The 123570-nt window shown below is 41.1% G+C and overlaps 1 protein-coding gene across 3 annotated transcripts; it reads right to left on the reverse strand.

Annotated features, from left to right (window-relative positions):
• Positions 1 to 7713: 7713 nt before the first annotated feature.
• GLDC (glycine decarboxylase) lies at positions 7714 to 108258 on the reverse strand. 3 transcript variants are annotated; one of them, XM_025887885.2, is made up of 25 exons: positions 107229 to 108258; positions 106583 to 106661; positions 89841 to 89976; positions 80792 to 80956; positions 74489 to 74566; positions 73130 to 73277; positions 72424 to 72620; positions 70367 to 70463; positions 65898 to 66003; positions 64167 to 64306; positions 63321 to 63401; positions 61165 to 61262; positions 60345 to 60429; positions 60141 to 60182; positions 58640 to 58782; positions 37566 to 37641; positions 29877 to 30002; positions 28297 to 28446; positions 26845 to 26957; positions 25295 to 25436; positions 22326 to 22437; positions 15813 to 15908; positions 11623 to 11795; positions 9844 to 9924; positions 7714 to 8328 (listed from the first exon to the last, which is right to left on the reverse strand). In XM_025887885.2, exons 1-25 carry the CDS (start codon positions 107481 to 107483, stop codon positions 8185 to 8187), a joined length of 3063 nt encoding a protein of 1020 aa, XP_025743670.1. In that variant the 5' UTR covers positions 107484 to 108258; the 3' UTR covers positions 7714 to 8184. The 3 variants fall into 3 exon arrangements, with proteins under 3 accessions (XP_025743670.1, XP_073736857.1, XP_073736858.1); XM_073880756.1 differs by lacking the exon at positions 29877 to 30002 and having other exon boundaries at positions 107229 to 107962; XM_073880757.1 differs by lacking the exons at positions 25295 to 25436; positions 26845 to 26957 and having other exon boundaries at positions 107229 to 107962.
• Positions 108259 to 123570: the final 15312 nt, after the last annotated feature.

Below are 123570 nucleotides of genomic sequence, written 5' to 3' on the forward strand. Positions count from 1 at the left end.
CTTTTGCCCTTCTTTGAAAACCAGGTTTGGACACTATCTTAAAGAGAACTCATGTGCAACCTGACTAAATTTTATCTAAAAATATCCAAATGGTTATTGCCTGATGCATATTTCTCTTAGAGTCTCTTCTCATTTTCATACTATAAAAACCTTGGGTTTCATTCTTAAAGGCAACTAATTTCTGGGAAATACTGAAATTGTCTTAACTGTACTGAGCCTGTTTAACTGTGGCACCTTTCACCATCTCCTCATGCTTAGGAGCATTAGATTTCAGATTAACAGCAATTTTCTGAATGACAGGTACTGTCCCACGCTAAAGCCTGTCTTTTCGACAAAGTACAGAAAAAGTGCTGACCTCCACAATCCACCTCCTCCCTTCCAACATGGCTGGCATCACATACTATACTCACTCCTTTGCTATTTGCAAGTTTATTTAATAGCTTACCCAGCTGTCTCTTTCCATGGAAAGTATTTTCCTCATTGTCTTTTGGAATGCATTTCAAGCAGCTTCTTCTAACCAATAAAGATATCTAGTTTTTCTATTTTGGGAAACTTTAATATTCCTCTGTAGTTCACATTGGATAGAATGTCTTGAACATAAGCAAGTTATTTTTTTCTTTCCATTCTTTATGCCCAGACTTTAAAAAAAGATCTGTTTGCATCTAATTCTGCTTTGGCTGCTCCTACTGCAGCGTGTAGCCGTTTTGGATCAAGTTCCCAGTGGCAGCACTGTTGGGGGAAAGTCTGCATGTTTTTAGGATGACTGACATCGCTCCTGGTGCTGTTGGATTACACCCTTTTTTCTGGAAATTTATAACTTTGGCTGTTACTTAAAGCACTTAAATCTTCAGAATCTCACCAAGTTTTTTTTTTTTTTTTTCAAATGATCTTCAGAAGTGCCGTTATAGACATGCCACACCCTGATTGATAACACTTTTATTGGTAAGGTTAAAGCACAGTGCAACAAACATATCAGAAGCACACTAAAATTTCTCTTGCATTGGTTCTGAAAACCCTGGGCCTCAATAAGAGAGGTCCAGACACCCAGAGAGTCAGATAGGTCCATTTAAAAAAATCTGTACTTGATTTTTTTCAACCCTCCATCAATTCTGTTGAATTTAGAAGAAATTACAGGCAATCTCCAACTTGCATTTTAGAAGCTAATTTGTAAAAGAATGATGGCCACGATCTTTGACTCGATGTAGGTTGAAAAATGCAATAATCTTATTTGTATGAATTTGTACAAATATTACCTATAGGAGCAATGATACAGAGGAAAGGGGTAGGTTCTCAGGTTAGCATATAAAAGCCTATTAAACCATAATTTAGCAACACTGCTTTTATGGAAAAGGTATCCCTTACCAGTCCCAGGCACCAGAGTCCATCCCCTGTCCCAAAATGACTACATTTTTTCCAAATTTGGGGATGGGTGATTTGAGAGCACAGATTGTAACTTCTTTAATATCAGAGACTTCTTTCCATCCCCAGTGAGTTGTATGTATGAGAGGTGGGGAGGAGCTATGGGAAAAGCCCTAGATGAGAGGAACAACGTATACAAAATTGGCTGGCTGGAGCTTGGCAAGGTAAAGCAACAGTGGGGAGGCACCCCTGAGCTGGAAGGACTCCAGGGCCTGAGGAGGGAGGAGGGGAGGATAAGATCGGCATTCAGTGAAGCAAGCAATGTGAGCTGCATATGAACAGGAGCAGGAAGAAAAGAGCCACAGCAGGAAAAGCACATCATACTCTGATGTATATAAACACACAACACAAATCATGCATATCAGGGTACCTGTATACATATACAATTGGTATTGAACAAGTGGGCCTTCCAGCACCTCAGCCTCCCATTCGGGGTTATTGCAATGGTCCCGAGAAGTTTCCACCAGCCCTCTCCTCAGGGCTTTGCTGCAACCTGGGCTCAGTTTTCAATTTTGCAGACATTCTAACCCGAGGGCATTGCCTTCCCTGCCTCCCACTTCCCTACCTACGGCCTCAGATTTAGGCTCCCTTAGCTCAACAATCTGGCTGTCTAGTTGGTTTCCAAAAAAGACTTTCCCTTCCAACCATGGGCTTCTCTCTCTACCCCTTCACCAAGAGGCCACCCTGCTGTTGACCTACGCCCCTCCCAGAATTGCACTCAACATCCTTTTTAACCATCCCTCTTCCCCATTCTCGTCTTGCTCCCTGTCAACTTCCTAATTTGGTGGAGTCCTCTCTCACTTTCTGACCCATGCCTTATTTCTCATGCTCCTGACTCCTTTCTCTTCCCGCTGTGGAGAGCCTTCTCCCATCTCTCCTACCCCACCACTTCCTGACTCTTCTGTCTGGTTATTGAGCTGATGATATTCTTTCTCTTTCCACATCTTAATCCTTTCCTTCTCCCCATCCTTACCAGAGGCTCTTCCTATTTCCTCCCCCATTTCCTTCTTGCAACTTTCTCCCACTTTCTATCCTACTGTCTGCCTTCTTGTCCTCCATTACAGATCCTTCCGTCTCTTCCTGACCCAAGGACCTGCACCCACCCCATTTCTTTTCTCCTTTTCTTTTTCCTCAAAGCCCTTCACCTGAGTCAGGGTCCCTTTCTTTTCTAGACCCTATTTCCATTCCCTGTGATCTTGACTCTAGGCTAAAACCCCTCCTCACCATTCCTAACTCCTAGAAGTCCCACACTCTCCCCAACCTCAGCTTTTATTCCTCTTCTCTCTCCCCTATCCAGGGATTCAGCCCTTTACATATGAAAATAACCAAATGCTACAATGGAGATACTAATGTGCTTCAAACATGCTTCTCTCTATTCCTGAACACTCCCACTACCCTATCTCCACATCAAGTTATGACTGTCTTCTTTTTTTGTTTAGATTTTAGTTGGAAAATCACCTCAGAGAATCCTTCCCTACCTACCCAATGTGAAAGGGTCCCAGATCCCCCACACATACCATTTTATTTTCGTTTTCTAAAGAGTATTTAACACTCAAGTCTTGATTGATGTGGTCCGTTTGTCCATCTAGCATTGGTGCTCCATGAAAGAGGTATCATTTAGAATGGTGCCTGGTACAAAATGGCTCAGTCAGAATTTGCAAAATAAAAGTTCATGATTTCTGGGTGCCAGACACTATGCTAAGTGCTCACTTTGTGTTATCTCATTTAATCCTTACAACAAGCCTGATTAAAGTAAGTACTTTATTGTTACTTTACACCTTAACAAACTGAAGTGCAGAAAGGATGAATTTGCCTATTGTCTCGAAACAATTGGCATATCTGAGAATTCAGTCTAGATTTGTATGAAGTCACAGCCCATATTCCTTCTACTTTCTCTGGCCGTCCAGAGGAAAATGGTCCTTAGGAATGGCAAGAAAAGGAAAGGAAATGGATCTGAATGCAAGGTAGGTCAAACTGGGGTTGGAGTTGAGAATAAGAGCTAACACTTAACACTTACGTTGTGTCAGGCACTGTTTGGAGCAATATATTGAAACTTCACCTAGGAGTGGTAGGTAATATCATTTTACAGGTAAGAAGACTGAGGCTGAGAGATGCCATTTATCCTCTCTAAGGTCATACAGCTAGGATATGGTGAAGCTGGGATCTGACTCCAGAGCAAGTACTCTAATTGCCATCCTGCACTACCCTCATCAGCAGGAAATTAAACAGATATACTAGAGTGGTATACTGTGTGTTGGGTACTAACTCCTGCTTCAGGGATTTTGTTTTCTTCATAGAATGACCTCAGGTAATGGGACAGTCCTCCCTCCTGGCCTACTTCTCACTGCTATCTGTAGAGGAGACAGTTCATCCATGGTACTCCACTAGCACTGGGGAGACCCCCCCCCTTTGTATCCTCCCTGTTCACCTAGGATCAGCATGGGGCAGCACTTCTGCCCTGGTGCATCCGCTCTACAGACTCAGACTGCTTCCTTGAGTGGGTATCCCAGGCTTAGATTGGTGAAGCATTGGAGGGACAAAGATGGAGAGCAAGCCTTCATGGTCTCAATTAAAACAGCATTTACCAATCAGCTTTATTAACAATAAAGCTGATTATTTTGAACTCAAAAAAAAAAAAATTCCTTGATCCTTGATGCAATGCTGGTAGGAACAAGCCTACCAGATCAGAGAGTGTGGCCAAAGCGCTGGTTTGCTTCTACTCCTGAACAGCCTCCTCCTGCCATAGGATCCTCAATGAAAGCAAGGGAAAGAGGGATTTTTTTCGAAATGGTAAGATTTGCACAAAAAATGCAAGGCTGACAAAGTTCAGCCTCTTACCCACCTTCAGCCTCCCAAAACCCATCCTTTACTGTCTGAAATGTGAACAAAGAAGGCTGAGAAGTACTACCTGGACATGTTAGAAATGCAGATTCTTTGGCTCTGCCTAAGAACTGTATCAAACTCTGAGGCCAGGGCCTACCAAGCCCTCCTAGTAGTCTGTACACACTAAGGTTTGAAAATCACTGCCCTGGGACACATACCTGACCTTGGCCAATTAAAAACCCTACTAAACATTCTGACCCAGAGCCCTGTGAACCTCTAAAAGTGCTAACATCTCAGCTCCCAAACTACTTGTCCCAGATGGCTTCTTGTACCCAAAAGTGGTACCTACATCCTTTATTTGGATGATAGGCACCAGTTTTGTCATTGGAAAACTTGGCCCCTATACTTATATAGAGGTTTCATGGGGTTTCCACACTGGTCCCTTGCCCTCTATCATACACAGCAGCAAGGCAATGATTGTTCCAACAGTGGCCGGCCCCACGGCTGGGAGAAGGCAGAGGGCAGAGCCCCATTTATATGAAGTCTGTGCATGTCTACCTCAGATCCTCATCTTCAAAACTGCTCAAAAGGCACATTTGACACAACACTGTATAAGTACTTAATGCTACTGAATTGAATAATTTTAAATGGTAAATTTTATGTATATTTTACAATAAAAAAGAGGTGGGGATGGGGGGGCGGGCATCCTGTACAAAGCCTATGTGCCTTGTCTTTAAGGCCTGACATTTTGTACTTTAACAATTACTTGCAGTAGGCATTGCAGCAGGAAATACTGGTTTCCATGACAGTGTCCCTCTTTAAGATAAAAGATCATTCCTTTACTCAATTCCTATTTCCTGCTGTTGAACATACCCTCTGTGGAAGACCCTGGCTCAGCACTGGGAATCCAATGATGAATGAGATACGGTCCCTGCTCTCAGGGAACTTAGTCTGGTGAGGCAGAAGAAAACCAAGGAAACGGTAATTACTAACTGTGCTAAGGGTAAAGGCCAGCAAGCTGAGTGCCAAGATACAAAATAGCAGCACATTTCACAGAGGTATGGAAGATCTTTTTCTTTTTTTTCTAAATGAATTCTTGATTTCTCCACACAATCCCTAAGCGTAAAGTCCCTTCCTGTTGAAGGTAGGGCAGGTTTTGGTGTGAACCATTTAGCCCCTGGGAGGGCTCAGAAATTGATTCCCACCGATCCTCATCCCTAAACTATTCAGGATTTGCTCTTTCCTGAAGCTCCTCTTCTATTTAGATCCAAGATTTTTTTTTAAGATTTTATCCATTTATTTGAGACAGCACAAGCAGGGACGAGGGTCAGAGGGAGAGGGAGAAGCAGACTCCCCACTGAGTGGGGAGCCCGATATGGGGCTTGATCCCAGGACCCTAAGATCATGACCCCAACCGAAGACAGCCGCTTAACCAACTGAGCCACCCAGGGCCCCCTAGGTCCAGGATATTCTTTTTCTTTTTTTTAAAGATTTTATTTATTTATTTGCCAGAGGGAGAGAGAGGGAGAGTACAAGCAGGGGGAGTGGCAGGCAGAGGGAGAAGCAGGCTCCCCGCTGAGGGGAAGGAGCCCAATGTGGGACTCGATCCCAGGACTGAGATCATGACCTGAGCCGAAGGCAGTCGCTTAACTCGACTGTCCTGGGCTCACCTTGGTTTCCAGGCCCTTACCTGTAGCTGACCCATTCCTTGAAGCGGGACAGAACTCCAGTTCAGCCGGCCTCACGTATGAAACCTGGTTCCGCTTGCTCATAGCTACTCGGGGTGGAATGGGGGGGACTGTGGAAGACCTTCTTGAGGAAATGCTAAAATGAGCAAACAGGAGCCAGTAAAGCAAAGGGAGCAAGGGAGAGTGCTCCAGGTGGAGGACACCACTTGGGCAAAGACCCAGAGGTGGGAAAGATGTGCACAAGCATCAGGTGAACATACGAGCAACTTAATAGTGAAGGAGAATTTGAATATTTAATCACCTGCATTTGCCTCTGACATACTTTACAGTGAAAAGAAAAGAGCTGCTGTTCACCTTTGATGATTTGTTTCCATATGCTGTCCTTCCTCCGAAGGGGCTAGTCCATACCCTGATGGCTCGTATGTGTTGAGAGCCTGGTTTCCAGCTCAGGGAGGGCAGATCTCCAGGGATATAGTGACCATGGCAGTGTGGTAACCTGTTTTGACCAACTGCCACTGGAGTTCTGTAGCCTGGGTTCAGATTCAGGTTCTCCCTCTAATCAGCTGTGTGGCATTGGGCATATCGCCATACCCTCTTGTGTAAAAGTGGACTGTTGTGAGGTTCCAATGAGATAATACATTTTAAACACTTCAAATAGTACCTAACCCCAGAGAAGAACTCAATAAATATTAACCATTTAATTACAATGTAAAAACAAACAAACATGGATCCCATCATTTCTCTACTGCTTAGGCTGAAATAAATTGTTCTACAAACTTATTTATTTATTTATTTATTTATTTGACAGAGAGAAACATAGAGAGGGAACACAGGGGGAGTGGGAGAGGGAGAAGCAGGCTTCCCGCGGAGCAGGGAGCCTGACGTGGAGCTCGATCCCAGGATCCAGGGATCATGACCTGAGCCGAAGGCAGACGCTTAAAGACTGAGCCACCCAGGCGCCCCTCTACAAACGTTTTAAGTTTGAGAATAAGTGAACCGCTTGCAGAGCATTCAATAGAGCACTAAGACTTTTCTTCAGTTGACTACCGTAACAGCTTGAATAATGGTTGATTGAGTAAGCTGCCATGCAAAGAACCAAGTAATCGAACAAGTGCTCACAATCAGACAAGAAAATCTGAAGCATTTGCTGTATCTAGGGGAAAGTTATTTTGTGGTAGACATGCTAGTTGCCTATCTGAAACCCATATCCCCCCTTTTATTTATCTAACAAACTCCTGATTTCCTCTGGGACACTACCATACCCAGGTAAAAGACCTCCTCATACTACCTTGCAGCTAGAAGTGGTATGTGAAACAATTCTGGCCAAAAGCAAGCAGAAGTTACTGGGTGGAGTCTCTGGGAAAGCATTTCAAAAGAAGTCAATGTGGATGGAATTTGCCTTTTTTCTTTGGTTTTTCTCCCTTTTTCCTATCTAGAATGGTTATGTGATGTCAATATGTATGAGCCATCTTAAGACTATGAGGATGAAGACTACATACAAAGGAAGGCACAACAAAGACTGAGGAACACTAGACCTTGGCTTATTATCTCTGTACTTAAGTGTCTAATGAGAAAAACTGCTAGACAAAACTGATTAATGTAAAAATGGCTATTGGGTTGGGTATTCTCATTGCCCTTCAAATCTCTCTGAACTTAGGCTATGTGGAAATAAGCATGAAAAATGAACCTAGAAGGCATTCTTCAAATTGAAATGCTTTTATTAGAATACTAATAATTGCAGATAAAAGGAAACCACACACATGGGAAAGGGAAAACACTCAGAAATGCATTACAGATTAGGCAAATTAGAGAAAATTTTTCTTCGATGTATAGAAAATGTAAACATTTGCCCTGGGATTCCTCACAGATAGCACAGTCCACAAGGACTTATTTGGACCAAGAATCTATCAAAGTCTACAGTATAACCTCTATAATGTCTCTGAACTTCCTACATTGAAAGTTAAAGTTCCTAGCACACCCAAAATTTTCCATTAAAAAAAACTAAATGGCTCCTAATCAAGGCAACTGGAACATCAACTGCTACATGTGGAAGCAGGCACTGAGGCATATCGGTCTTCCAACGAGTTTCCACTCACTATGCTAATAGTATTTACATTTACCTTGACAGAGATTACAAAAATATACACAGTATATAAAACCCCAAGTTGAGTCTGGGATGGGAAATTATATAGTTCTTGCTCATCAAATGCTCCAGAGAAAGACATCAAGTCATTCGCTTGAACTGGAGACAGGACTAAGAAGAGGCCCTCTTCTGTTCAGAAAATGGGGACTCATAAACTTCCATGGGTGGGCAGGTGCAAACCAGGTGCTGATCTCCATAGATGTCATCAATCCGGGCAATGGTTGGCCAGAATTTGTTCTCTGGTTTCACAAAAGGCTGCAAGGGACAAAAGATGGAAATGTTCTGGGGTATTCTGAAACGTTTCTCTTGAGGAAAGAGGAGACTGCAGTGATGTCCCACAGCCTAACCCCAATAAGTGCCCAAAAGTAGAAGGTAAAACCCACACTCCTATTTTTTATTGCAGCATTTACGGTAGCCAAAATATGGAAGTAACCCAAGTGTCCAACAGATGATAAAGATGTGTATGTATATGCAAGCACACACATATACACTGGACTATTACTCAGCCATGAAAAAGAATGAGATCTTGCCATTTACAACAACATGGGTGGACCTAGAGAGTATTATGCTAAGTGAAATACATCAAACAGAGAAAGACAAATGCCATATGATTTCACTTACATGGATCTAAAAACACAGAAAAAAGGAACAGACCCATTAAATACAAAGAACTGATAGTTGCCAGAGGGGAGGGTGTGGGGGATGGGCAAAATGGGTGAAGGGGAGTGGGAAATAACAGGCTTCCAAGTATGGAAGGGATAAGCTGGGGATAAAAGGTACCACACGGGAAATAGAGTCAATGTATTGTAATAGCATTTGTTATGGTGACAGATGGTAGCTACACTTGTGGTGAGCATAGCATAATGTATCAAGTTGTCAAATCACTATATGGTATACCTGAAACTAATGTAACATTATGTGTCAACTATATTCCAATACAAAAAAAAGCTAAAAGTCACCCCTTCATTATTGTCCCCCCAAATCCAACTTTTGACTCTTGTCTCCACCCTGCCAGACTATGGAGTACCTTTTTCATGTAAGAATCAAAAAGGAAACAAAGACTGTATTTGGTGCATTTGGGGCTGTCTCCCCGTTGGATAACAGAAATTTGACAGGGACTCCTATTTGGTCTTCCTCCACTGTGTACCCAGTGGATTCCCAAGCCTATGGCTGACACTCTGACCTCAGAGCCCTGAAAGCCAAAGCCTGTGCTCTGTATCACTTGTCATGACCTATTTAGGAAAGTGTCCCATATAGGGGCGCCGGGGTGGCTCAATGGGTTAAGCATCCAACTCTCGATTTCAGCCCAGGTCAAGATCCAGGGTCATGAGCTTGAACCCCACACTGCTTGTGCCTCTCTCTCTGCTCCCCCCCCCCAAGAGCTCTCTCTTTCTCACTCCAATAAATAAATAAATAAAATCTGTATTTAAAAAAAGTGTCCCGGGGCGCCTGGGTGCCTCAGTCGTTAAGTGTCTGCCTTCAGCTCAGGTCATGATCCCAGGGTCCTGGGATCAAGCCCCAGATTGGCTCTCTGCTCAGCAGGAAGCCTGCTTCTCCCTCTCCCACTCCCCCTGCTTGTGTTCCCTCTCTCACTGTGTGTCTCTCTCTCTCTCTCTCTGTCAAATAAATAAATAAAATCTTTAAAAAAAAAAAGCGTCCCACATACAGTTACTATAATGAGGCTGCAAGGATGGGAGCCCCATCAGATAGGTGTTCATACGCACGTGAACACTCTACCACCTGGCGCACGCAAGCTTCAGGAGAACTTACAAGTGGGAAAGCTGCCACCTCTCTGGAATAAGGCCGATCCCAGTGGGAGGATGTGACGCAGGTCAGGGAATGTGGAGACATCTGAAACAGACACAGATGGGAAAGGGATTAGAGAGAATACTGCCTTCTCCTCGTGTGCTTTGTTCAGCCAGTGAGCTGATGGAAGCCCAGGGACACAGGGCGGTTGTTTTAATTTCACCTTCAGGGGGAAAAAATGTTGATAGGAAACTGTATTGTCAAAAATTTCAAATATCAGAAAGTTATGGTAATATATTAGAACATCTACCACCCAACCAACATAAATCAACATTTTGTCATATTTGCTTAATCTTTTAAAATAAACATTGCAGAGGGGCACCTGGGTGGCTCCGTTAGTTAAGTGTCTGACCTGTGGTTTTGGCTCAGGTCATGATCTCAGGGTCCTGAGATTGAGCCCTGTGCCAGGCTCCATGCTTAGCCAGGAGTCGGCTTGAGATTCTCCCTCTCCCTCTGCCCCTCCCCCACCCCAACTTGTGCTGTCTGTCTCAAAACAAAGAAGTCTTAAAAAATAAATAAATAAAACAGGGGGGCCTGGGTGGCCCAGTAAATAAAACGGGTGCCTGGGTGGCCTAGTCGGATGAGCATCTGCCTTCAGCTCAGGTCATGATCCCGGAGTCCTGGGATCGAGCCCCACATCAGGCTCCTTGCTCCGAGGGCAGCCTGCTTTTCCCTTTGCCCACCCCCCTCTCCCTGCTTGGGCTCTTTCTGTCAAATAAAATAAATAAAACAACATTGCAGATACATTTGAAGCTGCCTATATATAACCCCTCCATCTCATCTCTTACCCTACTCCCCAGTGATAACCACTATCATGAATTTGGTGTTCACCATCCTGATTGTTTTTATACTATTACTGCATATATGCATAAATAGCATATAGCATAGTTGGGCACATTTTAAAATCTTATCATCCTGTGAGTATTATTCTCCACTTGTTTTTGTAACTCAGTAGTATGTTCTTTAGATGTCTATTGCCATTTTTAAAAATGGCCTAAATCCTTAAAGAATCAGCAGTATCCACAGAAAAGAGAAATAATAATAAGCAAGATGCCTTCTCCTGCCAGCCATTGGCCTGGGTACTCCACCTTCAGCTGGGCACTTTGGAGCTTGCCTGAGCTTCCCCAAGCATCTCAGACTTGTTCTCTGGCTTGGGGCCATAATAGCACAACCATAGTCTTCATAGTATTTTCAATTCATGACAGCACCCCCCCCCCAAGCTTAATAATGCCTGGACCTAACGAGAGACTTACAGCTCACAAGCTCACAATAAACATGTTTCAGATTTTCTCCAAAATAGGCCATAACATTATAAAAGGCCAAGTACCAATTAGTTGTTCTAAGAGATAACTACTCCAATATAAGAACTTGTCTTTATCCAGAGTTTGTGAGGTAAATAATCTCACTAGAGTGCATCAAACAGAGACATAGAATAAGACTCCCCAAAAAGATAGCTCTTCAGCCTCTGCTCCCTCCTTTGGCAACCAGTCAGGTGCATGTACATCCCACAATGACAAACAATATTAAAACATATCTCAAAACATTCACTTTATACTTGAGTAACTGCTACTATGTTGTTCAAGAAGATTTAAATTTGCAAGCAATGAATTTGTTCAGAAGAATGGTCTTAATCTAGGCAAGAATAATCTCATCTTCTGATGGGAGTTCAGGGGTTGCTGGCACCCTGTCCATACCCAATCTTCATTATGGGACATTTCGGATACAGTACCAGTGCCTACGCACCTTCAGTGGATTGACCCTGGGGTCAATGCGGCCCTCCTCGATGTCAGCAATTTCCTGCCGAATGCTGATCATGGCATCACAGAATCTATCCAGCTCTGCCTTGTCTTCTGACTCAGTAGGCTCAACCATGAGAGTCCCTGCCACCGGCCAGGACATGGTAGGGGCATGAAAGCCTGCAAAGCAGATAGGGGAACTTGTGTCACTAACCTTGACCTCCCCAGTTTAGAAGAGACCCTCCCCGTCTTGTCAGGGAAATCACTGGATAAATGTGCTTACGTATATAATTTGCATATATATATATGGATTCATCTCAGCACTGTTTATGCAAGAAAGAAGAAAAACTTAGGAAATAAACTAACATCCAACAACAGAGGATCAGTTCAGCAAGTTTTACAGACACTTCAAATGTATGTAAATTTATATTTGCTAAATTGGGTAAACATTAAAAATATTAAGTCAAAAAAGCAAGCTACATAATAATGATATTCCATTTTTATTTAAAAAATGTGACAAAGTGTTTATATATATATATATATTATGAAGGAAGACACTTTGAAGAATAAATACTAAAATTTAACGGGTTATCACCAAAGTATGAGACTGAGATTTTACTTCACTTTGACTTTGTTTTAGAATCTATAATGCTTGTGTATTACTTGCAATTAAGAGAAATTGAAATATCATAGCCTATCACAAGTTAAATCACAAGATAGCAACCATAAGCCTGAAGTGAGTGTTACTGTCCGCATTTTATAGATGAGGAAACTGAGCCTTTACCATGGAAAGCCTTTTGTCTTTACACTGAATACAGGCTGAAGGTATTTCTGTTTCCAAAAGTTTTCATGTGTAAAATGAATCAAGACACATACTTGAGAGAGATTTCCTGGACAAAAGCCAAAAACAACCTTTTCCCACTTCTTACCCTTTTTCTATGAAACTGTTAAAAGATGACGAACAGCCCCAAAGTTGATACATCTGTCAGTTAAGTTTAAATGGGTCCCAAATTCTGATCTGCATAAATCACATGGGGTGCTTTAGGGTCATGCCTGTGTGCTTTACAGGATTGTCTCCTCAACGTTATAAACATTTTCAAACAGTATATTGAAAAGAGTATAGAGTTAAGACCCATACACTGTTCACCTAGATTCTACAATGATGCTCTGTTAGCTTAATCACATTATCTATTCATCCTTCCATCTTATTTTTGATGCATTTCAAAGTATGCTTCAGTCATCAGTACACTTCTCCCTTAAATACTTCAGCATGCATATTATTAACTAGAATTCAATATCTCTTTACACGTATTTGTGGTAAAATTTACATATAGCAAAATGCACAGTTTTGACATGTACATATAACTATGTCACTCAAACCAGAAAAGTATATTTAAAAAAAAAAAAGCTAATCTCATTACCCATTAAGTCCAACCTCAATTCCATGTGTGAGCAAATTCAGCCCAACATATTCTGCTGTAGTAGTTCCCATATCTTAAAACCATCAGTTGTCTTAGGAACACAGATTCTTGGATCTTCACCCTGATTCAGGAAGTCCAAAGTAAGGCTCAGAAAGCTATGAGTCTTAAAAACTCTCCCTGTGACTCTTATCACTCACTAAGTTTGGAAACCTCTGCTTTAAGGCAGTGTGCCCCACAATGGGCTTTAAGACTTATCTGCAGGATGCTTGTTAAATACAGGTTACGAGGCTTCTCCCCTGGAAACTTTGATTCAGTAGGTGTGATTAAGAATCTGTGTTGTCATTCTCAATTGCTATTTTGGGGGGTTTTGGGGTGGTTTTTGTTTTTGTTCTGTTTGTGTGTGTTTTTACTTAGCCATTCATTCATTCATTCTCTCACATTTTTTTCAAGTGTATTTATTTAAGTAATCTCTACACCCAGTGTGGAGCTTGAACTCACGACTCCGAGGTCAAGAGTCACATGCTCCGCAGACAGGCAGCCAGGCACCCCATTCTCTCATTTACTAAACATGTAAATTCTGAGGTGCTTACTAAGAGCTAGGCATCTGTACAATTCTAGACTTGGGGCAAGTGTGGCAATCACCCTATCAAACATCAAAATAATGTCAAGTTTGGAGACCAAGACTTGGAAATATTGGGTCGTGACTTCCACTATAACTCCCTCCTCGCCCATCCTCTCCCTCTCTGCAAATGCTGCTTCCGTCACACATGTAATGCAGACAACACATCTCAGAAGCAAAGCTAGAGCCCACCTGAATCGCCATCACTCAGCCATTAGCCAGGAGGCCGAGTCAGGTCACGGGAGCAACCAAGAGATTTAGAGGGAGTAATTGCTAATTTCCTTAATGAAAACTTTCTCTGGCTTTCCCATTTATTGTTAACTCTGCCTAATAAGATCATGCTTCCAGGAGAGGAATGAGCCACACATGTGGGACTCCCATTATGATGCAGTTATTAAATTACTGAAGCTTTCACTTCCCTTATTAAGAGAAGTTATTCAAATTATTAAAATTCAGATAGGACTCCACACCCACTGAAAGGCAAAATTCTCCCCACCTTAGCCTTTCTGAGAATTGAAGCATCTTTGATATTATTGATAATGTCACTAAAACATGTATTACAATAAGGACTGTGCTGAATGAACATCCACTAATTCACAAGGGCCTGCCTGTGTCTTTCAAAATTCTTCCAGGAAAATTGCACTGTCTTTATGAAACCATATTCCTGTGGTGGAAGAAATTCTTCCTAAGGTGAAGGAAGCCTATTCCTTCATCTGTAGAAGCAGCTGAAACAGCTATGCCATGACTGAAGTGCTTATAAAACTCAAATACCATTGGTCTTGAACACTTCTACAGGTTACCTGCTCTACTTCCTTCACCATTACACCAACTGATCTCTTCATGGACTCCTTTGTTTACCAAGAGTGGAACAGGAGTAAGAATTTACCAAAATCTAGGCAAGACAACACCAAAAAAAAAAAAAAAAACCCACAAAACCCAAATAATCCAATTAAAAGTGGGCAGAAAACATGAACATACATTTCTCCAAAGAAGACGTCCAAATGGCCAATAGACACATAAAAAGATGTTTAACAGCACTCATCATCAGGGAAATGCAAATCAAAACTATAAGATATTATCTCTTAACTGTCAGAATGGCTAAATTAAAAAACACAAGAAACAAGTGTTGGCAAGGATGTGGTCAAAAAGGAACCCTCCTGCACTGTTATTGGGAAGGCAAACTGGTGCAGCCACTCTGGAAAAGAGTACGGAGGTTTTTCAACAAGTTAAAAATAGAACTACCCTATGATCTAGCAATTGAACTACTAGGTATTTACCCAAAGGATATAAAAATACAGATTCAAAGGGATACCTGCACCCCAGTGTTTAGAGCAACATTATCTACAATAACCAAATTATGGCAAGAGCCCAAATGTCCACCAACTGATGAATGGATAAAGAAGATGTTGTATATGACATATTATTCTGCCATAAAAAAGAATAAAATCTTGACATTTGCAACAACACAGATGGAGCTAGAGAGTATAATGCTATGCAAAATAAATTAGGGAAAGACAAATATATGATTTTCCCGTATATGGAATTTAAGAAACAAAACAAATGAACAAAAGGGGAGAAAAGAGAGAGAGGCAAACCAAGAAACAGACTCTTAACTACAGAGAACAAACTGATGGTGACCAGAGGGGAGGTGGGTAGGGGGATGTGTGAAATAGGTGCTGGGAATCACAGTACACTTAGCATGATGAGCACAGGGTGATGTATGGAAGTGTTGAATCACTATGTTGCACACCTGAAACTAACAAATACTGTATGTTAACTGTAAATGGAATTAAAATTAAAAACAATTAAAAATGTAAAAAAAATGAAAAAACATAGGAAACAGCAACCATTTTCTTTGGGGTTTTTAATTCTATTAACTACAAAGACTTCTAGGATGCCAATGGATTCAAGATATATGATTTAATATCTTTTGAAGGGTATTGCCAATGCACTCATAGGGCAAGTGTTTTCTCTATCATTTTGAAGCTTGCCTAGAACCCTGGGCTCACCGTTTAGCCTATGGATCAGTTTACCATGGTGCCTGCACATTTGGTTTGTGCCTTGAGGAAGTGGCCCATAGCCAGCATGGAAAGCTGCATGAATGTCAAAAACCTGAGTTGCCCTAAATAAAAGCAGTTCTCCCACAAGGTCACTCACCATAATCCTGAAGCCTCTTGGCCACATCCACAGCCTCAATATTTGCAGACTTTTTGAAGGGTCTTGTATCCAAAATAAATTCATGAGCCACATAACCTGGAAAATTTTTTCAGCTCAAGATTAGGATCAGCTTGTTTTACCCAAACAAATGAACAAATAAATCAGCTTAAATCACATATCAATGAGTACCAAGAAGCCATGATCACTTGGTAAGTTTATATTTGGCAACAAAGACCTCATCTACTTTATTAATAAGTATAAGTATAAAATATAAAGATAATTGTAAAATTAAAAATGTTTTTTTTTTAAAGGTTTTATTTATTTATTTGACAGAGAGTTAGAGAGAAGAGCACAGCAGGGGGAATGGCAGAGGGAGAGGGAGAAGCAGGCTCTGCACTGAGCAGGGAGCCCGATGCGGGACTCGATCCCAGGACCCTGGGATCATGACCTGAGCCGAAGGCAGACGCTCAACCATCTGAGCCACCCAGGCACCCTAAAAATGTTTTTAACATGTCAGGCCAACGTGTCACAACACACCCCGGAGCCAAGAGGCTGATGGGAGGTGGGACTTTGGTGCCAATGCACTGCTGAACTATTTGCCTGGAGATACCTAGGGATGAGGTTTTTTTCTACTCTGAGGTTATAAAATCTACTTCCAACAGTTAAACCTGTCATCACAGGCCTGACCCTTTTATTACAAAATATTTCTAGAGCTAAAGATCCATTGATACTGTTTTCAGCAACTCCGCCCCCAGCATCTAACTTCCTCCTGCGTGTGTGTAAATATATAGTAAACCTAGATCTGTAAGGCTCATACATAATTGTATGTGATTCTTCAAAGGGGCTCTTGAGGTTTTGGTTTCAGGCTTCAAGCTGAGAATTAGAAATCGGAGCTGTCAAACACCACACCACAAATGGCAAGAAGCTGAAGAAGCCAAAGGCCCTAGGAGTCCGTTCTCTTTGCTCTAGTTTGTAAACTGACAGTCTCCCCCGGCCCAGGCTGCTATCTAGCTCCCCAGCATGAGCTGTTTGATCCCCCACCCATCAGCAGGAACAAACCATAAACTCAGTCAGCATTTTCATAAATAGAACATTTCTGGGGGCTTCCAAATTCCATGGCCCACACAACTGATGAGTCTCCTTCCAAGAAAGTATCTGCTCATGAGATAATAATGTACTCCTTCTTCTTTAACCTACTTTCCTGACTCTCAGCAAACAATGACTCTACTTACAGATATGTGGAGCAGACATAATTCCTCAAGCCTGAGAAAAATAGCTCCAGTCATTAATAGCCCCTGAGATCGTCCGGAACTGCTCTGCTTCTTATGTAATGAATAGATAAGAAAGGACTGGTTTTGTTAGAAAATGCAAGTATGAGAACCTGAAGCTTTAAATATACTGTCACTGAATATTTTTTAAATATTCTTTCTAACAATGATGGGGATTAAATTTGGAAGAAGTGGGATTCAAAAGGAGAAAGTTGTATTCATAGCCAGGTAGTCAGGGGGGGAAAGGTACCTAAAAGGAACGACCAGTTGGAATATTGGGTGGGGGGCGGGGGGGGAATGGTGAGACCATTTAAGTCTAGGAATCCCAAATACACAATTGTCCCTACCCCATTTGATAGCCCAGCCTCAACCTTTGACCTGAGCCTCTGGCTGCCACCCCAGCACGGTGACGGTGACACGAGAAAGAAGGCTAATGAAGCTCACTGCTCTGAACGATGCTCAGTGGGCAGGAGGGGAGGAGGGACACATGATGGAGGAAAGGAGTCACTCTTGCTGGCAGGCAGAGGGCAGTCTTCCAAGGAGAAGTTCAGTCACGCTGAGCCCAGGCCGGCACTAACACAAAGCCTGCGTCTGCAGGGCCCCCACCACAGCCAGGCGGTTTGGGAAGAGCTCCATTTTCAAAATGAGGTTCAGATGTTATTTTCTAAATCCATATCCTAACGTGTTCAAATGGAAACGGTGGAATTTCAGCATATTTCTTTCTTCCTGTACTTGAGCCCTAAAAGGGGTGAAATTGAAACTTGGTGGCTGTTAGAGGCCAGATGCCAAGATGTTCGTCTTTGTTTACACTTTTTAAGGAGAAAAGATACACAAACCTTCTATGGCATATGGTGAGTCAGGAAAATTGGAGTAGAAATTATATAAACTGATCAGCACAAGTTTTAATTTCCTCTGAGTAGATGTTCCTGCTGGGTCTAACCATGACTATAGCTGAGAGTCTGAAAAGATACCAAGTCAAAGGAAAAAGGAGGGGACGGTGGCATGATGGAAAAGCAAAATAAAAGTGGCCTGGCTCTAAGCTTGGAACATCTTCCCTCTTGCTCCGCATCCTCAGAGTGACTGCCTAGAGATAAACGGAATTCACTGGCTAATTACTTAGGTGGGCAATCAGGGCTTGGTCAAGCTTTTCAGTTGCAATCCAGGCACCATTACTAATAGAATCAAAACTGAAGGTTTCCCTGGAAATGAGGTCGGGTGGGTGGGGCCTCTGGCCTCAGGAGGGTCACTTCCTGGCCTGGGATCTGAAGGCCCATCCCCTGAGGCCCATGTCTACCCATAAAGGCGACTGGGAAACCAATTCAGGAATAGGAGTTTCCAGGCAGCATTAGGTTTGTCTAAGGTCAAAAAGGGATAGGCATTTAAGAAATTAAAACATAAATAAAACACTGGGATACTAATGAAGTTGCCTACTCCACTGACAGAAACTCCATTTAGATCAAACAGTGAGCTTAGCCTCCCACAAGAGTAGACATCTGTGAATTTTTTTTAATTCCTCCTTCAAAAAAGGTACCATCTTAAAAAAAATTCTCAACTGGATGTCTTTCAATAAATAAGAATTTATCATTAAAATAAACAAACAAAAAAAAGGTACCATTTTACCTGAGGTAATTCCTTTCTTTCCTCATCCGAAATACTACTGCTTTTCCCCCATCCCAATTCTTGCCTGTCACTTCCTTGCTTCACAAAACCATAAGCCTCAGTGGTTTAGCTGGTATTTTCAAATCTCTCAAAAGAAATGGTTCATAAAGGGAAACCTGGAGTTCATTAAAATTATTGCCTCATAGTCATCTGTAATTCCAAAGTCTTATATAGAACTAGTAAATATGATTAAGATGAATAATGGTCTTCTAATATTGCCATTAGACATCTTGGACTACAATGCATTTATTAAGAACATTTCTATTTTGGGCCCTCAGGAGGTACAGTGATAATTCTTTTTTAGGCCCTAGAATACACAGCTTCAAATTATATAATGAATGTGTTTACCAGACTAAACATGAGACAGTTTCTTATTTCATGAACTTTGGGATTGGGTAATAAAGTCTGTAATCACCCATATATCTCTGCGCGGGATGAGAAATACAATTTATTATTTGATTCTGGAATAAAATGTCAAAACAAAGGGAAATTGCATCTATCATTTTGTGCTGCAAATCCCCTAGGACTGTGAGACAGTCTTTGCTTAAAGCAGTCACTCAAATGCTAAGCACATGGTAGGCACCTGAGAAATGCTTGCTGGTTCAGTTTCCTTTCTGCTAGACTGCCACCATACCCCACATGCAGTCCAGATCACACACATTCTTGCTTTAAAAACTAAACTTCAGATTGCACAACTGTGTAAACACACTAAAAATCAGTGAATCGTACATTTAAAGTGGGTCATTTGTATGGTATGTGAATTCTGTCTCAAATGTTTTCAAATAAAGTTAATCAAAGTAAATTTCAAATACCTTAAAAAAAAAACAGAATAAAACCCTAAACCTTGTCAATTAAAGCAAAAAGATTATTTTTCAACCACGAGAATGGCAAAGATACTCTGCTTTTGGTTGGTGGTGTTTTTTTTTCAGCCTGGCTCTTGCTGTTCACTAGGCCCTGGTGTGATGGTCACTTCATATGCTATTAGCATGGAATAAATTGTTACAAAGTCTCTGTGGGGACAACCAGGCCACACATATCAAGAACCTAAATGCATTCATACTCTGAAATAATAATTTCTCTTCTACAGCTCTAACCTCAGGAAATAATCAGAAATGTTTTTTAAAAATCTAAATAAAAAAGATATTCGTTGTAGCACTGTTACAAATGCAAAGCAAACTACTAGGGGAAAACACAGAATTACCTAAATCCTGGTATATCCATATAATAGAATCAATGTAGCTACTTTCAAAGAACATTTAATGACAAGGGGAAATGATCACAATATAAGATAAAGTTAAAAAACAGGACACAAACTATTTGTATTATGATATCATGGTCTAAATGTAACATAGGAAGAAATACAGCAAAATATTAACAGTGGTTATGTCTGCTTGACGAAACCATGGATCATTTATGTTTCCTTCCTCATGGTTATTTTACAAATTTTCCATGTTGAGCATATAAAAATTACTTACATAATCAGATAAAACAAGTATTTAAACTAATCCTGAAGGCTGATACATGAGCAGGATGCATTTCACAGGGCAGGAGCTATATCTGAATGAATTAATTAGTAGCTCTTGTAGATTAATACCCACCTCAGAAGCATTCTATTGTGCTGCTTAGGGACATATTGCCCACAAGCTTCTTTCCTAATCTCTGGGGAGCATTCCTACCCAGACCTCTTGGTTATTTAGCTCTTTTCTATTTTCAAACTACAGAACTAATCCTTTGGAAAACTATTTTTAAGGCAAGACCAGCCTTTAAATTAAAGATCATAGATGTAGCTGTATACTCCGCCTGAGCTGGAGAAACAAAGAGCCCAAGAGAGGCCTCATTCTTTCGGCCCATGCTGCTTACTGACTGCTAACTCTCTGCTCCAAGCTCCAAGTCCCCATCTGTCCCTGTCTGCAACTCCGTGCCCACGGCAAACATGCTGCCTGTCTCCTCCCATCACCTCCAGGATGACTCTGTTCGCCCACTCCCTCTATTGTAGCTTCACTCTCCCCTCTTCAACTCCTTTTCTCTGGAAGGTGAATATCATGTTCTTTTCTTATTTCAAAACAAAACGGCATCCTATTGGAGCAGCCCCCACCTGTCCCACTGCCTTCACTACCAAACTCGCCCAAACCATGAATGCCTCTCCCTTCTTCTCCCCACCCTCAGTTCACTTCTCAGCTCATTTCCATTTGGCATCTGCCCTATCATTTTTGCCCTAATTCTTTCCAAGGTGACCAAAGTGTTCCTAATTGTTAAAGGCAGGGTTTTCGGTTTTTTTGTTTTTTTTTAAGACTCCCGTGGTAAGACCAGTCTGTCTCTCCCGGTTGTGCAACACCGTGTACATTTATGGTGGGCCAGAAGTGATTGACAGGTACGGGTGCTGGAGCGTGGAAGCAGGCACAGTCTTCACCCTGCTCAAGGTCTGACGGACAGAGCCAGACAAGAAACTGAGTGGGAGAAATCCTCAGTAGTGGAGGGAGCAAAGGAAGGAGTAGTTCTCTGCGCCAGGGAAAGGAGGCTACAGGGATCAGATGAGGCCAGAACAGAGACAGACAGGGCAAGCAGGGGCTTTTCTCAGGAGAGGCACTGTGACAAACGCTGCAGAGGCTCTAAAGCTGCCTCAAGCATGGAGCCCGCCTTCACCAGGTACCCCTTTTCTGCTCATCCCTGTTAATGTAGCCATCTGCTTGAGAGGTTTTGCTCTAGTTTCTCAAAACTCTTTTCTTGTGTTTCACCATTTTGAAGAGTCTGCTCCTAGATTCTGTGCCCATAGCCAAATTTGTCTGGCTCCATCCCTTCCCATCACTTCCAGGGTGACTTTGTCCCCCCCTTCTATTATTCCCACAATTATACCTCTATTATCAGCATAAGAGGCTTACACAGAATTGCTCTTCACACTCAAATAATCAGTAACTAAGTCCTATTGATTCTACGTCTAATAGGATGTTCATCCCCTGCCATTTTCTTAATGACTTTACCATTCTGTTAATTCTGTCATTCCCCTGCTCAAAAAACCTTTCATGGCTGTCATCTGGCTCAAGGGTAAAGATGAGAGCCTTCTGACACCTTCAAGGCCTCAAGCTGCCTCTCCAACTTCATTCTTATCTGCTCCCCTTCCTCCTATCCCATCCATCAACCCCTCAAAGCCTCCAACCGCCTAGACAATTCTGACTTGCTGCAGTCTCTGTTTACTGGGGTTGCTCCTCTCCTCTCCAGGCTCATCTCAAAGGGCTCCTCCCAGAAGGCTCTCCCAATTATTCTGCCCAGTCTGAATTACTCCACTCTTCTAGAGGCATTCCCATAGCACTTTGGGAGGTAATGAGCTCGCGATATTTATGTATACATCTCTCAGTGGTGTGGCTCCTTGTTGACCTGGGCTGTGTACACTAACTGCATCACACAGCCTTCCAAATAGTGATACTCCTAAACTGTTCACTAAATAGAAGTTATTTCCAAAAAATCTATGCTTTTCTCTGGTATATGCTAAGAAACAGAAGTTTCCTACCCACTGCAGAAAACCACATCTACTAGGTCAAACTTGGTCAAGAAAAAACCAAGGTGATGGTAAACTAAGGTTGATACTTGCCTCTTGCACCCCGGAAAAGGACTCTGTAGTGTTTTTCTAATCGCTTGGCCATGTAGTTGGCATTTAATATAGCAATTTCTGTGGCCTGTTTAAGGCCCTTGCCTCCCATCATCTGCAACAGATGAGAAAAAGAGTCATCAACCATAGAATAGGTAAACCCAATGGACACTAACCAAAGACACCCCCAAATAAATCCCACCCACAAAGGGAGTCAACCCACTATCACTCTGGATTACAGATGGGTATAAAAGCCTGAAATAAATTTTGGTTTTCTCCTTGGAACATAACTTTATATTTCTTATAAAAATAACAAAGTAGTAACATAAAAGTAACAAGGAACAAAGTAAGAAAGCTTACAACAGGGTAAAACTGACTGCTGACTATTGTGTTATATCTAAAGAGGAAAAAGAATAAGAGACTCTTAATCACAGGAAATAAACTGAAGGTTGTTGGAGGGGAGGGGGATGGGGTAACTGGGTGATGGACACTGGGGAGGGTATGTGTTGTAATGAGCACTGGGTATTATGTAAGACTGATGAATCACAGACCTGTACCCTGAAACAAATAATATATGTTAATTTATTGAATTTAAATTTAAAAAAATAAAAAAAAATAAAAAGGAAAAATAATCTTAGATTACATGCATTTAGGAGAGCTGTTTGTTTACTGTGAATTTGAGATGTCTTGATAATTGCCAGAAATCTCGTGCGATCTTGACCAAAATCCCCACTGAATCAATGTTGTATGGTTTGTCTTACGCTTGTCCAGAGTCAGGGTCATTTATATGTTTAACAACTGCCAGGGTTGATATTATCCTTTTCTGGTATTTTCTAAATCCCTGTGGTTATACAGGGTGAACATTATCACCAGCAAAGAGCTTAAAATCAAGACTGCACCAATTTTTATTGTTGACATTCTTCCCAGAATACTTCATGTATGATGGAGGCTTGGTATATATCAACTACATAACTAATATAAATCAAAGGAGAAAGCATCAAATAAAACAGGGACACCAACGTCCAAAGTAAGGAGAAGACACATCTTGCCAAGCTGGACAAAGAAGAATTACCAGAGTAAGAACTAGAACTTGAGTGAAAATCTAAAAATGGGTAGAATTTGGAGAGGCAAAAAGAAAGGGGAAGGAGCTCCAGGTGATAAGAATAACAAAAACCAAGGTGTAGAAGTGAAGGCACAGGGTTGCAGTCTGGGGGTTACTGTGGAGGCTGGTGAGCTGTGACGAACTCTTATAAGCCTCGAACCTTTGCTATGAAGAACTTGGATTTGGTTCAGCCAGCCAATGGCTCTCAACTCATGCATCAGACTCACTTGGAAAGTCTGATGGCCCAATCCCTACCTCTCATATGCAAATCAAATTTGATTCTCTCTGGGATGGGGCCTAGGCATGTGTGTTTTGGGAAGAATCCCCCAAGGATTCTGTGTAGGCTAAAAAGACTGAGCAGTAAAGGCAAAAGGAAACCAGAAGATAATTTGGGGTCTTAGAGGGAATCCTGCAGTACTATAGAGAGTGCCCAAGATGGACTGAAGCAGGGAAAGAAGGTAGTTCTAGAGCAAGTGGCAAGTAACAACTTGCCTGAAATAAAGAGAGGGGTCAAGGTAGTTTAAAACCTATTTTATTTATTTCATTTATAACTGAGGTTCTGTCTGGTATTCCTGGCATATGGCCAAACCAGCTTTGGGGCATTTATTTTCTGTATGTGGGAAATAATCTCTAACCCAAATATATCCATAACAAATAATCCAGGTTTACAGGATCTAGGGACTAAAAGGAACCTGTGAATAAGATTCTGTTTGCAAAGAAGCAGACCTTTATTATGACTGTTTTTGTTGTTACTATTTGTAAAACAACACAAGTATCATTTTTAAAAGGAGGTTTTAGTCTCTGAGGTACAGAACTGTTGTTCCAGCTACCCAGAAAGTTTTCATTAAGAAGCATAAATGCCACCCTGTTTAAGAATAACAGCCAGCCCCAGAGAGCCATCCAGCATGACTTGCATAGCTGAGTTTTGGAGTCTTGTTTCACCAGAAGCCACCCTTCCTTTAAGGAGGGAAGCCAGTTTGGGAAAGATGCCCTAATTAGCTGCTGAACAAGTGTTCCTATCCGATGCACAGTCTTGTCAACCCAGGAGGTGGGCAGGCCCGTTTGAACAAGAGCTGTATAAAATAAACTCTGGCTCTAGAGTTTTTCGGAGAAACACAAAGAAAGGAAAGCTGTTCTCTAACAAAATCTAATTATCACAGAGAGATACAGTTCTACAGGCTCTAAAGGGCAGAGCTTTGGGAAACTACCACATAAGCAAATTTCTGCTATTTTTTATCTTATCTTCCAAGTTCCTAAGAAATATAAAGCCATGTGAGATTTATTCCTAAAAATTTATCCCAGCATTTCAACCAAGTGTAATTAGTATGTGCACTGTTTCACTTGCAAGCAGCTATACAAATCCTACAGGAAACTAAAATGACGTAGCCAGAACATCCACATGACTCATGGAACTTAACTTGGTCTGGAAAAACATATCTGGCATGTCAGTTTCTGTGATGTTAAACCCACTATGAGAACCCAAAGGAAATAGCATCATGAAGAAGAGATGAAATAAAATTTATCTGATCTCTTTAAGAAGGTTTCTTCCACCCAAGTCAGCAATCTTCACTGAACCACATCTCAGATCACAGATTTTTTTTAAGATTTTATTTATTTATTTGAGGTGGGGGAGGGGCAGAGGGAGAGAGAATCTGTAGCCGACTCTGAGCTGAGCACAGAGCCCCATGCAGGGCTCAATCTCATGACCTCAAGATCATGACCTGAGCTGAAACCAAGAGTCAGACGCTTAACCAATCCATCCAGGCACCCCTGGATTTCTTCATTTTTAAGTCAAGGAGAAAGTCTGCAGTCTTAGTTTCCCACCCACATATCACATCCCCCGCCCGCCTAACACAGTCACAGGCCTCACCTTAATATAGGCCCACGAAATGGGCAAGATGGAACTGGAGCCCCATGGGGCTGCGCTAACAGTACCCACAGGTCGGTCATCCTCACTTGGCTTTACCGAGATGATGGGATGATCGGGCAGGAAAGGGGCAAGATGTTTCTTCCTGTTATTTTTAAATACAAATTCAGCAGATATAAAAAAAAGATCCAGACCAACCAAAACAGGCAAAACAGGCAAGAGCTGAGCACTCTCAGAAAGCGCTCTTCCTAGTAGAGGAACTCAGAGTGGAAAGGACCTAACACCTGCTAAGAAACAGTTGTTCAGGAAGTATTCCTTCCTTCCTCTTCTTCACCAGCCATCAGTGTCCCAGTGGCTCACCCAAGAACTATGGCAGGGGATTTGGCAGAGATAGACAGCCATGAAAGAGCTTGTAATCCATGGAATCACCAGGATGTGGGGACCTCCCAGCCCCACGCCCCACATTCTTTCCCAAGGAATCTAAGGGATAGAGGGTGCTGCTGAGAGGGAGCCCCATGGGCCTACACATCAGAGGCCAGCACATGACCATCACTCCCCCACCTCCCCCACAGTGGAGGTACTAAGGCACCCCCACTTGTTATAAATAATAATAATCAAAAAGAAAAAACATGAAAAAGCAAGAGGCCAGGTTCCCAGTAACCTGAAGACTGGGCCCTTTGGTCCATTTTTGGAAAACTGAAGAAACTCAGGAAATGGTTGCTCAGCATCATTTTCACAAGGTGATTCAACTTCATAGTATAAAAAGTTATCAACAGCTATGAGACATTCCTTTAGTGTTATTCTGACTTCATCTAATTATTTCTAGTAATAAGGTCTCTTTCCTCCTTACTTATCTCAGATGTAATAAGAATCCAGGCTGCAAAGTGTTTAACACTTTACATGAAATTCACTTCTTTCTCTTTCTTTCTTTGTTGAGAACATTTAAGTTCTACTCTCTTAGCAAATTTCAAATATACAATGCAGTGTTACCCATGATAATCACCGTGTTATACATGTTACACATCTTGGAAAGTTTGTGCCCTTTACCAATCTCTCCCTACCCACCCCCCTGCTCCCCAGCCCCTGGCAAGCACTTTTCTCCTATGAGTTCCTTTCGTTGTTGATAGATAATTCACTTTCAATGTAACCATCAGCTGATTTCTTTTTTAAAAAGAATGAATAAAGAAAACCTTCTTGGAAATCTAAATTAAAGTCTAGGAGACACTTGCAGGTGCTAATATTCCAGTTCAGATCCATAATGCCCCAGTAAATTCCCTATTCATTGCTCTGCTCACAAGCCTGCCCTGTCTATGTATGACTGGGAGCTTAGTGTGGCCAATCGAGCACTGTGGTTAATAAAATCTACTTATGCTCCTCTTTGGACATTCCCTAGGTCACCCTTCTCACTGCTTCTCTCCCAGCCCCTCCAGGCACACTAGATATGAAGGTGTCCATGACACTTGAAGACCTTGATGAGAGGAACAGCAAATTGGGGGCCATTCTTTCATTCTTAATCTCTAAAACCTTCCTGAAACAAGCAGCCCAGAACTCACACGCCGATGGGCCCCATGCCAGGGCCGCCTCCTCCGTGGGGAATGCAGAAGGTCTTGTGAAGATTTAGGTGTGAGACATCAGACCCAAAATCTCCAGGACGACAGATTCCCACCTACCACACAGGGAAAGAGCCAAAATCAGAAGTCAAGAGTTGAAAGGGTGGTCTGGAAAGGTTTCCGTGCTCCTGACTGTGGCCTCTCCCTTTAGAGGAAAGGTAAGCAGAGCTGTTCACAGAATGTTCTCGATAATGGCCAAGTTCTGCAGTCAAAACCTCACATCCCATAGGAAGCCTGGCTTATGGTTTCTATGGAAACAGCCACTGACCATTTAGCCTAATTTAGATTTTAAAATACAGATTTGAATATACAGTCAATTCCTAATTTTCCACCACAAGAGGGAGAGGAAGCACCCTGAGCAAAAGAAAGGGAATTACCTCCTTGCTGCAGAAAGAGATTACTTTCACCCTAGCAATATTAGCTCTCCCTGCATGGTTGGCTTTGAGTATCATGTACTTTGGGTACAGCAGTGGAAGGGGATGGAAGGCCACCTGAGAGGATGCTGAGCCAAAGGAAAGGAAGGGAGGCTGATGGTTTTCCTGAGACCACCGTAATACCAGCTACAACATTCAACAGGCCTTCCTGCCACTTTGGCATTAGGGCTAATTTTCAATGTGGCAAAGATGAAGAGTGCATTAATGCTATTGAAGCGATAGACAATACCTGGACCACACCGACAAAGGGAATCAGACAGAAGTAAAGAAAAACAAAGAATTTGAAATGGTAAAGTAAAACAAACCAAAACCAAAAACAAACACAAAAAAATAAAACCAACCCACGACCACAACCACAACAACAAACAATGACCAAGAAGTTAAGAAAACTCTGAAAGATGATGACATCCTCTGCTCGTGTCCCCTACAGCATTTGTTCAGGGGTGCACTGACTGCATTACACAGAACCCTCTCCCTCCTCCCCCCCCCCCACACACAAAGTAATCAGGAATCAGGATTGGCCCTTCAGGGACAGAATTATTCAGCCACTTTACACTGAAAAAGTTGAAGCCAGATTAATGGCTTGTTCATTGTCATGGGATGTTGTGGGAGATGAACATCCACAGTGGCCAGAATTTGGGTCTGAACTCCCTTAGAAAGGAAGTCAAGTGACCTTCTTACTGGTAGCACCCCAAGAGAGATCACAACCTCTGACGAACTAAGGACATTCAGTTCATTCCCTGCATCCTGTCAATCTCTTTACCTCCTCCCCAACCTCCACTAACACCACCTTCAAATCTAATCTCAAAGTGCAGTACTTTGCTTGAAAGTGGCAATAAACAAAGCCAACCACAGTTCTGAATTCAGTTAACATGTTGTAAAACAACTGTCCAGAAGTCAGAGAAAAAAATCTTCTTCTGACCTAACCATTTTCCCAGGGAGTCCCTCTTGTGTTGCCTACCTGTGCATTCATATTTGCCCCGTCTAGATAGACCTGTCCTCCGTATTGGTGGATCAGGTCACACACGTCACCAATGTTCTCTTCAAACACTCCATTGGTGGATGGGTATGTAATCATGATTGCTGCTAGGTTCTCCTTATGTTTATCCACCTGTGGGATAGAAAAGAGCAGAGGTAGACAAAGGAGGAAATGTTTATTGGCCAAATCCTTTCTTTTTACTTTACAGGATTAGGAAAGATTAAATCTTGGACTTTTCATGTCTAGAATTCCCTCAAAGTATGATGGCACTAACAATTCACAGCCATTACTCTTTTCTTAAGTCATTCCAAAGAAATAACAAAATGCCTTCAGGCTAGGTCTCCATGATCAAGACCTAAAAGACTATTAGGAAGATTTTTGGGTATTTTAGGCTCAACTCCCCAAGGTTTTCCTTTGGTTTTAGTCATCTGAATAATTATTTCAAATCTTTTTGGTTACGGACATGTCTGTTCTCACAGCTAATCTCTCTCTGCTCATCTTGCCATATCCACCCCATTCCATTTCCCTCTCATTCTGTTGAAATTAGAATTCCCATAAGGAGTGTTCTGCTCTGATAAAAAGAAATCTCCCTCACGTTTCCTTTTCACAGAAAGCAAACATATATAAAAGGCACATTCCTGTTGTTTTGGCCAGTGAGTCAGAACACGCTCATGTGGAAATGAAAAAAAATATTTTTTAAAGGTCATATCCTATATTGGGGAAACTTAGTAATTACAACTACTGCCCCAGAATATCTGTTGGTAAAAACTTTGTGCGGCTCTGGAAGGGTGGGGATGGATGGGAGACATAAGCAGTGCTGTGTGTTTTCAGCTTCCTTTGAAGGCAGTTGCATGAAGTTCTCAGTCTCCATGCCTAGTAATCCCGACAAAATCACATTGCTATTCAACTGATTTCCTTCCCTCTTAAAATGCAGCCTCCAGTCCACCAGTGGAAAGGAGATACAGTTGCTAGGCAACCTCTTCCTGGAGGTTGGGAGGTTGGGAGTGGGGGCTGGTGTTGCAGGAAGGAGGTGGAATGCTGCCCGAAATTCAGCAGGTAATGGCTGGGACAGTCACAAAAATTTGCAAAAATCTACATTTATGTTTTAATTCCCAATACAAAGATTGAGAATAACTGTGACTGCTAGTTTGATTATTAATGCGGGAAGGGAGGGAAGGTTGGTCAGGAAGGAGAAGGCAGGCAGGCAGGCCCTGCAAGGAGTATCCTTACTATGACCATGAATAATTCATTCAGTTTCTTACATATGCATTAAGAAGATGGAATTTCAGTTTAAAGGACCTTCTCCCGGTTAGTGAAGGAAGCAGACTATGTTTGGTTTTATTATGGACCAAAAATGTGACTGTTACTTTCTATTTTTCTGATAGAGATGGTTAGGTTTTCTGATATTACTTCATTTTCCCCAGACCCATTCAGAGGAGGAACTGCAGTCTTTTAATTAGAATGCAAAGAAAGATAAGGTTGATATAAACCATCCAGTCCCTTCTCCCCACCACCTCTTCCCAACCCAGACCTCGCCCATCTGTTTAGTGGAAGATGGGTACCATGGCCTTGAGATGAGCTGTGTCAATATTCCCGTATTTATCCACCTCCACAGGCTGAATCTTCATGCCTGCCATGTGAGCACTTGCGGGATTGGTCCCATGTGCTGATTTTGGAATGAGGCAAACCTTAGGAATAGAATGAAAGGAAGGAGAAAAAATCATCACCAGGCTATTCATGGCACAAAAGTCCTACAAATGCTTGGAACATGGATTAAATAGGCACCACATGCTTTATTTAAACTGATCACTAATGCCTTAAAATCTGCTACAATTTCAATATTACTATAGTGTAAAACAATGTCCAAAGAGTGTGCACCTGAATCCACAAATATTGCTCTTTAAAGACTCCTGAAATATTAATTAGTACTCTCCTCCCTTATCTCAGCATACCAAAAACCAGACCCAGGCTTATTATGACCTTGTCGCAGTTATAATATGTAGAAAGCATCTTATAAGAACATGAAGTTGGAAGTTAAGCTCTAGAACCCAAGTGCCCAAATCAGTTTCAGTGCTCTGCTTGGCTTTGCTGAGATTCAGGAAGAGATGATAATGGTAGATATAATTCCAAGGCCTTCCAGTGCTGATACATCAATTAGTCACCATTTACTGGATGCTTATTCTGTGCACTGAACTGTTAGTTGCCACAAGAATCGTAAGGTGAGCATGAAAACATGTCGTGTATTCACGGACAATGCTGGCAAATGTATAAACAGGTGTCACAGGAACTCAGAATAAGGGGATGTCACTTCAAGCGGAAGAGGTAAAGGGAAAGGATTTCCAGAGCTAGAGCCTAAGCTAGCCTTTAAAGATGAGTTGAATCCTTACAGAAGGTGGATGGTGGGTACAACTTTAGAATGCCCAGATTTAAATCATTTTCATTTCCTCCTACAAATCACATGAACAAGCAAACACACATGCTGGGGTAGATGTGATGACGATGCACTACAGGAAAGTGCATCACAGAGTTTATCCCAACAGAAAGCAACAAGGAGAAGCAACGATCACCCTGAAAATAATCCTCCTTTTTTTAAATACCAGGACCAATACTGCAACCCCTTGAAGAGAAATGGATGGGCATTATAGTAATGGATTTATGAAGGGGAAACTTTGCTTACAGGTGTTTCCTCAAAAACAGCAAAGTTGTCTACTGAAGAAAAACACACGTGTACACAAAGGCAAACTGTCAATCTTCTGTTGACAGAAAGTTTGTGACTCTTTTGAATGGTTATTGGTCTCATGCTGGTTATGCAGTGTGTCCTCAAATCCTTTTTCTAGGTTAAATGCTTCCCTATTGTATTGACTCTTTCTCAGAACCAAAGTCACTTGTCCTTTCCCATAAAGTATTTTTATTCTACCACAGGATCTTTGGATAAAAGGACCCCTTCTGGGCAGAACATTGACCAAGAAGGAAAAGGCAAATATTAAAAATGTATATAGTCAACTATACCCAAATTAAAACATTTTGAGTGAATATAAAATATTGGTTAAAGGCCTAAATTAAGAATTTCTACCAGGGAAGTTCTGCTGAAATAAAACCATTCAAGGTAAAAATGTCAACCATCCTGTGGTACATTGAATAATGGGCCCCTCAAAACGCCCAACCCTGATCTCCAGAATCTGTGGATGTTGCCTTATGGCAAAACAGACTTTGTAACTGTGATTAAATCAGGCTCTTCAGATGAGATATTATGGATTTTGAAATCTGGATTATCAGTTGGGCCCTAAATATATTCCCCAGTATTCTGAGCAGAGGGAGGCAGAAGGAGGTTTGACTACAAAGGAAGCAGAAAATTTCATGAATGAACAAGAGGACGGAGTGATGGCAGGAAGGGCCCTAGCCAAGGAACGCAGGAGGCCTCCAGAGAGGCAGAGAAACAGATTCTCTCCTGGATCCTCCAGAAGAAGGTAGACTTGCCAACACCTTGACTGTAGCCGAGAGAAATCCAATTTTAGACTCCTGGACTCCATAACTGAGAAAATAATTTTTTGTTTTGTCAAGCCACTAAGTTTGTGAGAATTTGTTATGGCAGCCACAGGAAAGTAATACATACCCTGACGTAAGGCATCAGAAAGAAAAAAGTCTCGGTGGTTTTGTCAATGACTCATTTATAGGTTGCTGTTATACTTTTCTGGTTTTCTATGTGAAAATAGGAAACTTTATTTAATAATTTTTTGGGAAATTCTTAATGGTAATTTCTCCTCACTTTAAAATTGTGGGGTCCCAAGGGACTTGGAAATAACAGGACCCAGATTTGGTGCTTTAGTTTATCTAAAACAATCCTCTTTGGTCCATTTATGCCCATTTAGGTGGATGCTCTGTTTTTCCAACTCCACAATGCACCTGGCGTAGACCCAACCCATACCTCATCCTCCAACACTTGCTGAATGAGTGAGGGATTAAGGAGCAGTGCTCCTTTGCAAGGGAAATAAATTTCTTACCACTAATAAAATCTAACAACCAAAGCTACTACATCTCAGGCAGTTGGGAAGAGGAAAAATACTCCCATACACATTCGGCAGGGGGTGCGGTGGTGGTTTTTGGTGTTTTCTAGGGGTTAATGTTTCCCTTTTGTATAAGAATCTCATCTCTGATCAGCAAATCTGAGTTAATATTTGACTACCTAATTGAATTATTAATTATAAAGGGTTTCAGATTTGTTAAATAAATTTATATTCTCCCAAATTAAACTGGTAAATCAGGAACTTGGCTGTTGCATTTTAGGAACCTCTGAAATTTAACCTAAGAGCAGACATGAAAATAACTGCCCAAAACAGCTTGAAATAAGAGAACCATCAGGAACCCAGGAGGTTCTGAAGCACATGATTTCCCCACACTCCTTTTCAAAAAAGAAGGATATATTTTACTGGATTCCATTAGAGTCTATTGTGCAGTAGCAGCTGCCTTGGACTTCTCTGATGTGGAAAAATCCTCCTTGATTATTTGAGCAGTAAGTCATTTTCTTCTTCTCCAACTGAAAACACTGCTTTAAATAAAATCTTTAATCCAGAAAGGATGCCAACATTTCCAAACTTAAGAATTCTGTATTTCTACAAGCTTGGGGGCTGGGCGGCCTTCCCTGTCTCTCCCTCCCAAAACTGCTGCATCTAGTTCCCCCATCCTTCAGAATGAACAAGGACATGTGGTGATAGCAGTGTGGACAACGGTGAGAGAAGAAACATCACACACAGGGGGACAGACAGAGAAGGGAGGACTGAAAAACACAGAGAGGGAAAATGGGCAAGAAAGGGTCCGGGAGTCAGAGGAGAACTCCGCCCAGGTGCAATCAAAAGTTCTTTCATCCTTTCTCGACCTTTCCGGTTTGGTCCCCAACTCCTGGACATTCACAGATATTTCCTGGTGTCACACTGGAGAACTAAGAAACAATGAGGGGTAGGAAGCATCACGGAGTAGATGGAACCTGGGTGTTAGCTGGCCCTTTGTTATTAGCTCATCTCCAGCCTTCCACAAGCACCACATTGTAGATCTCAAGGTCTCTCTACAAAGCCTTTGGTCAGGAGAGGGGTGAGGCAAAGGAGGCAACGTGGTCACATAGGATGAACCCTTCCCAGGCTTCCCAGACACCTTGTGGTTAAAGAGGATAACAAGGAGGCATTCCAGTGGCTACCTCAGCATGAGGAAGCCCCAGAGGAAAAAACAGAAAGGGGACTTTTACTGTCAGTCACCTGGTATCCTTTCCCTGGGCAAACGGGAGCTTCAGTGTTTCCTTTCTGATGCTAAAGAATAATTCTAGTTCTAAACTAACCCTTCCTTAGAAAATTAAAAATTTCAGGGCACCAGGGTGGCTCAGGCTTAAGGTTAAGCGTCTGCCTTTGGCTCAGGTCATGATCCCAGGGTCCTGGGATCGAGTCCCATGTTGGGCTCCCTGCTCTGCAGGGAGCCTGCTTCTCCCTCTCCCACTCCCTCTGCTTGTGTTCCCTCTCTGTCTCTCTGTCAAATAAATAAATAAAATCATTAAAAAAAAAGAAGAAGAAAGAGAATGAAAGAATTCAAAACTACTAGAAAACCCAAGTGAAAAAAACCAAGTTGGTGTGTCAGGGACTGTATCTATCTTAGTTATGACCTGATTTAACTCTGGACTGGCACACATAGTACCTTTTTTTTTTTTTAAGATTTTATTTATTTGAGAGAGAATGAGAGAGAGATAGCACATGAGGCAGGGGAGTGTCAGAGGGAGAAGCAGGCTCCCTGCTCAGCAGGGAGCCCGATGTGGGACTCGATCCCGGGACTCCAGGACCATGACCTGAGCCGAAGACAGTCGCTTAACCAACTGAGCCACCCAGGCGCCCCACATGGTACCTTGTATATAACCAGTATTGAATAATTAATTAATGAATGTCCTCTTTTTCAAAATTCTTTGAAAATCAGTTTGACTGCCCAACTAAGTGAAAGTCCTGGGAAAACACACCTGTGGAATCAGGATAAATAAACAGGAGAAGGAGGAAGAAAATGTTCTTTTTTTTTCCCTCCTTTTTTTGAAAGGGAAGTGAAACAGTTTTTAGATTCTTCATTGCAAAATACAGGCAACCACCCATAAATAATCTAGTTTTAATAAGACCAGAAATGGACTGAGATTGGGCCACCATCTACTGTACCCCACTTACTTGGGCAGCCAGAACGAGCCTGGCACCCTTTTCTCTAACTCTCCTGGGATGGCTAGTCACTTTTGTCCTGCTCCCAACCCCTACCCATTGTCCCCTCTAAGAACTCCATGTCTAATCAAACCATACTGGCTCATAGTTTGAATCATCTAAAAAATGACTAAGGCTTTTTATTCCCAAATGGCCACTCCCTGATATACATGAGTTGCTGTGTCATTTCTTTGAGGATAAATGAGGGGGGACAAGTCAGTCTGGAAAATCTGTGAAGTCCCAGAAATGGAGGTGGAATGGGGCCGAGTCTGGTAAATATCTAAGTTCCTGTCTTGTTTTGTTTCACTGTGAAATTGGCAGGATTTTCATCCAGAGGGAACCAGGGAACAGTGTAGCTGCCCCTTAGCTCCCAGTGCTCAGGGGTGTCCCTGCTAACCACTCTCCGCCCTATGTGCCATATGTGGATCCGGGGGAGCTAGCAGGGGCATGGGCAGGACATGTCTGCAGTCAGAAGATGTCGGCAGTCGGAGAGTTTCTACAGTGGCCAGGCCCACACTCACACCCTATACTTCTCAGGCCTTCGCAGACAGACATGGAAACCATCAGTTGTTTAGAGTGAGTTGCTGATGTCATAGCATGGTTTAAAACACACAAAAAGTAAAAGCTCCAAAAAATACTGACTGTTCTCTCTCTTCCCTTAGTCCTATAATTTGTTTACTGAATTGACAAAAAGCCCCAATTCAGAGGTTTCACTTTTACATGAAAGCTTTTCTCAGTGCTCTAGCAAATAGCATCCATATTCTTGATCCCACTGCATCATTCAGCCTCCAAGTGCTCTCCTCCCCTCCAGAAGGAAGACCTGGAAGGACAAGGCCAAGGCTCATCACTGGGTGGCTCTGCAGAAGGCTGAGCGACTTCCTCTCTCCTGTGTTTGGATCTCTGCCCTTGACTTCCTGCAAAGGCGTTGGCCATTCCACAAGGTAGCCCCAGGGCTCACTGCACTTGGAAATGCCTTCCTCTGTGTGAGTGGGACTGGTTAATCAATTGATCCTACTAAAGGACATTCTTCATATCCACATTGGATGTTTGTATTGGCCTGTTCTCTGCCAAGCCCCCCTGTGGAGGGCCATGAGAATGTGCAAGGAAAGCCATTTTATTTGGGTGCTTGTGTTATCCAATCTGACCTCCTTTCCACAGTTCAGCTTATGAGACCTCAGCAGGAATTTGTAAGCCTGCTTACACAAGACTCTGTGTATATATGTTTTTTTTCCCTTCTAATATAACAACAGAACAGCTACCTCCTGATATTAAGAATTTGGCATATACTTACAACTTGCGCTCTGATTTTTGGCCTGACTTCCTTTTGGAAATGGTGAAATTAGAGAAAGTGAAAGTGTGTGTGTGGGGGGGGTCTTGTCTGAGGAACAAACCGTGTGGGTGCAGGCAGTGAGGGCAAGTGCTTACCACCTGGTGTGAATGAGTCATGCTGTGCTTTACTTCTCCATAAATAGGGAATGACCCTCAGATATCACAGAATCTGTGGAATGCCTGCTAGAACATTTCTCGAACATCACGGAATCCGTGGAATGCCTACAAGACCGTTTCTTGAACATCAAAGCACAGTCCCTTTTGTCTCTCTATACTTATGAACAGTTTGCCATCAAGTGTGCTTTCTTCTGCTAGAGCAGGGGTCAGAAAACTGCAACCTACAGGCCAACACTGTATCAATCCACTACTGTTTTTATATGACTTGTGAGTTAATTTAAAAGGTTGAAAAAAAATCCACATTATTTCCTGACATATAAACTATGGGACATTCAAATTTCAGTCTCCATAAATAAAGGTTTACTGGAATACAGCCATAAAAAAAAAAAGTAAGAACTCCGTGTCTACAGCTCAGTGGAAGTTCTAGCTTACTGTTGCTCATCACCAAAATGAAGACCTCAGAAACACAGTCTTTTTTACCACACTTGGAAGCCTATGTCAGATAACTGCTAGAAGCACTGCCTCTGGGGATTAGTGGAATCAAGACCATTAGCACCTCTGCTGGCCCTTACACAGGCCCCAAGAGCAGTTTGGACCCTGAAGCAGAACCATGAACTCTGCTCCATGTCTTCTTTTGCTGCTTAGAGATGACAATTCTCAATAGGGAATTTACTTATTCAGTAAATATTTTATTAAACATTTATTTATGGGGTGCCTGGGTGGCTCAGTCAGTTAAGTTTCAGCTCGGGTCATGATCTTGGGTTTGTGAGATTGAGCCCCACGTCCAGTTCCACACTGGGCGTGGAACCTGCTCAAGATTCTCTCTCTCCCTCTTCCTCTTTTAAAGTAATGTCTACACCCAATGTGGGGCTCGAACTCATGACCCTGAGATTAAGAGTCACATGGTCCAGGACGCCTGTGTGGCTGGTTAAGCATCTGCCTTCTGCTCATGTCATGCATAGGGCTCCCTGCTCCACGGGAAGCCTGCTTCTCCCTCTCCGTCTCTCTGTCAAATAAATAAATAAAATCTTAAAAAAAAAAAAGTCACATACTCCACCAACTGAGCCAGCCAGGCACCCCTCAATAAAAATTTTTTGAGCATACAGAAACGAGAACTGTGCCTGGTCACAGTAGGAGTTACAGAACAATTACATGTTGGTCTCTGCCCTTTGTCTGGGCCTAAGACCTGGGATTGTAACATTCCTGTCCTTTCCTTCCTTTGCGCCCAGGAGAATTAGAGAAAAGGGTTCCAGGCTCATTCTGGCTGCCCAGGTAAGTGGGGTACAGTAGGTGGTGGCCCAATCTCAGTCCATTTCCGGTTTTATTAAAACTACAAGATTATTTATGGCTAGTTGCCTGTATTTTATAATGAAGAATCTAAAAACTGGCTGACTTTTACACACTGGGTTTGAGCAAATGTTTTCTCTTAGAATGGTCCAATGAAATGTCTTGGGGACAAGGACTGTAATGGCCAGTTCAAAGAAATCTGCCTCTTGATTATATGTTCCCTAGCTGCTTACAAGAAGGCTTAGAGGGAGAGAGTTGGACCCACTGCCACCCAGTGGTGAGCACCCACCACCTGTCCATACTCACTGTCCTGTGTCCCTCTCCTTTCCCGTCGAAGTAAGCTCGGATGGTGGCCAGCCCAGCATATTCCCCCTGGGCTCCGCTGCAAAGATAAGAAGAGCGTCAGGGCTTTGGGCCTCTTTTTCATTTACTCATTCAATATTCATTGGGCATGGGCGGCATGTTCACCAACATGTGACCCAAGGACACTACCCAACACCATGGAAAGCTCACTGAGGATCACTGCTCCAGCCTATAAGTTCTTGAACAACCACAGAATGGCACTTGGTCTTGGTACTAAAGCTCACCCACTGCTACTCAGAGATGGGCCTTTCAAGCCTTGCTTAGGACGATGCACCTAAGAATTCATTTCTATTATAGAAAATTTCAAAATTATACAAAAACAGAAGAATATAAGGAGCTGCCATGTACCTATCACCCAGGTTTAACAATTCTCGGATACGGTCAATCTTTTTCCAACCATATCCCTCACTAGCCCCCTCACTCTGAACTAGATTATTAAGTAGGCTCCATGCCCAACACTGGGCTTGAACTCATAACCCTGAGATCAAGAGTTGCATGCTCTTCGGACTAAGCCAGCCAGGCCCCCTGAACTATGTTATTTTGAGGTAAAAACTCAAGCATCATTATCATTTTATCAATTCAAACTTCAGTGTGTATCTTTAAAAGATAATTATTTTTTAAAATACAGCTACAGGGGCATCTGTGTAGGGCAGTCAGTTGGGCGTCCAACTCTTGGTTTCAGCTCAGGTCTCATCTCAGGGTTGAGATCAAGCCCCACATTGGGCTTCATGCTCAGCATGGAGTCCGCTTGGGTTTCTCTCTCCCTCTCCCTCTGCCCCTCTCCACCACATGTGCATGCGTGCACGTGCTCTCTCACTTTTTCTCTCTAAAATAAAGGAGGGCAGGGGCACCTGGTGGCTCAGTTGTTAAGTGTCTGCCATCGGCTCAGGTCATGATCCCAGGGTCCTGGGATCGAGCCCTGCATCGGGGTCCCTGCTCGGCAGGAAGCCTGCTTCTCCCTCTCCTGCTCCCCCTGCTTGTGTTCCTGCTCTCGCTATCTCTCTGTCAAATAAATAAAACCTTTAAAATATAAAATAAAATAAAGGAGGGCAGACTGATGAATCACTGACCTCTACCTCTGAAACTAATAATACATTATACATTAATTGAAGTTAAATTTAAAAAATAAAAATAAAATAAATCTTTTTAAAATATATATATGTAACTACAATGATTACATCCAAAACCACAATTTCTCAATACCACCACATTTTTAGTCAGTGATCAGATTACCCCCAAAGGAACTATGCACTTTGAATGTGGCAACATTCCCATTAAGTCTCTTGGGTGAGTTTTCCCAGGCCCCACATGCATGTGGCTGCTAGAGGCTGGCCATATATACCCAACTAAGCGGTCCTTGAAGGCACCACTTTTAGAGCACACTTAATGACTAACAGTCCAGTGAGTGACGCTGAGTCAATCATAAACTGTTATTTAACGTTCTCAGTAATCTCTGCAGGAAGGAAAGGGAAGTGAGTAATAGGTTTCTAAACCCCATTCAAAATGCGTATTTCCTCTATTTCGCAAAATTACACCATTCTTTAACTCTGGAGAAGGCCCAGTGGTTTTGGCATTCATCCTTTCTAATCACCCCCATAATATTGAGATCATACTCTAAAAGCACACGGTTTAACAACAAACTAGATAAACTTCTCTTTCTAAACCAAAAGCTACAATTTTGAGCGCTGGAATTTTTTTCGAGAGAACACTAGGATCGAACCAGTTGGATTTGAAATGTTTGCAAACTATTGTGGAGACACTGATATCTGGTGTCAGGAGACAGCAGAAATGAGGACTTAGGAGAGGACAGAGAACAGGGAAGCATCTGGGGGTGAAGGGCTTAGAGTGTGGCTGGAGAAAGAGAAGGAAAATGGTGATTTGCAGAGCAATGAAATAGGGTAGATGAGCGAAGTAACAGTAATAAGTATAAACTGCTCCATTGATTGAGCACTTCCTATTTACCAGGCACGCTGCACAGAATAAGCACAGGGAAACAGTAGCCCTTGTTGTGGTGGCCGCCACCAAGCATTTTTCAACATCCTATTTAATCCTCCCAATACCCCCATGAGGTAGGTACCATTGCCCCCATTTTGCACAAAAAGAAACTGAGGTCTGAGTATTACATGCCCAAATGGCCAACAGTGGCAGATTTTAGACTTCAGTACAAGTTTGCCTCTCAAGGAGGCTCATGCTTCCCGTGTAAAGCCGTGCTACTCCTCTGAGCATGCTGTGCTCCCCAAAGGAGTCAGAGCTGTGGTTTTCCTTCACAGAACCCTTGTCTGACTGACAGAACGAGGAGGTTTAGCTACACATAAAAGAAGACCTGTCCCTGTAAGACCTGGGGCACGCAGTCCCTTATCGCTTACACTGAGTGAGCTCTACCTCTGCTCTCTTCTAGGGAGGGAGGCAGACGCCGGTCTCCCATTTTCCAGGTTTTGGAAAAATAGTTGTAGTTCACATGATGTTTTTATTTTGGGAGCAGAAAAATGAATATGCTTCAGCAAACCACCCACATCACTAGCTACTTAGCCTCTCTGTGCCTCTGCATTCTCATCTCTAAAATAGGGATAATAAATTGCACCCATAGGCACTCATAGTATTTTGCTCACTCGTTAATACAATCCTATACATGCACTGTACATGAAAAAGGATTATAGAGCTCACATTTATTTTGTGTGCCCGTCCTGTCTCAGAGTGTAAGCTCTGAGAGTAGGTCCTAGGTCTCAGAATGTATAGAACAGTACTCTACATGGAGTAGATCTGCAATAACTGCTGAGTAAATTTGTTCAAAATTGAGTTCCCATCTCCAGCCCAGGCAGTCAACATTGTCATCCTTTCCTCCGTGGAATGGAGCCTCAACAAATGGCCCGGTGTTTTTCTCACAACTTCTGCTCATCTTGTTTTGTTGGAAAGCCAAACAAAGTGCTTAGACCAGGAATGAAAGAGTCTGGAACTATGAGCCCGTAATCCAAGAGAAAGGAAATATGCTAAAGCTTTGATAAAAAATGCTGGATGCGGCACCTCGAAAAGTGCAAAAGGTATGTTGTTCTAAAGGCCACATAAGCCTTATTACTGGGGTTCTATTAAAATAAGGGGAGTTGTGAGCGCCACCTATTGGTGGAAAAGTATTATGAAAAATAATTGCTTGGCTCCATAACCCCGATTGAGTGTCTATCAGAGAACTACTCATGTGGAGTAGCAGCAAGGATAGTGGTTTTCTGACATCTATTTAAATTGAAGTCGTTGGTGGCCTGGACCTGCAGAGCTGGCCACAGAAAGAAGGACACCAGTGGGCAGGGAGCCTCAGCCCCACAGAAGCGCCAAGTGAGCATAGGCTTCAACTGTCTTAGAAAAACAAAGTCCTCCAGTCTTGGCATTTATTCAGGCTGCTGAAAGAACTGCTACATATTATACTGCTTAACACAGAATGAGTGAACTCTAGCGATGACTTCCTCCAGAACCCAGACTCACTCTATAGACTAGAAGAAGCTAGAACAAGAGCAATGTGCCACAAGGTGAAAATAAGACGGAGTTGATGGGGTTCCACAGTTTTGTAGTGACTTAACGTAGGCTCTATTAGTATCAGTGTAGCATCCTAAGTACAATTTTAGGCAGCTACTCAATGTGAATTTATCTGAAGATGACATAACAGGGCCAGGGTGATAGTTCAGCTCTTTTGCCAAGACAAAACAAGAGTTTAAGGACACAATAAACGTCAAAGATGTTTATCACTTTACCTTTACCTCTGCTAAGAACTCTGGGCAAAAAGGTTGAGATTTAGAAATACTACAGCTTAGTTCTACCTGGAAGGGTTACATTTTTAGATCTTTGAAACAAATTTTTATTGGACATTACACAAGATCAATCGCAAGGGACAGTTAGAGACTTGTGCTAGATGTTACAAATACAATAGCAGATGATCTGTCTGTCTGTGATAAGAGGACTTACAGAGGACTGTGAAGAACATGCATGGCCAGTGGTCACAGGTGGAAAGCTGAGCACTTCCTAAGCATAAAACTGAAGATTGGATTAAGATTATGAATGAATTGCATCCTGTAAAGAAGGCATTTTGGTCAGTTATTGTGTACATTTATCACTGATCACAGAGTAATCTTTGACCAGTCATGAAAAAAACTCTTCAATCTGCTGAAAGAATATGATGGCTGACTTCACAGACACCATAGAAATTCCGAAGTTGGCTGCTTTGGAATATTTAGAGACAGATTATCATAGCTGCTATTTTTAAAAGAAATATTTCTTCATGGTTTTTATATTTATACATAGAACACATTTTACAAGACTGCAGAATGTTATCATGATTTAAGGTGACCCCCCCGCGGTCACCAAAAGTCCTGCTCAATTATACTGCAGTTGTACTAAGAAAACAGTATTTGTGTTCTCTACTAGGATACTGTATTTATACAAATCAAAAGCAGCTAAAAATGTGCCCTCAAGAAAATGATCGTGTTATTGATCCTACCATTTTAAAATTTTGGTGCCAGTAATTTAAGATTTATACATTTTTTTAAATTATCAAGTATCTAGATTTACCAGATCTATTCTTGTTTTAATTTTCCTCTAGATATTCTTATGGAAATAATTTTATCTTTTTAACCTCATTATTATATTTTGCACACTGATGGCCACATTTAGTGTGTGACTTAAGAGAAGTTCTCTTTTATGCTGTTTATAAGTCAGTGGGCCTATTCTATTTCTTTTTAAAGATTTATTTATTGGGACACCTGGGTGGCTCAGTCAGTTCAGCATCTGCCTTCAGCTCAGGTCATGATCCAAGAGCCCCACATCAGGCTCCTTGCTCAGCAGGGAGCCTGCTTTTTCTCTCTACCTACAGTTCCCTCTGCTTGTGCTCTGTTTCTCACTCTCTCAAATAAATAAATGAAACTTTAAAAAAAGAAAAAATAAAGATTTATTTGAAAGAGAGAGAGAAAAAGTGGGAGAGGGGAAGAGGGAGAGAATCTCAAGCCTACTTCCCACTGAGCACAGAGCCTGACAACAGGGCTCAATCTCACGACCCTGAGTTCACGACCTGAGCCAAAACCAAAAGTTGGAGGCTTGACCATCTGAGCCACCCAGGCACCCAGGGCCTATTTTATTTTTAATAGTTTAATTTCCTGAGAAGTTTCTTTTGGTTAATTATTACATTTAAAAAGACATTCTTCATGAGAAATCATTCTTTTATGAATAAATTGTACATTTAAATATGAAGTGAGTTGTTTCCCTTTAACCATCTATATACTAACAACTAGCATCTAGCACATTGTATACATTGCAACATATGGAAGCTAAAATATATATCGTTATCCAATAAAACCAAGATTTCTGTAGATATAAACAAGTTTATTTGAAAATTTATATGGAAGGCAAAAAGTAACTAGAATAGCTACACTTTGAAAAAGAAGAAAGTGGGAGGAATCAGTCTATCTGATGCCAAGACTTATTATATACCTATAGGAATCAAGATTGTGTGTTACTGGGGGAGGGACATACACGTAGATCAATGGGTTAGACTATAGAAACCAGAAATCAATTCACATAAATAAACCAAACTGATTCTTTACAAAGTTGCAAAAGCAGTGCCCTGGAGGAACAACAGCCTTTTCAACAAATAGTGCTGGAGCAGTCAAGACACACATAGGTCAACCTAAGACTTTTACCTTTATACAAAAATTATCTCAAAATGGATTATGGATTTAAATGTAAAATATAGAGCTAGAAAACTTTTAGGAATAAACAGAAAAAAGTCTTTGGAATCTAGGACTAAGCAAAGAGTTCTCAGATTTGAAACCAAAAGCACAATTCATAAAAGGAAAATTGATAAATTACACTTCACCATAATTACCTTTGCTCTACGAAAGACCCGTTAAAAGGACAAAAAGGCAAGCTACAGAGTGGGAGAAATATCTGCAAACTACGTATCAAATAAACAGTAAAGACATCAAAGACAGCCCAAGTAGAAAATGGTGCTGTGATGATCCAATACAAGCAGAAAATACTAAGAAAGGGTCACCTGGGTGGCTCAGTCGGTTAAGCGCCTGCCTTTGGCTCAGGTCATGATCCCAGGGTCCTGAAATCAAATCCCACATCGGGTTCCTTGCCCCATGGGAAGTCTGCTTCTCCCTCTCTCTCTGCCTGCCACTCCCCCTGCTTGTGCACTACCCTCCCCACTCTGTCTGACAAATAAATAATTATTAAAAAAATACTAAGGAAGTCTTCCATTAGGATGCTGGAGATTTGCTGGGTATTCATTGTTGCTGTTTTCATGTGTATGTGGGAACGCACAGCCTTTTAGTCCCCTTACTAGTTAGGGGAATTTCCCATTTTGTGTGAGTCTGGGGGAAAGGCAGGGTCCTAAACCCCCCTATAGAAGCAGGAAGGGACCAGACATTCCCAATCACTACCCATTAACAAAGTGTTGGACACCTGACCCACTCCCAGTCCATAGGATACTCCATTAGCCTGGGACTTCATCAACCTGGAGAGAGTGATCCAAGGAATGGGACAGTCACAGATTTTCCATTGGTAGTGGTGATTCTTCCCCTGAAGTAACCTTGATTTATTCTCTGCTGCCAGCCTCCCTTGGATCTTGCCACCTAATTCATAGGTGGATTTAAGTTTTTATTATTTTTTATTATATTATATATTATATTTTATATATTTATTATATATATTATAAAATGCATTCATGTGATTTAAGAATTTTTATCAGTAAAACAAGCTACCCCCTATTCTTCCTAGTCTCACTCTCCAGAAGGAAACCCAATTAATGATTTCTTGTGATGTATGTTTTGATGTTGGGCATTTTGATGTCAAACTCCACTGATCCAAGAACTTCTTTATTTTAAAAATACCACCATCAAGTGCTCAGGAAGTGACCAAGTGATCCAAGTGAAATATTAGCTAAGAAACTGACATGGTAAAATGGATCCCAGTAAGATGGTCAAAACAGCTACCGTGTCAAAATGACCCACTTCAATCCATGGCAATGTAATAAGACATTCCCAGGGAAATAAGGTAAAAAAAAAAAAGGCACTGATTCCTATCTTATGAATGGAATAAACAGGATTAACCGACATTTTTCCAATACATATATGTTGGAAGCAATAGGATTTTAATCAGTCTAATGCTGTTGCTTACCTCAAGTACCCAAAAACTGTCTGGATCTCCTTTCCAATGAGCATATAATAAAAACCTTTCAACATATTCTGGAATGTTCTTACCAATCTGTATCTAATTTGACATAAACTGAATTCTATACTTAACCTTCAATTTATGGTCAAAAACATCTGAATAGATCCAGCTGTTCTAACCATTCTGACATCCGAAGAGTACCTTAAAGCAGTGGTTCTCAAACTGAAGTTCCCAAACAAAGCATTAGCATCACCTGGAAACCTGACAGAAATACAAGTTCTCAAGCACTGAATCAGAAAATCCTGTAGGGGAATGCTTGGGTGGCTCAGTGGGTTAAGCATCTGCCTTCGGCTTAGGTCATGATCCCAGGATCCTGGGATCGAGCCTGGTATTGGGCTCCTTGCTCAGGGGGAAGCCTGCTTCTCCCTCTGCCTGCCGCTCCCCCTGCTTGTGCTCTTCTCTCCCTCTGACAAATAAAATCTTAAAAAAAAAAAATCTTGTGGGTGTGACCAAGTGTGAGAACCACTGCTCCAAGCCTTACAGACTGCAAAATCAAAACATACTTTTGAGAGTTAAGGAAATTGGGGAAGGGGAGGTCTTCTCACTGCGTTCAATGTCCCCAAAGATGGCTCTCTTCATCCTTCACCCTTCTTTCTCTTCTTCCTGGCATTCTGAGTGCTTCTTTGGGAAATCAGTCTCTAACTAGAGGAGGGTCTCTGCTGTCTGGCATCCCAGCATTCTCTGAGAGGTGGATTGTGGAGCTGCACCAGGCTCCATAGGAAAGCATTATCAGAGGTTACCAATGATAGGAGTCATGTTAGAGCCAATCAGTGCCATCAATCATGAGCTCAGGAAAGGTGGAGTGGGAGGTAGCAACTATCAGGTGTTTGATTCTCCTTACTGCATCTCCTGATAGGCACATGATGGGCGTGATTTAGTCTTCAAAGGGCACTTTCAAAGTTCAGTCCACTGGAAGATATTAGTCATCTAACTGAACTTTCCTCTTTGGTGTTTGTTTAGGGCAACACACTCTGCAACCCAGTGATGCACATTAGAATCACCTGGGGAGGGTATTAAAAACCGTGATTCCTGAACTCCAACCGCCCCCCCCCACCCGGAGATTCTGATGCAACTAGTTTGTGGGGTAGGGAGAGCATCAATATTCTTCAGAGGCTCCCCAACTAATTCTAATAAGCAGCCAGGACTGTGAATGCCTGCAACCCCAATGTTTTTCACAGTATGGTGGCCAAACCAGCATATTAATATCATCCAGAAATGTTAAAAATGCAAATACTCAGGCCCCAACCCAGCCTTACTGAATCAGGAACTCTGGCAGTGAAGCTTAGCAATTTAACAAGCCTCCCAGGTGATTCTGCAGTACAATAAAGTTTGAGATCCATAGATTATGCCCTGTTTACACCTTTGTTTAAGAATCTTCCAGGCGGAGATTCTGAGAAAGCAACTGACAGCTCTATCTACATTCATGATCATAGTTTGCTGTTTTTAAAGATAAAAACAACTTCCTTATTCTTATAAGCCAAGGGAGCTAATAATAATCCCGGCTTGTCTTTCACTTTAAATATCTGTGGAAGGTGTTAATTACTGTTTCTGTCTCCCTTAAACATTACATCATAATTCTAACCCAGCAATTCCTGGTGTGTATTTATGAGCTGTTGAATGATTTTAAGAGTGTCACACTGCTATGGGGGAACAAGTCAAAGCAAGCCATGCTAGGCATAGTAGAAAATGGAAAGGTAATGAAATATTTGGGTATTTTTTTCAGCAAACTGGAAATGCTCTCCAGGTTTGTAGATGCAGCAAATAAATATGAGAAATGGGGACAAGTTTCTTGACATTTTTGTTTCAAGTCTTTTAAACACCTTTTTGGAATCTAACGGTCCCAGGAAATAGACCAAGTAAAAGTTTAGCTACATGAATGAAAGATTTCATGCCACAATTGATCATAATAAAATCCTTTATCAACTGTAATTATCGGTCATTCCTCAATTAAACCTCAATCAGATCAGTAACACAGCATTTGCTTTCTTGCTGTGTGGGAGAGAAACCCACATCCTGACTAAGGAAGAAGCCGTTTGGAGGTCTCACATATTGTGGATGCTAACCTTTCCTTTGAGCTGCTGAATTCCCTTTCAGAAAAAGAATCCACTGAAGAGAAAGGTCCTGAGGCAATGTATATCTAGGCAGGAACTATTAGAGAAAGACCAATAGCCTTCTGTGAGCATAATGTAGATCTCCGCTGGACCTGAAGATAGTATGGAAGGGCCCAGCAGCAAAGATGAGGTGGAGCTGTCAGGGCCACATGCAGAACACTCAGGTTCATGCCTGAAAACTGTTCTCCTACACAGGCATCTTAGAACCAGAGAGTTCTGTTACCAGTCCACTTGGTGTTAAATATCACTCTATTCTGCAGAGTTTGGTTCCTTTGCCCTTGGTACAAGACGTTCTCACTTTATGTTTGAGTACTGTGTCACTTTTAAGACTGAGGTAGTATATGGTTTGCCTCCAAACCCAGGGCAAGTGTTGAAGCTGGCTTCATCATGCCATCAGCTGATAGAGAAATCCTCTGAGATCAGGAGACCCAGCATAGAAATGAATCTGCAAGCATCTTACATTGTGTTTGTTTCATAATATGCATGTTCCCCACAATAAAATTAACTTCTTTTTATATTATATACTAACATGTATCATGGTTAAAGTTTTTAGTAATCTAAAAAAGCATAAGGACAGGGAAGGGGAAAAATAAAAATTAAAAAATTAAAAAGCCTAAAGACAAAAAGTATTGAAGTTCTACCACCTTGAGATAACTGTCCTTTTCATATACCTTTTACCACCTATACCTCTGCATTGATATATAAATCAGTATGGCCATTCCTCAAAAAATTAAACAGAGTTACCATACATCCAGCAATGTCACATCTGAGTATATACCCAAAAGAATTAAAACCAGGGACTCAGGTATTTGTATACCAATGTTCATAGCAACATTATTCACAACAGCTAAAAGGTGGAAACAACCCAAGTGTCCATCAATGGGCAGAGATAAGCAAAATGTGGTCCACACATACAGGGGAATTATTATTCAGACTTAAAAAGGAAATGTTGATGCATGCTACAACATGGATAAAGACATTATGCTAAGTGAAATACACCAGGTACAAAAAGACAAATATTATAAGTTCCACCTACATGACATAACTAGTAGTCGATTTACTAGCAGCAGAAAATAAAATCACGGTTGCCAGAGACTGGGGTAAGAGAGAAATGAGTTGTTGTTGTTTAATTGATATAGAGCTTTGATCTGGGAAGATAAAAAGTTTCTGGAGACGGATGGTGCTGAAGGTTACAAAACAATGTGAATTCATGCTATTGAACTGTACTCTTAAAAATGGTTAAAATGGTAAATTTTCATGTTATGTGTATTTTACCACATAATTTAGAATTGCAATAAAATAAAAATTTTAGAGTTACAAAATATTACTAATGCTACTTTCTAAAAATTTTGCCATATTTATCTTTTAAATATCATATGATAACAAGAAAGGAAAAGAAATTTTAGATGCAAAAATTTTTGGTGACTAGCCTCTAAAACTCTATAGACATACCGACCAACTCCAATTAGGTATAAATGAAAACACCAGGAAATAGTCCCTTGATGATAATTGCGACTGCACCCCATATTTTAGAAGTAATTCTAAATTTCAGTGGCTGACATGATACAGTAAATTCTCCCTCTGTACAGAATATTCAAGAAAACTTGTATTTCTTCTTACAATAAATATGAAGCCTATATCAATACCTTGGATTGGAGTGGTCACTTAGCCAGCAGTAAATCATGATGAACTAACCAATAAATAATCCTGTGGTAGACTAATTATAATACTTAGAATATAGATTATGAGACCTGGATATATAATTCACATGTGGAGAGATTAGCACAAATAAACCAAGAGGGTTTTAACAAGATAAAAATAAAATCCTTACATAGAGAATATATGGTGCATCCCTTCCTCTTTTTCCCAAACTTTTAATAATCTCTGGAAGCATGGTCTATTTTCCCAACAAAAGAGTAGGGCATTTCCTCATCTGTCATAGCAGCCTCTGCTAACAACCAGAAATATCCCTCAATAAGCCTCAACTTTGGGCACAGCTCCTGTCACTTTCAAATTGGCTCTTGGAAATGAGTGTTATATCTGGGAATCTGTGAAGGTGGAGAAGGCATCACTGACAGAAACGACATCCTAATAACCATCTCTTTCCCTCCTACAAAACTGAGATGGAGTACTGAATCTCACTGCCAATCATATGAGTGAGGAGAGCAGGACAGAGAAAGAGCATTATGTATAATAAGAAAAACAACAGAGAAACTTCTACGACAGTCATTCTTACCCTTGCCTTCAAGTTGGAATCACCTGGGAAGCTTTAAAGAAATATTCAAGCCTGTGTCTCTTCCCGCACCCCAGTCTTTCCAATCAAGATTATAATTCAATCTGGGATTGTGATCTGGACACCAGAATCTTTTTATAAACTCACCACATGACTCCAATTTCCAGCCAGGGATGGGAACCATTGCTTTAAGGGAAGGCAAGCTTCCTCATCCATAGGTCAGTCTTTCAGGACCCTGGCTGGGCCCTCAATGAGCTGCAAAAGCTAATGACTTAGGCAAGATGGCGGAGGAGTAGGAAACCTGGATTTCGTCTGGTCCAGGAATTCAGCTGAATAGGGATCAAACCATTCTGAACACATACGAACTCAACAGGAGATCGAAGATAAGAAGAGTACCAACTCTGAACAGAAAAGTGACCACTTTCTGGAAGGCAGGACGTGCGGAGAAGTGAATCCGAGGCGATATGGGAGGATAGAAGGCAGGGGAGGGGGCCTCCGTCGGCCGCTTCTGGCAAGTGATAGAGCTGCGGAGCACAAAATCGGACCTTTTAGAAATCGGCTCCGCTGAGGGACGTCGCTCCAGTGGCTAAGCGGGGGGTGGAACCCTCGCGGGACAGTGTGGTCTCAGAACCCTTGGGGTCACAGAAAGACCGGGGGTGCCTGAGTGCGGCAGAGCTCCCAGGTATAGGAGCGGGGAAGCCGGCTGCAGAGACGAGCTGAGGTGCAGGCTCTCAGCTCGGGGTTGCCATAAACTGTGATCAGTGCCACACAGTCAGGCCACTGCTCCTCCAGCAGGGACCCTACAAGCCGCAGAGCCGGGGAGACTCCCCTTCCTCCCCTGGGAGGAGCGGCGCAGGCGCACCGCAGGGATCTGCTGGGTTTGGAGACTCCACACGGGGTAGGGTGCCAGAAATAGAAACGCTTGGTCACAGGCCGGGTGAGCACGGAGTGCGGCGGGAGACCGGGGAGACGGAAGTGACTGCTTTTCTCTGGGGGCACACTGAGGAGCGGGGCCCGAGTTCTCAGCTCCTCCGGGCGGAGACTGAAGGACCATTTTCACCCTGGTCCTCCAAAGCTGTACTGAGAGCTTGCAGGGAACAAAAGTTCCTGAGAGCAAACCTGAGCAGCTTGCTTAGCCTGGACTCACAAAGGCAGGGCAATTCCGCCTCCGGCAAAGACTTTTGGGAACCATGGCAACAGGCCCCTCCCCCAGAAGATCAGCACGAACAGCCAGCAAGCCAAGACCAAGTTTACCGATCAAGGAGAACGGGAGAACTCCAGCGCTAGGGGAATACTGTACATAGAATTCATGGCTTTTTTACCATAATTCATTAGTTTTCCAAAGTTAATTTTTTAACTGATTTTTTTTAATTTTTCTTTTTCCCTTTTTCAAACATCTTATCAATCCCTTTTTTTAAAAAAATCATTTTTTATTTTTCATTTTTAGAGTCATATTTTTATCCCTTCATAGTAGTTACCCTTATTTTGGCATATATATATATAAGTTGTTCTCTCTTTAAAATTTTGAGATACAATTTCTTCTAACAGATCAAAATATACCCTAAATCACTACTGTATGGCTTTGTTCTATTCTTCTGCCTGATCACATTCTCTCCCTTTCTTTTTCTTTTTTTTCTTTTTTCTTTTTCTTTTTAAATCTTCTTTCTTTTTAAAAACAACTTATCAATTCCTTTTATAAAATCTTTTATAATTTTCATCTTTACACTCATCTGCCATCCCTTCATTGTATCAACCCTTATTTTGTACATATATAAGGCTTTCTTCCTTTAAAATTTTAGCAGGCACTTTTTTTTAACAGACCAAAATATGCCCAAAAGCTAGTGTGTGGCACTGATCTATGCACTAGCCTGATCATATTTGATGATATTCCATTTTTTTTCTGTTTTTGTTTGTTTTTATCTTTTTCTTTTTCCTTTTTTTTTCTCTTTCTTTCCCTTTCTTGTCCCCTGGTTTCAGGTCTTTTCTGATTTGTATAGAGTATATTTGCTGGAGACGTTGTTAACCTGTTAGCATTCTGTTCTCTCATTCATCTGTTCTCCTCTGGACAAAATGACAAGACAAAAAAAATCACCTCAGCAAAAAGAACAAGAGGTAGTACCAACTGCCAGGGACCTACTCAATACTGACATTAGTACGATGTCGGACCTAGAGTTCAGAATCATGACTTTAAAGATACTAGCTGGGCTTGAAAAAAGTGTGGAACTTATTAGAGAAACCCTTCCTGGAGAAATAAAAGAACTAAAATCTAACCAAGTCGAAATCAAAAAAGCTATTAATGAAGTGCAATCAAAAATGGGGGCACTAACTGCTAGGATAAATGAGGCAGAAGAGAGAATCAGCGATATAGAAGACCAAATGATGGAAAATAAAGAGGCTGAGAAAAAGAGAGATAAACAACTACAGGATCACGAGGGCAGAATTCGAGAGATAAGTGATAAGATAAGATAAACAACATTAGAATAATTGGGATCCCAGAAGAAGAAGAAAGAGAGAGAGGGGCAGAAGGTATATTGGAGCAAATAATAGCAGAGAACTTCCCTAATGTGGGGAAGGAAAGAGGCATCAAAATCCAGGAGTCACAGAGAACCCCTCTCAAAATCAATAAAAATACGTCAACACCCCGACATCTAATAGTAAAACTTACACATGTCAGAGACAAAGAGAAAATCCTGAAAGCAGCTTGGGAGAAGAGATATGTAACCTACAATGGTAGAAACATTAGATTGGCAACAGACCTATCCACAGAGACCTGGCAGGCCAGAAAGGACTGGCATGATATCTTCAGAGCACTAAACGAGAAAAATATGCAGCCAAGAATACTATATCCAGCTAGGCTCTCATTGAAAATAGAAGGAGAGATAAAAAGCTTCCAGGACAAACAAAAACTAAAGGAATTTGCAAACACAAAACCAGCCCTACAAGAAATATTGAAAGGGGTCCTCTAAGCAAAGATAGAGCCTAAAAGCAGCATAGATCAAAAGGAACACAGACAATATACAGTAACAGTCACCTTACAGACAATACAATGGCACTAAATTCATACCTTTCAATAGTTACCCTGAATGTAAATGGGCTAAATGCCCCAATCAAAAGACACAGGCTATCAGATTGGATTAAAAAACAAGACCCATCACTATGCTGTCTGCAAGAGACTCATTTTAGACCCAAAGACACCCCCAGATTGAAAGTGAGGGGGTGGAAAACGATTTACCATGCTAATGAACACCAAAAGAAAGCTGGGGTGGCAATCCTTATATCAGACAAATTAGATTTTAAAACAAAGACTGTAATAAGAGATGAAGAAGGACACTCTATCCTACTTAAAGGGTCTATCCAACAAGAAGATCTAACAATTGTAAATATCTATGTCCCGAACATGGGAGCAGCCAATTATATAAGGCAATTAAAAACAAAAGCAAAGAAACAACATTGACAACAATACAATAATAGTGGGGGACTTTAACAACCCCCTAACTGAAATGAACAGATCATCTAAGCAAAAGATCAACAAGGAAATAAAGACTTTAGATGAAACACTGGACCAAATGGACTTTACAGATATATTCAGAATATTCCATCCCAAAGCAATGGAATACATATTCTTCTCTAGTGCCCATGGAACATTCTCCAGAATTGATCACATCCTAGGTCACAAATCAGGTCTCAACCGGTACCAAAAGATTGGGATCATTCCCTGCATATTTTCAGACCACAATGCTTTGAAACTAGAACTCAATCACAAGAGGAAAGTTGGAAAGAACTCCAATACATGGAGGCTAAAGAGCATCCTACTAAAGAATGAATGGGTCAACCAGGAAATTAGAGAAGAATTAAAAAAATTCATGGAAACCAAAGAAAATGAAAACACAACTGTTCAAAATCTTTGGGATACAGCAAAGGCAGTCCTGAGAGGAAAGTATATAGCAATACAAGCCTTTCTCAAGACACAAGAAAGGTCTCAAATACACAACCTAACCCTACACCTAAGAGAGCTGGAGAAAGAACAGTAAATAAAGCCTAAACCCAGCAGGAGAAGAGAAATAATAAAGATCAGAGCAGAAATCAATGAAATAGAAATCAAAAGAACAGTAGAACAGATCAACGAAACTAGGAGCTGGTTCTTTGAAAGAATTAACAAGATTGATAAACCCCTGGCCAGACTTATCAAAAAGAAAAGAGAAATACCAAATCAACAAAATCATGAATGAAAGAGGAGAGATCACAACCAACACCAAAGAAATACAAACAATTTTAAGAACATATTATGAGCAACTCTCTGCCAGCAAACTAGATAACCTGGAAGAAATGGGTATATTCCTAGAGATGTATCAACTACCAAAATTGAACCAGGAAGAAATAGAAACCTGAACAGACCTATAACCACTAAGGAAATTGAAGCAGTCATCAAAAATCTCCCAACAAACAAGAGCCCAGGGCCAGATGGCTTCCAGGGGAATTCTTTCAGACATTTAAAGAAGAATTAATACCTATTCTCCTGAAACTGTTCCAAAAAATAGAAATGGAAGGAAAACTTCCAAACTCATTTTATGAGACCACCATTACCTTGATCCCAAAACCAGACAAAGACCCCATCAAAAAGGAAAATTACAGACCAATATCCTTGATAAACATAGATGCAAAAATTCTCACCAAAATACTAGCCAATAGGGTCCACCAGTACATTAAAAGATTATTCACCATGACCAAGTGGGATTTATCCCTGGGCTGCAAGGCTGGTTCAACATCCACAAATCAATCAATGTGATACAATACATTAACAAAAGAAAGAACAAGAACCATAGGATCCTCTCAAGAGATGCAGTAAAAGCATTTGACAAAGTACAGCATCCTTTCTTGATCAAAACTCTTCAGAGTATAGGGATAGAGGGTATATACCTCAATATCATAAAAGCCATCTATGAAAAACCTACAGCGAATATCATTCTCAGTGGGGAAAAGCTGAGAGCTTTTCCTCTAAGTTCAGGAACGCGGCAGGGATGTCCACTCTCACCACTGCTATTCAACATAGTATTAGAAGTCCTAGCCACAGCAATCAGACAACAAAAAGAAATCAAAGGCATCCAAATCGGCAAAGAAGAAGTCAAACTCTCACTCTTTGCAGATGATATGATAATGTATGTGAAAAACCCAAAAGACTCCACCCCAAAACTGCTAGAACTCATACAGGAATTCAGTAAAGTGGCAGGATATAAAATCAATGCACAGAAATCAGTGGCATTCCTATACACCAACAATAAGACAGAAGAGAGACAAATCAAGGAGTCGATCCCATTTACAATTGCACCCAAAACCATAAGATACCTAGGAATAAATCAAACCAAAGGGGCAAAGGATCTGTACTCAGAAAACTATAAAATACTCATGAAAGAAATTGAGGAAGACACAAAGAAATGGAAAAACGTTCCATGCTCATGGATTGGAAGAACAAACATTGTGAAGATGTCAGTGCTACCTAGAGCAATCTACACATTCAATGCAATCCCCATCAAAATATCATCCACGTTTTTCAAAGAAATGGAACAAATAATCCTAAAATTTGTATGGAACCAGAAGAGACCCCACATAGCAGAGGAATATTGAAAAAGAAAAGCAAAGCTGGCGGTATCACAATTCTGGACTTTCAGCTCTATTACAAAGCTGTCATCATCAAGACAGTATGGTACTGGCAAAAAAAACAGACACATAGATCAATGGAACAGAATAGAGAGCCCAGAAATGGACCCTCAACTCTATGGTCAACTAATCTTCAACAAAGCAGGAAAGAATGTCCAATGGAAAAAAGACAGTCTCTTCAACAAATGGTGTTGGGAAAATTGGACAGCCATATGCAGAAGAATGAAACTGGACCATTTCCTTACACCATACACAAAAATAGACTCCAAATGGTTGAAAGACCTAAACGTGAGACAGGAGTCCATCAAAATCCTAAAGGAGAACACAGGCAGTAACCTCTTCGACCTCAGCCGCAGCAACTTTTTCCTAAAAACATCGCCAAAGGCAAGGGAAGCCATGGCAAAAATGAACTATTGGGATTTCATCAAGATAAAAAGCTTTTGCACAGCAGAAGAAACAGTCCACAAAACCAAAAGACAACCGACAGAATGGGAGAAAATATTTGCAAATGACATCTCAGATAAAGGGCTAGTATCCAAAATCTATAAAGAACTTAATCAAACTCAACACCCAAAGAACAAATAATCCAATCAAGAAATGGGCAGAAGACATGAACAGACATTTTTCCAAAGAAAACATCCAAATGGCCAACAGACACATGAAAAAGTGCTCAACATCGCTCGGCATCAGGGAAATCCACATTAAAACCTCAATGAGATACCACCTCACACCCGTCAGAATGGCTAAAATTAACAAGTCAGGAAACGACAGATGTTGGCGGGGATGCAGAGAAAGGGGAACCCTTCTACACTGTTGGTGGGAATGCAAGCTGGTGCAACCCCTCTGGGAAACAGTATGGAGGTTCCTCAAACAGTTGAAAATAGAGCTACCATATGATCCAGCAATTGCACTACTGGGTATTTACCACAAAGATACAAATGTAGGGATCCGAAGGGGTACGTGCACCCCGATGTTTATAGCAGCAATGTCCACAATAGCCAAACTGGAAAGAGCCAAGATGTCCATCGACAGAGGAATGGATAAAGATGTGGTATATATACACAATGGAATATTATGCAGCCATCAAAAGGAATGAGATCTTGCCATTTGCAACGACGTGGATGGAACTGGAGGGTGTTATGCTGAGCGAAATAAGTCAGTCAGAGAAAGACATGTATCATATGATCTCACTGATATGAGGAATTCTTAATCTCAGGAAACAAACTGAGGGATGCTGGAGTGGTGGGGGGTGGGAGGGATGGGGTGGCTGGGTGATAGACATTGGGGAGGGTATGTGCTATGGTGAGCACTGTGAATTTTACAAGACTGATCAATCACGGATCTGTACTTCTGAAACAAATAATGCAACATATGTTAAGCAAAACAGAAGAAGAAGATAGGGGAAGAATGAAGGGGAGTAAGTCGGAGTGGGAGACGAACCATTAGAGATGATAGATTCTGAAAAACAAACTGAGCGTTCTAGAGGGGAGGGGGGTGGGGGGATGGGTTAGCCTGGTGATGGGTATTAAAGAGGGCACATTCTGCCTGGAGCACTGGGTGTTATGCACAAACAATGAATCATGGAACACTACATCAAAAACTAATGATGTAATATATGGTGAATAACATAACAATAAAAAATTATTAAAAAAAGCTAATGACTGAAGAGTTAAAATAGTCCTTAACAATTACTCTCCCATATGACACAGAAGATGTAATCATATTCCAACACCAGAGGGCGAAGTTTCTTCATTTTCAACATTTAATTAAGGTTTATTGCCTCAGATTAGTAATTCACTCAGGTTCCTCTCTTCCTTTAAAAAAAGGGGCAGGGGGGGCGCCTGGGTGGCTCAGTTGGTTAAGCCACTGCCTTCGGCTCAGGTCATGATCCTGGAGTCCCGGGATCGAGTCCCACATCGGGCTCCCTGCTCAGCAGGGAGTCTGCTTCTCCCTCTGACCCTCCCCCCTCTCATGTGCTCTCTCTCTCTCATTCTCGCTCTCTCAAATAAATAAATAAAATCTTTAAAAAAAAAGGGGGGGGGCAGGGGCTTGATGATGATGTTTTAATGAAGGTGTATAAAGCCTGACTTTCATGAATGTCATTCCTTCCTATTTATAAAATCAGGGTTTGAGAGGCTACTATTAAAAGAGACTTGTGTCCTTTCATTTGCCATATGCCCCCCTCCTAAAGAGTTTGTATTTTACAGAATATACTGTTTTTACGAAGTGCATGACTTTGCTGTATAGCTTATGTTACCAAACAGGAGGTAGGGCTTGATTGTAGCTAAGATCTGATTACTTTCTGTTTCAGAGAGTGAGACAATAAATGTCTCAATTTTAAAATCATTTGATTTTCGGGGTGCCTCGGTGGTACAGTTGGTTAAGCCTCCAACTCTTGATTTTGGCTCAGGTCATGATCTCAAGGTTGTGAGATGGAGCCCCCAGCTGGGCTTCTCGCCTGGCGGGGAGTCTGCTTGAAGATTCTCCCTCTGCCACTTCCGCCTCCCCAAATAAATAAATCTTTAAAAAAAATCATTTGATTTTTGTATCTTTAAGTCTACATTTCTAACAAGCTCCTGGGTGTTGTCAATGCTAAGGCTGCTGGTGGAGAATTACACTTCTTGTGGAGAATCCCTCAGCAGGAATGCAACTCTTTTGAAGATAGTTAAATGTGAATTCATGCTGATAAAAGTGTTTGTCTATCCACCTATCTCTCTTTTCCCATGAAGACAGATCACAAACCCAGTGGATTCCAAATTGGCTATATATCAGAATCATTTGTTTGCTTCTTAAAAATAAGGTTTCTTAGTCCTAACCCCTGGAGATTATGATCAGTAGTCCTAGAGTGGGACACAGACATTTGTATTTTTAACAAGTACCCAAGAAATGTTGCCAGAGCCCTCTGCTTTTAAAAAAAGTCACTGTTTGGGGCACCTGGGTGGCTCAGTCAGTTGTGCGTCTGCCTTCAGCTCAGGTCATGATCCCAGGGTCCTGGGATCGAGCCCCGCATCAGGCTCCCTGCTCAGCGGGAAGCCTCCTTCTCCCTCTCCCACTCCCCCTGCTTATGTTGCCTCTCTCTATCAAAAAATAATTTTTTTTAAGTCACTGTTCTTCAGAGTTTTTACTTTACAGATAAAGAAACAGAGGCCAGAAGAGGGGCAGGGAACTTTCAAAGTTAGTGACAGCACAAACCAGGATCTAGGTTCTCCTGACCCTACTGGATTGAGATATTGCCACTTGTTAGGAGTTAACATGTGTACTTGATTCTAATTCTAATGCTCTGTCATTGATGGATATAGTAACTAGTTTCCAAAGATGGCCCAAAGTGAAACACAACTCTGGACATTCACAACCATGTGTTGTCCCCTCCTGCATTCAAACTGGGCTGGCCCTGTCACTTGCTTTAATAGACAGAATGCTTTGGAAGTCATGCTGTGAAACTTCAGAGGCTGAGCCTTAAGGGGTTTTGTAGCTTCCATATTTTTCCATCATGGAACACTCCACTTTAAACCTAGACATCATTCCAGGATGAATGAAGCTCAAGCAACCACATGGAGAGGGCTACATGAACAAGAACTAAGGCCCAGGTCAATATCCTCAGCTGATCTCCCAGCTAACAGCCCATCATTAACTTGCCATCTATGTGAATGTGGCTACTTATTGGACCTTCTAGCCATCCATCCCAGTGGAGCTGAACTGTCTACTCAACTCTCAGAATGATACGGAATTGTTGTTTCAAGCCTCAAAGTTTTGGGGGTGGGTATTATACCACAAGAGATAGCTAAAAGACAGGAGAAGAAATCTCTTACCTGTTAGGCTGGAAGGAGATTCGGTCATAGCCCGTGAGTTCACATAAGTCTTTCTCAAGCTCTCGGAAAAGTTGCTGATACCCTTGAGCTTGGTCCAGAGGCACAAATGGGTGGATGTTTGCAAATTCTTTCCATGTGATAGGCTGAAGAGCAACAGGGGAGAAAACACATGCATATGTACAATTGTAATTGTAATAACAATACTAAACTTTAATAATGATGATGATGATGAGTATAGCACTAACTAGCACAGAGAGTATTTACTATGTGCCAGGAACTGTTTTAAGCACTTTAAATACATTAATTCATTAAATCTCACCACAATCTTACCAGGTAAGTACTATTACTGCCTTCATTTTATAAGCAGGTCAGAAAGGCCTAGAAAGGGAATTTACCCAAAAATATAAACTTTTTCTATCTTTTCAGGAACAAAAAGTCCCCAAAATAGATTTATATCCATGAAACCCAGTAAGTTATTTCAGGTATGGTTTACTTGAACTCTTATATAGCACATATATTTATTCTCAGAACAAGACAAAAACAAAAGCAAATGGGGAAAATGCTTCCAATCACAATATAAAATGACTTCCTTTGTCTGATGTGATTTGTCATATCAGAATAATCCTATGGGAAAAAAGGAAGAAGATAGTTTTGCTAAAATGGATCCTAGCCTAGGAGAGGTACTTACCAACCACAAGAGCAGGTTACACAACTCTTCTGTTGATATGAGAAATAAATGAAAACCTCCAGTCTCTACCCTTTTCACACCGTGAATGGATTTCTAGAAAGAAGGCTTAAGGTTCTGAATTCTACTGAGCTTAACTACAAGTTGATAAAAGCATTGCAGGTTTAAAGGGGGGAACAGGAGCAGCACGTGGCTGGCTTAGTCAGTAGACATGAGACTCTTGGTCTCAGGGTTGTGAGTTCAAGATTTTTAAGATTACTTAAAAATAAAATCTATAATAGAACAAATAAATAGGGGATAGGAAGGCATGAATCTATAAATAAATAAATAGGGGATAGGAAGGCATGAATATATTTAATTATTTTAATTTAAATTCAATTAATTAACATATAGTATTAGTTTCAGATAATTTTACTCAAATTTAAATGATCAAGTTGTGATAAAATTGGGGTTTCTCCTAAGACTGTTGAATAGCAAAATAAAGATAGGGCGCCTGGGTAGCTCAGCTGGTTAAATGCCTGCCTTCGGTTCAGGTCATGATCTCAGGGTGCTGGGATTGAGCTCAGCATTGGGCTCCCTGCTCAGTGGGGAGCCTGCATCTCCCTTTCCCTCTGCCCCTCCATGCCCACTCGAGCTCTCTTTCTATTTCACTAAAATAAATAAACCAAAATCTTAAAAAAAAAGAATAGCAAGGTAAAGAATTACTCAGGTAGTTATTAAATCACAGTCCCAGTAGCTTTCTCTAGTTATCTAATTATGTACAAGCTAGAATACTGCTCCTACTAAGTTCCCTCTTAAGAGAAGTGTCCTACTTACTGCGAGTTCAGATGAGCTGTTGAGCTTCATGGTACAGGACCCCTTTAAGAAGCATATCCAAAATGTAACACATTAGTGATTTCCTCTTGACCCTCTGATCTCCCCACATGGCCTCCTCTCCATCCCTCTTGCAGCATGTTAGCTGCAACCCAAAGAGGTGAGACCAGGGTTGGGGTTAGAGGTAAGAATAAAGACAACAATTACCAGTGGAATCATGCTGTGAACAAGGGAAATGTCTTTGTTTTCCAATTTCTTCATGTATCGCACAATATTTGTTTCTGAGTGATAGCTGTAACAAAAAACACATGATTTGGGGCATTATAATGGGATAAGAGTCCATATACATCCTCCTGAAATATAAGACACACAGATCTACCTTCAAAATACAGATCGATTTGAGCCATGGGCAACATGCCAACAAAGCATCAGAGGTAAGGGCACGGAACCCCCATGAACCTCAGGGGATGCAGTAGGACAAGAAGCTTCCATGGGCAGGAGAGGAAGGTTGGGAAGAGGACTATGTTGAGTTCCTGGGTATGAACTTCAGCCTAGCAACCATGCATCCAAACTCCTCTCTTCCTGACAAGTGGGCTTCGGGGTTACACTGCCAACAGAGCAAAGCCACCAAGAGGTGGCTTTGCCAAAATCAGGAATGGAATCCTTATGGCATTGGTTTATTAGTGGGCCATGGCTGAACCACAATAACCCAAGCCATATCATAGTTGGATACAGAAGCCACTCTCTATGGGCACCTGGACGGCTAAGTCAGTTGAGCCTCCCACTCTTGGTTTAGGCTCAGGTCATGATCTCATGATGCATCGTGAGATTAAGCCCCATGTCGGGCTCCATGCTTAGTGGGAAATCTGCTTGAGAGTCTCTCCCTCTGCCCCTCCCCCAACTTGTACACTCTCACTTGCTCTCTTTCTCTCAAATAAATAAATCTTTAAAACAAAATTTTTTAAAAAGCAGCCACTCTCTATTGTACTACCGAGCCACAGCACATAATGCACACAACCACACAAACCTGTTGAACACTTGATGTGTGAGGAAAGAGCTAGTTCTCTTGAAAGCAGTCCCTGGAATACCTCTCCACTCCTCGCCCATGCTTTCAGCAACCAGCTCCTGTGTGGAGAGACCACAGACTAAACAGTGGAAAGCATGCCTGGAACTACATGTGGAGATCCAGGCTTCTGGTTGGCATGTACCCCGACAAAGCACTAGAGATCTACTACCACCGCCCAACCCCCTGGCATCTGGCATGGTGAGGTAACAGGGATCAGGAGTCATGAATTGGTCGGAGCACCATTTTTAAGTTCTACTGGCCTTTGCCAGAGGAAAATGACAATTTTTATTGCCCCCCCACGACCCCGGCAAGACTTCTCCTGCATGTTCCTTGAGTAATGAAGCAAGTTACAGTAAGTTATTTTAAAGGGCTATCAAAAAAGTTATGATGGAGGCGCCTGGGTGGCTCAGTCAGTTAAGCATCCAATTCTTGATTTTGGCTCAGGTCACGATCTCAGGGCCATGGGATTGAGCCCTGCTTCTGGCTCCACACTCAGCAGGCGGAGAGTCTGCTTGAGATTCTCTCTTTCCCTCTCTTCTGACTCCCAGCTCCGTGCATGCGCTTGCTCTCTCTCTCTCAAATAAATAAATCTTTTAAAAAACCAGTTATGATGACAATACTCAAGTAAGTATTCTCACTTGACAGTGCTTTTATCTGTGAGAACAATTCTGATAAAATACATGTGCCAAGACCATTCAGTGGGCAAAAGGATAATCCCTTCAACAAACAATTGCTGAGAAAAGTGGATATCCAGATGCAAAAGAATGAAGTTGGACCCTTACCTTATACCATATACAAAAACTAACTCAAAGTGAACTAAGGACCTAAATTTAAAAGCCAAAGTGTAAGACTGTTGAATCACAGATCTGTACATCTGAAACAAATAATACAATATATGTTTAAAAAAAAAGAAGAAGTTAGCAGAAGGGGAAGAATGAAGGGGGGAAAATCGGAGCGGGAGACAAACCATGAAAGACTATGGACTCTGAGAAACAAAATGAGGGTTCTAGAGGAGAGGGGGTTGGTATTAAAGAGGGCACATTCTGCATGGAGCACTGGGTGTTATACACAAACAATGAATCATGGAACACTACATCAAAAGCTAATGATGTAATGTATGGTGATTAACATAACAATAAAAAATTTTTTAAAATTTTTTTAAAAGTATAAAACTCTTAGAAGACAGACACAAATCTGCATGATCTTGGATTTGGATTTTGGTTTCTCAAATATTACACCAAAATGGGAAACGTTTCCTTCCATCAGTTCATTCAACAGTATTTACTGAGTGCTTCCTGTGCACCAGGTTCTGTAGAGTGCTGTGATTAACATTTTGCCACAGGTTTAGGTAGCTACTGACTGCTTCTCTGTCATGTTCATTCCACGGAACTGTAACCTTTCCCCTCACATGGCCCTACTAATTCGTTGCTTTAGAAACCAGCTCAATCACACTGAAATGCCCCTAGTTCACATTGTAATCTTTCTCCTCTAAGTCTTTATTGTTGCTTTTCCCAGTGTCTGGAATACCTCTGGCCCCATCCTCCTAGTTCTTCAATTGTACCGTCTTAGATTGGATAACTCCTACTCATCATTCAGAACTCAGCTTAGGACAATTTCTCCAAGTCTTGGTGAGAAGCTCCTCCTCTGTGCTCACAGAGCATCTTCAGATGACACCTAGCATAAGATATCACCTGGATTTTAATCTTGTGCATGTCTGAGTCCCTACTAGACTATAAGCTCTGTCGGGGCAGGAATCATGTCTAATTCACCACCATCCTCAGGGCCTAACATAGTACCTGCCACATATTAGGTGTTCAATAAATATGTTACAGGAATAAGTATTTTCCCAGAAGTGACATAACCAAGACATCAATGTCACAGTTATCCATATTAGTGATAGTTTTAATTAAACACCATTAACAATCCTCCCACATAGCCTGGCTGCAAGGTCCTAGCTTAGGGCCCACCGCAGTGACTACCAGCTATCAGAGATGGTCAGTGGCTTAATTTTAACAGCAGGCCACCCAGTGTCACACTTGGAGCCACAAGAGGGAAAGTCATTTTTGACAACACCTTGAACAGTCATTATGAGAAATGCATCTTCTTAATTTACTTACTGCAGACGATTCACAGCCAAAGATCCATAACAAGTCATCCAGATCTTTTTCACTGACTGTTTCATCAAGAGAAATCCCAAGCTACAGAAATGTAAATGAAAGGGAAAACATCAGCCCAACACCAAGACCAGTAGAGAAACCCCAAGAGAAGTCAAAGGGAGGAAGGTGCTGGATAAGACCCCCAGTTATTCCAAAATATCTGGGTGCCATTGTATCCAAGTTGGCCCTTGGACTAGATGAGTCTGAGACTTCACAAAGTTTAGAGTTTTAGGAGACACTTCTGGACTCCAACAGTCTGGTAGGTCTGGTAGGTCACCCCTATTGACACTAGATATACTTAACCTTAATTTATTATATCACTTATCATAGTCTTTACCTTCAATAGTCATATTGTGATGGTATTACGAGCAAAATATGTGCCTAAGAGTCCCATACATGAAAACACAAAGTCTTAAGTAAAGCTAAGAATGAATTATCCTTTATTTGAAAGTCACAATGTTCCAAGTGAGAAATGAAAATTGTTAAAAAAACATAGATTGTGGGGCGCCTCGGTGGCTCAGATGGTTAAGCATCTGCCTTCAGCTCAGGTCATGATCCCAGGGTCCTGGGATGGGGTCCCACATCGGGCTCCCTGCTCAGAGGGGATCCTGCTTCTCCCTCCCTCTCTCTCTCTTTCTCTCTGTCTCTCATGAATGAATAAATAAAATCTTAAAAAATAAAAAAATAAAAATAAAAAACATAGATTGTGCCCCAAATTCCAATACTGATTTTCTTAAGAAGAAAATTTTTACTAAGAAAAGTCAGGAAACTTTAAAGTAGTTTAAAAAGTGGAAAAGTTTTACTTACTGTGCCATCCTCAAAGAGCCGAAAATTGATTTGCCGCTGAGTGGCCCTGTCCAAGACCTCCTTCACTGAGCAGCCACACTGAATCTTCAAAGTGTCAAAGAACAAGTCATGCTGGAGTTGATGCCCTGCTCGCTTGAGACCTAGACAAGATAGGAGAGCCACGAGTCCCCAACACAGAAATCTGCCCCGTGGCCCCTGACCTTTCACAGAGAAGTAAAGAGGTAAACTCTTTTTTTCTCTTTTTTTTAAGATTTTATTTATTTATTTACTTATTTTAGAGAAAGCACAAGCCGGGGTAGAGGGAGGCGCAGAGCCCAACACAGGGCTCAATTGCAGGATCCTGAGATCATGACCTGAGCTGAAATCAAAAGTAGGAGGCTTAACTGACTGAGCCACCCAGGGGCCCCAAGAGGTAAATTTTAACTATAGTCTGTTCCTGATCTTAGCCAGTGTTTTGATAGCTGCTTTTTTTTAAGAAATTAAAAGTTTGTTACTATGCTATAGAATATTATGAAATAAATACATATAAAAAAAGAAAAATCACCATAATCACTATACAGAAATAATCACTGGTTACAATTTAGCGTATATTATTCTAGAATGGGATGTGTGTGTGTGTGCATGTGTATGTGTGTGTGAGATATATCACATATATTTCTTTACACTTGAAAAAATTTGTAATACATAAAGAACATTTTGCTTTTCTACAGATCGATATCCATGTCATTATTTTTAATGGTGGTATAATATTCAAATATATGCATGTAAAATAATTTAATCACTTATTATTGAACATTTAGGCTGTTTCTAAGATTGTGGTATTATAAACAATGTTTCAATGGATATACTTTACATCCTTAGGTGATTATTTCCTTTAGATACATTTCTAGAAGTAGAATTTTTGATTCAAACTGTAGGCACATTTTAAAAGCTTTTGATATGTACTGTTTACATGCCCTCATGAAAGTTATACCAACATGGGTGCCTGGGTGTCTCAGTCAGTTGAATGTCTACCTTCAGCTCAGGCCATGATCTTAGGGTCCTGGGATCGAGTCCCACATCTGGCTATCTGCTCAGCAGGTAGTCTGCTTCTCCCTCTTACTCTTTGTCTGTGTTCTCCCTCTCTCTTTCTAATAAATAGAAAAAAATCTTTAAAAAAATTTTATACCAACATCAGCATTCTTTTTAATCTTTACCAATATAATGGGAAAAACACTATTGTTTCAATTTACATTTCCTTAATAGTAAGGTTGAAATTTTATGTTTACTGGCCATTTATTTGTATATTTGCTTCTTTTAAAATTACACTTAGGCACCTGAGGGATGTAGTCGGTTAAGCTTCTGACTCTGTTTCAGCTCAGGTTGTGCTCTCAGGGTTGTGAGATTGAGCTCTGCATCAGGCTCTGTGCTTTAAGACTCTCTCTCCCTCTCCCTCTGCCCCTACCCATGATTGTCTCTCTCTAAAATAAAATAAATAAATCTTAAAAAAATAAAAAAATAAAATTACACTTAATGTCCTTTGCCCATTTTTCTCTGAGTGATCATCCCTCTTGTTTATGGGGTTGGGGAGCAAGTAAGAGATCTCCATATTAAAATTTTTAACACTCAGTCTATCAGAAATGGTGAAATACTTTCTTATTTGACTTTCAATTTTGTATACAGTATTGGACATACACTGAGTTTTCTATTTTACTTACTCAGGTTTATCAGTCTTGTTATGAAGTGACTCACCTTCAGACAAAATCAAAGTGGCATTATGTACCCTCCTAGCAATATGCTCCAGCCCACGGGAACCATGGTAGATTGCAAACATGGCAGCCATGTTTGCCAAGAGAGCCTAAAACAACAAAGAACATTTAAGGAATCATGTTCAACAATGCAATGAAGACAGTTTGTGGGAAGGAGTATTATTTTAACTTTGAAATGCCACAACTGAAAACAGGGACAAAAAAAAAAAGATCAGATTTCCTGCTTTCTCTATGATAGTGGGGGACCATTTATAACCTGCCTATCTCAGGGGCAAACACAGCATCCAAGACACCCTGGAGTCACGATACTAAACTTTCAAATTTGACCACTATAAAGGAGGAGTTTCATCCATGTAATATAATCATGTCACCCATAAGTGGGAAGATGGGGCTGTCATTAAACATCGAGGAGCAGTATTTCATGTAGGAAGACAGCAGAGTAATAAAGGTGTCAAGGGAAAAGAAGTGAGATCCAAGAATTTTATATCAATCAAACAGTTCAAGGATAAAAGCAACAAACAATTTACAAATACACAAGAACTCAGGGAACACAATTATACTGAGAACTTAAATAAAGCCCTAGAAGCTGAATTTCAGCCAACCGATGGATGAAAGGAGATTGTGTAGGAAAGGACTACCAAAAATGAAAATGCAGAACACAGGGGAATAAAACCAAAATGAATTGGCAGGTCATGTATTAGAGAAAATCAGCACCTATTGGCTATTCCCTGCTCACAGCAAGGTCACTTTCTCAGGTAAAGATATCTCCCTTGACCACAGGATTGAGGTTTCACAAGAACATTTACAGGGAAGCGTGTGTTTTTGTGTGACAGAAAATAGAAAGGAATGGCACTGGAATCTCTCAGAGATAAGGGGCACAGACAGCGATGCTTCAGTGAGGAAGTCCTGCATGGGGAACAAGAAAAGGACCCACTGTGATGGCATGTTGAGTCAGGGAAGAAGATAAAAGAAGACAGCTAGGATAAGATACTAAAACGAGTGACGTGGCAAAAAATGATGGAGGCCCACCTCATGCTTCTCTTCCTCTTGGTCCCATCCCTCATTTGCTTTATCACCCTAGATCCTGCCAATAAGCAATCTTCTAACCATGCAATATCATCCCTACCTCCCAGGAAACTGGTTCCAACTCAGGTCTCAGATTCCTACCCTGCCCAGCCTATTCCGTTCTCCCACTGCCATTCCCATTTTACTGGTCCAGCACTATAAACTCTGAAGTTTTCAGTCCCACTAGTGTGAATTTTCTCCTAATGTACTAGGTCAGTAGTTCAAGGTCATCTTCACAGTCAATCACCATGGAGTGGGAAGGGCACCTGAGAAACACAATGCTTTTAAGTTGGCTGATATTCAATATTGCATCTGTTTTGTTAGGTACACATTTTCCCAGCCAGGGACCACTGCAAAACAAGAAACAGTTCTCAAAAGATGCCAGAAAGGGATGCCTGGGTGGCTCAGTCAGTTAAGGATCTGCCTTCGGCTCAGGTCATGTTCCCAGGGTCCTGGGATCGAATCCCACACTGGGCTCCTTGCTTAGCAGGGAGCCTGCTTCTCCCTCTGCCCTGCTGCTCCCTCTACTTGTGCTCTCTTCTCTCTCTCTCTGACAAAAAAAAAAAAAAAAAAGATGCCAGAAAGTCAAGCCCCACAGTCAATAAAGAAAATGCAGAGGAAAGGAAGAAATCTGGGGCACCTGGGTGGCTCAGTCAGTTAAGCATCCAACTCTTGATTTTGGCTCAGGTCACAATCTCAGGATTTTTTTTTTTAAAGATTTTATTTATTTATTTATTTATTTGAGAGAGAGAGAGAGAGAGAGAGAGAGTATGAGAGGGGGGAGGGTCAGAGGGAGAAGCAGACTCCCCGCTGAGCAGGGAGCCCAATGCAGGACTCAATCCCGGGACTCCAGGATCATGACCTGAGCCGAAGGCAGTCGCCCAACCAATTGAGCCACCCAGGTGCCCACGATCTCAGGATTTTGAGATCAAGCCCCGAGTCAGGCTACGCACTGAGCACAGAGCCTGCTTAAGATTCCCTTTCTCGGCGCCTGGGTGGCTCAGTTGGTTAAGCGACTGCCTTCGGCTCAGGTCATGATCCTGGAGTCCCGGGATCGAGTCCCACATCGGGCTCCCTGCTCAGCAGGGAGTCTGCTTCTCCCTCTGACTCTCCTCCCTCTCATGCTGTCTCTCATTCTCTCGCTCTCAAATAAATAAATAAAATCTTTAAAAAAAAAAAAAAAAGATTCCCTTTCTCCCTCTCCTTTCTTTCCCTCTCTAAAAAAAGAAGCAGCAGAAGAAGACCTCTAAGAACACAGAAGTAGACTTTCTTGGACTAAAATTCCCCAAGAGAGTATAGAAGCTTTGTGGACTGTATAACAATTAGAAATAAATACAGAAGCCTACAACACATTCCAGCTATGGAGAGGGCAAGTCAAACAATATATGACACTGTGTATCCAAATGCTTATGACTACTGCTGGGGAATAGAAACTCAGGCCTGATATTCACAGAATCCTCTGGAATCCTCTTATCACAACAACCCTGTATAAGTTGGTTCATGTCCCTTTTTAATGTAGAGATGATTCTTTTCCACAAAGAGGAGACTGTATCAAGTGAATGGCCAACAAATTGATGAGAAGTATAGAATCATTTTTAGAAATCTCAGAAAGGCATTAGAACTCCAAAGGAAATTCAGAGAAATAAAAGAAAATTCAAATTTCCTGGATAACTTGGACAAACTTAATATAATTAGTATACTTAAATAAAGTAATAAAAAAAGAGTAATCAAAAGTTCATGATTAAAAGTTGCTCAAAATCATTAGTTATAAGGGAAATGCATACTAAAACCACAATGAGGTATCAGTTCACAATCACTAGGATGGCTATAACTGAAAAAGACAGGCAATAACAAGCACTGGTGAATTTGCAACGACGTGGATGGAACTGGAGGGTGTTATGCTGAGCGAAATAAGTCAGAGAAAGACATGTATCATATGACCTCACTGATAGGAGGAATTCTTAATCTCAGGAAACAAACTGAGGGTTGCTGGAATGGTGAGGGGTGGGAGGGATGGGGTGGCTGGGTGATAGTCATTGGGGAGGGTATGTGCTATGGTGAGCGCTGTGAATTGTGCAAGACTGTTCAATCACAGATCTGTACCTCTGAAACAAATAATACATTATATGTTAAAAAAGCAAGAGTCGGATGCTTAACCAACTACGCCACCCAGTGCCCCTGTCTTCTCTGATTTTTATCTTCTCATTCTTTAAAAAAAAAAAAAAAATCAAAAGACAGAGTTGCGCTATTTCCAAGGCAAACATCACTTCAATAATTGCTGAAAAAGAGGCCTTTGTTCAGCCCAAGTTCATCTGTAAAATTAATTTCAAACATTGAAGCAGAAAACCCCTTAATGCATTTATAACCAGACAGGCACCTTTTGGAAGAACATGAGCAGAAAAAGCAAGACAGGAGGAATCAGCTGCAGAGGAAGGAGAAATATATAAGCAGGGAATTCAACAAATGAAGGGTAAACTATGGAAAGTAATAGCATCATATAAAGTTCAATTTGCTGTCAACAGAGGAAAAGCTCTTGACAGCTGGCTCCTTCCTGTGATAAAAGAAGAGCTCTTGGCTAAAAAGAAGCAGCCACCTTTTTGAGGCAACAAATAAGACAAGAAAACCTACTGAGGAAACTAGTCCAAAGACCACCGGCTAGAGAACCAAATATAAGAAGACCTAATCATCTACTGCCCCTGGACAGTCTAAAACCTGGTGGTGGTGCTTTGAGCCAGTGCCCTGAGAGCAAAAAGCACCGTACTGCCCACTGAGGTATTGGTAAGATCTCTTTCTCTCACCTTGAATGGAGAAGATGGACCTAGAATGGATTGGATGCTCAGGAAGAGTCCTCCACCTAAGCCTAGAAACTTGGTCTCAAACACTCCTTCCTCTGACCTGAGCCCTGGGCAACTTCCAGAATCATCAGGAACTTAGGAAGCTGCTCCTCTTTTAGTCCATCCTTTCAGGAATGCCTGTCCTGAGTCCTCAGTAAGAGTACCCCATGACTACCACCAACGGGTCAATCTTGGTCACCTCCTCAAGCATAATCACATTGCCTCCCTTACCACATTTCTAGAGGGCTTCCATTTCAACCCTAAGAGAAGGTGCCCAATTGCCCACCACCCATAATGGACCTGGCCCGATGGCCAAGAATGCTAGAAACAATGAAGTATGCAGTATATCCATACACAGAGCTCCAGGAAAATGCATTGTATTTTGGTTCTGACAAGACCACAGGGCTTCTCTACCAGTAAGATCACACCACTTCTGATGTACACACTGGTCAGTAGGTGGTGAACAAATGAATGAACAATTGAGTGAATGCATGAGCAGCTCATTTCTGTAGATTATAAAGGATTTAGTGGGCAGAGCAGGCATGTGATCTACCTGAGCTGTACAGATGTTGCTAGTAGCCTTGTCTCTCCGGATGTGTTGTTCCCTGGTTTGAAGAGCAAGACGATACACTTCTTTCCCAGTGGCATCTCTGGCCCAAGAATAAAACATCTAGTTAACACATATGATCACAGCACCAAGGGTGGTCACAAAGGGACCCATTTCTTTCCTTCCCAGCTTGAAGTGAACCCAGAAAATATATTTGGCTGCAAGGCCATACAGAAAAAATTCTTAAGCCATCCTGTTCTAAATAGGACTACTAATTTTTAGTATATACTTTGAGGGAAGAACCGAGATATACACAGTGAGACCAGCAACCTTGAAAGGAAACTTCCCTGGAATTACCCAGACTCATATAATGATGGTGAATGAGGATTCAATTTAAAATTAAACTTAGAGAAGATTAAATTTCACTGTGAGCATCTTGGCAGACACAGAAAAAAGGGAAATATCTGACAAAGAAGTCAACTTCTGCCCTGGAATCTAAAGCAACTGTACTGCTACAGAGAAAAAGAATGTGTTGAATCAATAAACTGTACACCTGAAACTAGTATTGCACTGTTTGTTAACTGGAATTTAAGAACTTAAAAAAAGAATGTTAATAATCTTACCACTTGTCTCTAAGAAAAATTTTCCTTCTTTCCTAATACAATTAAGAATTTGGATAGGGGGACCTGGGTGGTGCAGTGGGTTAAGCAACTGACTCCTGGTTTTAGCTCAGGTCATGATCTTAGGGTTGTGGGATCAAGCCCTGAGTAGGGCTCCTCACTCAGAGTGGGAGTCTGCTTGAGATTCTCTCTCCCTCTCCCTCTGTCCCTCCCACTCATGCTCTCTCTCTCTCTCAAATAAATAAATCTTTAAAAAACAAAAAAATAATTTGGGGACACTTGGGTGGCTCAGTTGGTTAAGCGTCTGTCTTCGGTCAGGTCATGATCCTAGAGTCCTGGGATCGAGACCCGAGTCAGGCTCCTTGCTCAGTGGAGAGCCTGCTTCTCACTCTGCCTGCCGCTCCCCCTGCTTGTGCTCACTCACTCTCTCTGACAAATAAATAAATCTTAAAAATAAATTAATTAAAATATTTAAAAATTTTAGAAAAGAAAGATTCAACAGTCTTATCCTTTATTTCATCAAGCTCTGGGTCCATTTTTTCAGTAAGTTCAATATAAAAATCAGCAGAAAGGGGCACCTGGGTGTATCAGTCGGTTAAGCGTCTGCCTTTGACTCAGGTCATGCATGATCCCAGGGTCCTGGGATAGAGCCCCACATTAGGCTCCCCGCTGAGCAGGGAGCCTGCCTCTCCCTCTGCCTGCCTCTCCCCCGCTTGTGCTCTCTCTCTGACAAATAAATAAATAAAATCTTTAAAAAATAATCAGCAGACAATAATTAATATATTAAATTTTTAATTAGAAAACTTTCTGCCTCATCTCACCTGGTGAAGATACATCACTGAAAGAAACAAATGTAAGAATACTTGAAGAAACTTATTTTTACACTAAAAAGCAAGGTGCCTCTTGCTATTATGTGATAAGTTGCATTTCAACAATTCAAATCATTCACTAATATAGACTATTCACTTGTGCTAGTAAGTCTAACTTCTTTGGAAGGTCTAAAAGGGCATGCTAAATTTCCCCAGTAATAATCATGACATTCATCTAAATTCTTAATCTGAGGAGGTGTACCAATGAGAAGCACTTGAGAAAGTACATTTAGAAATTAATAGAACAAACAAGTAGCAGGCCTCTAGGAAATAATGTGGATTACAATGTATACATGGTAATCTCTCACTGTGCTTGTCTTTTACCTAACTGTGTGGCATGACAATGCATTTGAGAATCAAAGTGGTGAGATATAAAACCACCTAAAATGTCCAGTCTTTCAATGCTTTTGTCAACCTAATTAAATTCACTTATGTGACTTCAATACAAATAATTTGTAAATTATTGTGCCTGGCCCAGTTAAATTCAGAGAGAAATCAACAACTTTTGTAATCAGAAGAAGAAACAGGGAAAATAATAACCACAATCAAAGGGGAGAGACAGGAGCTTCATTACCTTGTTACCCCCACCATTCTCCCGGGCATCATCCTCACCAAGCTTTCTCTAACAGCAAAAAAGGCTGCATGTGGACCACCATAGCCCAGTGGTACTCCAAATCGCTGTGAGCTGCCTAGGGCAATGTCTACCCCAAATTCTCCAGGAGGCCTCAAGATACACAGAGCTAAAAGGTCGGTAGCACAGCAGGCCAGGCTCTAGAAAGGACACAAGAGAGAAAGTGGTGGTAGTTGTCACCTTCCCCCGAGAGCAGTGAGACAGTAGCAAATTATCTGCAATATAAGCAGACAGACAGGGTTGTTTCATACCCTGTGAATTCCATTTACTCACTGATTCATTCAAAAATATTTACTGAGGGGAACCTGGGTGGCTCAGGTCATGATCTCAGGGTCCTGGGATTGAGCCCCACATCGAGCTCCCCACTCAGCAGGGGGCCTATTTAATCCCTCTCTTTCTGCCCCTCCCCCTGCTCAGGCTCTTTCTCTCTGTCTCAAATAAATAAATAAAATCTTTTTTTAAAAAATTACTGAGTGCTTACTATGTGCCAGAAATTAACGAACAAAATAAACTTGAAAAAAGGAGGCAAGAAGGAGAGAGTTTTACCATTCTAGGTGATACAGGTATGGAAACTAAGATGCATCAAAAAATCGTTAATTCAAAGTTGGGACATACCTCCATGGACCCCCACAAGGAGAGATTTGCCTACCCCAGTCTGATGGGCCCTCTCCACAAGCTCTGTGAAGTCTTCTACCTTCCCCTCGGTGTCTGGATACTGGAAGAGCACTCCACTAACATCGTTTCCACTGAAGTCCATTTCATGGGGTAATTTCAGCTCAATGAGAACGCCATTGTATCTGGAAAGACAGAAGACAAAGAGCAATCATGCTTTTGGTTTTTAGAGAAAATAAAGCCCCTTACAATTTATTTTCAGTGATAGAGTGCCCATATTCAGTGTCCTTCCTCATTGCCCCCCACCCCCACCTCATCCTGACACACAAACACACCCCCATCTCACACCTGACCTTTCATTGGTAACAGAGCTTCACACCATCTCGAGTGCTGGAATATTTCTCTCTTCCATGCTTACCATTCCCATTCCCCCCTTTCTTGCCAGAACCTGCTCCTGAGAGGGTCAGGAACGTGGCTTCCTAGGACTAAAGAACCAATTCCTGCAACTACAGAGCAGTCACCACTTTCACCTGGGATCAGTTTTAGGTGAATAGAAAACCATCAATAAGACAAAGAGAAAGACCTTTCTTAACCATCCAATTCCAATTCTATCTGACAACACCCCTTCTGAAGGGATGGTGGATGGGGTTGGGGAATATTGCCCCGTTCTTACAAGAAGAGAGCAAACAGGGGCGCCTGGGTGGCTCAGTTGTTAAGCGTCTGCCTTCAGCTCAGGTTATGATCCCAGGGTCCTAGGATCGAGCCCCGCATTGGGCTCCCTGCTCCGCGGGAAGCCTGCTTCTTCTCTCTCTCTCTCACTCCCCAGCTTGTGTTCCTGCTCTCTCTCTCTGTCAAATGAATAAATAAAATCTTAAAAAAAAAAAAAAGAAGAGAGCAAACAGACACACCAGCAAGTGATAGCTCTGTTTTTATCTGATTACAGCACTAAACAAATACAGTATGCTTGCTTTCGTCTATATCATACCACACCTAGGCTTTATATGGATCCCTTATAAACTATGTTTGCAGTTGCACATACTACACTCTAACAACTGTGTGAGAATTCCATTTTTTCCCTCTATTTCTCAAGCTTTCCAAAACATTGCTGAAATTATTTTTAATATTTTTAACTTTGTTTTTAAAAAAAGAAAACAAACAACATGGTTACTCAATATAAAGCAAAGGCAACTAAGGCCACTTCTGTATTCTCTCAATTCTGACACATTTTACTTACTAGGCAAGATCTCAGGAAGAAAGTAGGAAGGAAAGCAAAACTGAACAACCTCAATTTAAACCAGGTTCACATCCAATCAGTTTGGAAGTAAGAGAGAGAAACAACAGTGATGAGCATGATATACATTATCCCTGAGTTCAAAATATGAATGAAATTAATTACTTGGCTCGAGTCTGGATGACGGCTATTGTCTGTGGATGGCAACGGGGGTCAACAAAAAATCTCTTCCTCTTGTTGTGTCTGTTGAAAAAGAAAATCACATTCAAACATGAATATTAAAGAAATCAAAGTATCTTCTAAGAATGCAAAGCAAAGGTGGTACTTAGGGAAACTCTGAGCACAATGTAAAAAATGAGTCCTTAATTCTACTGATCAAATTCTACTGAAATCCAATTTTCGTTTTTGAAAAGAAAACCACAGGCCCAAAATGGAGTGACTTGTGCTAGGTTCATGTCACCAAACCGGGGCTTCATACATACCTGATTATAGTTTCAATCTTCCCCAGTAATATAATCTTAATTGGTCAGTCTAGAATTTCCTGGTAAGCACCAATGAGGTAATTCACCTAATAAGACTCTTTTTGTCCCCCAAAGGAAAGTGACCTTGCTCTAAATAATCCCTTTTTTGTTTGTTTATGACTTCCTTGACCCCCCCTTTAAATACCTTTCCCTTTCAGGGGCTGCCTTCGGTTCAGGTCATGATCCCAGAGTCCTGGGATCAAGCCCCACAGCTGGGATCTCTGCTCAGTGAGGAGTCTACTCCCTCTCCCTCTATCCCTCACCTTGCTCATGCTCTCTCCCTCTGTCTCTCAAATAAAGAAAATCTTAAAAAAAAAAATAAATAAAAACCTTTCCCTTTCACACTGGATAGCGACATGTAAAAGAATGAAACTGGACTACTTTCTTACACCATACACAAAAATAAGTTCAGAATCGATGACAGGCCTAAATATGAGACCTGAAACCACAAAAATCCTAGAGAAGAACACAGGCAGTAAGCTCTTTGACATTGGCCAAAGTTACTTCTTACTAGATATGTCAACTGAGGCAAGGGAAACAAAAGCAAAAATGAACTATTGGAACTTCATCAAGATAAAAAGCCTCCGCACAGCGAAGGAAACAATCAACAAAACTAAAAGGCAATCTACTGAATGGGAGAAGACATTTGCAAATGATCTGATAAAGGGTTAGCATCCAAAATATATAAAGAACTTATAAAACTCAACACCCCAAAAGCAAATAATCCAGTTAAAAAATGGGCAGAAATCTTAAAAAAAAAAAAATTTCTAAAAAAAAAAAAAAAAAAAAAGGGCGCCTGGGTGGCTCAGTTGGTTGGGCGACTGCCTTCGGCTCAGGTCATGATCCTGGAGTCCCGGGATCGAGTCCCGCATCGGGCTCCCTGCTCGGCAGGGAGTCTGCTTCTCCCTCTGACCCTCCTCCCTCTCATGTGCTCTCTGTCTCTCATTCTCTCTCTCAAATAAATAAATAAATAAATCTTAAAAAAAAAAATTTCTAATAAAAAATGGGCAGAAGACATGAATAGACATTTTTACAAAAAGACATCCAGGTGGCCAACAGACACATAAAAAGATGCTCAACATCACTCATTATCAGGGAAATACAAATCAAAACTATAACAAGATATCATCTCACACCTATCAGAATGGCTAAAATCAACAACACAGGAAACAACAGGTCTTGGCAAGCATGTGAAGAAAGAGGAACCCTCTTGCACTGTTGGTGGGAATGCAAACTGGTGCAGCCACTCTGGAAAAGAGCATGGAGGTTCCTCAAAAATTTAAAAATAGAACTAACCTATAATCCAGCAATTGCATTACTAGGTATTTACCCAAAGGATACAAAAATACTGGTTCAAAGGGTACATGCACCCCGGTGTTTACAGCAGCATTATCAACAATAGCCAATTGTTGGAAAACAATTAGAAACAGCTCAATTGTCCATCGCCTGATGAATGGATAAAGAAGATGTGATGTGTATACACACACACACACACACACACACACACACACACACACACAGGAATATTACTCAGCCATAAAAAAGAATGAAATCTTGGGATGCCTGGGTGGCTCAGTCAGTTAAGCGTCTGCCTTCAGCTCAGGTCATGATCCCAGGGTCCTGGCCTTGAGTCCCACATTGGGCTCCTTGCTCAGCAGGGAGCTTGTTTCTCCCTTTGTCTGCTGATCCCGACTGTGCTCTCTCTCTCTCTGATAAATAAATAAAATCTTTAAAAAATTATATTAAATTAAAAAAAAGAATGAAATATTGCCATTTGCAATGATGTGACTAAAGCTAGGGAGTATTATGCTAAGCCAAATAAGTCAACCAGCGAAAGACAAATACCATATGATTTCACTCATTCGTGGAATTTAAGAAACAAAACAGATGAACGTAGGAGAAAAAAAAGGGAAGTAAACCAAGAAACAGACTCTAAACCACAGAGAACAAACTGAGGGTTGCTGGAGGAGCGGTGGGTGGAGAATGGGCTAAATAGATGATGGATATTAAGGAGGGCACTTGTGATGAGCACTGGGTATTGTATGTAAGTGATGAATCACTAAATTTTACACCTGAAACTAACATTACACTGTATCTTAACTAACTGGAATTTAAATAAAAACTTGAAAGAAATAAAATTAAATCAGATATTAAAAAAAATCATTTCCCTTTCTGTAGCCCTTTGTCGCTCCTTTCTATTTGCTAGAGGGGATGCTGCCTGATTCATGAATCATTGAATAAAGCCAATTAGATCTTCAAATGTACTCAGCTGAATTTGGGTGTTTTTTTTTTTTTTTAAACACCATTCCAATCCCATTTAGCAAAATCAATCTTAAACTGGCTTAAATTTTTTTAAAATATGCTAAGTTAAAAGAAATAAAAACAGAATAGTGATGGGGTACAAGTAGAAATAAAAACTAACTCTTGAAATAAAAAACATCTGAGAATTTTACTGTCAAAGAAGCCTATCTAAACCAAATGTCCTCATTCGACAGAGGATGAAAAGGACTCAGAGAAGTGACATGGGCAGGACCACACAGCTACTAAAGGACCTAAATGCTGGGAGTTTTCTAAAAGTTCCTGATTTCAGGAAACGAAACTGATGGAGATTGTTAAGAAAACCATAGGCCCAAAATGGTGTTTCTTGGGCTAGGCCCTGTCACCAAACCAGGGCTTAATACCTAAACTAACTGCAGTTTCAACCTCCTCCAGAAATGTAGTCTTAACCTGTGAGTCAGGAATTTTCCGATAAGCACAAAGGAGGTAATCTGTCACATGAGCTTTCTCCATCCACCAAAGGCTAGAAGAGGTCATCTGTATAATAAGACCGCCTGTCATTTTCCCTAAGGGAAGGTGATCTTGCCTGAAACAAATCTTTCTTTTCTTTTGCTTATCACATTCTTGCCCCACCCTCCTTCCTATAAAAAAACCTTTCATTTTGTACAACTCCTCAGAGAGATTTTCTACGTGCTAGATAAAATGCTGCCCAATTTATGAATTGTTTAATAATAAAGCCAATTAGATCTTCAAATATGCTCGGCTGAATTTTGTTTTTTAACAGGATACATAACAGTGTATGTATCATAAGCACATCTGGTAAAAAGGGTGGGGAACACATGTACATTGTGCTATGCATTTAATTTCCCAGAAAGATACACAATAACAACAGCTTTCTCAATGGAACAGGACTGAGAAACAGCATGTTCATTTCATTATATTTTCTACTGTTTGCATATTTTTCCCACTCTGAACAGGTATTTTTATAATAAACATAAATTTAATAGAGGATTAGGTAGAGTTGTATAGATTAAAAAAAGCTATTAATTATCCAAAGCACAATTCTCTTCACGGTGTGAATCTAAATAAATTGGGAGAAAAGAGTCATCTGAGCCTAAATGACCTAAGATGGAAACAAAAACACTGCTATTTTAATTTTTATTTATTATTATTTTATTTATCTTTCCAAAGATAAAAACCACCAGGCTGCTTTTCAAGGGTCAAATTAAGATATGAGAATTAAGAGAGAGGAAGTAAATCTAGCATTTGCAGAGCAAATCAAGCATTTGCAGAGCTATAGCTCATTAACTCAAATCAGTTCAGGACCAAACCCCCGAACCTTCAACCAGAAAGGCCTCAGCTTCTCCAAGTGTGAAATGGAAGCTCTAAGAAAGAGAGGCAGGGGGAGATGAGAAAGCAGCAAGAAGGTGGATAAGGATGAGATAAGATGAAAATGTGAAAAGCTAAGAATAGAGAAACATTCCTTTCTGGCTGTCTACCCAGGATCAGGAGGAAGAGCCAAAGCCCACCTCTAAGGCTGCTTGGGGAGCAGAATAACCTGTGGCTGGAAATTTAGAGGTTTTCATACCTGCTAAGCAAGTTTGGGGTTCACTATGGCAATGTTGTGATTTATAAGAAATATATATTTGGTCATGACCAAATTTTTAATGTATCAAATATCAAAATATTTCATATTTTCATTTATATTTAGTCTTCCTCCACAGTTCTTGGCTCATAGCTCCCCAAACTTCCTAACTGTGGAGAATGAAGATGTGTTTTTTTATGTTAATTAGGTGACTTTTGGAGAATGTCCATGGATGGGGTTTGGTTGCCAATGGAGCCAACCCTATGATTAGAGGGCTAGAACTTTTAGTCCCACCTCCGACCTCAGAAGGAAGAGGGGTTGGAGGTCAAATCAACAGCCAATTGCCAATGATTTAATCAATTTTGCCTATGTAATGAAGCCTCCATAAAAAAACCATAATGGACGGCATTTGGAGAACTTCGGGTTGATGAATGGGTGGAGAATGGAGGCGAATGGTGTACACTAAGAGAGCATGGATGCTCCACGCCTTTCCCAGATACCTTGCCTTATGTATCTCTCCCATTTGGCTATTCCTGTTTTTCCCCTTAATAATAAACCAGTGATCTAGTAAGTAATGTTTCTCTGAGTTCTGTGAGTTGCTCTAGCAAATTAACTGAACTTGAGGAGGGTGTCCTGGAAACCTCTGGTTTATAGCCAGGCACGCAGAAGCAAAGGAAATAATGTGGGCTCGCCACTGACTATGAAGTGGGGTGTGGTGGAGTGAGTTGGCGGGGGCAGGGCAGTCTCGTAAGACTGAACCCTTAACCCCTGGAATCTGATGCTATCTCCAGATAGATTGTGTCGGAACTGAGTTGAACTCCTGGACACCACGCTGCTGTTAAAGAATTATTTGTTGGTGTGGGGAAAACCTCGATGCACACACTGGACTTGGTACCAGAACCAATTTAACCATCCCTAAGTATCTGGAAGCCAAGAAAGAAAGTTACATGGGCATTCAGAGCCAGAGGCACAAAACCTCACAGACACACCATGAATATGGGCAGATTTCCCAACCAGATGACATCTACATGTGAACTCTACCAGGTGAACTCTACCAGGAAGATAAGCTCAAAAGTACTCACAAGGCCAAGAACAAAGGAAGGTGGGGAACTGGAGAGCAACTGTTAACTATATACCATGACCCAGCAATTCTACTTCTAGAAATGCATCCTCAGGAGATCATCAGAACTTTTGACAAAATTGATTCTAAAGATGTAAAACAATAGCATCTGTAACAGGAAAAGATGGTATCAAAGTGAATGTGTAACAATAGAGGTGAGGTTACATAAATTGGGGTACTTTCATGCAGGTGAGAACTACCAAGTAGTCAGTAAAAGCCATGTCCTAGAAAGCTGACTAAAGCAAATCTTCTCCCAATGTATTGTTAAATACAAGAAAACAAGGTATAACACATTTAAATACAACCTAAAACAATATGCTTCATGAAAGAAGATGGCATTTGTGTATTAATTACAGATTGCCAGTTCTTACCCAATATCCATTCTCCCCTTTACCAATAGTAATAGAATCCAAATATGTAGGGCACAGCAATGTGCCCGTCTAATAAAAACTGCATTTCCCCAGGTCACTGTAGGTACGGGTGGTCAATGAAGCATAAAGTTTCTGAGTGCAAGTTGCCAAAAAACTCAAGAGGACTTAATTAGCTAGCAGCACCCTTGGCCCTTTCCTTCTTCGTGGGTGCAGAGGTCATAGTTAAAGCCCCAGCAGTCATCTTGCGACCATGAGGACAAAGGCCTCACACTGAAGATGGCACAGAGAGAGGAGAACTTGATACTATCTCAGAGTTGCTGTAACATCCCTGAACTTAATACTATGGATGAGGAGAGGAGAGCCAAATGTTTTTCTTATGTAATGTTAAAACGGTAAACAATAGTGGCTTTAAAAAGCCACTATTTTTTCAGATTTTTTTGTTCTCTCAGCTGACTGGTATAATGCTACTGTGTGTGTGTGTGTGTGTGTGTGTGCGCGTGTGTGTGTGGAGGTGAGTCACTGGGCACTGCAGGCCAGCCCCGCCTGCACCGCGGGAGACATTGGAGGATGTCCCTCGCCCTGTGGGCCTCTTACCTGGTGCATAGCTGCATTGCCTCTGCGGCCGCTGTGGCCTCATCCAGCAGGGACGCGTTGGCCATGTCCATGCCTGTGATGTCACACACCATGGTCTGGTAGTTTAGTAAACTCTCCAGTCTCCCCTGAGACACTTCTGGCTGGTATGGAGTATACTGGGTGATCCTATGAAAGACACAAAAGGCCATGTCCAAACTGTGACTCCACTATTCAGAAAAGTGCACAAAATGTCTTCACTTTGGAATTCAGTAACTGAAACTTAAGTCTGTCTTCTTTGAGAACTGTGTTTATCAGTAAGCTTCCCTTGAGAATTATATATCAGTAAGGAAGCTCAGACTTAAATCACAGTAACAATATTATCTTTTGTTTGGGCATATTCAGTACTTATGTTTCTTTCTATCTCTTTAAGGTACTTCTTAATCTTACATTTCTATTTTAATAACCTTATTGTATGTGTTTTATTGTAAGCTGGTTCTTAAAATCCACTTGAGCTTACCTATGGTATTATAAACAGAAATTTTACTTGCTGTTATCTCTCTGCTAGCTAAAAGCCTATCTCAATCACAGTCCACAATAGGAAAGCATCTAAGAATCTACTATCTAATACTCAAAACTGTTGTTTTATGGGGATCTTTGTTTAATACTAAGGAGGAGAAATTCTATGTGCGCCTAGGAAATTAACAAGAGGTCTATTTAAGAATCCTGACTAATCAGGGGCACCTGGGTGGCTCAGTCGGTTAAGCGTCAGCCTTCAGCTCAGGTATGATCCCAGGATCCTGGGATTGAGCCCCACATCTGGCTCCCCGCTTGGCGGGAAGCCTGCTTCACCCTCTCCCTCTGCCTGATGCTCCCCGTTTGTGCTCTCTCTCTGTATCAAATGAGTAAATAAAATCTTAAAAAAAAAAAGAATCCTGACTATTCAGTTATTAAGAGTCTGCAGAAGTTAACTCAAAATTCAAGGATATAAATGGTTAGAAGGCAGTATAGACATGAGTTTTAATATTATATCCTCTAGTTATTAGCCACAAATATTTCTTTAAGTATTTGAGTTAACACACTTTGTGCCTTCATCCTTTTTTTTCATTCCTTCATTCACTCATCCTACAAATATTACTGCATGCCTGTAAGTGCCAAGAACTAGGATAGGTTCTGCTGATGATACATCATAAGCAAATGGATAACAGTCCCTGATCTCAAGAGTATACTGTAATGGGGAAAAAGAGACAATAAATAAGTGAAATCATTTCAGAATGATAAATGTTTTAAAGAAAATAAAATCAGGTGGTATGATAGAGGGTCACTGAGGACTTGTGACACAGCTGCTATCTTTTTACCAAGAATCCATTCACCCTACCAAAGTGGGTCAGATTGGGATCCATGCTCCCACATGTGACTGCCATGGTTTCATAATTCTATTGTTTTTGTTCTTCTAAGCCAGAAAAGTATTAGGAAAAAATTTAGGCTTTTTTTTTTTTTTCCAAGCCCTATCCCTTTCTGTCTTGCTCTGGTAATCATGTGCAGGATGTTTCCATCCTTTCTCTTTCCTTTTTGAAGGCTTTGAAATTAATACTTCATATATTTGAGGGGGAGTGGGTGGGGGAACTTGCCTTACCAAGCAGTAAAATGTCAAGACTTCGAAATAATCTTCCCGAAACTTTTATTGGCATAGTTGTGTGTGTGTATGTGTGTGTGTGTTACAGCAGAGTACATTTTTGCTTCAGTTAACTCCTTGAACAGCCTGGCTTAGCAACTGTAAATCAGTTTGTCAAATTCTAAGTGGGTAGTGAACTGGAATGAATGAGGCACACAATACATGTTGTAGGCAAAGTAGAAAAGGAATCCGAGTAGAAATGGGGTCATACAAAAGGCAAAGACAAGGAGCAATTGTGACCTCACATCACTTTCACACACAGCATAGCCTGACACCACAAAGACATGCTTAGATGGCCTGGCTAACATGAAGCTTTCATTTTACTCAGAGTCATTATTTTACATATAGACAGATACACAAACTTGCTCATGCACACACCCGAGCATAAACATATTAGCTAGTCCATCCAATAAATGGGAAAGATTCAGTATACCCATAGACACAGAAAATACAATAGGAATAGAGAGAGCAATACTCCAGAGAATTCATCACAGCATGGAATATTGAAAAATTAGTAATAAGAACAACAAAAAAAGAGCAACAAAACTAAGTGTCCATCGAAAAGAAAACAATTAAATAGACACCATGCATACATAATACTACACATTTACTGAAAATGATGTATAAAAGAATAATTTCTGACATGGAGATGCTCCTGACATATATATATATATTTTTTTTAAGATTTTTATTTATTTATTCATGAGAGACAGAGAGAGAGAGAAGCAGAGGGAGAAGCAGGCTCCCAAGGAGCAGGGAGCCCGATGCGGGACTCGATCCCAGGACTCTGGGATCATGACCTGAGCCGAAGGCAGACGCTTAACCATCTGAGCCACCCAGGCGCCCATGACATATATATTTAAAAAGTACAGTGTCAAATACCATGATCCCATTTTTGTAAATTTGTAAAAACAAATGAACCAAAGTGTAAACAGTGTTTTTTCTCGGTGGCAAGATTAAAAGTAATTTTTACTTTCTTTTTATTGTATTCTGAATGTAAAAGACCTCAGCTACCATTTATTAACCATTTTCTGTGTCAGGAACTTATTTACAACCTTTTTCTGATTATCTTACACCTGCTTATTGTAAAAAGTTGGAAAACTCAGATAACTTTGGAGACAACAAAATTACCCATTATCCCAAAACTCCAAGATAACAACAGTTATCATTTACATGCATTTCTTTTCAATGTTTTTTTTCTCTTTTGTGACAGACACACTCAACTATGCTGCCCATTTTTCTGTTGCGCTGTCTGCCTCTTGTTGATTTGTGACTTTATGATCCTTTTTTTCTCCAGCTTTATTGAGATAATCAACAAAACAATATATATTTAAAGTGTACAAGGGCACCTGGGTGGCTCGTCAGTAGAGCATCCGACTTAATTTTAGGGTAGTGTGTTCAAGCCCCACATTGGGTGTGGAGTCTACTTAATAAGATAAGGTAAGATAAAATAAAATAAAATAAAATAAAATAAAATAAAATAAAATAAAATATGATTTGATATACATATTTTGTTAGATGATTACCACTATCAAGCTAATTAATTTACTCTTTTCTACATCATAATCATATTTATATTTAAAATAAGATTATACTCTATGTATAAAGTCTTCTGCCCTGATTTTATTTCTTAACATTATGCCATGGACAATTTCTAATAACTTTAATACTGTTCCACAACATAATTTTAATTGTTATGTGGCATTAAATCATCTTATTTACCATAATTTAAGTCCCCTCAAATTAAATATTACTTTTGGTTTTAAATATCAGAACTAGGGTAACAGTGAACAGCCTTCTCTTTGTCTTATTTCCTTCAGATAAATTCCTGGAAGTGGAATTCTGAATTGTATATGATAATTAATTTTAAGGTTCTCAGATATTGCCATGTTCCTCTCCAGAAAGATCATACCCTATATGTACTCTCTTAAGTAGTATAGTGATTCACAGATTTCCCTGCATTATCATGATACTAGTACTAAGAAGCCCTGGGTTTCAACCTTAATTCTTTAATGTACTATCTGTGAATTGGGACAAGTAACCAAATCTCTCTCTTCCAATTTCTCTTGGTGATCAATGAGGATAACATCACCTATATCATAGGTTCTTAGCACTCAAAGGACGTTAATATATATAAAGCATTTGGAACGGTAAAATCCTGCCCAAATATTAGTTGTCTTAAAAAGGTTTTTTTTGTTTGTTTGTTTTTTTAAAAAGGCGGGGGAGCGCCTGGGTGGCTTAGTTGGTTAAGCGACTGCCTTCGGCTCAGGTCATGATCCCAGGGTCCTGGGATCGAGCCCCACATCAGGCCCCCTGCTCAGCAGGGGGTCTACTTCTCCCTCTCCCACCTGTGTTCCCTCTCTCGCTATCTCTCTCTCTGTCAATTAAATAAATAAAAAAAAATCTTAAAAAAAAAAAAGGTTTTTTTCCCCCCTCTATTTTGATCTTTAAGAGGATTCACTCATAGTTCTGTTCAGATATTATTAGATATTTGTATTTGGAAAGGGTTTTTTTCTGAAAATTTATCACATCTCATGTCAGCTTCACATTGCCTATTCTTCCTCCAACTAGATCCCCAAACAAACTAGTTTCTCTTCCTAAAAATTCTTATTCCTTCAAAGCTGTGCCAATTCTCAAGGAGGAAACTGCAATTCTTTTGAGACCAAATCATGATCAATTCCCACGAGTCTTCCTTCCAATGTCCCATATCCACCCCTTTATCTTTGTTGCCTTACTGCCCTAATGCTGTGCTTAAAATAGGAACTTACTGAATATCTGTGGTGCAGAAGTGTGTAGTATTTACTTCCCTGCTTAATTGGAGATGGCTCCCCATTACCTACAGGGAAAAATCCAAACCTCCCAAGCACAGTCCTCCATACCTGAGACTGCATTGTTCCTTTGATAACAGACTTTTGAGATTTAATATTCTCTTCCCTTGCCAACCTTTCTCACCTTGCTCAACACTTTCATAAGCCCAAACTTCGGCTGATGCTGATTAGCCTTTCTAAAGGTAGAGAGTTTTGTAATTGTTTTCTTGCAAAAATAAACATATGATCCCACTTCTTTTACTTACAGTCTACACATTTTCTACACCACTAAAATATCAGGTATTAAAGGTCTTAACAAGCCTCTATTAAAAAACTCAAGCCAGTGAGCCTGAGGCCCAAGGACACTAACAAACCCTCATTTCAGGAGAAAAATGCTAATGGAGGGCCGGCTGTCATGTATGCAAAAGTTTAGTTGACTCAATTAGGCAAAATGTGGTGATTAAGAAAGTGTGTCTGTAATCTCCATTTTCTATATTTCTTTTCTTAAAAAAGATTTTATTTTTAAATAATCTCTACATCCAACATGGGGCTCAAACTCCCAATGCCAAGACCAAGAGTCACATGCTCCACCAACTAAGCCAGCCAGGCATCCCTACATTTTCTATATTTCAACTGACTATTTAACTCATTTCTATTTCTAGATGTATTTTAATATATTTTTAAAGCATCTGTAGATCCAAGAAGGCATTTTGTCAGGCTCAAACAGGATGCTTGATATCTTCAACAAGGCATTAACATTTATCCCAAAATAATCAGTATTTTCTATGACTTTTGGGCTGTGACTTTCTTGTGAGATTGAGAAAGAATGAGGTATTGCAGTAGGACATTCATAAAATTCTCTCATTTTAATCCCAGTGCCAAAGTTACACAAAACAGAAATAGCCACAAAGAAAATGTTAAGTCTTTTTATATTAAATACTGATACTATCAGCAGTCAAAGTTTTGTAACAGCGGGCCCCATAAAATAAAATTCTGGACCTGATGCAAATTTTCTTGTAAGAGCCCAAATGTTTGTATTCTTTAGAAGCTATGTTGTCCATTTATTTTCACCTCACGTCACCGGAATTTGTTGGTTCTGTCTCTACGGAAACCATTCAGAACAGAAGGGTGATACTGTGAAATCTCTTTACCCTCATGTGCACAGTCCTCCCTATCAGTGCTGGTGAGGTACAGTATTACCCTCTGGTTCAAATCAACTTTCAGTTAATGGAAAGGAACAATATTTAAAATGCTCCCAAAAACCAGGACTGAAAAGCAAAAACAACATTGTCTTCCTCTCAAAATGCTGGCAGCTCCTAAAGTAAATTAACACATCCACTCACAGCCAGGAAGCAATATGGTGAATATTCTCTATGGCCACCAAGAGTGAAGGCCGCAGGCCAGTATTCAGACAGCTAAAATGCTGCAGCTCATTCATGTGCTTCTGAGGCTTATTTTGTAAGGAGAAAGGCCATTCCCTTTTGAAATCAAACTTGGAGTTCAACCATGCAAACTTTTATCAGTACCACAGTGGGAAAGAAGCCTCAGCAAAGCAAATATATTCGCACTCACACCCAAAGCAAAAAAACTAGTTCTTTGAGGGTTCTTTCCTCTCTCTTACTAATTAAGAAATGAAGCATATTGAAACTAAAAGCTCTGGCCAGGGATGGCAAGGTAGGAGTGATTAGGCCAACAGATCTGGCTCCTGTAATGATGAGACATGAGCAACTTCATCCAGGACAAAGCACTCTGGTCAACCAGGACTGCTTTGCTTCCCATGCATCCAGGCTGACCACCGCCCTACCCTAGACAAATGCTTTGTGCCTCAGAACTACAGGTCTGGACTTGAGACAGCAGATGAGGATGGTCTGAATTGATGGCCAAACACATCAACTCCTCACAGACTCAAAGGCACAGAAACCAGTTATGCTTGTGGGTGGTATGATGGTAAATGAATATAAGTTCACATGTCATAAACAGTCGCCACAGTGGGTTTATTCCTGTACTAAGAACACTTTGTGCAAAGTTTGAGATTAAATAGGGTATCAGGTTTACTTTTCAAAATGCCAAAATTGAGGGCACCTGACTGGCTCAGTCGGTTAAGCGTCTGCCTTCAGCTCAGGTCATGATCTCAGGGTCCTGGGATCGAGCCCCATATCAGGCTCCTTGCTCAGCGGGCAGTTGGCTTCTCCCTCTGCTCCTCCCCTCCCTCTCATACTCACGCTCTCTCAAATAAATAAATAAAATCTTTTTAAAAAATGCCAAAATTGTCAAAAAGTTTGTATTCCTAGATGAGTCTGCATATTAGTGAGTGTGTGTGTGTGTGTGTGTGTGTGTGTGTGTGTGTGTGTGTGTGTATTAGAGATAGCTTGATGTTTTAAGGAGACAATGAGGGAGCAGGGAGGGGGTAAGCAGGAGCTCAGTGGAATCAGGGAAATGAAAAATTACAAAAATTAGGAAGGAGTATAAAATTCATCTGGGTTTGCTAATTGGTGCTCATAGAAGTTAGGCTCCTACCCTGCACAGAGGCTGAGAGGGCCCTATCTTTAGGTGTTGACTAGAACAAAACAGTAAAATTTTGGGGCAGCTTTGAGTTTTTTGCACAGGTACTTTCCTATTTTCTGTTTTTAAGGTAAAAAAAATGGACTAATGGATGTCTCAATAGTCTGTCTTATGAAGGTATAATGGAGAGCCTCATATAAGGCAATTATTTATAAGAATTCTGATCACAGAATTCAAATGAAATCTAACAAAATTTATTAAATAAAATATTTTACAAAAGATGCAAAGCGTTCAGCAATTTTTTAAGATTTATTGCGGTGGAGGATGTACTTGGGTATTTCAAAAGCTCATGTGGGGGCAATTTATGATTTCCCATAGAGAAGCCTACCTTCCCTTTACTATGTTGATTTTTTAATATATGCTAACCTGAAAGACAATCTTTACATCTTGCTCTAAATACCTTTGAATTACAGAGGCAATTGCCTATTCTGTCCTCACATAATATTGGTTGTACTAGAAATTAAAGTTACTTCTTATATCAAGTGTTATGCATTGAAACTTGTTTTTAAATGTTAACTGGCACTGCGGTGTCTGGGTGGTTCAGTTGGGTGAGCATCCAACTCTCGATTTCAGGTCAAGTAATGACCTCAGGGTCCTGGGATCAAGCCCCGTGTTGGGCTCTGTGCTCAGTGTGTAGTCTGCTTGCGATTCTCTCTCCCTCTCCCTCTGCCCCTCCCCCACTCATGCTCTCTATCTCTCTCTAAAATAAATAAATAAAATCTTGAATAAATAAATAAATATTAAGTGGCACTGTGTATATTAATGTAAAACAATGTTAATTTACTCAACTTTCCAGCTTACACCGCCTGGTATATCCGTGTAAGATGCTAATTTTTATGTATTGTTCTAGTTTCAGGTTATTTATAATATTTGATGTTTTGTAAAACTCGAATACTACTATACTGTATTTATGGACCAAATAAATGGTATCTGTATACTTGTTATACATGCTTGCATAGTTAAAAATAATAGTTATTTCTTATACCAACTAAGTGAAAGAAAAAGGCATCTAGGAATTACTGCCTCCCCACTCCATTTCTATGCTAGAAATAAGTGCACACATTCCTTTTGAGACTAAGTTCTCAATTGAAATAAAGTTTCAATTTAAAGATGCTGGTGTATACAGTGATGCTGATCCAAAAACAAGAAAAAGAAAGGCCCAGGAATCCCCATCTTTCTTCCTCTACAGTCAGACAATATTTCCCAATGGGCAGAGAAGCAGATGGGCTGGTCTTTGGAGCCAGGACTTCTCCCTGACAAAAATATCCAAGGTGTTGAGATGTGAACCTCTGTTTTGTTCTTTCTACCATACAGCCAACTACTGTCTGTATGAGATGTGAGAGGAGAACAGAACACACACCTGAGGACGTGCAGCTCAGCCCCTCCTTTTGCTGTTTCTAGAAGAGCCTGTTCACAGAATACATATGTTCTCTTTCTCTACAAAGTGCTAAGTAATAAACCGGATATTTTAATCTCCATTTACCTGATACTACATCTGCTTTTTCAACTGGTCATGTACCCAGAATATAAGGGGGAGGGGGGTGATAAAGGATACTCCTAAAATCCTGAGAAGATAATGGACTAAGATTCTGACTCACTGAGTAAGCTCAGACATAACCTTAAAAAAAAAAAAAAAAGAAAAGACACAGCCTTAAAATCCCAGTGTCTCCAAAGAATAAAGCCCTGAATCTGCCCACCTACAAGTTGACATCTTGCTCAATATGCTTACAAAGACAGAATAGACATTAAATTAGAGAGGACGAGATTACCAGCATCCACATTTTAGAGCTCTAAAATTTTTTATGGGAATAAAAGTGGAAAGAAACTCTGTATTTCCTCTATATTTGAGTAAGGAAATTTCCCAAGTCAGAGAAAACCAAGTAGGTTCCTGGAGGTCAGAGACAACACAGGAGTGTAGGTGTCAGTGTATAAGTTCTGACACTCCAAGGGGGAAGGAGGTGTGGGGAAACTGGGAGAATCATGCAAATCAAAACATAGTACTCTTGTTTTCAATCTAATAATACATTACCATCCTGCATTCTCCAGTAAATTCCGCAGAATCGTCTGTGGCACGAAGCAGTTATAATAGCCCATGCCCATATACGATCTCCAGATCTGGTTTTTGCTGGAAATGGCATGCAGAGTTGTAAGGATTTCATTTTCACCTGATTATAAGAAAGAGAGAAATATTACAGACAGAAAACATCTCAAAAGAGAGCTCCAATTCTAGTTTAAGACCTTTGTTTTCTTTAAATATATATATGAAAATATAAGAATCAATTCCCCCACAATACTAAGTACTGTATGCAGAAATCTCAAAAATCCCAAAACAGCACTCAATTACCCTCCAGTTTGGTTCCTCTTATTCTTTTTTGGCTCTTCTTTTTTTTGGCTTTGTTAGAATTGCCCAATTATAATACTTGCCTCATTCTGAGTTTATTCTGTTCCCTTTACATTTCTGTGGTATTTACACCAAATAATTCTGCTTTTGTGGCGTGCCTCGGTGGCTCAGTCGGTTTAAGTGTTGGACTCTTGCTCAGCACAGCTTCTGCTTGTCCCTTTCCCTCTGCTCCTTCCCCACCCCCCTCAAAAAAATAAATAAAATATATTTTTTAAAATTCTGCTTTCTCTTAGTAAAATATTGGTTTAAGTCTTAAATAATACATGACCTATATTTTTCTCTAAAACTCCTCTGCTAACTTTGATGTTTTTTCCTTTGTGTCACTTAAAAGACTACTTACAAAAAGGCCTTCACCGAACGGTGTAAAGTATCAGTTGTAATAAAAGATGCAGTTTTGGGCGCCTGGGTGGCTCAGTTGGTTGGGCGACTGCCTTCGGCTCAGGTCATGATCCTGGAGTCCCGGGATCGAGTCCCACATCGGGCTCCCTGCTCGGCAGGGAGTCTGCTTCTCCCTCTGACCCTGTTCCCTCTCGTGCTCTCTATCTCTCATTCTCTCTCTCTCAAATAAATAAAATCTTAAATAAATAAATAAATAAATACATAAATAAATAAAAGATGCAGTTTTAACCAGCATTCCCATTAGGACACTTTGATAATTAAGAAGGAATAATAAAAGCCCTTGGATGCAGGTGACACCCTATTTGAGGTCATTCATATAATAACAACAAAATCTGACTTCTGAGCATTACTCTTTGCCAGGAATTGTACCAAATGCTTTTCAAGCAGCTTAGGAATCTGAGGCATACACAGATCACTTGCCTGAGGCTACATGGCTTTAAATTGAATGGTTAGAACCCAGTCTGTCTAATTCCAGATTCTACACTTCCCCACTGGGCCAAGTACAGACCTGCTACAGGTATAGCACTTATACTGAAAGACAGTTTCCAGACACAAATGACCTTACATGGTTCTTTCTCTGCCCTTCTGCATAAAGATACATCATTCTGGTAAAAATTTAACTACTTGGGCAAATGTCTGGCTCCTTTAGGATCTTCTCAGGGATTCAGCCACTTAAATCTTAGAATTGTCTGATTTTATTGTTACTATATCAGAGAAAAATCTATATACAGCAGTCACTAAAATGGCAAACTAGCTAAGAGGATGCTTCACTTTGTTTTAATCCTACTGAACTCTATGTAAATATTACTCTCATTAATCCTTCTTTATCCTCAATGAAAACACTTTTACCCTCCATCCCACCTTCCCACTCCATATGCGTTCACAAGAAGTAAGTTCACAAGAGATGTGTCATTTTGCCAGACTAGGTTAAGGAAAGAGAAGACAGTTTTGTAAGTATCAGTTTCATGAGTAAATGTCATCCAACTGCCTTTTGACAGACAATCTTACCTTCTTCCATTGAAAGTTTAGGAACTGTAAGTGAAAGTTCAATAAACCAGTATCTGGGGAGATATGCAAGTACCGCATCCTTAGGAGCAATCGTGCAAGAAATCCAATCACTTCCCAAAGCCTTCTTAGGAGAGGGTGATTGAGAACCCATTACCAGCTGGGATTGACTAGCAGCGCCTGATAGGCACACAATTCAACAAGGCCAACTTCAGTTAAGATCTTGTTTAAGAGGGATCCCTGTTCCATATTATGTCATGAGGACAAAAGGTCTAGCTCCCAAATGAGAATGGTCTGTGAAGGGCTTTATCTGTCAAATCAAGAGTTTAACCTTTAGGAATAATAGAGTAATGAATAATATGATCTTTCCTACATTATAGAAAGATAATTATTGATATGGTGGCTAGGTCAGAGGGAAAACCCTGGAAACAGGGAGATATGGTAAGAAGCTAGTACAGGAGGGAGATGGGAAAATGAGTGTTGTGAATTGAACTGTGTCCTCTAAAAAGATAGTTGAAGTCCTAACCCCTGATACCTGTGAACGTGATCTTATTCGGAAATAGGGTTTTAATGATGTAATCAAGTTAAGATGAATACATGCTATATTAGGGTCAGTCCTAATTCATGACTGCTGTCCTATAAGAAAAGGGAAATGTGGACATAGAGCCACACATATGAGGAGAACACCATTTGAGGACAGAAGCACTATAGGATAAAGTCTTGCTTCTCAAGCTTGACTTTTTCTTATTTACCTTCTTTTGGGAACAAAGTGAGTTAAACAAATGAGCAGTCCTCTGTACACCAAGGACACACTAATGGACACTCTTGAGTCATCAAGAGTAGGGTGGGTTCTTGGCCATGCTTCTGAAATGCTTGCCATTTACTCCAGAGCAAACCCCACAGTAGTGCACATTCTTCTCTTCCTTCCAACCTGACAAAAACAGCTTCCTCCTGTAAACAGGCCCAATTCCAGTAACTGCCTTCCTTAATGTGAATGGTCATGAAACTAACCAGGGGGGAAATGAGACAGAAAGAGAAAGAGACAGTGTGTCATTCTCCAAATGCTTGCCTACAGTCAGTCACTGTGCATTCTTATGCACCCCCAGCCACAGAAGTCCTTAAGTAGTCCTTCTGGAATTCAAGCAATAATTTCTTTTATTACGGAATAAATGCCTGCTTTTGACTTTGTTTATTCCACTGCCTCTGAGCATTGCATAATGCCCTGGTTCTAATGTACCAAGAACAGAGTTTCAGTGACTTCGGCACCACTCTCTAAGAATCCACAGGTGGATCTCATGCTGTTCCTCTTCAAAGAATTCAGAATGAACAATTTCTCCTTACATAATTCCACATAGGAGACTTTCCAATAGCAGCTCCCTTGTCACCAGCACCTAAAATATCAAGCAGGGCTTTGTACCAACCACCACACCAAATAAATACTTTCTAACAGGAATAAACCAATTTAGCTATTAAATAGTCAATGCACTCTAGGCCCAGGTTTTTGTTTTTTTCTTTTTTTTAAGATTTTATTTATTTGACAGAGAGCACAAGCAGAGGGAACACAAGCAGGGGGAGTGGGTGAGGGAGGAGTGGGTGAGGGAGAAGCAGGCTTCCTGCTGAGCAGGGAGCCCGATGCGGGGCTCGATCCCAGGACCCTGGGATAATGACCTGAGCTGAAGGCAGCTGCTTAACCGACTGAGCCACCCAGGAGTCCCTAAGACCAGGTTTTAATTTTCCATGTATGTGAATTTTAACAAGAATTAAAAAATGTCATTAGGAAAGACAGGCAGGCTGTATGGGTGCATACACACATTGTCCCCCACTCTTAAGCCTTATCCTTAACACATAACTATATGGTTACTTTTTGTGTCAATTATATGAAAAAAGTGTATCCATGCTTTGTTTTTGGCTTTTGGCATCTTAAAATATTAGGTCTAAGTTTTCAGAGAGGTATTTATGATTCTGCCATTTATATTAAAAAAAGAATAAATACATATGCATATGCTATATATTAACAGAATATCTATGGAATGATTCTCAAGAAACTGATAGGAGGAGACTGAAGGAGTCTTGCTTTCTCAAAACCTACATATCTTTCTGTTTTTTAATTTTGGACAATATGCGTATATTATTCAAAAATTAAAAATTCAATTAAAATGTTATGCACAAAAAAAATCCTCCTTGTGAAATATATGAGTGCAGACAGCTGTCAGTCCCCACAGTGGTCAAAGGTCCACAGAGCATTTTCCGGGAAGTCCAGCAGCACCCAGCGCAGAACAGCCACTCAAACCAGCGTTGGAGCCTCCCTCCCACTCCCTGCCCTTCGTGTACTTGGAAAAATACTCAGAAAAGGTCTCCAAGGAAATCATCAGGACTGAAAACCAACACAATCATATTTGAATTTGCCCAGAAAGGCCTTTTTCTGCCAGAGGCTGAAGGGGAAAGCTGGGGCCAGAATGTTAGGACAGAGACTGCCTTAGCATATTTTTCTTGCCAACCTGCAGATGCTTGGCTTCAAAGCTGCTCAGAAAACCATGGGGTGGGGTCAAGGGTCTCAATCAAGATAAACAGACCATGAGTGATAGCACTTGTCCAGACATTTTCTGATTTTCTCAGTGGAACGTGGAATTTGCAAACAAATTCCATTGTAATGTGTAGCCTTTCTGTAGCATCACCTAATCATTTGCAGCACCCCTCTCCTCCCCCCATAACAGCCTGACTTAAACCCACTTACCCAGCCCATAAACCCTACTTCCTCTCATTTGTCAAATTTCCTCCCCAACGAAGGACAGTTTCACAACCAAAGTCTGTGAATCACAGAATTTCTTCATTCTAGGAAGGTAAACCAATCTGTAAGCTCTGCGTAGTGTAGAATAAGGACATGGAAACTCTTCAAATTGAAAACTCTTTGAGTCTCACAGAGGGGCACCCGCCCTATGTGACAAGATGTGGTTGGGACAGGACAATGCAGGCCTGACTGGGGCTATGATCCACCTGACCCTAATCCTGCCAGGTTCTTCCCCATCTTATTGCTCAGTTAATTAACATCCCATTGCACCCAGCCCCTCATTACCCCCAGGGGCACTTCCAAAGCCAAAAGGAGGTGAGGCATGTCCCTACAGCCCTTCCTGTTCACCCAAAAGAAATACAGGTTCAAGATCTTAATACTAGCTGTAAGAAAATGAGAACATCGCACAGTGGGGAAGTGAGGACAAGAGGCACCATGTCTGTTATTTTCCCCCTGGTCTTGGGTCACAGTACTTTCTATGGGAGGCCTCCTCTATCACCTCTCTTCATTTAATCTATGAATACTGTTTTTTTTTTTATTATGTTCAGCTAGCCACCATACAGTACATCATTAGTTTTTGATGTAGTGTTCCATGATTCATTAGTTGCGTATAACACCCAGTGCTCATCACAACACGTGCATTTTTTAAAGAAATGTACAGAGAAACGTTGCAATTCACATTTATCTGGAATACCAGTTTACCTGTATAATCAGGCCAAATGGTAAGTTTTAAATGAGAATCAGGGTGGAAGTCCTGGAGTATTTGTTTTTCCTCTTTGCTGCCCTGCGGGGACGTTGTTACAGCCAGCAGAGCAAAAACAAGAAGGGAAGGATATGTTCTAGGAGTCCAACTCAAACAATTTAACATGCTTGCAGGAAAGAGATAATTTTTTTATAGATGAAAGGAATAGGCATAGGGAGAAAGTTCTAGTCCAACCCAGAATCTCACCCACTAAATTATACTCTCTTGGGGCTCCTGGGTGGCTTTAGTCGTTGGGTGTCTGCCTTTGGTTCGGGGTCATGATCCCAGGGTCCTGGGATCAAGCCCTGCTTCAGGCTCCCTGCTCGGGGGGAAGCCTGCTTCTCCCTCTCCCACTCCCCCTGCTTGTGTTCCCTCTCTCGCTGTGTCTGTCAAATAAATAAATAAAATCTTAAAAAAAATTATAATCTCTTTGTGAGGAGCGGCATAGCAGGTTGCTAGGCACATAGTAAGTGCTCAGAAAACACAGGTGAATAAAGGTGTTGCAATGAAAACTCTCCTAAATTCCCACAAATATCTAGCTCAATATTCACAATAATCACCCATCACAGAATCTCATGATGACAAAGCAATGCACAAACTGTTCTCACGTTTAGTTCAAATACATCCTTAAAAGTATGGGCTTCAAAGAAACATTTATAAATGGAAAACCCACAGCTATTAAGTTCTGTGAAATAACACAGTGCATTAATTAATACAATAATTTCAGAATTTTAGAAATTTTATTTCCTCCTTGTTTAATCAGTATGTTGATGATGTGGGCATTGAGAATCCTTACTAAAATTCTGTTTGCATCTTTGTAAAAATACTTTTGGGGGGGGTTAAGCATCTACTACTTGGATGCTCACAATAGCTATTCTGAACCTTATCCACTTTTCTCTAATGTTCAGTCTCATGTTTCCTGTCTCTCACTCACATCGTCAGACAGGCAACCCCTCAACTCTTCTTACTTCTGAGTGTCCTTACATCCTCAGGTGGACTTTATTCCCTCTTATGCCTAAGAAAGGTCCAGAATATGCGAGTAGGGTCCACAACCCCCTGCCTGAAAATTTATCCTCCAGCCTCTTTAATTACTTCACTTCAGACAGCTCTGCCTCCTTTTACATGCTCTATTTCCCAGCATCCTGACTTCCACTTTTCTCCCCATATTCCATCCCTAGGACATCTCACTCCCATGAATTCAGTTAGAAGACTCACTATATCTGGAACTCCATCTATCATCTCTCTCTCTCGAGCTCTAGACTCATTATTTCCAACTACTGTTTCAACATTTCCAAATGCATGTTCCATGAACACCTCAAACAATTCTGCTCAAACATTCATGATCTCTCCTTCCTCCAGAACCCTCTCCTTCTCCCTGTTTCCTGTTAATGACATTACTATCACCACACTCAGCCTAGAAATTGACAGCCCACCTGTTGCCCCTCTGGATCAACCACCATGTTTATACTAAAACCGTAATCCCCAGAGGCTGCTCCCAGCCAATTACTAAGAACAGCAAGAGAACTAATGCAGACTCATTCTTGCAGGATGTGGGAACCCTCCCATGGGTGACTTTAGCTCAAGGACTCCCATTTGACCAAAACTTTCTTAGATCTGTGCTTGCAGCCTAAGATTTTCCTAGCCATTCCTCCCCTTCTCTTCCCCCTTCCACCAGGGTCAGACCTCACAGTCTAAAGACTCCCCTGCCTTCTCCTGTTCCCACTCCCAATAAATTTCTTGCATATCTAATATCATCCTGGTGAGTACATTTTGCTGTACCTGAACTAATGCACATTTCACCTCTAAACTTTCCAACAATCTCCCAGCTGGTCCCCTTGCCTCTGATCTCAGAGGCACTCTGCAAAACACAATCATGTCATTTCCCTCTGTAATAACTATTAATGTCTTCTCATTACAGAGACAAAACAAATTCCCTATCATGGCTCTGAGCCCTCTATATAGTGTTTTCAGTGCCTTTCTGCATACATGTTCTACATACATGGTCATTAACCATATCCCTCAAATAACCATGCCTCTGCTCATGCCTTAACCTCAGCCAAAGCATTCATCCTATTTACAGATCTTTTTTTTTTAAGATTTTATTTATTCATTTGAGACAGAGAGAGAGAGTACATGAGCAGGGGGAGAGGCAGAGGGAGAGGGAGAAGCAGGCTCCCCGCTGAGTCAGGAGCCCAACGTGGGACTCGATCCCAGGACCCCGGGACCACAACCTGAGCAGAAGGCAGATGCTCAATCATTTGAGCCACGCAGGTGCTCCCCTTATTTACAGATCTTACTGCTACTCAATATCTATCTCCCTATTAGTTATAACCTATAGTCAGGGACCGTATCTTTTATCATCTTTTACCTCTTGACTCTTACCCTCAGGGACTGAAACAGTATCTTATCTCCAACAGAAGCTTCTCAATTAATGAGAAAGGGAAGATGGAGGAAGCTATAGAAATAGATTTGATGATAGTAGCTTATAATACTCCTTAGCAGTAACACTATATGATACAGTATGACTGATTTCATTGATAGCATTGAATATTTTTAAAAGTTAAATAAAAATCATTGTAATTTAAGATAGGAAGTATGTGCTAATTTGGATGAATGTGGCAGTTTAAAAAAAAAAGTCTGCAGGGAAAAAAATGTCTGCAGGATGTTTTTAGGGCAGTGAAACTATTCTGTATGATACTTAGAGGTGGATACATGTCTTTATACATTCCTCCAAATCCAAAGAATGTACAACACTAAGAGTGAACGTTAATGTAAACTATGAACTTCGGGTGTTGATGTGTCAATGTACGTTCATCAGTTGTAACAAATGTATTGCTCTGGGGGGTATATTGATAATGGGTGAGGCTACCTGGGGGCAGGAGGTATGTGGGAACTCTGTACCTTACATTTAATTTTGCTGTGAACCTAAAATTAATCTAAAAAATTAAAGTCTAATAAAAAAATACATCTGCAGATTTGTTTACAGTCCCTTTCAAAGGGTGGAGACTTAGCATAATATCCTCTAGGTCTATCCACATTGTTGTAAATGGTACGATCTCATTCTTGTGGCTGTGTAATATTCCTTCTTTTGGCTGTGTAATATTCCTATGTAAATATTACACAGCCACAAGAAGGATGAGATCATACCATTTACAAACATACATACCACATCCTCCTTATTCATTTTCTATCTATGGACACAGGTTGCTTCCATATCTTAGCTATTGTAAATAATGCTACAATAAACACAGTGCATGTATCTTTTTGAATTAGTGGTTTTTTTTTTTGAATTAGCGTTTTCATTTTCTTTGGTTAGATATCCAGTAGTGGAATTATTGGATCGTACTTTATTTCTTTAACTTTTTAGAAATTCCATACTGTTTTCCACAGTGGCTGTACCAATTTACATTCCCACCAACAGTGTACACGTGTTCCTTTTTCTACAACATCTTTGCCAACATTTGCTATTTGTTTTTATTTTAGCCATTCTGATGGGTGTTAAGGCGCTATCTCGTTTTGATTTGCACTTCCCTGATTATTAGTGATGTTGAACATCTTTTCATGTGTTTGCTGGCCATTTGCATATCTTCTTTGGAAAAATGTCTATTCAGGTCCTCTGCCCATGTTTTAATCAGATTGTTTTAGTGTTGAGTTGTATAAGTTCTTTATATATTTTGGATATATTATGCTAAGAGAAAGACAAATACATATGATTCCACTTGTAAGTGGAATCTAAAAAACACAATAAACAAACAGAATCAGAACTATAAATACAGAGAATTTGGGGTGCCTGGGTGTCTCAGTCGTTAAGCGTCTGCCTTTGGTTCAGGTCATGATCCCAGGGTCCTGGGATCGAGCCCCGCATCGGGCTCCCTGCTCCGCAGGAAGTTTGCTTCTCCCTCTCCCACTCCCCTGCTTGTGTTGCCTCTCTCACTGTGTCTCTCTCTGTCAAATAAATAAACTCTTAAAAAAATAAAAATAAATAAATACAGAGAATTTGATCATTGCCAGAGAGGAGGGTGGGGAAATGGGTGAATGGCAGTGGGAAATACAGGCTTCCAGCTATGGAATGAATAAGCCACGAGAATAAAAGGCACAGCATAAGGCATACGGTCAATGATAATAGCAGCATTCTATGGTGACAGATGGTAGCTGTCCTTGTGGTCAGCATAGAGAAGGTATAAACTTGTCAAATCACCATGTTGTGCGTCTGAAACCAATGTAACATTGTGTGCCATTTATATTCAAATATAAAAAAATTTTTAAGTGAAAGTTAATTCCCCTTCCCTTGAATTCAGGGCAGACTTAATGAGTCACTCTAATCAACAGAAAGTGGTGTTAAGTGATGCTATCGGAATTCCAAGGATAGATCATAAAAAGGATAGCTTTTGCCTGGCTTTCTTTCCCTCTCTTGAATCACTGTCTCTGGGGGAATCTGGCTGCCGTGTGAGGACAGGTAGGCAGCCCGTGGGGAGACCCATGTGGGGGCACTAAGACCTCCCACTCACAGCCAGCCCCAACTTGCCAGCTGTCACGCGTGAGCGACCCTGCAGGCGGCTCCTCCAGGCCCAGATGAGCGACCGCACTGAGACCTCAGTATTTTGAAAGACGCTGAGCCAGAATCATCCAGCCCAGCTGCTCCTGGAACTGTGAGGATAGTAAATGTTCATGGTTGTTTTAAGCCACAGAATTTTGCAGTTAATTTCTTATACAACAGGAGATAACAGATGTAATAGCTTCCCCCCAAAAGTCAGTTTTTAAATTAACATTAAAGAATTAATTTCATTTATATAAAATATATTTGATGATACTGGATAAATTCCATGATCCTTTAGCAAGATGAAGAAAAAAAGTTGTTTTTACATTTTAAAAAGTTTTTTGTCCCAGTCACAGGACCTATTTTATTTGGCCTCTCATTCTCTATATGTTTACATGTTTGTATCCTTTATATGTCTAAAAATAAGGAAGTCCAACACACTTTATTTCTTAAAGATTTATTTGAGAGAGAGTTAGAGAGAGCAGGAGCAGAGCAAGAGGGAAAGAAAAAATCTTAAGCAGACTCCACACAAGAGCAAAGAGCCCGATGGGGGCTCCGTCTCACAACCTTGAGAACATGACCTCAGCCGAAATCAAGAGTTGGACACTTAAACAACTGAGCCACCCAGGCACCCCCAAAACATTTTAATGCTAAAAATGATAACTTATAAAGAATTGAATTAAATTTGTAGAACACCCAGTTGAAGAATTGCTTTGAGGTGTTGGAACATATACCAGAATCCCCAAATGACTGACAGCGTAAGTATTCTGGTAAGATTGCATCAGTGATGAGATTCCAACAATACTAAAATACTTCCCTAACTGTGCTTGCCATGTTGCATTTGACTTTTCTTTTTCTCAGTGAAGATACTGCCTTTATTTCTTTGCATTTTTTCCTTAATATACACACCAAAAAAACACTCAATGTAAAGATAATTGCTTTTGCTTCTAACTCATTTACATTGTTTCAGAAACCCTATTTCTCTTCTCTATTCAACTTCTCATTTCTGAGCACTCATAGCATTTTTTCCATAGTTCTCACGGCACCTGGGACTTTTTAACTTTCTGACATAATTTATATTAAGAAGGTAAGAAGTAAGCTTCTTGAGGATAGTGATTATGTTTATTCACCAATTTTTCCTCACAGTGCTTTGCACATACTAGATGGCCAATGAACATTTAGCAATTTGGGCAATAGACCAAGGTATCGCTCAGATCTGCAGCTGTCTGCCTAAAAAGAATTAATGACAAAAATATAAGGGCAAGACAAATTCTATTGTGAGAGACTAAATACAGACAATGGCTTAGACCATATATTACCACATAACTTTCACCCACAACCTGCAGCAACCTGCTCAAGAAACCAACACTCTTTCTAAAACAAACAACACCAGAAGCCAGCCTTCTGTAAGTTAGACTTGCAGAAAGCCAAATTGCTATCTTCAGTGACAATTCAGCAAACTGCACAATAACTTATGTAATAATTGGACCAAAATTATTGGCCAGGACTTGATTAATAATTGACAGCTTCCTGAAGTTTGGTCTTGGCTTCCAACGAAGGACCAATCATACAAAGCCAAATATGCATCCTTAACCAATCACACAGGATCCCCTGATTCTACTTGCCCCCTACATCTTCTGCATGCCAATAGCCCCCAACATTACCTGAAGCCTTTCCTTTATTTCACTATAAGGCTTTCCCACTCCCTTGCCAAAACAAAAGTCTGACTCCCTTGCTACAAGTTCAGAATAAATTAGGCTTTGCTTTTATCATTTGGTTGGTCTTCATTTATTTCCACAGGAAATAAGGAAAACATAAGGAAAATCCAGTGGTATTATCCTAAGGATAAAATAATTCATATAAGCTGGTAACTTGGTCAGGAATAGGCCAAGGGAGAGCCTTGTCACAAACTACAGGCAAAACTCAATGATGTGTATCATCCAGCTGAAAGACACCTGCCATCCACAGTCTGGGGAAGAGCTGTTCTGTTTAGGTGTCCTTGAGGTCAGGCAGGAGAGTGCCCAACCCCACCTAGGTGACATAGTCACCAACTGCAGCTCCATTACACAACATCCCCCCCATTAACCATTTATTAAACACCACTCTAAACGATGTGGCTTCAAACATTAGGTTCCCACAAGTTCGTCAAAAGTCTCATTGTGAGGGGCGCCTGGGTGACTCAGTTGGTTAAGCGACTGCCTTCGGCTCAGGTCATGGTCCTGGAGTCCCGGGATCGAGTCCCACATCGGGCTCCCTGCTCAGCGGGGAGTCTGCTTCTCCCTCTGACCCTCTTCCCTCTCGTGCTCTCTTATCTCTCATTCTCTCTCTCTCAAATAAATAAATAAAATCTTTAAAAAAAAAAGTCTCATTGTGATAGCTGCTTGGTTCTGGTTGAATAATTTGAAGCTGCTTGGTTCTGGTTAGTTTCTTCTCTCTTCCTAAGCATTCTCACAATAAGCAATGTGCAATTTTGTGTAAACTTTAAACCCTGCAGCTTCTGTGAAGTTATGAGCTAATTCAGTCTGGTTAGCTTGGGATGACTTCAGTGAAAATACTACACAGCAAGTCACACCATAGCTAAAGGTGATTGGGTTGGTTCATAAAGTACTTTTAAAATTTGGTAGTAATTACAAAATATATAGTTATTGTAGAAAATCTAGAAAAAGCAATGTAATAAAAAGAAAGCTAAAATCATCCATCATGGCCCATCCAGGGAAATGAACGCTCCCGTTGACATATATCCTTTCAACTTTTTTTCTTTATGTGTGTATGTGGGTGAAGGAGGGTGGATTCACTTGAACAGGATGACAACAGGGTTTTGAATTGAGTAGCTTTTCCTTATTTCTTTGAAGCATGATTTGCTGAGACTCCAAATGATAATCAAGGTATTCTTTCAAAGCACTTAAATGTCCAAGGGGAGGGGAGCATCCTCATGACAGATGAATCATCTGTACTTTCTTGATTGTGTCAGGCCACTCTGTCCTGTACATGATGGTCCCTCTGCCTGCAGCAGCCTCCCCCAGCCTTTCCAGCAGAACATCACTATTCATCCTTCAATATCAAACCTAGTCCTGCCCCTGTGACCCCTTCCCTCTCCCTGCTAGTGGCTGAGTGTTCCCACATCTGTGTTCTCAGCATGCCACTGCATTTCCACCAGAGCAGTTGGCAAATGGCAGGGGGAATCTGGTATGACTGGATTTGTGCATATCTGTAAACAATGAAGACAGTGGTTTAGACTAGTGGTTAGAGGGTAGACAGTGGAGCTGGGCCGCCTTAGTCAAATTCTGTCTCCACTGCACTTTATGACACATCTTCTGTATGCCATAGTTGTCTTTATCTTTAGAACAGATAATGGTACTTACCTCACAGGGTTGTACTAAGGACTAAATTAACACGTGAAAAGCACTTTTAAAAGTGGCCAGCACATGGTAAGTACTACATAAATGTTTGAGATTATTAAATTATGTGTAAAAACTAACCCAAGTATCTCTGTGGTACTTACAGCTCTCAGTCTTCTTTTTACTCAGCAATGAAGGCATTTAAGACTCATATAACTAACTAGCTCTTATTAGTTTCTTATGTATACAGTGAACAAATATTGGGTCTAGAATTCCTCTGACTACAACAGAACACGGGCATTCAACATTAAACCATTTGGATAATGCTGCTCCACTATGGAAATGCTACTACTGGAAGTTACATGGACCAATTTCCTCTCCCCAGGTGGAGAACATTCATTAACCATGACGTGTGCACACCTCCGCAAAACACTGATGCTTGTCTGACACATTCTGTGCCTGCACTAAGCAGAGCTTACTCTTCCAAGAAGCAAGCTTTGTTGGAGAGCCAGTCCACTTACAGGCAAGGAAGTAGCAGGGTTGGTGGCAGGGGGACCTCCTGACTGTGCAGTATTTTCTGAGTCACCTCAGAATAACCAGATGGAACCAGCCCCAAATCTCACAGAAGCCACTGAGTTTAAAGTTTACAGGTAAGTTGCAAATTACTAACAAGAGCCTGATTCCAATGAGAGAAAGGAGGAGAAATGGAATTCCCCGATGTTCACATTATTCAGCTGGAAATGAGTCGCTGAACTTTTTTTTTAAAAAGATTTTATTTATTTGACAGAGAGAGACAAAGCGAGAAAGGGAACACAAGCAGGGGGAGTGGGCGAGGGAGAAGCAGGCTTCCCACGGAGCAGGGAGCCCAATGCGGGGCTCCATCCCAGGACCCTGGGATCATGACCTGAGCCGAAGGCAGACGCTTAATGACTGAGCCACGCAGGATCCCTGAACTTTTTTTTTAGATAGACAACTTTGACGTGTTTCCTAGGCTCTAATGCTCTTAAAAAAATCTTATTTTAGAGTATACTGTAAAAAGGGTTGACCTAAACATTTTCTGACTTTGAAAGTCTCAGAAAGGCATTACCTAAGGCTTGCTTTAAAAATATACAACTCGGGGGTGCCTGGGTGGCTCAGTAGTTAAGTGTCTGCCTTCAGCTCAAGTCATGGTCCCAGGGTCCTGGGATCGAGTCCCACATCCGGCTCCCCGCTCAGCGGGAAGTCTGCTTCTCCCTCTCCCACTCCCCCTGCTTGTGTTCCTGCTCTCATTCTCTCTCTCTCTCTGTCAAATAAATAAATAAAAATCTTAAAAAAAATAAAAATATAAAAATATACAACTTGGTTGGGGTACCTGAGTGGCTTAGTTGTTAAGGCTCTGCCTTCGGCTCAGGTCATGATCCCAGGACACTGGGCTCAAGCCCCGCGTCAGGCTCCCTGCTGAGCAGGAAGCCTGCTTCTCCCTCGGCCTCTGCTGCTGCTCCCCCTGCTTGTGCTCTCTGTCAAATAAAAACTTAAAAAAATATATATATACCACTCGGGAAGTGCCTGGGTGGCTCAGTGGGTTAAAGCATTTGGCTCTTGATTTCAGTTCAGGTCAGGATCTCAGGGTTGTGGGATCCAGCCCCATGTTGGGCTCCCTGCTCAGTGGGGAATCTGCTTGAATTTCTCTCCCTCTGTCCTTCTCCCTGCTCACTTTCTCTCTCAAATAAAAATAAATAAATCTAATATATAAATTCTATATATATATATATAAAATTTATATATATATATATATAAATAAATTCTTGGGGCACCTGGTTGGTACAGTCTGTTAAGCAACCAACTCTTGATTTCGGCTCAGGTTGTGATTTCAGGGTCCTGATCTCAGGATGGTGACAGGGTCGTGAGATCAAGCCCTGCATTGGGGAGTCTGCTTGAGTTTCTCTCTCTCTCCCTCCCTCTGCCCCTTCCCCCTTAAGATAAATGAATAAATCTTTACAAAAACATATACAACTCTTCACTTGTTAAACATCCAGTAAATCAGGATTATGATTTCCTAAAATTGAAATAGGTAAGGCTTCCAGCTATCCCTAGGTCTCAATCAGTTCCATTGAACAAAATGTGCAGATTTTGTCTTCTAAAGGCAAGGTCCCTGCCATCAGGAGAAATGGTTCACTTTGAAACCAACCAGGGAAACAGTCCTCATCATAGTTTGAGTTACATTAGCCCGCTGGAGTTGGAGTGGCTTCATACCTCAAGTTGTCTACTTTTTCTTGGAGCGGGGAGGGGCAGGAGAGAGAACCTTAAGCAGGGTCCACACCCAGCTCAGGAGCCTGAGGCTGGGCTTGATCTCACCAGCTCCATCTCATGACTCTGAGATCATGACCTGAGCAAAAATCAGAGTCAGACACTTAAGCCACTGAGCCACCCAGGGGCCCCTCAAGTTGTCTACTTTAAAAAACAAAATAAAGTTTGGGGCACCTGAGTGGCTGAGTCTGTTAAGGGACTGACTCTTGATTTCCACTCAGGTCATGATCTCAGGGTTGTGGGATTGAGCCCCCAAGTCAGGCTCTGCACTCAGAGTAGTCTGGTTGTCCCTCTCCCTCTGCTCCTCTCCCGGCTTGAACCCATGAGCACGCTCTCTCTCTTAAATAAATAAAAAAATAAAATCTTAAAAAAAATAAAGTTTGCCATCTATATATCCTTTCTGTCCTAAAACCTGAAACAGAACAAAATACCTTCTCTACCTGACTCCAAAAGTATGAGACAGCATCTCTATGATTCAAAACCAGATAACCTCCAAGAGAATTCTTTCCTGTTTAGAGAGTGCTCAACTCTGCCTAACTAATCCTTTGACATGTGAATTCATGCCTAAGCCCATGGAAGTCAAGTGCTCACATAAAAATACCTTTGAAAGTCAGTCTTCAGACTATTAAAAATATTTAAATGTATAACAAAATTCTAATTTTATGAGTAAACTAAGCTTTTTTAACCAAGCATATTTTCTTATAAAAATCATTTGAACTTGAAGAGTACTGCTGCCTTACACTAGGCATAAGTAATGAAATTGGACGTGAGATAAGAAAACATGTGAAGCTCTAGTCCTATAAAGAAAATTAGGCTAGGAGAACACATGTCTGCATCTCCTATTTTTGCCACTTCCCTAGTTGTATGATCATAGGCAATTCCTTTTTCCCTTCAGAGTATCCTGACTTGCACAGAGGTGAGGACACTTCTCAACCCAAAGGATATGAGAACCATGGCCTGGGAGGGACGGTTGCCTGGGAAGTGGGGAGTCCTGCATGCGCGTTTGTGCACTGCCTTCTTCTGGGAAGTTTGCTGGCGCCTAGATAAAAACCTAGAAAGGTGAGGCATGGACTCCAATCTAGGGTGCAAAACTGACTGCTCCAGGAACTAAATATTCCACCATCTCCCGTCCCTTAAGGTACCCGCCGCTATTTTATTTGAATAAACATATTCCCAGTCCTGGGCAATCCTAACCCAGAGCTGGATTTTCAGAGACCATAGAAGACAAATAGGCCAGAGTAAGCGGAGTCTAAGGGAGCCCTCCCAGCAACTTACAAACAGGATCTTCCATTTTCAAGGGTCTTTTCAAGCGGATACTGGCGGGGACTGTCTTCTCAATCAGTTCATCAATGCTCTAAAATTAAAACATAAGTCCGTGAACACTCAAGGGAGAGGAAAGTGCTTCGGGAGTTAAAAGAGTCACCTCTGTGTTTTGCATCTACAAAGGCTTGTGGTAACCTCATTTAAAATCGCCTAATTAGGGTTTCTTTTTTAAAAAGAAAAAAACGCCTAATTAGGGTTTCTTTAAAAAAAAAAAAGCAAACCAGAAATCACTTGGAGGAAAGCAAATGAATTCGGTTAGTGATTCCACCACTGCAGGTTTGATTTCAGTCAGCAACCAGAGATAATCGGATAAACCAGAAGGTCCTCCTTTTGCAAAGTTAGGGTTCATTAGGAGGGCGAGCTGGGTTGAAAAACATAAGGTTCTGAGGCGCGAAGAGCGGGTGGAGAAAGTAAACGGGTGAGAGAAGGCTAGGGCACAGGAACCGAACTCGCGGGCTCGCTTCCACGCCAGGGCCTCAGACCCGGGAGCGGGTCCCACACGGAGCGAAGCAGAGCTCCGGGCGGGGACCGGGAGGCCGCGCTGGCAGAAACCGGGCAGGGCGGGATGAGGCCCTAGAAGGCCGGGTGGGGTCCTTACCGCCAGCCCCAGGGCCTGTAGCATCTCCCTCTGGTCTTTGTCCCCGGGGCCGATGTGCCTCCGAGCGAAGTCGTCGTGTCTGGGCAGGAGGCGCTCGAGGAGGCGCGAGTCCCCAGCCCTGCCGCTGTCCCCGCCGCAGCTGCTGCTGTCACGGCCCCGCGGTACCCAAAGCGGTCCCGTGCCTCCAGCCAGGCGGCGGCCGCCCCCGACTCCACAGCCCAAACGCAGCCCCCAGGCCCTGGCGCACGTCTGCATGGTCGCGGCCACAGTCCCCTGCCCGGCCCGCGAGGGTCAGCCGCGCTCTTGGCCTCTTCTGGTTGCAGTCCTCCAGGTGGCGGCTGCCTTATGCCTGGAGCCCCTTCTCGTTGGACGACTCTCAGGACAGACGGATGGGCGCTCGTGGGCAATGGATGGGAGTAGCGCTCAGGCTGAACACGCGCGCAAAGTTGTTGCTACACGCGAGGCACCTGCTCCGCACACTTTAAGCGTCGCCCTGCGGGCGGGCGGTGGGATGGGGCCAGGAAAGGCTCGGCCAATGGGAGTAGGCAGAAGAGCGGGGGCGGGGTACAACCCCGCCCCGCCCCCTCTCCTACTCCCTTCTCAGGCCCTCAGCAGTCCTGCTCCTGACCGGGAGCCTAACATCCTCAGTCACTCCTACTCCATCTCCGGCTAATGCGGAGACCAGGGTGATCCATGAGCTCGGTGCCAAGGTCTGGGACCGCACTGGCCCTGGATCCGGCTGCACAGCTGCGGGCGAAGTGCCTGGGGAACTCAGCTGAAATGAAGGATGATTCTGAAAGAGAAGCCAGGCTCAAATAATTAGTTTCCATTCATTAATTTTAGGGCATCATTCCCGGTTATATTTCATGGAAACCAATATGGGCAGATGAAAGTTTTTTTATAGTTATGATTGCGGGCAAGTTACTCAGCCTCTGAGCTTCAGTTTTCTCATCTCACACAGTTTGATGGATTTAAAGAGATTATACATTGAAAGAATTGCCCCAACAGTAGGCTTGAGTCACTTCTCTCTCTGTCTCTCCCCATATATATGTGGGGAGGGAGAGATGCAAAAGATATTGAGGTATATATTTTGCACTATCATCTTAGTTGGAAAATTTTGTATATCTAAGTTCTCAGCTATCTCTTGAGATTTTTATCAAGAATGAACTTTCAAGGGTCACCCGGGTGGCACAGTTAAGCGGCCAACTCTTGCTTTCAGCCTAAGTCTGATCTCATGGTGGTGAGATGGAGCCCCACCTCGGCTGGCGCTGAGCGCTGAGTCTGCTAAAGTTTCTCTCTCTCTCTCCCACTGCCCGTCCCCCCACCCCCGCCTCACACACTCTAAAATAGATAAATAAATCTTAAAAAAAAAAAATGAACTTCCTGGCACCTGGCTGGCTCAGTCTGTACTGCATGTGACTCTAGGGTTGTGAGTTCTAGCCAGCACTGGGTGTAGAGATTACTTAAAAATAAAATCTTTAGGGTGCCTGGGTGGCTCAGTTGGTTAGGCGACTGCATTCGGCTCAGGTCATAATCCTGGAGTCCCTGGGTCGAGTCCCACATCGGGCTCCCTGCTCAGCGGGGAGTCTGCTTCTCCCTCTGACCTTCCTCCCTCTCATGCTCTCTCTCTACCATTCTCTCTTTCTCTCTCAATAAATAAATAAAAATCTTTTTAAAAAATAAAATAAAATCTTTAGGGGCGCCTGGGTGGCTCAGTCGTCAAGTGTCTGCCTTGGGCTCAGGTCATGATCCCTGGGCCCTGGGATCCAGCGCCCCATCGGCGTCCCTGCTCCTCGGGAAGTCTGCTTCTCCCTCTCCCACTCCCCCTGCTTGTGTTCCCTCTCTCTCGCTGTGTCTCTCTCTGTCAAATAAATAAACAAAATATTTAAAGACAAAATAAAATAAAATCTTTAAAACAAAAACAAAGAACGAACTTTCAAAATTACAATTGTCTTACTATGAGGAAGATAGGATTGGACAGAAGTCATCAGAATATTACTTAGACTATAGATAAGTAGAACCTGTTTTTTTCTTCTCTAAACTTCCTCCTTCAATCATCCTCTGCACATTCCGGGTCCTGTAGCTGTCAGGCACATAGACTAGGCAGAGAGGCAGGAAAGTATAAAACAAAACAGTATGCAAAATGTGTACATATGGCAGGCAGGGGCAGGTGGTGAGCTAGAAGGGCTGGGCTGAATGTCTTTGAACAGGCTTTCATTCATAACAGCCTTCATAAAAGTTGGGAGATACCCTCAGTGTGGGATGCCATCCCTATTCCTGTCTATACACTCTGTGTACCACAGGGACTAGAAGCCAGAGAACTATAATTCCCAGATTCCTATGGCTCCAGGGTTCTGGATGTTATTAATCTTCTATCAACAAAATAAACTTGTGGGAGAACTAGAAAATGGAATAAAGCAGAAATCATTTTATTTCTCTGACAGCAGCAGACATATGCATGAGTGGTAGCAAACATAAAGTGCTTCTTTACCAGCCACCCACATTGGTACAGCAGGGCAGCTGTGTCCCTCAGTGGAACTGTCCTTTGGTTTTCCAACATAGGAGGCAGCAGGAATTTCTCATTGAACTTCAGTGGTTTACCAGAAGATAGTGGTGGTCTATCTACTCTATTTTTTGCTCTTCCAGTCGTTTTATATGCACCCATTCCTGGCATTTTAATCCTCCTCTGCTTGGAATACTCCATGTTTTCTAAATAAACTTTAACAGAGCCTGTATCTGAGGCCAAAAGTAGCTTTAGGAAACTGACCCCAAAGATAGGAATCTGGGATTAGCTATCTGACCTGGTTCTGTTTGAAGTAAATGATAACACTGTCACTAGTGGAAAATGAGATCATGATAGTCTTGTCATGAAATGGAAACAGTTACTTAAATTATCAGTGGGGAATTAAGTGCCTAATGAAGGGAGGTCTTTGCTAGACAAACTACTTGCTGGGTTAGACCACTGTGGTGGGAATGATATCTACAAGGACTATAGGGAGGGCTGGTGGTTTCCAGATGCCCTGGAGAATTAACAGGATAAAATGATAGTTCAGAGAACCAGAGAGCTTCTCCACTCTAAAAAAATCTCTTAATTTCTTTAGTTGCAGGGAGAAAGTATATACAAATCAGACCCAATGTTTGATCTTGTGGATTGCCCAGTTATCATACAAGTTGAATTCACAGCTTTATCAGGTCTCACATGTGAAAGTTTGGGATTCATTAAAAACTAAGTCTTTAGGGACATTTTGGTAGTTTGGGTTGAACAGGGACATTTTGGTAGTTTGGGTTGAATTTGATTATCTTTTTTTTTTAAGATTTTATTTGTTTATTTGACAGAGACAGAGACAGCGAGAGCAGGAACACAAGCAGGGGGAGTGGGAGAGGGAGAAGCAGGCCTCCCGCGGAGCAGGGAGCCCAATGTGGGACTCGATCCCAGGACCCTGAGACCATGACCTGAGCCGAAGGCAGACGCTTAACGACTGAGCCACCCAGGCATCCTGAATTTGATTATCTTGAACCCCCAGCTTTCACTGAGTCTCTCTGACAGCTGAAGCTGTTCCTCATCCCCTCTCTGAAATGCTGACCATCCCTTGCTTGATGATCTTATAATGGCTTCACTAAAGCATTAATCTTGCAAAGGTATATCAATACTTCTTTACCTCTAGATCCACAAGACTCAGATCTCAGCATACTGTGGGAAGATGAGTAAGATGCCTGACACCAGACAAGAAGCCTACACAGGGAAACAGTGGCAAGATATCACTAATGTATATCAGTACTAGAGGATTTCTGTGTAGGAGTGGGTTCTAGACCAAGGAAAATAATATTGAAATTACTGATAAGCTAGTAGCACCAGAGATTCTGGATTCAGTGTTATCAGCTCAGTCAGTCAGGAATGGCTCTAAGAGTTTGCTGAGTTGCTTAACTGGAACCAGACTCAACAATAGCCTTCATTAAATTAGGTTATGATACTAGAACTTTCTTGGCATAATAGAGAAGAAAGGATCCAAAGGCTTGATGAGATAGGAATGTTGGTATGGTTTCATAATATGCAATGTACTCTTCAACCCTTTCATTGTATCCTTCAGGAAGGCCCAGAGGACAATCACTTCACCTAAACATTGAGAAATCCATTGCTAAGAGGAGCAGTAATATTCTTGAAAAGCTCTGTATTTTGGGCACCTGGGTGGCTCAGTCGGTTAAGCATCTGCCTTCGGCTCAGGTCATGATCCCAGGGTCCTGGGATGGAGCCCCACATCGGGCTCCCTGCTCAGCGGGAGGCTTGCTTCTCCCTCTCCCGCTCCCCCTGCTTGTGTTTCCTCTCTTGCTGTGTCTCTCTGTCAAATAAATAAATAAAATCTTTAAAAAGAAAAGAAAAGAAAAGCTCTGTATTTTCTGTGTCTGCACATAATAATGGTAGAAGATGCCACCGTTGAAATGGGCTCCTTGCTTTCAGTGGTAATAATAGAGTCCCAGAGTGGTAGGGGCCAGCGGCAACACTAGTAAAACAAAGAAAAGGGGGCAAGGTTGCTGTAAAGGACAGCAGAGTCAGAGTGGTAACTAATTGGGCTTGATCCACAAGGATCTTTGGTGCTCACTAATTAATGATTAACCTATGAAAATCTTACTTAATCCGGCAAACTAAAACTTGATATGTCACCCAAATAAAGCGACACAGCCTCTCAACTAGTTCTCTTAATTTAGCTGGTTCATAGACCCAGGGCCTCCCAAATGAAGGGAATCTTAAGAAAGAACACCTGAGAAAAGATCTTATGACCCTCCTATACGTATGCACTGTAAATCTTCTTCCTAAACTCCCCTAAAGATACCTGTGGCCATTTACCAAGTGTGATGGTTAGGCCACAGTGCCCAGATATGTGGTCAAACCTTATTCAATGTTTCTGTGAAAATGTTTTTGGTTGAAATTAACATTTGAATCAGTGGACTCTGAGAAAAGCAAATTGACCTCCTCCAAAAGTGGGTGGGCCTCATCCAATTAGTTGAAGGTCTGAATAGAACAAAAAACTGATCTCCCCTGAGCAAGGGGAAATTCTGCAGCAGACAGCCTTTGGACTTGAACTGTAATATTGGCTCTTCCCTGATAACCTTTAGACTTGAACTATATAGCATTAGCTCTTCTCTGGGTCTCCAGCCTGCTAGCATGCTAGTGCAGATTTTTGGACTTGCCAGCCTCTATAATCACATGAGCCAATTTCTTAAAATCTCTTTTGATATATACACATATACTATTGATTCTGTTTCTCTGAAGAACACTGACTGATACTCCAAGGAAAGGAAAATACCCAGACTTTGGGCGGTTACTGGAACTTGGTTCTAAGATAATGCTAAATTCTGCAGATCCAAAACAAACTACTCTGCTCCACTAATCACAGTGGGATGTTATGGAAGTTTGATTATAAATGGAGATTTGGGACTTCTACTTTCAGTTACAATATGTAAGGACATGAAAGTCATTGCTTCTGTCCTTACAACAAGAAAAAGCTGGATAAACTAAAAATCAATGACTTTTGGATACATCTGAAAACTGACATTGCAGGACAAAATGGCACCTTGAAATCTGATAAGACAGCCTCATCCAAAGAGACATAGCCAAGATCTGCTTGCCTAGAGCAGAAGCTGCTAGAATTAGAAACTGGTAGGAATATGTAATGGTAATTATGATGAATCACTGGATGCTGACTGTGGACTAACTTGAGAGGGAGAAAGTCCTGGGGACTAGTCTTAGTGGGGTCCCGCACTTTCATAGGCTTTACCTCCAGGACCCCCACCACAGTTAGGGTAAAAATCCAAGAAATATCTGCCCTCAGCACTAGAAAAAGGAAAAGAGTAATCACTGTGAAATATGTCCAGAGCCTTCTTCATAATAAAGACCTACTCTCCAAAGAAAAGGACTTCCAGAGTTTATCCAAGCTAAGGAAGGGAATTTCTCCCACTCCAGCCCCTTCCGGTCTTCTTATCTCACATAGTGAGGGGGGGGGGAGTCAACAGGGTTTAGTGCTTCAAGGGAATAGATTGAGAACCCTGCAGCCAAAGAAAGGAGTATGAGGTGGGGTGAGGGTGAGGGAGCTATATCACTGGAGATACAGTTGGAGGTTCACAGCCCAAGATATAGGGCTATATTTAACTGGAACATTACAAAACACTTCTCCTCTACAACACACCACCACATAAATAGGGCTCCAATAAAACAAAATTGCTGTAAAACACAGGTTGTCTCTGAGGAAGAGTACTAGGGAATCCCACAAGCAACAGGGGAAAGATAAACAAGGACACTAGAGGAATTTGAAGGCTCTGTCACTGCTAGCTACAGCAAACATTAAACACAACACAACCCTAGCCAAGCCCAGCAATCCTCACACTAAAAGCCCTATTTACCTCAGTTCTTATCACCCAATACATCATGTTCAGCTTTCAATAAAAAATTATAAGACATGCAGAAAGTCAAGAAAAAGGCAGCTTGAAGAGATAAATAAATCATCAGAACCAAACTCACACATGATACAGATGTAGGAATCATCAGACAAGGAATTTAAAATAATTATGATTAACATATTAAAAACTCTAATAGAAAAAGTAGACAAGTTGTAGAACAGATGGCCAATGTAAGCAGAAAGATGGAAACTCCAAGAAATTATCAAAAGGAAATGACAGAAATCAAAACACCATAACAGACATGAAGAATACCTTCTAAGTGATGATGAGTAGACCTGACACAGCTGAAGAAAGAGTTAGTGAATGCAAACATAAGTCAATAGAACTTTCCCAAACTGAAATGCAGAAGAAAACAGAATGAAAAAGCAAAAACAAAAACAAAAACAGATCAGAACATCCAAGAACTGTGGGACAATTTCAAAAGGTGCATAATTGGAATACCAGAAGGAGGAAAAAGAGAAAGCAGAGGAAATTTTTGAAGTATTAATAACCAAAAACTTTCAAAAATTAAAATAGACACCGAGTCACAGATCCAGGAGGATCGGAGAACACACTAAGCAAGAGAAATACAACACTTAGGTATATCATATTCAGACTGCAGAAAACCAAGGGAAAAAATGAAATATATTTTTTAAAGATTTTGTTGTTGGGGCATCTGGGTGGCTCAGTCGGTTAAGCAACTAACTCTTGGTTTTGGCTCAGGTCATGATCTCAGGGTCATGAGATTGAGCCTCACACCTGGCTCTGCACTCTAGGCTGGAGTCAGCTTTGGATTCTTTGCCTCTCCCTCTGCCCCTCCCCCCACTTGTATGTGTGCTCTCTCCAAAATAAACAAACAAACAAATAAATAAAATCTTTTACAAAAGAGTAATCATTCCCCAACGTGGGGCTCAGACTTACAACCCCAAGATCAAGAATCACATGCTCTACCCATTGAACCAGCCAGATGCCCCAAAAGATAAAATCTTTTTAAAAGCCAGAGAGAGAGGGAAGCAAGATGGTAGAGGAGTAAGGGACCCCATTTCAACTGGTCCCCTGAATTTAGCTGGATATCTATCAAACCATTTTGTTTTGTTTTATTTTAAGATTTTATTTATTTATTTATTTGAGAGAGAGAGAATGAAAGAGCGAGAGAGAGCATGAGAGGGGGGAAGGGTCAGAGGGAGAAAGAGACTCCCAGCTGAACAGGGAGCCCAATGCGGGACTCGATCCTGGAACTCCAACATTGTGACCCGACCTGAAGGCAGTCGCTTAACCAACTGAGCCACCCAGGCACCCATCTATCAAACCATTTTGAAATACACATGAAATCAGCCTGAGATGTAAGAATGTTTGTCCTGGAGGGTTTATTAAAGAGGGCAGACTGTGATCTTTCTGCTCTGGGCCACAGGTTTGCTGAAGCCATTTTTGCTCTGATCCTCTGAAGAGGTGCGGAAAGCCTCCAGGGAACAAAAGCCACACAGAAGACCAGTTTGCACAGAGCCCATCCCCCTGACAGGGGGTGGGACAACTCCGCCCAGGCAGGGATACCTGAGAAACAGCACAGCAGGTCCCTTCCCCAGAAGACAGTCTGGAAGAACAGGTGGATAACAAGCCTATGGATCCTACAAGAATGTGGAATTCCAACGCCAGGGGAAAATAGTATATTGAGCTCCAGGTGTTGCCTCATGACTAATTTATTTTTCAGATAAAATTCTTTTCTTTTTTTTCTTTTTCTTATGCTTTTTCTCTTTTTTTTTTCCTTTTGCCTTTTTCTCACTTCAACTAGATGCTTATTATACCAACTTATATTTCATAGTCACTTTTTAACGTGTACTTTTTCACATCAACTTTTTTTATAGATACATGCTTCATTTTAGTCCTTTTTTCACTCTATTCAATTTTATCTATCTATCTATATATAAATTTTACTTTCCTCGTAATATTGGGATGTAGTGTCTTCTAACACACAGACCAAAATTCACTCAGGAACAAGTACAACACCCTGCTTTGTCCACACTGTAAGATTATAGTCGCTCCCCCCCCCTTTTTTAAATTCTTGTGTTTCATGTTGGCTTTGTTTTTCTGTGGTGACTTCCACCCACTCTGGATTTTGCTAGGGTGCATCTTGCTTGGGTTGTGGTTAATATTTTGGACTCCATTCATTTGCCCAACCATCATTCTCTGGACAGAATGACAAGAAGGAGGAAGTCACAAAAAAGAACCAGAGGCAGTGTTCTCTGCCACAGAGCTAATTGATATGGATATAAGATGTCACAGATAGAATCCAGGATAGCAATCATAAAGTTAATAGTTAGGCTTGAAAAAAAACCACAAGTGACAATATAGAATCTCTAAGGGCAGAAATGAGATCCAATCAGGCTGAACATAAAAATGCTATGAATGAGATGCAGTCTAAACTTGTTACTCTAACAGCTAGGGTCAATGAGGCAGAAGAGAGAATAAGTGATCTAGAAGCTAAGCTGATAGGAAGGAAGTTGAGACAACAGAGATAGGCAGCTAGTAGCCCATGAAAAAAAAACTTGGAGAAAATAATGATGCCATGAAATGTTCCAATGTCAGAATTATTGGGACCCCTGAGTGGGTGGAGAGAGAGGGGGCTAGAAGGTATATTGAGCAAATCATCGCTGAGAATTCTCCTAATCTGGGGAAGGAAACAAGAATTCATGTCCAAGAGGCAGAGAGAACCCCTCCCAAAGTCAATAAAGACAGATCAACACCCCGACATATAATAGTGAAGCTTGCAAATCTTAAAGCCAAAGAAGCTACCCTGAGAGCAGCTAGGGAGAGGAGATTCCTTACGTTTGGAGTGAGGAACCTCAGAATAACGTTAGATGTATCCACAGAAACCCGGCAAGCCAGAAAGGGCTGGCAAGACATATTCAGGGTACTAAATGAGAAGAACATGCAGCCAAGAATACTTTATCCAGCAAGGCTGTCATTCAGAATGGATGGAGAGATAAAGAGCTTCCAGGACAGGCAGAAACTGAAAGAATATGTGACCACCAAGCCAGCCCTGCAAGAAATATTAAGGGGGATTCTGTAAGCAAAGAAAGACCCCAAGAGTAATATAGACCAGAAAGTAATAGAGACAATCTACAGAAACAGAGACTTTACAGGCAATACAATGCACTAAATTCGTATCTTTCAATAGTTACTCTGAATGTAAATGGGCTGAATGCTCCAATCCAAAGACACAGGGTTTCAGATTGGATAAAAAAGCAGGACCCATCCATATACTGTCTACAAGAGACTCATTTTGAACCTTAAGACACCTCCAGATTGAAAGTGAGGGGCTGAAGAACCATTTACCATGCCAATCGACCTCAAAAGAAAGCTGGGGTAACAACCCTCATATCAGACAAATTAGATTTTATTTTATTTTATTTTTTTAAGATTTTATTTATTTATTTGAGAGAGAGAGAGAATGAGAGATAGAGAACATGAGAGGGAAGAGGGTCAGAGGGAGAAGCAGACTCTCCGCCAAGCAGGGAGCCCGATGAGGGACCCGATCCCAGGACTCCAGGATCATGACCTGAGCTGAAGGCAGTCGCTTAACCAACTGAGCCACCCAGGCGCCCAGACAAATTAGATTTTAAACCAAAGACCATAGTAAGAAATGTAGAGGGACACTATATCATACTTAAAGGGTCAATCCAACAAGAAGGTCTAACAATTGTAATTATCTATGCCCTCAACATGGGAGCAGCCAATTATATAAACCAATTAATAACCAAAATAAAGAAAATTAAACATTAAACAATAAAACATTAATAGTAGGAGACTTCAACATTCCACTCAACAGCAGTGGACAGATCATCTAAGCAGAAGATCAACAAAGAAACAAAAGCTTTGAATGACACACTGGACCAGATGGACTTCATAGATATATACAGAACATTCCATCCTAAAACAACAGAATATTCATTCTTCTCAAGGGCACATGGAACTTTCTACAGAATAGATGACATACTGGGTCACAAATCAGGTCTCAACCAACACCAAAAGACTGAGATTATTCCCTGCATATTTTCAGACAACAATGCTTTGAAACTGGAACTCAATCACAAGAAGAAATTTGGAAGGAACACAAACACTTGGAGGTTAAAGAACATCCAGCTAAAGAATGACTGGGTCAACCAGGAAATTAAAGAAGAACTTAAGCAATTCATGGACACCAGTGAGAGTGAAAACATATCGGGAAGGCTGGGTGGCTCAGTTCATTGAGCGTCTGCCTTCAGCTTGGGTCATGATCCCAGGGTCCTGGGATTGAGTCCCACATTGGGCTCCTTGCTCAGTGGGGAGCCCACTTCTCCCTATGCCTGCAGCTCCCCCTGCTTGTGCTCTCTCTCTCTCTCTGACAAATAAATAAAATCTTAAACACACACACATACACACACACATCAGTCCAAAACCTATGGGATACTGCAAAGGCGGTCCTAAGAGGGAAGTACATAGCCATCCAGGCCTCTTTCAAAAATTAGAAAAATCCCCAATGCATAAGCTAACTTTACACCTAAAGGACATGGAGAAAGAACAGCAAATAAAGCTTAAACCAAGCAGAAAAGAAATAATAAAGATTAGAGCAGAAATCAATGAAATAGAAACCAGAAGAACAGTAGAACAGATCAATGAAACTAGAAGCTGGTTCTTTGAAAGAATTAATAAGATCGATAAACCTTGGGGCACCTGGGTGGCTCAGTCATTAAGCGTCTGCCTTCGGCTCAGGTCATGATCCCAGGGTCCTGGGATTGAGTCCCACATCTGGCTCCCTGTTCAGCAGGGAGCCTCTTTCTCCCTCTCCCACTCCCCCTATTTGTGTTCCTTCTCTTGCTGTGTCTCTCTGTCAAATAAATAAATAAAATCTTTAAAAAAAAAAGATAGATAAACCTCTGGCCAGATTTATCCAAAGAAAAGAGAAAGGATCCAAATTAATAAAATCATGAATGAAAGGGGAGAGATCACGACTAATACCAAGGAAATAGAGACAATCGTTAGAACTTATTACCAGCAGCTATAAGCCAACAAATAAGGCAATCTGGAAGAAATGGATGCATTCCTGGAAACTACCAAAACTGAAACAGGAAGAAATAGATGATGTGAACAGACCAATAACCAGCAAGGAAATTGAAGCAGTAATCAAAAAACTCCCCAAAAACAAGAGCTCAGGGCCAGACGGCTTCCCAGGGGGAATTCTACCAAATATTTAAAGAAGAAATAATACCTATTCTACTGAAGCTGTTTCAAAAAATAGAAATGGAAGGAAAACTTCCAAACTTGTTCTATGAGGCCGGCATTACTCTGATCCCAAAACCAGAAAAGAAAAAGGAGAACTACAGACCAATATCCCTGATGAACATGGAAGCCAAAATAGTCACCAAGATCCTAGCCAAGAGGATACAACAGTAAATTAAAATGATTATTCACCTTGAGCAGGTTGGATTTATTCCTGGGATGCAAGGGTGGTTCAACATTTGCAAATCAATCAATGTGTTAGATCATATTAACAAAAGAAGAGACAAGAAGCATATGATCCTCTCAATTGATGCACAAAAAGCATTTGACAAAATACAGCATCCTTTTCTGATTAAAACTCTTCAAAGTATAGGGATAGAGGGAACATACCTCAATATCATAAAAGTCATCTATGAAAAGCCCACAGTGAATATCTTTTTTTTTTTTAAGATTTTATTTATTTATTTGACAGAGAGAGACACAGCTAGAGAGGGAACACAAGCAGGGGGAGTGGGAGAGGGAGAAGCAGGCTTCTCGAGGAGCAGGGAGCCCGATGTGGGACTCAATCCCAGGACCCTGGGGTCATGACCTGAGCTGAAGGCAGGCACTCAATGACTGAGTCACCCAGGCACCCCCTGAATATCATTCTTAGTAGGGAAAAACTGAGAACTGGAATCCCTTATGGTCAGGAACACGACAGGGATACCCACTCTCATCACTATTGTTCAACATAGCACTAGAAGTCCTAGCTTTAGCAATCAGACAACAAAAAGAAATAAAAGGCATTGAAATTGGCAAAGAAGTCAAACTCTCTCTATTCGCAGATGATATGATACTTTATGTGGAAAACCCAAAAGACTCCACCCCCAAATTACTAGAACTCATATAGCAATTCACCAACATGACAGAATACAAAATCAGTGCACAGAAAATCAGTTGCATTTCTATACACTAACAATGTGATTGAAGAAAGAAAATTAAGGAATTGATTCCATTTACAATAGCACCAAAAACCGTAGGATACCTAGGAACAAACCTAACCAAAGAGGTAAAGGATCTATACTCTAGAAACTACAGAACACTTATGAAAGAAATTGAGGAAGACACAAAGAGATGGAAAAACATTTCATGCTCATGAATTGGAAGAATAAACATTGTTAAAATGTCTATGTTGCCCAGAGTAATCTACACATTCAATGCAATCCCTATCAAAATACCATCAACATTTTTCACAGAGCTGGAACAAAGAGTCCTAAAATTTGTATGGAACCAGAAAAGACCCCAAATCACCAGGGGACTGTTGAAAAGGAAAACCAAAGCTGGGGACATCACAATGCCTGACTTCAAGCTATATTACAAAGTTGTAATCATCAAGACAGTATGGTATTAGCACAAAAACAGACACATAAACCAATGGAACAGAATAGAGTCCCCAGAAATGGACCCTCAACTCTATGGTCAACTAATCTTCAACAAAGTAGGAAAGAATGTCCAATGGAAAAAAGAGAGTCTCTTCAATAAGTGGTGCTGGGAAAATTAGACAACCACATGCAGAAGAATGAAACTGGACCATTTCCTTACACCATACACAAAAATAGACTCAAAATGGATGAAAGACCTCAATGTGAGACAGGAATCCATCAAAATTCTAGAGGGGAACAGAGGCAGTAAACTCTTTCAAGACATGTCTCTAAAGGCAAGAGAAACAAAAGCAAAAATGAACTTTTGGGACTTCATCAAGATAAAAAGCTTCTGCACAGCAAAGGAAACAGTCAACAAAACTATGACGCAACCCATGGAATGGGAGAAGATATTTGCAAATGACATCACAGATACAGTGTTGTAAGTGATGAATCACTAAATTCTACATCTGAAACTAATATTACACTGTATGTTAACTAACTGGAATTTAAATAAAAACTTGAAACTAAAAAAAAAAGTGAACAAGAAATAAAGACTCCCTCAGACAAAAATTGAGAGAATTCATAGCTAGCAGACATTACCTATATTTTTGTTCTTTCTTTTCTCCTGATGTTCCAAGAGTGTTTTTGGGGTTTTGTTAAATCATTTTCTTTTGGTTTAGGGAAAGTCCTTCAGTTATTTTTTAAAAGGCTAGCTTCTTATTCTTAGTTTTCCTTTTGTGGGAATAACTTCATTTCCCTTTCATTCATGAAAGATCTTTCACAAGACAAAGGATTCTGGGTCAACTCTTCTTTTCTTGCAGCACTTGAAAAACATGTGCCACTCTTTCTGTTCTCCATGGTTTCTGATAAATCTGTTATCATTCAAAGACTTTTTTCCTATATATAAGGTATCATTTCTTTTTTGCTTCTTTCAGCATTTATCTTTGTCTTTAGTATTTAGCAGTTTGACTATGATATGTCTTGGTATAAATTTTTGGGGGTTTATCTTTTTTTGGGGAGAGTGGCTATCTTATTTGAGGTTTTCTCAGTGTCTTAGTCAACTTGGGCTGCCATAATGAAATACCATAGAGTGGGTAGAAACAATAGAAATTTATGTCTTACAGTTCTGAAGGCTAGAAAGTCCAATTCAGTTCCTAGGGAGAGCTCTCTTCCTGCTTGCAGATGGATGCCTTCCTGCTAGGTCCCCACATGGCCTTTCCTTGGGTGTGTACAAGAAAAGAGAGGCAGGTGCTGGGGCTGGGGGGGAGAGAAAGAAAGACAGAAAAAGAAAGAAATCTTCCTCTTGTTATAAGGCCACCAATCCTATTGGGTTAGTTCTCCCACCCTTATGCCCCTATCCCCAAATACAATAACATCAGGGTTAGGACTTCAATACATGAATTTGGGATGAGGAGCAGAATTCAGTCCATAGCACTCAGCCTCTTAAAGATGTAGGTTTGTATTTTTTACCAAATTTAGGAAATTTTCAGACATTATTTTTTTTCTTCAGCCCTTTTCTCTTTTTCTCCTCTCCTCTGGGACTTCAATAACATGAATGCTAGACTTTTTGTTGTACTTTCATATGTTTCTAAAACTTAGTTCATTTTCTTCCTTCTATTTACTCTTTGTTGTTCAGATTGGGTAACCTTTACTGCTCTACCTTCAAGTCCGCTGATTCTTTCCTCTGTCTTTCCATCCTGTGTAAAGTCCAGCCATCGACTTACTTTTTATATTATTTATTTATTGTATTTTTCAGTTCTAAAATTTCTATTCAATTCCTCTTTATATTTATCATCAAGTTAAGGATTTTCCTCATTCTTGGTATGATGAGTAATTTTGCATTTTATCCAAGACATTTTGAATATTATGAGACTATGGTTCCTATTTAAATCTTCCATTTGAAAAAAAATAAAAATAAATCTTCCATTTTATAAGGCAGTCAAACTGTTTAGGTTTGGAGTGCATGTCCTGGCCCACTTTTGTGGGCTGTATTTCAAATGTCAATTAGTTTTCAAAGCCTTTGCAGTGCTATTCTGGTCTGCCCCAGTTGGGTGCTTCCCAGAACAATTTAAAACCTGGGCAGTAGTCCACACAGTTCTGTGTGCTGTGTTGATTATGGTCAGTTTCATGCATGGTCCACTCCAAGGTCTGCTCAGGACTTCATACACAGATTTAAACCCCTTGCCATTCAAAAAGTTCCCTTTTCTAATTCCCAACTAGAGACTGGCATTCTTAATGCAGTGATGGTCAAAACTGTCCCATCCCATGGTTTCTACAGAGCTTGGTTAGAGGACTGTTGCCTCTGTTAGTGTAGGGCAGGGATGGCCAGCAAGGCTCCATCCCACAGTCTTGGCCAGACTCAGCTCTGAGGGGGATGGGTGTGGCTTTTTTCATGGTTTCTACCTGAAGTAGGACAGGTACAGTCAAACAGGTTTTATCCTGTAGAGTCACTCTTTTCTCATTCTTTTGGCTAGTGAGGGCAGATTTCTCTTGCACTGAAGCCTGAATACACATGAGGCAAAATAAAAACCTCAGGAATCTCACTGCTAGGTCATTTTTCAAGTCCTAAAGTGCCTACGCCACCTCCTTTCCTCCACCTTTCAGATTCTTCTGATAGGTGCCTTATGTATTTCAACCAGGGATTTGAGTTATAATTAGTTATAATTAGTACTCCATTTTTCCAGAAGCAGAAGTCTGGTTCATAACTCTTTTAACACTTCTGTTTGATCTGTATAGAAGACATAATTTTAGATTGATAATGGATTATGAAAATTTATGCAAGTAGTAATTCTAATTGGAGCTGTTCCTACTGATTACTAGAACAGATTAACATCGTCCCTTGCAACTGGTATGTGGCTGTTAATCTGGGAAAACTATTTTTCCTCTATACTAATTGGTAAAGACCACCAGAAGCACTTAATTTCACCTGTCAACAGAAGCTGTGTACCTGCTATCTTACCACAGGGCTGTATCAACTTTTCAACTTTCTGTCATGCTCTAATCTGCCAGGACCTTGGACTGTCTTGTTCTCCTGAAGGACATGATGCTTGAAGGACCTTGTGAGCAGAATGCAGCAAATTTGTCCTTGGTAAGACACATACCAGAGTGGAAGATAAACCTCATTAAGATTCAGGAATCCACTACCTCAGTAAAGTTCCTAGAACTCCAGCGGTCTTAGTCATGTTGAGCTATCCACTTCAAAGTAAAAGACAGTTTTGTGCACCTTAAACCCCTTGCCATTCAAAAAGAGG

Source organism: Callorhinus ursinus, unplaced genomic scaffold, assembly GCF_003265705.2.
Source record: "Callorhinus ursinus isolate GAN/ISIS: 27379988/994484 unplaced genomic scaffold, GSC_fseal_2.0 scaffold39, whole genome shotgun sequence".
Lineage (NCBI taxonomy): Eukaryota > Metazoa > Chordata > Mammalia > Carnivora > Otariidae > Callorhinus > Callorhinus ursinus.

What these genes read in the sequence shown, in the direction of transcription:
- GLDC (XM_025887885.2), bottom strand. Translation starts at nt 107,483, where the DNA reads ATGCAGACGTGCGCCAGGGCCTGGGGGCTGCGTTTGGGCTGTGGAGTC. An exon ending in TTACTGGAGAATGCAGGATG is followed by an intron (nt 80,957 to 89,840) that starts GTAATGTATTAT and finishes TGTCTTTCATAG; the next exon opens with GATCACCCAGTATACTCCAT. An exon ending in TTTCGTGGGCCTATATTAAG is followed by an intron (nt 22,438 to 25,294) that starts GTGAGGCCTGTG and finishes CATCTGTTGCAG; the next exon opens with ATGATGGGAGGCAAGGGCCT.